Source organism: Hirundo rustica, chromosome 30 (genome assembly GCF_015227805.2).
Source record: "Hirundo rustica isolate bHirRus1 chromosome 30, bHirRus1.pri.v3, whole genome shotgun sequence".
Lineage (NCBI taxonomy): Eukaryota > Metazoa > Chordata > Aves > Passeriformes > Hirundinidae > Hirundo > Hirundo rustica.
Window position 1 is genome coordinate 237,516 of NC_053479.1, and position 134,627 is coordinate 372,142.

At 54.2% G+C, this 134,627-nt stretch overlaps 8 protein-coding genes across 20 annotated transcripts; 3 read left to right on the plus strand and 5 right to left on the minus strand.

Moving 5' to 3' along the window:
• Positions 1-528: 528 nt before the first annotated feature.
• LIMA1 (LIM domain and actin binding 1) lies at positions 529-25,896 on the plus strand. Of its 5 annotated transcripts, none has more exons than XM_040088395.2 (11): positions 529-660; positions 3,861-3,996; positions 5,901-5,946; positions 10,013-10,411; positions 14,310-14,418; positions 15,411-15,571; positions 17,806-17,910; positions 19,893-19,950; positions 20,218-20,330; positions 23,226-23,359; positions 23,729-25,896. In XM_040088395.2, the coding sequence occupies exons 2-11, from the start codon at positions 3,878-3,880 to the stop codon at positions 24,723-24,725; spliced, it is 2,241 nt and encodes a 746-aa protein (XP_039944329.1). In that variant the 5' UTR covers positions 529-660; positions 3,861-3,877; the 3' UTR covers positions 24,726-25,896. The 5 variants fall into 5 exon arrangements, with proteins under 5 accessions (XP_039944329.1, XP_039944327.1, XP_039944331.1 ...); XM_040088393.2 differs by having other exon boundaries at positions 537-594; positions 14,307-14,418; XM_040088392.1 differs by having other exon boundaries at positions 544-660; positions 14,307-14,418.
• Positions 25,897-28,487: 2,591 nt separating this feature from the next.
• CERS5 (ceramide synthase 5) lies at positions 28,488-48,160 on the plus strand. Of its 6 annotated transcripts, XM_040088374.2 has the most exons (11): positions 28,488-28,702; positions 33,761-33,866; positions 35,854-35,984; positions 37,600-37,657; positions 38,188-38,238; positions 38,782-38,874; positions 40,160-40,288; positions 40,883-40,989; positions 43,239-43,395; positions 43,881-43,910; positions 47,840-48,160. In XM_040088374.2, the coding sequence occupies exons 1-11, from the start codon at positions 28,503-28,505 to the stop codon at positions 47,936-47,938; spliced, it is 1,161 nt and encodes a 386-aa protein (XP_039944308.1). In that variant the 5' UTR covers positions 28,488-28,502; the 3' UTR covers positions 47,939-48,160. The 6 variants fall into 6 exon arrangements, with proteins under 6 accessions (XP_039944308.1, XP_039944309.1, XP_039944307.1 ...); XM_040088375.2 differs by lacking the exon at positions 43,881-43,910 and having other exon boundaries at positions 47,840-48,157; XM_040088373.2 differs by lacking the exons at positions 43,881-43,910; positions 47,840-48,160 and adding an exon at positions 45,509-46,719.
• On the minus strand, positions 46,970-48,242 carry LOC120764415 (cytochrome c oxidase assembly protein COX14 homolog). Its single transcript, XM_040088379.1, has 2 exons — positions 48,172-48,242; positions 46,970-47,257 (listed from the first exon to the last, which is right to left on the minus strand). The coding sequence occupies exon 2, from the start codon at positions 47,247-47,249 to the stop codon at positions 47,091-47,093; it is 159 nt and encodes a 52-aa protein (XP_039944313.1). The 5' UTR covers positions 47,250-47,257; positions 48,172-48,242; the 3' UTR covers positions 46,970-47,090.
• A 1,705-nt stretch (positions 48,243-49,947) lies between these two features.
• On the minus strand, positions 49,948-55,018 carry GPD1 (glycerol-3-phosphate dehydrogenase 1). Its single transcript, XM_040088377.2, has 8 exons — positions 54,903-55,018; positions 54,555-54,732; positions 54,050-54,190; positions 53,503-53,641; positions 52,518-52,630; positions 52,110-52,343; positions 51,591-51,697; positions 49,948-51,360 (listed from the first exon to the last, which is right to left on the minus strand). The coding sequence occupies exons 1-8, from the start codon at positions 54,941-54,943 to the stop codon at positions 51,264-51,266; spliced, it is 1,050 nt and encodes a 349-aa protein (XP_039944311.1). The 5' UTR covers positions 54,944-55,018; the 3' UTR covers positions 49,948-51,263.
• Positions 55,019-56,159: 1,141 nt separating this feature from the next.
• Positions 56,160-62,557, minus strand: SMARCD1 (SWI/SNF related, matrix associated, actin dependent regulator of chromatin, subfamily d, member 1). Its single transcript, XM_040088378.1, has 12 exons — positions 62,373-62,557; positions 61,579-61,621; positions 61,362-61,484; positions 60,995-61,117; positions 60,394-60,510; positions 59,985-60,086; positions 59,536-59,697; positions 59,334-59,431; positions 58,761-58,896; positions 58,317-58,439; positions 57,975-58,076; positions 56,160-57,802 (listed from the first exon to the last, which is right to left on the minus strand). Exons 1-12 carry the CDS (start codon positions 62,549-62,551, stop codon positions 57,749-57,751), a joined length of 1,362 nt encoding a protein of 453 aa, XP_039944312.1. The 5' UTR covers positions 62,552-62,557; the 3' UTR covers positions 56,160-57,748.
• A 2,778-nt stretch (positions 62,558-65,335) lies between these two features.
• On the minus strand, positions 65,336-84,303 carry ASIC1 (acid sensing ion channel subunit 1). 2 transcript variants are annotated; one of them, XM_040088370.2, is made up of 12 exons: positions 83,796-84,303; positions 82,989-83,383; positions 81,914-82,109; positions 69,485-69,635; positions 68,924-69,051; positions 68,586-68,736; positions 68,449-68,505; positions 68,216-68,369; positions 68,039-68,130; positions 67,711-67,790; positions 67,514-67,618; positions 65,336-67,281 (listed from the first exon to the last, which is right to left on the minus strand). In XM_040088370.2, exons 2-12 carry the CDS (start codon positions 83,351-83,353, stop codon positions 67,177-67,179), a joined length of 1,584 nt encoding a protein of 527 aa, XP_039944304.1. In that variant the 5' UTR covers positions 83,354-83,383; positions 83,796-84,303; the 3' UTR covers positions 65,336-67,176. The 2 variants fall into 2 exon arrangements, with proteins under 2 accessions (XP_039944304.1, XP_039944303.1); XM_040088369.2 differs by lacking the exons at positions 81,914-82,109; positions 82,989-83,383; positions 83,796-84,303 and adding an exon at positions 70,373-71,245.
• Positions 84,304-97,390: 13,087 nt separating this feature from the next.
• On the plus strand, positions 97,391-105,741 carry RACGAP1 (Rac GTPase activating protein 1). Of its 3 annotated transcripts, none has more exons than XM_040088366.2 (17): positions 97,391-97,453; positions 98,623-98,711; positions 99,268-99,470; positions 99,807-99,943; positions 100,141-100,210; positions 100,427-100,480; positions 101,195-101,272; positions 101,389-101,506; positions 101,664-101,794; positions 102,228-102,392; positions 102,746-102,841; positions 103,033-103,231; positions 103,488-103,593; positions 103,850-103,982; positions 104,068-104,203; positions 104,430-104,541; positions 104,789-105,688. In XM_040088366.2, the coding sequence occupies exons 2-17, from the start codon at positions 98,627-98,629 to the stop codon at positions 104,862-104,864; spliced, it is 1,899 nt and encodes a 632-aa protein (XP_039944300.1). In that variant the 5' UTR covers positions 97,391-97,453; positions 98,623-98,626; the 3' UTR covers positions 104,865-105,688. The 3 variants fall into 3 exon arrangements, with proteins under 3 accessions (XP_039944300.1, XP_039944301.1, XP_039944302.1); XM_040088367.1 differs by having other exon boundaries at positions 97,415-97,487; positions 104,789-105,741; XM_040088368.2 differs by lacking the exon at positions 97,391-97,453 and adding an exon at positions 97,842-97,887.
• An 816-nt stretch (positions 105,742-106,557) lies between these two features.
• LOC120764410 (interferon-induced protein with tetratricopeptide repeats 1-like) lies at positions 106,558-109,601 on the minus strand. Its single transcript, XM_040088371.1, has 2 exons — positions 109,352-109,601; positions 106,558-108,518 (listed from the first exon to the last, which is right to left on the minus strand). Exons 1-2 carry the CDS (start codon positions 109,369-109,371, stop codon positions 107,171-107,173), a joined length of 1,368 nt encoding a protein of 455 aa, XP_039944305.1. The 5' UTR covers positions 109,372-109,601; the 3' UTR covers positions 106,558-107,170.
• Positions 109,602-134,627: the final 25,026 nt, after the last annotated feature.

Here is a 134,627-nt window from a genome sequence, read left to right on the forward strand (position 1 = left end):
GGTACTTGACACATTAGGAAGAATAACGGGGGAAAGAAATAGAAACACCTAAAGAAACACAATTAATTGTTCAGATGAATCCCTGGAGGAGCTGCAGGGCTGGACAGGAGCAGCACTGGTGTCCTGCTAAGGAACACAGGGATGTTCCAAATCTCAGGAATGCCGAGTGTCTCATTGGCTGCTGAAGCCAATTTTTCTTGTTTCCAAACAAATCAAGGCAGCAGGAGACCCAAACACCTGGCACGGGCACAGCTTCCCCCAGCACAGCCCCTCCTGAGCCCCGGGCGGGGTCGAGCCCCAGCTCCGAGATCTCTCATTCCACTCGCGCTTTGCCAGGTTTGGGGAGCACCTGCGGCCAAAGGTGAGCGAGGGGACAGAGCCAGGCCAGGAGGGGACAGAGCCAGGCCGGGAGGGGACAGAGCCAGACCGGGAGGGGACAGAGCCAGGCCGGGAGGGGACAGAACCAAGCCCGGGGGACGGAGCCAGGCCAGGGGCGTGTCCCGAGGGCCCGGGGCGTGGCCGGGGGCGTGGCCGCAGCAGCTGCCCGTTGCCGCGGCGGGCGCGGAGGTGCAGTCGCCGGTTCGGCCGGGACAGGTGCGTTGGGCCCGTTGTTTCAGCTGCGCCAGGTGCGGTGGGGTCTCCCCGGTTCCGCCGGGACAGGTACGTGGGGCGGGGCGCGAAGACGACACACAGGTGCGGTAGGAGCTGCCGGCTGGGCCGGGACAGGTGCGGTGGGACCTCTCCCATCCGGTTCGGCCGGAGTACGAGTGCGGGGCGGGGGTCAGGACCGCTGGGATTTCACTTCCTGACAGCGGAGCTATTCGGAGCCGGACCGGCTGTGGGTGGGTCCGAGCTGTGCCGGCCGAACCCGGGCCCCGCTCCGGTCATCCGTGCCCGGCCCGCAGGGCACCGGGGGTCAGCGGCAGAGCCCCGTCCTGCCGCCTCGGGGCTGGTGACTGTCCGGGAAACCCGGGCCGGGGGCTGCTGAGGGGCGAGGGGCCGCGGCCTCCGGCTCTTGGTGGCTTCGTGCCCGGGCTGGAGCGTGGTGCCCGCGGGTGGCTTGCTCCTGTGGCCACTCCTAATGAATCGGCCACTTGTACCTTGGGCAAGCGTTAGTCAGTTTTTCTTTTCTTCGGGAGCTTTTCAGATAGAGGGATTTATATTCTGCAGTTAAACTCTTGGGTGAAGTTATTGGGGGTAGGTTTGATGTGTTGTGCTAGGTTGTGGCTCAATCACAGTCCTTCCCTTCCCTGACATCTGGGGCACCTCTGGCATTGCCGTCTCCCTTTCCATCTCCTCTGTGCCACCTTCCACAGAACCTGCCTCCCTTGCAGCAGGCAGAACATTCATAGTCCTGTTTAGATCTTAATATGTGTTTTCTGAACTTACTCTGAGTAAACTATTCAGAAGGAGCAGTAAAGAAAGCCCAGAGATACTTAACACACTAAAACTGTTAATGGATGAGAAAGTGCTGAGAATGTGGAATGGCATAAAAATGTGGGAGCACCAGTTTCAAGGCACATCAGAGTTCTGTTTCGTGTCATTTCTAGTGACTGAGATTCCAGATAGGCTGAATGTCCCAGCAGCAGGTACTGACTCTTTATAAAGAGATTTCTGCCTAAACAGGCCAGATTAATTCAGTGTGCCTGTGGCTTTGATGGAGAGTGGCAGGGAAACAGAAAAACCCAACAGGGAGAAGATGCAGCCCTGAACAGGGCTGGTTGGAGCTGCAGTGGGATGCTCAGGCATCCAAACCAGGGTTATTCTCTGAACAATTCGGTTTTGTTTCTCGGTGTTTTAGTGAACTGTTCCTTCCGTGTGTCAATGAGCACCTGTTCCCTGTGCCAGGGGAGTGCTGATGAATGCCCTGCTCCTGTTTCCTGGCCACAGCTGACTCTGCTCTTGAAAGGCCATTTAAACTGCAGCGGGGCCTCAGGTGAGCTCCCTTTGGCTCCAGATTAGTCATAAAACAAAGTTCAAACTGTGGCATGACACGGCTCATTCAGCGTTGGTCTTTAACACGAACAGAATTCTGTTTGTGGGGTTTTCCAGCAGTAAATTCTATCTGTAATCTCTCTGTGTGTATTCTGAGGCTCCTGGGGATTGAGACTGGGGGCTGGATCCTGCAGCCAGAGAAATACTGGGTTTATTTGTGTATGCAATATGATTTTTCAAGAGGGAGAAGATGGAAATAATATCCTTTGTCTTTGTGAGTGGTGATTTATGCTGTTGTCAAAAGCAAAGCAGTCTTCTCTCAGTGCAGCCTGGATGGAGGTTTACAGGGGACTTGGTGATGCAGAAAGTGTTGAAAAAGGCAGGAATTTCAGAAAGGAACTCCAGTTTGGGATCCTCTTGCTGGTTGGAAGAGGCTCTGTGTGCCTTTCAGAGGCTGAGGCTGCAGGTAGCTGCACCTCAAAAGACAACATTGATAAGTGGTTTGTGTGTTTCAACACCCCCGCAAAACCAGCGTCACTCGTTGGCAGCGATAGTTCAACCTGAGTGTCTGAAAACTCCTCCGAAATCACTGTTCTGATAAAACACGTCCTGTCCTGGCACGCTGTTCTCCCCAGGATATCAGAAGAATTATGGAATGTGGGAGAAAGGCCCGTTCTTGCTGACTGCATCTCCCAGGACAGATGTGTTCACCTGCCAGCTGTTCTGTCTCCAGGCAGGGGACAGCTCTGGAGAGGCTCCTCTGCTCCCAGGGCTCCCATTCCAGCACTGCGAGCTGCCAGACTCTACCTGTGCCCCTGAGTTCTCCTGGGCTGAGGTGTTGCAGAATCACGCATCTCTCATTTCTGAGCAGGTGCATTGCATACCTGTGATGATTTTGGAAAAGTCGTTTTTCCCCTCTTTGATGGACTGTTTGTGCCACCTTGTCTGCAGGTGTTTCTGTTTATGTGTGACCAATTTTCTGGCAGACCTGGGCTCACGCTGGATCCAGAGTTCCGTGACTGTGCAAATCCGTTAAAGGAATTAATGGAAAATACAAGGAAGAGCTCAGCCTGCCTGGAGTTGGCATTGCAGGGTGGTGCAGTTCATGCCCTACCACAGGCATTGTGTGACATGGGACTAGGGATAAAAGAAAAGAGGAGAAAAGGAAAGGCGTTGCCCTAGAGGCTTTATTTTTGTCTTATCAGAGAACTCTTAAAATTAATCTCCCCTCCTTTCCTCCTCCACAAAAGAAAACTATGTAAAAAAATAAATCTGATGTAGTCTTATTGGCTTCTGTGATGAAAAGCTGGAGAAAATCTCTTCCCATTTCCAGCAGGATGGGGTGGTCGGAGCTGTTCTTTAGGTAAATACTACTATTTAACTGATATTATGCTAACTACTGCAACAGGAGGGGCACAGCTGCCTCCATGAACACGAGGCTTGTTTGAGCTCACAGAGGAAACGCTGCTGTGCTGAGAGTGAACACAAGAGTGAATGAAAAATGTTTGTATAGTAATTACATCCTCTTAGTTTCGTAACTCAAACCCTCTTACATAAATGCCAGCACACTTGGTTTGAAACTGGAACAAGCGAGGGCACTTTGGGGCTTCCTGGAGCTCCTGTGTGCGTGTTTGTGACACAGAAGTGTCACTCTGGCATCCTCTGCTCACAGCTCTGTGTCCACAGCTCCCCATTGTGCCTGTGGCTTTATCAGGGCACCATCTCAATGGCATCTGCAGAGGAAATTATAACTGTCATCTGCTGCCTTTTTAAAGTCAGATGATGGATGAGATCCTCAGGGGTTAGGATTGGTGGTACTGGGGTACTGGGAGCACCTGAATAGGGATGCAGGAGCAAATCACTTTGTGGAATTTCTTTTCTGCTCACAGTTCCTATTGCTGACACTGTTCCTTTCCCCTGAGCAGGGATTTGGGGAGCTAAGATGGAGCCTTCCCCATTCAATAGAAGGCAATGGACCTCGCAGTCTTTGAAAATCACTGCAAAAGAGCTTTCCCTGGTCAACAAGAACAAGTCCTCAGCCCTCGCAGAGAGGTTCTCCAAGTAAGTGCTGTGGGGCTGGGGAGCACCAGCTGTGTGTGTAGGTGACAGCTGGCACCTTGGGCAGGGACTGCTGGCACAGACACCCCAAGAGCCCCACCCTGTGCCTCAGAGTGTTGTCCAAATGCTCCTGGAGCTCTGGCAGCCTTGGGATTGTGACCATTCCCTGAGGAGCCTTTTCAGTGCCTGACCACCCTCTGGGAGAAGAACCTTCTCCTGATATCCAGCCTAAACCTCTCCTGACTTAGGCAGAAGAGGAATATTAGGCTTCCCTTTACTCTGAGAGATGGATAAAGTGTTACACTCAAGCCATAAATATTGTCTGTCCTGCAGAAACTGAGTGGTAGTAACCAACACATTCCCTGGAAATGCTTTTATTTCCTTAAGGAATTATATAGGCTACGGCTGGGGTTTTCAATGGGATTTGGGAACTGAGTCTTTGAGGCTCTTGTATTAATAGTATAACAAAGTTTGGGAGTATTTCGATCTTGAGTGCGGGGCAAATTTTATGGAATCTGTAGGAGAGGGACAGTTACACACCCAGAGCTCCTCTGTGGATGTCTGTCCCAGGGAGAAGCTGTTTGCTGTCACCACCTCATTAAGGTAATTTATTCACTTGCTGAAGCTTGATTACAGAACCTGGTCGTCTTGCTAAATGTTGATAATCCCTTGAAAAAGGCTTACTGGAAGTAATCCAAACTGCTATTCCTTAATCAAGTAGTGTCCCTCTACACAGGCAGGGTCAGTGCCTTGGAAAAACAGTCCTGCTCTCTGGCTTTGCCACCCTGATGCCTGCGGGGAAGAGTGTGACTTTTTAAAGTGCTGTTAATTAAATATTTGTATGCAAAAACACTTTTCTGCATGCCATATAATCAATTTTGTCAGGTCAGAGACACAAAAGGCAACAGCAGAGATTCAAAAAGTGCCCCATGCTGAGCTGACTCACAGAGCGAGGCCTGGGACTCCTCAGTTGTTGTCTGTTTTCCAGGTGCTACTTGACTTTCATCTGTGTTCCTCTTTGTTTCTTGTTCCGGTATTGATCCCTCTTCCTCCAGCATCACTTTCTCAGCATGTTGTGTTCAAATCTGAACCCTTTATAGTGCAGAGATGTGGGTTAGTGTGTTTGCATGGATTAAAGAGGAGCCTGTAACACACTCACTGTTGTGTCAAAAGCAGAATTCCACAGATAAGGAGAACAGAAACACCCTTTGCCCAAGCAGACACTGGGTTCCTTCTGTCTGAAAGGCGGAACTCTTCTTTAAAATGGCAACATTTGTCACTAATTTTCGTATTTCAAAGGCCAAGTGCAATCACCTTGTGCAGCGCAGTAACCAGTGAGGACTGTGGAGGGACACCCAGCAGAGTGCAGGTCGCTGGAAGTTTCCTACAGCTCCTTAAAGGACTTTGATTCATGATCCAGGGTGGCTTATCTCCAGAGGGCTGTGATGGCTCAGCTGCTCAGGAGACAAGTGCTGAATGGGGGCAGTTCCCAGCCCAAGAGTAAAATCCACTGGCACTTACGGAGATTTTCGGCATGTGCCAAGCTGGAATTTGTTCTGGTTCAGCAGCTGCTGTATAAAGAGCTGAGTTATTCCTGCAAGGGGGCACAGCAGACAGCTGGGTGGTGGAAACAATGCAGCTATTCCAAGGTAAACTCTCTATTTGGGAGTCAGAGTGCTTAGGGAATGAAAAGTATTAATGGATGTTATTATTGTAAACTGGATGACTGAAAATGTGTCTGTCACTTGGCTTTGTGTTATTTGCTGCTGTTTGTCCAGCCTCGAGTGTTAGTTGATCCAGGGGATGCACAGAATCTTTGGTGGGGGAAGGAAAACCTCAGCTGTCTTCAGGAGTATTCAATATTCTGGTTAAAACTTGGATTTTGTTTGTTTTTCACCCTCTCAAAGGTATCAGAAAGCTGCTGAAGAAGCTGCTGCTGAGAAGAAGAGAAGTGTAAGTGTTTTGTATAAGTGTTTGTTTCCTTGGGAATAAGTACAGCCTGCAGTCAGGATGGAACACCTGCATGAATATTGTTGTGACAGTTGATTTTTGGAATATCAAAATTGCTGCTGTGTGTCCTAGAGAAAACCTGGCTTAGACACAGGGTTTGCTTTAGCATCATGCTCCACGCTTTTTCCCAGTGTGGAGGAAAGGAAATGAAGTTTCTTGCCCAAAGCTGTGTTGAATCACCAATTGTCTCCTAAGCAAAAACCAAAGTGAGTTAACCACAAGCCAGGAATACCCAGCTCCTGTTCTTAGCTGCAGGCACTTGTGTGGTGCCTTTTCCTTTAAGCAAATTTAAAAGTGCTTAAAAGGAGCCTCCAAGCATCCCTGAAATTCAACATGTGTCTTTGAGAGCTGTAGGATCTTTTCTGGAGTGACATCCAGGACTGCAAATGCCCCTGGATGAGGCTGCACTAACCTTCTGGGCTGTTACAGCCCCATATTCCCTCCTGTAACCTTCATTGCCTTCAGGTGTGTGTGCTGATGGCTTCATTGCCTTCAGGTGTGTGTGCTGATGACTTCATTGCCTTCAGGTGTGTGTGTGCTGATGGCTTCATTGCCTTCAGGTGTGTGTGCTGATGACTTCATTGCCTTCAGGTGTGTGTGTGTGCTGATGGCTTCATTGCCTTCAGGTGTGTGTGTGTGCTGATGGCGTCATTGCCCTCAGGTGTGTGTGTGCTGATGGCGTCATTGCCCTCAGGTGTGTGTGTGCTGATGGCATCATTGCCCTCAGGTGTGTGTGCTGATGGCGTCATTGCCTTCAGGTGTGTGTGTGTGTGTGCTGATGGCTTCATTGCCTTCAGGTGTGTGTGTGCTGATGGCGTCATTGCCCTCAGGTGTGTGTGTGCTGATGGCTTCATTGCCTTCAGGTGTGTGTGTGCTGATGGCTTCATTGCCTTCAGGTGTGTGTGTGTGTGTGTGTGTGTGTGTGTGTGCTGATGACTTCATTGCCTTCAGGTGTGTGTGCTGATGGCTTCATTGCCTTCAGGTGTGTGTGTGCTGATGGCTTCATTGCCTTCAGGTGTGTGTGTGCTGATGGCTTCATTGCCTTCAGGTGTGTGTGCTGATGGCTTCATTGCCTTCAGGTGTGTGTGTGCTGATGGCGTCATTGCCCTCAGGTGTGTGTGTGCTGATGGCGTCATTGCCCTCAGGTGTGTGTGCTGATGGCGTCATTGCCTTCAGGTGTGTGTGTGTGTGTGTGTGCTGATGGCTTCATTGCCTTCAGGTGTGTGTGCTGATGACTTCATTGCCTTCAGGTGTGTGTGTGCTGATGGCTTCATTGCCTTCAGGTGTGTGTGCTGATGACTTCATTGCCTTCAGGTGTGTGTGTGCTGATGGCTTCATTGCCTTCAGGTGTGTGTGCTGATGACTTCATTGCCTTCAGGTGTGTGTGTGTGCTGATGGCTTCATTGCCCTCAGGTGTGTGTGCTGATGGCGTCATTGCCTTCAGGTGTGTGTGTGTGTGTGTGTGTGCTGATGGCTTCATTGCCTTCAGGTGTGTGTGTGCTGATGGCGTCATTGCCCTCAGGTGTGTGTGTGCTGATGGCTTCATTGCCTTCAGGTGTGTGTGTGCTGATGGCTTCATTGCCTTCAGGTGTGTGTGTGCTGATGGTGTCATTGCCCTCAGGTGTGGGTGCTGATGGCGTCATTGCCTTCAGGTGTGTGTGTGCTGATGGCGTCATTGCCTTCAGGTGTGTGTGTGCTCATGGCTTCATTGCCTTCAGGTGTGTGTGTGTGCTGATGGCTTCATTGCCTTCAGGTGTGTGTGTGTGCTGATGGTGTCATTGCCTTCAGGTGTGTGTGTGTGCTGATGGCTTCATTGCCTTCAGGTGTGTGTGTGTGCTGATGGCTTCATTGCCTTCAGGTGTGTGTGTGCTGATGGCTTCATTGCCTTCAGGTGTGTGTGCTGATGGTGTCATTGCCTTCAGGTGTGTGTGTGCTGATGACGTCATTGCCTTCAGGTGTGTGTGCTGATGGCTTCATTGCCTTCAGGTGTGTGTGTGCTGATGGCGTCATTGCCTTCAGGTGTGTGTGTGCTGATGGTGTCATTGCCTTCAGGTGTGTGTGCTGATGGCTTCATTGCCTTCAGGTGTGTGTGCGCTGATGGCGTCATTGCCTTCAGGTGTGTGTGTGTGCTGATGACTTCATTGCCTTCAGGTGTGTGTGCGCTGATGGCGTCATTGCCTTCAGGTGTGTGTGTGCTGATGGCTTCATTGCCTTCAGGTGTGTGTGCTGATGGTGTCATTGCCTTCAGGTGTGTGTGTGTGCTGATGACGTCATTGCCTTCAGGTGTGTGTGCTGATGGCTTCATTGCCTTCAGGTGTGTGTGTGTGCTGATGGCTTCATTGCTTTCAGGTGTGTGTGTGCTGATGGCTTCATTGCTTTCAGGTGTGTGTGTGTGTGCTGATGGCTTCATTGCCTTCAGGTGTGTGTGTGCTGATGGCTTCATTGCTTTCAGGTGTGTGTGTGCTGATGGCTTCATTGCTTTCAGGTGTGTGTGTGTGTGCTGATGGCTTCATTGCCTTCAGGTGTGTGTGTGCTGATGGCTTCATTGCTTTCAGGTGTGTGTGTGTGCTGATGGTGTCATTGCCTTCAGGTGTGTGTGTGCTGATGGTGTCATTGCCTTCAGGTGTGTGCTGAATCAACCTTGGCTGATGAAGGCTGCAGGGCTCTGTCCTGGTCCTCAGGGTAATTAAAGCCAATATTTTCAGGATCTGTAGCAAAGTTGCTGCCTTCATTTCCCTAGTGCTTGGGGAGCCACTCTTTCCCATTTGGGATATAGGTGGGATAAAAATAAGCATTCTAAAAATTACTTTTCAATCCTAAGTTTTCTTTATTACTTGTGCCTGTCAGTCTTCCTGTGATCAGGGAACAAGCAAGTCTCAAGCAGGAGGGATTTATGTTAGGAAGTGTGCTGGGATTCCCGAGGTGTTCCCAGAGAAACCTGCCACACAATTTTCAATATTTCTGTTCCATTACAGCACTCCCCTTATAATTTTAATACTTTCTTTTCAATATAGACAGCAAACACACTGTTTTTTGTTTTTTTTTGACGTGTAAGTGGATTCAAGTCAATTTGCAAAGCAGCATTCAGAATGTGACCAGAAGAGTAATAGGGTGAGAGACTTAAATCCGAATATAGCCGCTAATGCCAGTTAATTCCTGTAAGCCTGGCAGCCCTGCTCCACTTACAGTGAGTTTGGAGTGGTGTCGTAAGGAAGAGACAGGAACCATGCAATGGTGGCAGGTATTGGGTTTGAATGGCTCAAACGTGGGCTGGGCTGTTGCTCTGGGGAGAGGGAATTGCTGGAAAGTGTGAGGTGATGCTGCTCTGCGTGTTCCCTTGGGGTGAGGCAGCACCAGTGACTCGTGTGTGTGTCCCTAGCAGTGCTCTCAATGGGTTGAGTGAAACAACAAAAATCTCAGCAACTTACTGGTTATTTTTAAACTGAAGCAGAAGGATGTTTGTTGTGGGTGCTTGAGCTTTGCTTATGTGGTGTAAAATCCTGGGCAGGTCTCTGGGAACTGAAGTGTTGCTGTTATCTGAGAGCAGAAACAGGTAATTCCAAGGATTTAGTGGTTTCTGAGAGCGAATTTGTAGCTTTTGGAAGGCCTGAGAGCTGTTCCCTTTTGAAGACACTGCAGCATTTGGCACACCAGCCATCTCCTATGGTCGCTTGTCCTCCTGTTTCCTTGTTCTGGGACTGGAGACCCTCCTTGTGTGGATTTGAGTCCCATTTCCTTCGTATGTGGATTCAGGTCTTTTGTGTGGCATTTAGCTCCTGGGGTTTGACTCCCTTTTGCCTTATAAGGCCATTCCTGTTTGCTCACTTCCTGCCTTACTCCTGACTTTTCTCTTCTCCCCCCTCCTTCCTTCCCTATCCTGGATGCTTTCTCCATGTGGCACAGCTGTAACTATTCACAGCTGGCCGGGAGCGGGGATCGGTGCTGAGCTTCCTCCTGCATGGAAAGGAAGTGCTTTGGAGAGCTGGAATTAACTCCTTGTTCTTTGCAGAACACAGAAACCCTGCCCGCTCACTTTACCAGGGGGAATCTGAGCGTGCTGAAGAAGAAGTGGGAGAATCCGGTGCTGGGAGCGGAGTCTGGGAAGGAAACGGTCCGGAGCAGCTGCGCTGAGGTGAGGCACAAGGTCGGGACCGGCCGCGCCCCTTCGCCATCCCCGGGGGCTGGAGCTGCCTCTGGCCAGCAGCAGTGTCCCGCTGGTGACAGCACCGAGCCCCGCAGCCGCTGCCGGGAGAGTGGCAGCATGGAAAACTGTGTGCGAGAGCCCCGTGGAATGGAAAAGCCCGAAGCCAGCGAGAGGTCGGAGTCTCCGGGGAGGATCGAGAAGTACAACGTGCCCCTGACCAAGCTCAAGATGATGTTCGAGAAGGGCGAAGCTCCTCAACCCAAGGTAAGGATCTGTCCTTCCCAGTCGTGGAGAAACTAAAGCCGCTGCCTCCGCGGCATCAGGAAAATCCCGGGAGGGAGTGGCTCCAGCTATTGACTCTGCAAATATTGTGTTCATTGTCTTAGTGAAAACAGAACATCGTGGTGTTAGTAACTTACTCGAGTCACACAAGTATGTGCGGGGTGCTCGGAGTTGTGGCAGCTCGTGATTGCACATTGGAGTAAAGTGGATTTGCTTTTGATAGGGTTCAGTGGAAGAGGGGAAAATGTACAGAATTTATTAAGGTTTGTAAAGTAAGTTGGGATTGTTTGTGTCTCGTGTGACGATTACAATGAGTTATGGAAATGTGAATTGTATAAAATGCATATGTAGGTGTTTCTGTATTTTTTAATATATGAAAGAGTAAGGAACTGTTTGAAGTGAGTTCAGCAGTCAGAACTGCTGGCTGCAGTCGAGATATGAAGCGCACTGAGGAGTGAGAGTTTTTGATATCTGTATCAGTATGAGTTGCCCAAACTCACACACACATATAGTGAGATCCTCCCATCCTTTCCTTGCTCTTCCCCCTCATCTTTGTGTCTCATAAAATGTTTCTTGTCGGGAAAAAAAAAATTTTAAAAATCCTCGCTGAGGGAAAACTAAGCCGAGATGGCCAGAGCAGCTCCTGCCCTCACTAGTTTTGACTTGCAAATGTTCAGGGCTCGCATTTTTCTTCCAACTGCTCATGAAATCTGATCCCACATGTGGACTGCAGCCGGCGTGTCCCGGGGGGAATTGCTTAACTCCAAAATGAGTTGCATATGCCGGGGACTTGCAACACAGTCCCGAGGCCTCGATGCTCGTGGATTTTCCAGTTTTCTCATAATTTCCTCTCCTCCTGGCTTTGTTTTACTGCGGGTGGTTTTCTTGAAGTATTGACTAAAACAAACACATTTTGGACAAAAGTTGTTTCAATATCTAACAGTTCAGGGCTCAGAGGAGCAGCTCTGTGTTAAAGGGAATTTTATGTCTCTGTGAAGTCATTTCACAACTTGAATTTTTGGAGTCTTTGTCATGCTATGAGAGCTGCCCATGACAGACCTTCCCTGAACTCTTGCTGTAGGATTAATCACTCAGGATTCCCCAGGAATTCTGCAGCTGGGCTTTGAGTAACTTTATCTCAGCCTGGGGAATAAATTGTTTTGGAGCTGAGTGAATCTGAAACTGATAGTTTGTCAAGTTTAGCAATTCAAACCCTGTTGAAAATCAATTAAAACAGTAAATACCATCCAGGAGGCACAAAACTGGTCGGGTTTGGTTTAAAACTCCTATTCCAAGTTTAATCTGTTACGGGAAGGAAAAGGAGTGTTCTGAAGTTTAGATGTGTGGGGGAGAGGGGGAGTGTTTGGAATTGGATTCCTTGTTCTGGGAATTGATCTGTGGATGGGAGGGTTGGGTGGGTCAGCGCAGAGAAGGGAGCTGGGTGCTATGGGGACCCAGGTGTGGCTCAGTGAGGTGGGAGCCACGACAGCACTGCAGCACTGCAGTTGCCTCTCCCACTTATTTCCTGTGCTTTTTCCTGAGCGAGGCTTCATGGAACCGTTTTGGTGGAAAATTCCTTTCTGTCATTGAGTCCAACTGTAAATTCAGCTGAGGGATGGCAGTTTTCCTTGGCCTTTACTGAAGATTTGATGTGCTGGTGCTGTCAGAGCTTTGCTGACAAAACCTGTGTGTGAACTAAGCAGCACCAGGGCTGGAGGTTCGTGGCAGTGCTGATAAATCAACTTCCATGGCTGCTGGACAGGTCTGGAGCAGGGATCCAGGTTAGAGCCTGGATTTCCTGATTCCATCTCCCACTCTGAACAAACCTACTCTCAGTTTCAGGATTATAAATAAAATCTCATCATTTATTCCCTCAGATCTTGCTCTGTCTTCTGCAATAGATAGGAGGCAGATCTTATTTTATTGCATTTTCATGGAAACAAACTGCTCTAATCTTATTAAGGGCAGGCATGGCAGCCTGGATTGGTTCAGCACTAAGCAAAGACTGGAACTGATAAAAGGCCTGATTCAAAGGATTCTTCCTGTAAGTGATAGTGAAAGCACGCTCAGGGGGGAGGAGGATCAGGTCTGCAACATTTCTGGAGAAGTTGTCTCCAAGCTGGTTTGTTTTTCCTTTAAGGCAAAACCTGGCTGTGGTGTGTAGGCGACCTCGGGGCAGGGTCATGTCTGACACAGGTGGTTTGTAATGAAATAGGTGCAACTCTGATTTGGATTTTTGCCCAACTCTGTGCCCCAGGCAAAGCCTTACCTGTGCTCACGGTGCTTCTGCATTTGCCCTGAGAACTCGGGGCTTTCCACACACGAGGAATATTTCATCTCCTTTCCAAAGCAGCAGAAGCTATGCCCTGGGAACTGTGTCCCAGCCACAGAGGGACAAATCCCTAAGGAGGCTTCCTGCATGTGAGAGGACTTAACCTTCCATGAGCCATGATCCTGCTGATTCCCTGCAGCTGGTCAGTCCATCAGTTGTGATGGGGAAAGTCCCCCATCTTCCCTCTGATCCTTTGGACCCCAAATTTCTGAGCTGCAAGAACCCCAGACTTGTGAGCTTACTGATGTTAAAGGGGACATTGACTGAATAAAAATAAACTAATAATAGTTTTCATGGAATGAAGGACCTGCAAGTCTTTACAAGTGTGCAGGCACTCCCAGACCTGAGCCTATTGGTCAGTGCAAGACTTGTCAGAGCTAAAGCTCTTTTCCAGTAAGAAAAGTTACCAAAGTCTTAAACCACAGAAACTATTTCCCATACTAATGGAAAAAGAGGTTTTCTAGCTGCATTTTCCTTTCCTGGTGAAGTTGCTGTTTGCATGGAAAGCAGCCTGATTTTTCACAGTGATTGTCTTACACTGCAGTTCTGCAAAAATAAAACTTTGGAATTTCCTTCAGTTTGGTGACCAGCAAATAAAAAATGAGGGGGGACGTGTGGTTGGAGCATCCTGCCAAACCTCCCTTTTTCTCTACATTTGCCTCAATCTGCATTTCCAACTGTGATTTAACTCTTTCTAGAGAGGGAACAAATGTCCAGCACCTTCTGGGATTTTATAGGCTGAGTTTCAGCTGTGAATAAATCCTACCTTAATGGAGTCCAGTTTAACTCTGGACTTTTAACAAACTTCTATCAAAGCTGTGGAAATTTCTTTCTGTGCTTTCTTTTGTTGAGCTTTATATTCTGGGGAGTTAGTCTCAACAAATAAGAATAAAATCTGATTGAGGCAGCCAAAGCATCTGTGTGGTGCTACAGGCTGCCCTGTCCTGCTCTGCAGCAGAGAGTGATTATCCTGGAGATCTGAGAATATTTATCTCTAACACTCCTGCTGAAGCTTCTGCCTTATCAGAGCGAATTAGGGAATTAGTTCATGCATTTGGTACCAAATATCCAAATGAAAACAAATAACTCTAGATAACTTTCATTTACAATAGTATCAATTCCTTTTTCTGTGGCTGAAAATGAATGCAGATTTTGGTTAAGTGGCTCCTTGCATCCTTTTTCTGATTTTAAATACTCCTACAATGACTGTGACTATTGGCTTCAACAGAAATTGGGTGAAATGTGAAAATCTACTCTAAAGTTTTGTATGTGTGGCGGGAATGACCAAAAAATCTGACTTTTGTGGTTCTTTTCGACCACAAGAACTTCCAAGGGCACCGACTGACCTCTTCAAGAAAGTGTTTCCCAGGTGACAGAAGGTCAGGTACTCTGTGATCAAACTTTATATTGCTTAAATAAGATGTCACCTGCTAGACTTGTTTATTCCAGTAAAGCAGATTTGCTAGTGACACCTGTGCCTCTTAAGGGATTACCCAGAGCAATCCCTTGTGTGTGCAGGCAGCTGATGGGAGGGTCTGTCCCCAGCAGGGCCCCCGGGAGCCGCGGAGGGCGGCTGTGGGCAGGAGGATTTCAGACAACAGCCTCTCCCTGGAGGACTGCGATGCCGCCCAAGGAGAGAGGAGCCACGGCACAGCAGGTCAGGAAACCTCAGGGCTGGGGTTTGGGTGGGGTGCTTTGGTTTTTGTTTAGGAGATAAATCTACTTTACCCAGTACAATAGAAGTTTCCCTGGAGGTGTCCAAGGAACAGCGGGATGTGGCGGTCAGTGCTCTGGTCTGGGTGACAAGGTGGGGATCAGGCAGAGGTCTTGGAGGGCTTTTCCAGTCTCAAGGATTCTCTGAAATAACTTTTGCCTCTCCAAAATGGAAGGAAGTGCAGCCACTGTCTAGCTGCAAAGTCCATCAGCATCCTGTTTAATTAACAGCTCTGCTGAGAGTTTTAAACCATTTCACTCTTAAGCATGGGAAACCGATGCAGTGAGAATAACCAACAAGTTAAGGAATGCAAGCACTTCTTTCTTGCACCTCAATCCTAGAACTAGTTTTAATAGTCAGGGTAACTTAGGAAGCAGTGAACACAGTCCATGATCTTTCTGCCTCATTGCTTCAATCTGCATTCCTCCTATCCTGGCCAGACACAGGGAGCTGAGACTTAAACAAAATTGTGTATTTTTATGTGTTTGGAGACCTTTCTCTAGCAAACCAATTGCAATCATTTGGTGTTTCCACCAATGGCTGGTATTATAAACATTCCTAGAACATCCCAATTTGGGAAAGACCCACAGGGATCATCCAGCCCAACCCCTGGCCCTGCACAGACACCCCAACAATCCACCCTGTGCCTGAGAGCATTGTCCAAGTGCTCCTGGAGCTCTGGCAGCCTTGAGGCTGTGCCCATTCCTGGGGAGCCTGGGCAGTGCCTGACTCCCCTCAGGGGGAAGAGCTTTTTCTCTAACTCTCCCCTGACACAGCTCCAGCTGTTCCCTTGGGTCTCACTCCTTAGTGATGAATGTTGTGTCCTTGCTGGCATGATCCTGGAGAGAATGGCAACGTGCTTATTCTCCCCAAGAAAGACCTTAGTGAGTGTTCTGAGAGTTATCTGTTACTCATGTTTGGTTGTTTTTTACCAGGGTATCTTGTAGAGACCAGTCCAGGACTCAGCCCAGACAAGACAGAGACCAGGAAGAACCTGGACATGCCCCGTTTATCGGAGACATCAATAAAGGACAGGCTGGCCAAGTACCAGGCCGCTGTGTCCAAGCAGGGCAGTTCCTCAGGCATTAGTCCCATGGTAAGTCTTGGTTTGTGTGGGAGTGAATTTTTGTCCTAGCCTAAGAATGGAAAGATCTTATGGAAACCAGGCTGCTTGAGGGTTTTGGAGGATAACTGTGCCCATAGGAGTAACTTCTGATGAAGGGTTGCCTCTATATACTGCAGGAAGAAATAAGTATATTTGCATCTTCCTGGAATAATGTTGAAAGTTTTCCAAGGAATTAATTGCTGGCATCCTGACTGAGGTCCTTCTGAAGCGTAGTTGACATTCTTTTTCTTTCTGAGTGTCTGTAGCTCTCTACTTGTTTGTTGTTTTTGTTTAAAAAAGCAAACTCAACTCGATTCCATGTTGTCCATCAGCTCTAAGCTGTGGGAAACTGAGGCACAGTGAGATGAAGTGACTTTTTGTCACACAGTGCTCAGAACTTGGATCTCTTGGGCTGCAGCTTTGGGATCTCCAGTTGGTTTTCCTTGCTTTTACTTTTCTCCTCCCTTTGGGATTTCCCACCGCTGTCTGAATCCAATTAGACTCTTGCAGCGAATGAACCTCTGCCTGTTTTGCAAATGTTTAACCAGGAACTGGACAGTTAATGAAGTGTTGCAGCTGAGGAGATTTCAGGAATCTCAGCTTTTGTTAAAAACTGCTTAGGTGCATTTGGTGGAACTTTCTGGTACTTTTGCTGAATGATGGGAACTTACATTGCTCAAGTACTACTCTTATTAACCAGAGTAATAGATGGGAAGAGGAAAGGCCTTTTTAAGTTGGGGAACTTGGAAATGAGAGCCTGAAGTGCTGGTTCTTACTGAGAGGAGAGCCTGCTTCCCAGGAGTCTCTGTGGAGATCCAAGGGCCTCTTCCCAGCTCAAATGATCCTGAATTTCATCTGCACGTGGGTCAGATTCCCCAGCTATGGGAGGAGGGTCAGTAAAACCTTCCCTGGATGAATGGAAAGTCCTTGCAGCCACTGCAACAAATCTGATTAACCTAATTGCCTATTTCTGCCTCCTGTGCCTTGCCTGGGCTCATTTCCTGATGCCTTTACCTGTTTAGGGCTCAGAGTGGTGGCTGAGTCACTAAATTCTGTCCTGATAGCAAGAGATTTGCCATTTCTCCAGAGGCTCCCGTTTGCAGCCCCCCAGTGCTCTTGGTTTAGCGTCAGTCCAGCCTGATGCACTCAGGATGCCCCATTTGGGCACAATCTCTTCCCATTTTGACCTGGCATGTGGATGAGGGCAGTGTGAGATGGAGCAGACAGAGGTTCCTGAGGCCACTGTTCCAACAGTAGCTCTGGCCTTGGCACCTTCTCCTTCCCTGCTGCCAAAGCAACCAGGGCTGTTTTGCTGTGGAAGTGTGGTGTTTGTGATGCCCTTCCCACCTGGGCTACAAAGGAGAACCAGAATCTCTCTTGGGAACAACTATTTTAGGGCATTGTGGTGTAATAAGGCCTGGATTAGTTCAAGTAGGGGTGAGGGACAGTCAGTTCTGTGTGTTGGAAGGGGAGGGAAAGGTGCTGAACAGCACACACAGATCTGAGCACTAAAATTCCAACATTCAATATAAACCTCTTGGATGTGGTTGGTTTAGTGGAGATTTGTTTCCAAGTGCAGGAAGATGCCAGTGGCATGTTGGCTCTTCCTCTTTCATGTCACAGAGAAGATGCCTCGTGAAAAGCACAAGGCTTCCAGTGGTCTCATGTCCTGTGGCAATGAAAGAAACACGAGGTTTTGCTGGATTTTATTGGTTTTAAAGTCTGAAGGATCCTTCTGTGAAAGGCTTAAGTCAATCTATCATGAAGAAAAATCTCAGGAAAACAGAGTCAGGGTTTTGACTAGAATTGAAGCAAATGTGGGATTTGCTTTTATGTTAAATTGTATTTAGCAATTACACTGTGCTTTAGGCAGTGCTTGTCTGGAAATACTTGTCACTCCAAGTGAAAAGTTAGCCTTTCTGGAAAAGGAAGATGTGGATTGAGCAGGGAATATTTAGGAGTTGATTTTAAACAGGAATTCATAAGAAAAGGGCTGCTCAGGAAAACACTGGCATTACGTCCTTAGAGCACTGTAAAATTCTGCAGCCCAATCCTGTTCCCTTATTAGAATATGTCACTTAACAAATGTCTGTAATTCTTATGGCCCTTCCTTCAATTACAACTCCGCATACTAGAAAAACAGTTTTTAAAACATTTCAAGAAAAACAGCAAGCGTTTTCTTAGGGGAAAAGAACCTGTCAACTTTCCAGTGCTTTGTCCTATAGAGTGAGATTCAAGCCAGTGAGAGTGAACTCCAGAATTACAAATCTGGGCAGAAGGAGAATATGGCACCAGTTGAGGACTCCAGTTCCTGTCAGGATGGGGAGAAGGTAAGATGTCTGTGCTGGTGGAGATCAAGTGCTTGATTTTAAGTGGAAGCACAGCTGATACACTGGTTCCATGTTCCACGTGCCATCTGGGAATTGAACGTGAGCAGCTGATGCAGATTAGTTATATGCTGCAAATTTTTTTTTTTAAATTATTCTTTTTAGACTGTCTCTGAATTATAAGACAGCAAGTGTCTGTGGAGGAGAATGTCTAGAGATAAGCTTTCTGTGAGAGTTTTTTTGCCTTGGCAGGTTTGTTTTATGGTGGGTTTTCTATAAACAAAAACATCCCCACCAATTTAAGAAAAACCCATGAGCAGTTTTGTATGATCAAAGATGAGTCAAAGGAGTTTGTCACTGTTTCTTTTGCATTTAGTGGCTAAATTTTAGGGTAACTGAGGATGGCAGTTTGGGTTTGTTCCTGGTTTTGAGCTCCAGCTATAAATTAAGACTCTGTAAACTGGACTCGAGCATTTGTTCCCTGAACTGGGGACAGCAGACAGTATAAAAGTAGCTGAATAATAATTGGGGTACTGTGTATTCCATCCAGGCTGAACACGTGGCAGCTTAATGCCAGGAGGGCTTTTAGAGCTTTTCAGCCTTCCTTGGGCAAGGGGCCAAATCTTTGCTTTCAGCTGTTCCTCAGAGACAGCTGAGCAGCTTTGTGTCTGACTGGTTGAGGCTGCTTCCTGCTCCAAGGTGAGTTAATTAAAAGAGCACCTGTTAAATCAGAATATCTCCCTGTTGTGAATGGGAGATTTGAATAAAATTTCTTGTGTTCAGCTGTAACTGCAGAGTTACTTATTGAGGTGTCCAGGTGCAGTGAGAACCTGAATAGAGCATTGTTTGGGAGCCAGGATTGTCCTTTGGAAGGGACGTGGTGAACTTGGAAATGAGCCTAATTAAAACGGCTTGTCGTTAATGTCAGAAATGGGAATCCTCTGGCAGAAAGGAAACAAAAGACACTTCACTGTGTCATTTTTCACACTGCACCCGTGGCACATTTAGTAGCCAGGCGTGTGTGACTTTAGCAGCCTCAGAACGTGTTCATGTTCTGCCCAGGGATACTGGGGTACAGTTCTGGTGTCAGCAGAGCAGAGGATGTTAATATATTGTAACTTCCCTCCTCATTACCTCATTAATTTACAAATTTCAGTTGCTTGCAATGGATTTTTCAATCATTAAGGTGAATTAGTGATGATGTACAGTTAATCTTGTTACAGTACTTTACTTCTTCATTGTAGCTACTTAAAACTATTTGATTTAATAGCAATAGTGCCAAGTTTAATAAAGAGTTATACATCAAGAGCTTTATCTGTAGCATGTTTTGTTCATGGTTGCACTTGATGATCTTAAAGATCTTTTCCAAAGTAAACAATGCTGTGATTTTGTTTAGTATTTGAAACTGGTCCAACTCCTCTAATTTTTTTGTATTTTTTAAATTACTAATTTGTTTCTGAAGGAGGCTAAACAAGGAAGATCCAGCATGTTTGTCCCAACCTTGGAACAGGCTTATGGATCGACAGAAGGGTTTTGGTTTTTTTGTTTTTTTTTTTTTAAATTTAGGTGTTATCTTTTATTTGTGTTTTTTCCCCCCAAGAGCACAGTCTCTGCTGAGTGTCTAAATGTCAGACTGGTCAAAAGTTGGAGGGAGCCATGAGATTTCCAGTAAATGTGCTGCTTGGTGTCAAGGGATTTTTAAGTGAGAAAACCTGGGAGGGACCTCAGCAAATCAGCAGAGATTTCTGAGGGTTAATAAAGGTGTGCATGGAACAGAAATCTGGTGCCTATACGTGTGAGCCCTGCGAGGTTGCCTGCCTTGTAGCAAGGACTCTCTTGACACTCAGTTTTGTGCCTCAGAAACAACTCCTTCCCTGAGCCCCTCAGGTCTCTCCCTGTCTCGGTGCTCAGACTGCCTTCGTGGGGCCATGACTGTTCAGATCTCAGAAGGTCAGAGGTTCTCATGGTGGCATTTTCTCTTGCAGGTTTCTGTAGGTGAGAACAGCTTGTCTTTGCACTCTGGTCTGCTGGAGGATGGCCATGGTGAGCTCTACCAAATGATTTATTAATTAAAATTCTCTTGTATGAGAAGTCTGCCCTGTGCCTTACACGGACTTTATAAGAATTTCTTTAATGTTTAGAAGTTTATTTGCAGCTGTAATTTTAAGGTATTTATAACTCCTTTTGCCCTGATTGAACACTTTAAGTGTAGCTCCCTCACCATTTAACTGATAACTCTGGAGAGTCTGGTGAGCATAGGCTGCCCACAGTTTTGAGCCATTGTAATTTCTCCCTCCTCTGCTCCCTCAGCTGGCCAGTCGGAGAGCGAGGCAGAAGCTCAGAAACCTGTCGGCTCAAAGCAGCAGAACCTTGGTGCTAAAGCAGCGGGTCAGACAGAGGCCTCCCCACCAAAAGCCGTGAAGGTAACACAGCTCTTTAGTCTCAAACCCTGGTGAAAGTTAAAACCAACTGACAGCACTGTTTAATACTGAAAAGCCTAAATGTGCTTAAGCACAAAGGTCTGGCAGTAACTGGCTCAATACCTGCTCCATCCTTGTCAGAGTGTGATTGTGAGGGCACTAATTCAGGATGGAAAAGCACCTCAGAGCTGTCGGATTTTTTACAGAAATTGGGTTGGGAGTTGCTTGTCTCTGTTACAGCCCTGTGACGGAGAGGCTGCTTCCCTTCAGTGTGGCAGAGGGGCTCGGGCAGGGGATGGTTTCAGGGCTTGTCTGCACCCCTGGAGATGAGCCCTGAGGTCCTGGTACTGATCTCCAGAGCCTTTAACAGGCTGGGACTCGGCTTTGCTCCTCTTCCAGCTGTTCCCAAGGTAACTGCAGCTGGTAGTAACTCTATAGTTAGGGCACTGTGATGCCTGACTATAAAAATCAGGTTTGGCTTTTTGGGTAATGAGTCTTTGATGTTACAGTTTCTTTAGGGAGTGATAAAGCAGATGGAGAACTTTGGGACAGAGATGTATTTGCTAATCTGATTAGATAACAAATGGCAGCACTGGACGTCTTGTCAGGCTGCACTTGCTCATCACATGTGTTGTCTGGGGTTGGGATGCTGATTCCCTAGGCTGCCACACACTTCCTGGCTCACTCCTGAGGAAACAACTGGGCTTTTGTTGTTTTCCCCATCTTTGGGAGGAACAGCCCTGAGCTCAGAGACTGGGGAGCTCTGGCTTCCCAGTGTGCAAGGGAGAAATGCCAGTATGGGAAATTGGAGCTGGCAGTGAGAGTTGTGTGATCCTAGTCTGTGACACCAAACCTGCAAGTCCTGATGCTCTCTCGATATTATCAAACCCATTTTAGCCTTTTGCCCAGTTTACTGCTTTAGATGCTGCCCTGTGTGAAATAGAAGCTTCTGTTTATTCATGTAAGGTTCCTATTTGTCTCTTCCAGCTTCTGTCTCCTGTTCTTGGTTCCTAACCTCTCCTCCTGCCTTCTGCCTCCCTCCTAATGTGAGCTCAACTCTCAGCTTTCTCTCAAGTCCTTTTTATACTTATTGGGCCTCATCTTCCTGCTGTAGCTCCTATTTGTAGTATCCCAGAAAGGAATTTCTGTCTCCTCACAGCCCAAAACGTCTCTCCACAGACATAGGGCTCATTGTATGCAAGTAAGTCCCTCTCCTTGGATGGCGATGTGATTGCAGAAGCAAGTGCCAGCACTGTTGTGTCTCTGTGCAAATCTGAGCTTTCAGGGAGAAAACGTTTTGATGGGCCAGCAAATTATTGCTGCCTTGCTCCATGTGGCAAGCATGGGTGATCAGATTTTTGTTTGCGCCAGTAAATCCCGTATTTTTGAGATTTAATTTAGTGACTCAATATTTAGAGTTCTGGCAGCACCTAGAAACTGTGGATTCTTTTTCAAAAGGAATCCTGAATTTTGTTAGTGAAGCTGTCATCATTGGAACTGTAATCTACTGTAACTTCAAGCAATGCCTGGAAACCTTGAAATACATATTAAAATTGAAGTAAATTGGCAGCAAACTTTATGGCTGTGACAAAGTGACTTGAGCTGGCTCCGTCTTCAGCAATCTGCCCTTACACCCTGGAACTTTAATTCCTAACCATTGTTTCTAGACGGTTATAAATAAATTTCTGTGATTGTCTTCCTGTGACCTTCCTGTTTTCTCGGTAGCCATCAGATTTTTCCGTAAAGCTTTTTGTAAGTTTGTAGCAGGTAATTCTTTGCCAAGGAAAAAATTCTCTGCCCACACTATAATATATATATAATATATATATGTCTGTACAGACCCTGGAGTGGAGGTTGGGCTGCTAAATCACTTGTAATCAACATGCAGCCTCAAAATGCCAATGTTGTGTTATTTAATTTATCCTGTAAAGTGTCCTCCCCATTGGTCAGTGTTAATAGATTTCAAGAAGTAAATGGCATTCAGTGACCTTTTCTCATGGACAGCGTTCTTGCTTCCTTGATGCTGTCTGAAAACAAACCCGTGATCGTTGCTGCACAGCAGTGACACTCAGCTCCTCAGTGCTCAAGTTTATGCTCGCATTAAACCCTAAGGCAATGCAGTCAGCACATAATAATTTTAGCTGTTTAACCTCAAAGCTGTGTTCACTTTGAATCCTGAACAAGTTTGGGGGGCTGCAGGTCCTGAAACCTGACTGTGGTTTCTTTGGGATAGAGCTGGAATTGTTTACAAGTGAAGTCAGGAGTGTTTCCTGCTGTTGTATTGGTGCTGAGACTATTTCCTCCTCTTTGAGAGAAAAGATTTAACAAAAATGGATCATTTCAAACCATCGCGCAGCCTGCTTCACTCCTCTTCTGCCCTGCACCTTTTGAAGTTCTTTCTTCTGGTGGACAGTGTCCCTGACCATGGCAGGGGATTGGAGCTCTAGATGACCTTCGAGGTGCTTTCCAACCCAAACCATTTCAAGATTCTCTTTTTCTGCACTATTTTTATTGTTTTAGTAAGTCTCGCACTGACTGTAATCAACTGCAATGTTTCATCATTCTCCTATCAATGAAAACGGAGGTTGCAGGAAAGGATGAGACAGCTTTGGGGAACAGGCTCAGTTTTAGTGCTCTCATTGTTCTTCCCAGCCATTCCTCAGCATGTGATGCTTCAGCTGTGGGATTCACTGGGGTGAAATCTTGGCTCCCTGTCAAACCTCAGCAATCCCGTGGGCCTGTTGTAGCTTCTTGCTGCCCCCCCAGACCCTGCTGCACCATAATTAGGGAAAGTGACTCTGCAGTTCTTGAGAGTTCAGGAAGCTGTGCATGAACCCATGCCAAGTCCCCAGCAGCTGATGTGTTTTCCAGTTAACAAACTTTCTCTTCCCCCTGTAGAAATTCCAGTTGCCAATGAAGGAAACCTGTGTTGGGTGTCAGAAGACCGTGTACCCCATGGAAAGGCTCTTTGCCAACCAGCAGGTGTTTCACATCAGCTGCTTCCGCTGTTCCTATTGCAACAGCAAACTCAGGTATGCATGCTGCTCTCTGGGAAGTGAATTTTCCTCTCACAGCTGAGGAAGGTGCTGCTCAGGCCTAAGCTGAGCTGGGAGTCACCACAATCCAGTGACTTGTGTGGGAGTGGTAACACAGGCCTACTTCTGCCAGTGCCTGGTGCACTTGATGCTGTTTTTAAACTCTTAGTGTAATTTTATGTGGGGAAAAATATAATGTCTGGCTTTGTAAAGAATTCCTAGAGAGCCCTACAATCCCTGAGGGCTGTTAGCTTGTCTTTCTGAACATGTGGAAGACTGAAACTGAATCTCTTCTGTAACACAACTAACACAGATGCCCGTGCTGAGGCCCTGAGCTCTAATGTTTGATCTGTGCTTCCTGAACAGCCTCGGGACGTATGCATCTCTGCGTGGGAACATCTACTGCAAGCCTCACTTCAATCAGCTCTTCAAGTCCAAAGGCAATTATGATGAGGGCTTTGGACACAAGCAGCATAAGGAATTGTGGGCAGGTAAAACTGAATGTGAAGAATCCCTGGAGAAAACTGTCCATGGTGTGAATGCACCAGAAACTCCACAGAGCCCTGGAGTAGAGGATGCCCCGATTGCAAAAGTGGGAGTTCTGGCAGCAAGTATGGAAGCAAAAGCTTCAGCTGTGCCTGAAAGAGAAGAAAGACCAGCAGAAACAAAAAAGCTCAGGATTGCCTGGCCACCACCGTCTGACCAAAGTATCCACGGAAGTGCCTTAGATGAGGGCATCAAAGTACTCAAACCTAAGTGGCCTCCAGAAGAAGAGATTTCCAAGCCAGATGTGCAGGAGGATGTGGATCTGGATCTCAAAAAGTTAAGAAGATCTTCCTCGCTGAAGGAGCGAAGTCGCCCCTTCACAGTCGCAGCCTCGTTTAGAACAGTATCTGTTAAAGGCCATAAAAGAGACAGCTCACCGCCTCCTTCTAAGGAAGAGAGAGACACATTGAAAAGGAGTGAGGAACTGGAGAGAGAGGTTGTTGTAGAGAAAAAGCAAAAAGAAAAGAAGGTTGAGCGTAGGAACATCCAGAATGCCGGGGAGAAAAATATGGAGGAAGAACGGGAATTGTCTGGTACCAAAACAGTAGAGCATAATGTTGTAGAGAATGGCCAGATGAATGCAGACACAGATGAGGAAGAACACACCATGGAGGAGCCAGAAATTCCAAAGGAAGAACTTGAACCAAATTCTCCTAAACATTCCAGCTTAGCCAATGTTGTGACCACTAAGGATTCATCTCCAAACCAGAATTACAAATCCCAAGATGTTGGGTTTTGGGAGGGTGAAGACATGGAAGATCTGTCTGTGGAAGAACAGATCAAAAGGAACCGCTACTATGATGATGATGATGAATAAATTGGCCTTTTACTAGAAAACTTGCTGCAAGGTGCTGGGCCTTTTGAAATGGTATTTTTAGCTTTAACAAACAGCTCTCCTGGACGAAGTGATGCTGCACTGCACATCGGCATTAAGGGAATCTACATACAAATTATCTCAGCTAGAAAACTCTGGAAGCCTGCAAATTCTTTAGGTGCAAGAAACAAGTGTTTGGCTGTGGGATGGCTTCAGCAGGTAGTGGCTGTCCCCAGCAGAACAGAGCTGTTCTCCACTGTCTTATCCCTTTGAACTTCACAAGGTATTTCACTGACAACTTATGGAATTCCACTGTACTTGCCCTGCTGGTGTGGGACAGGGCCTCTGGAACACACCACCCGTACCACTACAAATGCTACTGCAGTGCTTAGGGACCAACTTCAAAGGGACTTTCTGGCCTGCTTTAAAATGGTCACTTAATGCACTTTAATACATGGAAAGGGCACAGCTGGTGTTTTTTTTAATAATAAAAGCATTTCTGTGTGTAGTGTCCAACAACTAAAGCATCCTAACCTGCATGCAATGTGAATTTCTGTCTCAAACCTGCCTGTGCTCAGTTGAGGAGTCGCTGCACAACTGGAAGGGTGCCTGTTGCTGGACCACGTGTATTTCAGTGCTATCCCAGGAGCTGCGCCGGCTGCCAGGTCTCTGCAAAAGACAAGTGAACACTTAGGAGCAGCCTGCAGGGCATTACTTCTGCATTTCACACGCATTTGAAGTGGAGTTTTTTGTTTGATTTGTGGTTGTTTTTGGTTTTTTTTACTTGGAGTTCTTTGTCATCATTTTAAACTGCAGATAAGATTTTTAAGGCCTTTTGACAACTCTGAAATCCTACTTTTATCAAGCTGCCATAAATCTTTTCCTTACAGCTGTGAAATTGTGCTGCATTGCAAAAATCTCTGGAATCAGTGACACTTTTCAATTGCCAGTGTTGAAGATCAGAAAACTTTTTAACTTGACTTCATTTATTTTACAAATTAATGAAATCTTGAAAGGGGGCGAGGAGGAGGCCCTTTTTTTATTAGCTTTTATTTGTACTGTATTCTCAAGAGAATTAGATCTTAACAATTCTTGAGGTGTAAAATATTCTGCTTTCTTAACAGTTCTGCTAATGACACAACCTTCAATAAAGTTTGGGTCGTTTCTATTATAACTGAAGTCTGGGTTAATTTGTTTTACAAGGAGTCAGTGTTTAAAGGGTCATAGAATTGTCATGGAACGGTTTGGGTTGGAGGGGACTTTAACCTCATCACATTCCACCTCCCTGCCAGGGCAGGGACACCTTCCACTACCTCAGGTTGGGCTGCAGGTGGGGTCTCACCTGAGTTGGGGTAGAGGGGCAGAGCCCCACCTCCCCTGCTGCCCAGGTTTGGGGATGTTCCTGGGGCATGTCCAGCTCTCCCCCATCAGCACCTAAACCCCTTCTCCCCAGAGCTGCTCTCTAGCTATAAAAACGGAGGGAGAAGACGGGTGAATTCCTGGTGCTCCCACTGGCAGGCAGCCCGGGCTGGCCCCGGTGCCCCACTAGGTGACACTGTGTGTCTGCGGCTTGCTGCTGGACTCAATGAGCAGTTTCTGCTCTCGGCTTGAACAGCATGTGGAAGGGGGATTAGACCAGGACTGACAAAAGTAATAAGGACCTGCAGGGATTTTTCACTTCAATTTCTGGCTTCAGGTGGCTCTCGAGGGCAGCTGAGGACAACTGAGGGTTTTTTTTTCCCCTCTTCCTACCAGCTACTTTTTATTTGATTGTCACTTGAGACTAAGATGGGTTTGGGTGGGAGAGAGTGGGATAAGAGCCAGAAGCAATGCAGTGAACGTTCTGCAGCATGAGGAAATGCTCATGGGTATGACATGGATATTGGGAAAAAGAGAAAAGCCTGCTGCCTAGTTGAAAGGTGTTAGCAGTTCTACAACCTACTGCTCATTTTCCTTTATTTAAAATGGAGATTACTTGCTTTGTATAGAGGAAAAACTAAACAACTTGATGTGCAAACCCAAGCTGCTTTCTGTCTCCTTTCTCTGTTCCTAACAAAATCCATTTAGTATCACATTTCCTCAAATTGCTAAGCAACCAGAGATATCTCTGACTGGAAATTGTGCTATTTGAAAAGGGAGGGAAGACTATTTGTCGTGGACTTGGATTTATGGAATATGCCAACTGCTTGTTTCTAAGGAAACGCAATTGAATTTTACAGTGTCTTCCCGGTTACGTGATACTGAAGCAATACTGAAGCAATACTGAAGCAATACTGGCTGCACTTACCAGAGACTTTAATCAGAAAATCATTAATTCTAGTTAAATCTGAGGCATCTGTGAGTCTCTGACATACAGGGGTCCACATCTGGTCACTCAGACCAACTGAACATCTTCAAGGAGAAATTAGTGCAAGGGGTAATTCTAAATAAAGTAATTGATTAAAAAAAAAAAAAAAAAAAAAAGTGTGACCAGATCATAAATTACTCTATCCTTGAATCTATTAGTTATCATACCATTTGAGTGCTTAATGGGCCATTTAATCTATTCTCCACTGGACAGGTGCCAAACGAGCCATTACACTAACCGGTGGATCGTTTGCTTCCCCATCTTGCTGCCTTGAGGACTTTTTACCAGTTAGAAGTCGTCTCTGCTTGTGGAAACCTCGAGCGCTCAGCAGTCTGTGAAGCATCAACATCACGGCCGTGACATGATGGAATTTTTGGGGTGTCCTGAGCAGGGCCAGGAGACGGACTTTGATGATCCTCGTGGATCCCTTCCAACTCAGTATATTCAGTGATCCTGTGGTTCTGCCACTTTTTGGCTCTGGTTCTGTGACTCAGTATTCTGTCATTCTCTTTTCCGTCACTCCGGTTCGGTCCCCTCAGGGAGCGCTGAGGCGGTGGCGGGGCCGTTCGCGGGCTTCTCCCTCACGGGTGTGCGCGGGCTTCCCCCTCACGAGCCCTCTCGCGCGCTTTTCCCTCACGGGTGTGCGCGGGCTTCTCCCTCACGAGCCCTCTCGCGCACTTTTCTCTCACGAGTGTGCGCGAGCTTCCCCCTCACGGGTGTGCGCGAGCTTCCCCCTCACGAGCCCTCTCGCGCGCTTTTCCCTCACGGGTGTGCGCGGGCTTCTCCCTCACGAGCCCTCTCGCGCACTTTTCTCTCACGGGTGTGCGCGGGCTTCTCCCTCACGAGCCCGCGCGCGCGCATTTCCCTCACGGGTGTGCGCGGGCTTCTCCCTCACGCGCCCTCGCGCTCCGCATGCTCCTCCAAACTAACGGGCCGCGCGAGGGCCGGGCGGAACCCCCGTGTGCAACGGCGCCGCCCCGTGAGCGACGGCAGCAGTGAGGGACGGGCTGAGGCGTGGCGGTGAGTCCCGGGACAAAATGCTGGCCTCGTTTGATGGCTCTGGAGACCGCCAGAACTGCGGCCGCCGGGAGCGGCAGCTCCGCACCGCCTATGCTGTGGCGGGCCATGTAATAAGGAGAGCGGTGATACTAAAGAGGGGAGCGGTCTATTCTAAGCCCGCCCTTTACGGGCCGTGGCCGTGCGGTGAGAGGCGCGGCCTCCTCCAGCCCCGCCCGCCCGTGTCGGTGGCGCCGGCCCGTGCGGCGGCGGCGGGCGGAGGCGATGAGGGGCGCGGTCTCCTCTAGCACCGCCCCCTCGGGGCCGTGGCGGTCTCCCGGTTCGCTGCCGCCGCCGTGAGGGGCGGGGCGGGGCTGACGCTCGGCCGCGCCCCCCGTCTGTGGCGGCCGCCCGAGCGCGGCGGCGGCAGGCGGAAGATGGCGGCGGCCGCGGCGGCGGCGCTGCGGGCCTGGTTCTGGAACGAGCGGTTCTGGCTCCCGCACAACGTGACGTGGGCGGACCTGGCCGGCGAACCGGGCCCGCCGGGTAGCGGGCTGCAGTACCCGCGGGCCGCTCACGTCCTCTCCGCCTTCCCGCTGGCGCTCGGCATCTTCGCCGTGCGGCTGCTCTTCGAGAGGTGAGCGCGGAGCCGCCCCCGGGGCGGCGGGGCCGGGACGCGCCGGGGTCTGTGAGCGCCGGATCAGGCCAGGGGGGCGGCCCGGCGGGGGCTCCCCCGCGCCCTTCGGGGCCTCCAGTGGGCTCTTCGTGCGTGGAAAGGGGACATTGTGTAATCCCGGGAATCTGTCGCGACATGCACAACCTCGTGGGGCTCCGCTGCCCTGGGTCTGGATAACGAGAGGCCCCTCCAGTCTGGCGGTGCTGAGGCAGTGCCAAGAAAATCCCATATTTTATATAGGAATGCACTTTTATTCCTTCTCCTGCCCAGGAGAACCTCGCTGGGGTGACGGACAGAGCAGGCGGCTGCTGCTGCTGCTCCACACTTGGCTTCCGTGTGTGCTTTATTGTGCTTTCCCTGAGTTCCTGGATGAGGAAATAGGGCTCGTTCACATGGCCCGATGTACTATTAAATACTTGGTGGCTCTCGCTGGTCTCAGGCACGATGGACGTGAGTGCAGATTGTCATCTCTGCCCATAAACAGGTGTAATACGGGACTCCTGATTTACCTGGGCATCCATAAACATGTGAACTCAGCCCTGGGGCAGAGGTAGATCCGTGTGTGATGTGGATCTGCCACAGCCACACGCAGTGTGTGGGTGGCAGAGATATTAATTAGTAAAGCGGCTTACTTAGGAAACCCTTAGGTGAAATGGACCAAGACACCCTGTATTGCTGTTCAAGGCAGTTCATTAAACATTGATTTAATCTTAAATTTCTGCCTTGAAAGGGCAGAAGTTGGCCAGGTTGGATGGACTTGGAGCAACCTGGATTAGTGGAAAGTGTCTCTGCCCGTGGCCGAGGGTGGGACTGGGTGAGTTTTAAGGTCCTTTCCAACCCAAACCATTCCATAATTCCGTAAGTATTTTTGAGCATGAAAAGGGCTCCAGGACTGAAGTGAGTGGGATTTGTGTGGTGGTTTTTTCTCTGGGTTTTCTTTAAGAAGTGTGAATTTTCCTGAGCTTTCAGCAATTAAGAGGAGGTGGTTGGGATGAGGTAAAAAAATGGCAGATATGGAAGAAAATGAAGCAGGTCAGCAGAGAGGTGAGAAACTTGAGAGGCTCTATTTTCTCCATGCTGTCTTTCTGCCCTTAGGGGGAACAAAAAAAAAACCAACACACACAGCAAAAAAACCAAAAAAAAACCAGTGCAGAGAACACAGGAGAACACCTGGCACTGCCAAAATCCCATCTCAGCTTGGGGTGCTGCTGGTCCTGGCCAAACCTTGCCAGGACATAAGGAAAGGAGGTTGTGAGACACAATGATACCCGTGAAAAGGATAGTGTAAGGAGGTCCCCAGTCCAGGTGTCAGTCAGGGGAAGAGGTGCAGAATATTCTCTTTTCCTGGAGTTGTTGGGGAAGATGCAGTGCATCCTACTACACCTGGTGGCACAGTGCTCCAGGCAGCATTTACTTTGTCCTGATAATATCTCCCTGGTTTATGAAATTTCTTTTGTGATGTTAATTTAGGGTGGAGTCAAATAATGCTTAACTCCTGAGCCTGCAGAGCAAACCTCCGAGGCCGAGGTCTGGTTCTTGAGGGGGTTGTTCCTGATCTCAGCTGTGTCTCCATGGTGTCCCAAAGTGAAAGCAGATTGTGACAGCACGTCTCGGGCAGTTTCTAGTGTGTTTATTTTAAAAGTTCATATCTTTGAATAAACTCCTTTCTGTTTCCTCCAGCCACTTTGGACATGTCATAAAAGTTCAGCTTCATCTCAATAAACTCCTGTGGTGCATTTATGCCAATTCAGGCTTTGACTGTGTCAAATGTATTTCTTGACACACATTTCACAGTTGGACTTGGTGACTCAGAATGTGAATTACAGACTCATGCAGCTCTTTTAGTTGAGCTGCTTCTTTTCTCTTTCCTTTTGTAGCTCCTCTGTGTGAGGAAGTGCTTTGTGGTACAACACTTGTAACACTGACACATTTTTGTTAGTTAGAATTCCCCTAAAAAATACCTTTTACATCATGACATGGACAAAATAATCATTAGTCTGTCTGTGGCAGTTTATGACTGTCAGGGTGAGGCAGGACTTGTAGAGGAAGGTAAAGCCAGTGGAGAATGGGAGAGTGAGGATTTTTGTCCAGTCAGCAAGAAGAAAGACTTCTGCCCATAATTTTTATCCTTGCTTATCCTTTTTAGTATTTCTCCTTGCACATCTTGTCCCACTGCAGGCACAAAAATAAAATCCCAGGTATCTGCAAAAACCTGGGTGTGATGTGTTTCTAGCTGCACTGGAGTGCTCTTTGGTACCAGATGTGGTTGTTCCTGGACGGATCCGAGGAAGGATCTGCAGCTTGTGCTCCAGCTGGGGAGGGGGAGAAGTTGATTTGAGATTTTACTTAATCAGGTCTATTATGGAGTGAGGTGGTTAAATCTTAACACAGCAAAATTGAGAGAGTATGGAAATACAAACTCAAAAGAGTGCATATTCAATAAATCTCACTTTGGAGATTGCTCTTCCTTTAAGAGCTGTAATAGAGTCACCAGCCAAAATGGAATGTTCATAAAGAGAGATGCTGTCTTTTTGTGAAGCACAACATGCCTGAGAACTGTTTGTTACAACATCAGGGTCGTGGACTTGAAAACTGGTGCTGGTTTTAAAATCAGTGTACGTTAGCTACTAGTGTGAAAGAGGTAGCTGGGTAGGCTCAGGTGTGAGCTGATCCCTTTTGATAAAGGTTTTACAGAAGTGTTTCTGTGATGAGAATTTCTTGCTGGAAGGTGTGGCAGTAAGTTGACCTTGGGTATAGTTTGTTGCCGTTGAGACTTCTATAAAATCATAAAATCATTTAGATTAAAAGGGACCTTTCGAGGCCACTCATCCAGTCCTCTCCTCAAAGCAAGGCCAGTGTTCAGGCAGCTCAGAAGATCTCATGTTCTTCTGCTGTTCAGTTTGAATATCCCCAAGAATGGAAATTCTACTGTCTGGGCAGGTTTTTTTCCTCTTTTGGGAGTGGTGCAGAACTTTGTCACTGTGTGATTCAGTGCAAAACACATCTGAAAACCTGCTCTGGGACCAAAAATTTGAGGTGCCACAGCAGTTTGAAGTATGAGTTTAATGCTGAGTTTACCTAAATAGCAGATCAGCTCGAGATTTTCCTGACTGCGCATGGGATTGGCCACTCACTTCATATTCCACTGGCAAGTTTGCATGTGAACTTCTGTGCTGCACTTGTGGTATATCCTGTAGGAAAGCAGAGTATAAAGACGTTTAATACTTTATATTTTCTACATTTTTGTGGGGGTCTTGCCAAATGTTTCATAACATCAGGACACGATTTCTGGCTGGTGGTCTGGATTGTGGCGGAAGCCGTGAGCCTTTTGGAGCCAAGCTCAAAGGAAATCACTCCTTCCTTTATTAATTTTTTTTTTTTTTTTTAAGCTGTGGGTGTTGAAATGTAGTTTAGCGTGTCCAGAGATGGGAGCAGAGCTGGGAAGGCTCTGGAGCACCAGGAGAGGCTGAGGGAGTGGAGGGGCTCAGCCTGGAGAAAAGGAGGCTCAGGGAGGACCTTTTACCCTGACAGGAGGGGCAGGTTGGACATCAGCAGGAATTTCTTCACGGACAGGGTGGTCAGGCCTTGGAAGCGGCTGCCCAGGGAGGTTTGGAGTTCCCATCCCTGGAGGTGTCCAGGGAAGGACTGGACGTGGCACTTGGTGCTCTGGGCTGGGGACAAGGCGGGGATCAGGCACAGCTTGGGCTCGGTGATCCTGGAGGGATTTTTCAACCCCGGGGATCCTGGGTAGAGACATAGGAAGAACTGGGGCAGACAGGGAAGCCTGGGCCCGCGGTGTCTATCATTTGTTTAGTGTTTTCTGAGAGCTGGGTGTTCCTTTGGGATCAGTCACAAGCTGATCTGTAATTCCTCAAGGGAATGCCCCAGAACCTGAGACTGTTCTTAAACACAGGCACAGATATTTGTTTCTGAAGCACTAAGCGAGTACTCCCAAGAATAATTACTGTTGGAGCACTTAGAGTTGTGATTGTCCTGAATTTTAATCTTTCCTTGTAAACACAAGGAGAAATTGTAACAATTGTGGTTGGAAAAGGCAGCATTTTCTGCTTCTTGGCACTGGGAGGCTCCAAAATATGTGTAATTTTGGTTTAGCTCTCTCTGAAACAATCTGAGAAAGGAAAATGGTTTTAATGGTACAAATGTTGTGTCCTTTCCAAAATCGATTTGAGAAACAGGTTCTTCCTCAAAATAACTGATCAAAAAATACTAAATATTGCTCCTTTAACCCCCGTTTTACCCAGCGAGAGGAGAGGAGCAATTCACATGTCAGGTAATGCAGACATTTCCCTTGGAACCCTGAGCCCATTCTGACACAAAATGTGCAGCAAAACTGGTAATTTTGAACATGTTTGTATTCGTTTTAGCTGCAAACCCGGGCTTGTTTCCAGCGCCTATGCTATAAAATCCAGGAAGAGTTAAATGAGTTTGGAATACACAGAGCACATGGGATGGACAAGATCCTGAGATCAGGGATCTTTCAGACTGGAGGATTCGCATCTTCCTCTCTGTCCTGAAGGAAACAAGCCACTTTAGTTTTCCCAAAGGCAAAAAAAAAACCAAACAAAGAGTAACTTTTGGGAGCTGTGTCACTCGGACTTCCCTTTTTTCTGAGCTATGTGGCACCAAGGCCTATTTTGGAAACAAGATACTTTGTTTTAGGGCTTCATCTCCAGCATTTCTGTTCACAGCAGACTGCTATCAGTCTATTGTTTTATTACTGAGGAGTGAGAATCCCCCTGGGGAGCACATTCAGATCCTTACAAGCCAAGGGCATTAAGATTTAATTTTTCATTCTGGTGTGCACAGTATGTGCTGTCTGCAGTTACCATATGGACTCATAAAATAAATTTCTTCACCTGGGAAATGGTGGAATGGGGATTTCAAAGGCTTTTTCACCAGGTTTTGCAGTTAGTGACAAATCCATGTCCTTGTGATTCAGGCAGAGGAGGGAAATAAATACCTTGTTTTAATCCAGTTCTTTCTGGGGACTTCTTGCAGGTTTATTGCCAAGCCATGTGCCATAAAGCTTGGCATTCAGGACAGTGGACCTCACAGAGCCCAGCCCAATGCAATTTTAGAGAAAGTGTTTACATCCATCACTAAGGTGAGTCACGCTTCAAATTCCTCCTCTGTTCCGAAGGGAATGGAGGCCTGGAAGTGTTGCAAGGGGGGTTTTTTGCTTCCACTTTTCTGGACTGAGATGCACATTTCACACCCTGCATCCACTTGTGGGCTTGTTCTGGATTTTCTTTGCCTCTGGCATGTTCTGGTAGCCAAGTAAATTCCCTGTATGGCTGAGCCATGGTTTTGTGCACAGAAGAATCTTCTTTGGAATACGAAATATTCCCCTGATAGACAGGCCTGAGCTGCTTCCTTTAGCTCCCTGCCTTTGGTCCAAGTTATACTGTGGGGATTCTTGGTTTAACAAGAGATTTCCCAGCATCTTCCACTTTTATGGGGAAAATGTTCCTCTTTTTCTTGAGCTCAGTTCCTTTTCTTATTGTATTGGTTTTATTGTGAATGTCTTCCTCTCATTTTTGCCATTTACTGTGAACCTGGACAGCAGTTGTCAGTGGAAGTGACAGTGAAAGTATTCAGGGAGGTGTTCAGTCAGTGAAGGATGTCCTCATGAAGGGCAGGGCATTTAATGGTGGCAGGAGGTTTTCTTTGGGTTATTTCCTTTTTTCCCTTAAGCTCACAGGCCTACACCACTACAGAATTACAGAATCCCACTGTATTTTATCCAATATTGAATAAGTGCAGTAGATTTTCATTAAAGATAACGAAATGGAAGGTTTCTTGTTGAGATTTGGTGATGCTGAACCTTATCTACTGGAACAGATAAAGGGAAATTCTATAAAAACCTCAAAAAACTTGCCTTGTGGGAACATTAAAGTTTTGAGGCATTTGGAATGATGTGTGAACTGAAAAATCCCCAGAATCTGATGCCCTTTGTTGGGAGGACTTCAATGCAGGGGATGTCCTTGAAATTAATGTTTAGAAAACCGAGGAGGTCACAGGCTGTGCAGAATTTGTCTGGCTTAGGGAACCCTTAACTGTCCCAGTGTGCTGTGGCTGCGTTTGGGTTTGGAGAGTCAAGCTGGGGGTGGCCCTGGTGCAGGAGAAGGATTTCACTGCTCCTCTGAGCTGGGAGCTCTGAATTCCTCCTGGAGCCAGGTGCTTTCCCAGTGCCCCAGCCATTAAATCCCAGGAAAGTGCTGAGAGATGTGGTGTGGTGGAGTGACAGGGCTGTCATTGTCTTAATGCTGAAAATCAAATTACTCTGATTCTGATTTTCAGATGGGCAGACTGATGATTTTGTATTAAATCAGCATTCTGCATAGCTTTTGTGATTGGTATGTAACTCAAATAGTAAAATGTGTTTATCATCTTTCAGTGGTAGAGCTCCCTGGCAAAGCTGGTCTGAATTATCTCACTCCTGGGCCATTGTAGCGGGAGTTACCAGCTTTGGTTCACTTTGATAAATCCATTTGTGTTCATTCAGACACGGTAGAGTTCCCAGGTGGAGAACAGGGATGTATTATATCAATATTTGTCATGGCAGTATTTCAGTCTTCAAATATATTTTCATTTATAAACTTTGATAATGGAAATAACACAATTTCTACAGTGCCCTTACGGAGTATACAAATATCTACTGTGTTAAACCAACTCTGTGAAGTTTCCTTGCCCTCGCTGTGAGTAGCAAACCTTAAACATTTTTAGCTTTGCTCCTCCTGAGTTCTGGGCTATTTGAATTGATGTGCAGCTTTAACAAGTAGGAGAGGACACTTTAACAGCTCCTCCCCCCAAATTAGCAGACAGAACGGTCACGTTCTTTGTCTTAATGTGCTGTCAACTGGTGAAATAGGTGAGGAAATGCTCAACCAAAACCATTCTGAGTAATTAAGTAATTAGTGGCTTATGAAGGTTAAACCTGAATGACCATTTGTGGCAATGAGTTCTTGCTTCCAGACTCTGTGGTACCTTCCTGGTGTGTTTTTGTTATCTGTGCATTATTTCTGTTATGGTGTGGGTTGGAAAGTAGCTTGAGGAGTGGGAGAAATGACATTTGTTTCATTTTCCTTCAGTCTCCAGATGGAAAAAGGTTAGAAGGCTTGTCCAAGCAGCTGGACTGGGATGTCCGAAAGATCCAGCGCTGGTTTCGGCATCGGAGGAACCAGGACAAACCCACCACCCTCACTAAATTTTGTGAGAGCATGTATGTTTGTGCAGAGGGGCTTCATCTTAGAACTCTAGCTGTGTTCTCCTCTAGCTGGGCCTGGGGGCAGCTGTTCACCAGACCAGGGCCAAAATTCCTGTACAAGCAAATGGGGGCAGTTGGAGGAGGTTTTAAAATTCTAAGGTATTTTGTGGGCGTGCCCGAAAGCCCAGGTCAGGGTACAGGAGTCGGTGCTGAGCAGCTTTAGGCACTGGGCTGGGTTCTTCATGGCACTTGTGAGTGTGTCTGTGTGTGCACGGCTGTGTCCATGTCTGTTTGTGTGTCTGTATCTATGTCTGTCTGTGTGTCCATGTCTGTGTGTCCATGTCTGTGTGTCCATGTCTGTGTGTCCATGTCTGTCCATGTGTCCGTATCTATGTCTGTCTGTGTGTCCATGTCCTTGTGTCCATGTCTGTGTGTCCATGTCTGTCCATGTGTCCGTATCTATGTCTGTCTGTGCGTCCATGTCTGTGTGTCCATGTCAGTGTGTCCGTGTCTGTCCATGTGTCTGTATCTATGTCTGTCCGTGTGTCTGTGTCTATGTCTGTCCATGTGTCCATGTCTGTGTCTGTCTGTGTGTCTGTGTCTGTGTCTGTCCATGTGTCCATGTCTATGTCTGTCTGTGTGTCTGTGTCTATGTCTGTCCGTGTCCATGTGTCCATGTCTATGTCTGTCTGTGTGTCTGTATCTATGTCTGTCTGTGTGTCTGTGTCTGTGTCTGTCCATGTGTCCATGTCTATGTCTGTCTGTGTGTCTGTGTCTGTGTCTGTCCATGTGTCCATGTCTGTGTCTGTCTGTGTGTCTGTGTCTGTGTCTGTCCATGTGTCCATGTCTATGTCTGTCTGTGTGTCTGTGTCTATGTCTGTCCGTGTCCATGTGTCCATGTCTGTGTCTGTCCATGTGTCCATGTCTGTCCGTGTGTCCATGTCTATGTCTGTCTGTGTGTCTGTGTCTATGTCTGTCCATGTGTCCATGTCTGTGTGCACCTGTGCCCACGCTGGCTGTAGATCCCCTGGGAGGCTCCTGCACAGCCGCGTTCCCACCCAGAGCTCGTTCCTGTTCCTTTGCCTTTCCCTTGTTCCTTCTGCCTTTCCCACTTAGAGACCCTCCTTGGCTTCCTTTTCTCCTCTCTTCGGTCCTTTCTTTGTTCCCCATTTCCCTGAGCTCCTGCAGTTTTCTCTGTAGTGCAGTAGAACCTCGGTATTTTTTCCTGACTTGTTTCTCCTCTGCTGGTTTCTTTCCTTTCCAGTAACTTTCAATTCTTCCCTCTGTGTGGTTTTGTCTACCTAAAGCCTCAAGGTAAGAGGTAAAAATACCTACATTAGGATACCTCTGGGTGACAACAGCTTTGCTAGTTGTTATCCTCTTGTCTCTTAAAGCAGATGAATGATGCATGTTAACCCTGAATTTCAAACTTGGCTGTTGATGCAAACTCATGTGTGGTGTGAAAACTCTTCAGTAGGTTTATGTTACCTGAAATGTTCAGAAGTGAAAGTGGGTGAAGGCTTTTCAGGTGTCAGATTTGGGAGTTTTCCAAATAACTTAAATTAATTTTACAAATGCTAACCAGAAGCCGATTCTATGTCCTGAATTTATTTTTTCTTCTTTTTTCCAGGTGGAGATTTACATTTTATTTAAGTATATTTTTTTATGGAATCAGGTTTCTCTGGACGGTGAGTTGCTGTTACTCACGTTGTTGTTCTGTGTGGTTGCAGTTGAATGACCCCTGATTTGGGATCCTGGGGGCCCTGTTAAAGATCTTCTTTACACTGTAGGGAAGGTTCTATACAGATCTGTCATTTTGGAAATAATAGAAAATTATTTGATGTGTTACCCCAGAATGGTGGAAAAAACAAGGTGGGGTTTGGGGAGTTTTGCTATGGAGAGCTGCTCCTTTTTTCTCCTCTCCCTCTTAAAGGGATACAGGTTCATCTCCTTGGATCTTTATTATTATTAGAACTGTATGATTATTCTAGAAATTTCCATTGCACCAGAAGTTGCATTGACAGCACAAATTAGACTTTAAATCACTAGGGTTTTTTACAGTAAATGTAGTTTGAATGGCAGAGTGAAGGTTAAAATTTCAGTGAAGCAGTGCTATAGTGTCAGGTGACTTTAGGTGCTGGGGAGGAAAACACCCAGTACAAACTGGGATTTAGTGTAACTGATTTATAAATAATAAAAACCTACCTATTCCCTTTAGGCGCCCTGGTTTTGGGATACACGACAGTGCTGGTACAACTACCCTTTCCAGGTAGGAGAGAAACCCCTCCTAAATTCCAACAATTTCAGTTTTTATTTTTGTTATTGTTACTGGATTAAAACTCTGACATTGACTCTTTGTGCCTTTACACCTTGGTTAGGTTTGGCAGCAGCAGGGTTTCCTCAGATGCATCTGACTCAGTCACTTTATGTTTACTTGCTGCCGAGATTATTAAAAGTAGGAGAAAAAGGCATAAAATCATACTGATAATTTATTCTTTTACTGTGTAGAGGCCAACAGTCTGTTCCAGAGCCTGGTTTTCCTACTCCCAAGAGGCTTCAGCAGGAGTTGTAAATATTGACAAGGAAATTTACTCCTTTAGAAGAAAGCTCAAACACAATTATATTTGTGTGACTAAGCCTGGAGTAAGAAGCCTGTTACTTGAGCTTGTTTTTATTAAAACTGAATGATTTAACTTATGCCTCAGCAATTCTGGAGGAACAAAATGGGATGGAAAAGGAGGAAGGAAAAAAGTGATTTTAATGTAAATTTTGAATTTTTTTGTCTTGTAACTGTGCTGTCTCTGTTTTCCAGCCTCTAACATCCAGGCTTTATTATTACTATATCTTGGAGCTGGCCTTCTACTGGTCCCTCATGTTTTCTCAGTTTACAGACATTAAACGGAAGGTGAGATGAACCAGAATTGCATTAACCACTCAATAGCTATAATAAAAATAATAATAAATATGTAGGAGTAACAAAAAAATGGGAGTTTGCCTGGCCAGGAAAGCCGAAATGTTGTGATAATTATGTTTTCTTCCTTGTTTACAAGTTTGTGAGCTTCCCTTCTCCTGTAAGCACTGTGCAGTCCCGAGAAAAAGGGAGGAGCAAGGCTGACCTGCAGCCTGGTGTATCCTTGAGTTCCTTTCATCCTCCAGGGGACAGAACAGCATCACTCAATACCTCCCAATCAGAAGTTAACAAATCATGACCTAAAAATAGATTTAACTGGAAGGCTTGCAAGAAAATGGGCTGCTCAAAGCAGAGCCTTGCTGAAGCTGCTGAGGAAATAGCAAACACTAAGGCAATAATAAATGGGGCTTTGAAAGGAATTTTTCCTCTGTGTGAGGAGCAGATGATGAGTGGTTGCAGTTGCTCAAATATAATTCTGTCGTGCTGCGTTCCAGGATTTGGTTATTGTTGCTGTTGGAGAACAGTCCCCAGTAAATCCTGGCTTACTGCTTCCTTTAGATGAGCTGCAAAGCAGCAAATTGCCCCAGTTTTTGCACTGGCTGTTAAAAAAGCCAAGTTTACCCAGGCTTTTTTCTGTGCTGAAATATTAGCAGGTGGGGCACTATGGAATACAGTGGAGCTGCAAATAGGGAGTGATGAACAACTCTGGAGCTCTGTAATGGTAATAAGTGGAGAACATTCACATTCCCCACCCCAGCAGGGTGAGGTGCAGGAAGCCAGGGGCTGAAGTGCAAATGTTGTGAAGCCCTGAATACTGTGCATTGTAAACAATTTTCATTCTTCCTGCTGGGTTACCTGGTGTTCTGTGCCTGCTCTGCCCTGGCACGGTTTGGTCACTGACAGCAGTAACAACACTTAAATGTGTGCCAGAAGCTGAGGGGATGGGCAGTGTGTCTGAAAAACCAGAAGGAGCCAAAAATAAGGGTCATCTTGTCCTGTGGATCCTATCTGCGGGGTCTGCAGGTACAGCTGTGTGTGTGCCAGAGACTGTGCTGATCCCTGAGCAGGCAGAGCTCTGACTTGAGCAGCACCAGGGCTGAGAGACCTTTCTGGAAGCTTTTGAGGAGATGGTGGGAGTGTGATGAGCTGCGATTGGTGTGGGGTCAGAGCCTGAGCAGGAGTCCTGTGACGCCGGTGACTCGGGTGGGTGGCTCTGTTCCAAACCTTTGCCTTTGTGTGACAGCCAAAGAGTCTTCATTCGTGGTTTTCCTGTTTCCAGGACTTCCTGATCATGTTCGTCCATCACTTGGCCACGATCGGACTCATCACATTCTCGTACATGAATAACATGGTGCGGGTTGGAACTCTGGTGCTGTGCCTCCACGATGCTTCAGATTTCCTCTTGGAGGTGAATTTCCTTTCAAATCTTTGTGTCCCTAATGCTGGTGAGAACTCAGGGGAACAAGCTGACACTCCTGTTCTTGATAAACTGCTTTCAATGTGCCATGAAATTCGTGCTGCTGATCCTGCCTTGTCAGCTTTTCCTCCGAAGTGTTTGGGTGCTGAGAGTCACAAAACCATGGAATGGTTGGGGTTGGAAGGAAGCTTAAAGATCATCCAGTTCCACTATCTCAAGTTGCTCCAAGTCCCATCCAACCTGGCCTTGGACACTTCCAGAGATCCAGGGGCAGCCGCAGCTGCTGTGGGTAACCAGTGCCAGGGCGTGACCCCCTCTCAGAGAAGGTGGTGGTGTCCTCTGTATCCTCTGGCAGTTTGAAGCCATTCCCCGTTGTCCTGTCACTCCAGGCCCTTGACAATGTTCTCTCCCATTGTTCTTGTAGGACCGTATAAATAACAGTATAAAAATAGTAACGCAGTATAATAATCCCTCTTTGTTCCAAACTGTACAAATGTGATTGAGAGTTTTTTTGCAGCTCTCCAGCCGGGTAATTACAGGAGTGCACAAAGGGAATAATATTCATATTTTTATTGTCTCTTGTAGGCTGCAAAACTGGCCAATTATGCCAAGTACCAACGTCTGTGCGATGCTTTCTTCATGCTCTTTGGGGTCGTGTTCATCGTGACCCGGCTGGGCATCTACCCTTTCTGGTAAGCACCTGGAGCTGGGAGGTCTTGGTTGTTCTCCCAATGCTTTCAGCAGAGCCTTTGTTTTAGACTTTTCCCAAGCATTCCAGCTGTCCCTGGGGGCAGCCTGGAGTGGCACATGGCCCAAGTGCTGTTTGGGGCAGGAGGTTTGAGTAGGCACATGAAGAAATCTCTCCCCAGTCAGCTGAGGGACTGGGAGAAGAGTCCAGAATCCCATTCACAGCTGCCCCTCCCCTGCTGCAGTGATGACAGAGTCAGCCAGAATCTGCTCTGAGAGGCTTGAAGGATTCTCTGCTTCTCTGAAGAAGTTCTAGAAATAATTACAAGTGAGGCACAGTCTCTTGAGGTAATTTTTGTTTGTATCTGGCTTAGTCATCACTGCAGTTTCTAATTCTTATGACACTTCTGTCCTGTCCTTGTGTTGTGATTATTCAGAGCCTGAAATAGGTCTGAGGTTTCTTGGGAGGTAAAACCCTGGATAAATGGCTTAGAGAGAATCATCCCATAATGAGATTCCCTCTCACGTCAGTAGGTCAGACCCAGAGCGGTGCTTTGGTTAATGAGCTGTTGTCCGATTACTGTGTGTGGTGACAATGTGGTTAACACCACTTCACTGCGTGTATTTATTTCCTAGGCCGAGGACACCTGGCATTCCCATTCTTTTTGGGTGCCTGGGAGGCAGCAAAACTCCTTTCACTTTAGGATCAGGGTTGCAGTTAAAGCTCTTGCTTATTTTCCAGTAAATGCACCAAAGGACTCGGGATGAAGAAGAGCTTTAGTTCCTATTTCCTTGTAGGCTCCTTCCAGGGACAGACGAGAGTTTTTGCAGCTGCTGTCTGTCGTGAAGGGGTGCTCTCACCTCACACCAGTGCTCAGCATCCTGTAAATCTTTAATGTGTTTTCCACTGTGACTGTAATGTCACTCCTCAGCTCCGTAGAGGAATCTGGGAAGCTGCAGCAGCACTGCAGACCCTGTGCTGTTTCACTGCACGTGTGTTCCCTTCCCTAATTAGTAACGTAAAACGTCAGCAGATCTCTGGAATTGCATTTAATTCTTTCATAAACCTGCTATGAGTTAAATACTTCTGAAGCTGCCTTTTGGGGGATTTTGGTTCTTGTTTGGAAGGCTTGTTTTGCTTTCCTTGTGAAATGTTAAAAGCTGTGTGAAATTAATGTGGTTGTTAAAGGTCTCTCCATACCCCTCTGCATCATAAAATCTAAAGTGTTTATTAAATTGCCGAAGGACTGGCAATAACTCCCAGCAACAAGAACAGCAAAACAGTAAGGAAAGAAACACAAAGCTTGGGCCATAAAGCAGTTTCGAGTCTTCCAGCCTGGCCAGAGGAATCTATAAAACTCCAAGGGAAGAGAAGAGCCCCCAGGGAGGGAGGGAGGGAGGGAGAGAGGCCTCCTGGGGACAAAATTCCTTCCTGATCCCAGAACCTTTGAGATTGGAAAAGCCCTCCAAGACTGCTGAGTCCAGCCTGGGACCGATCCCCACCAGAGCAGTGAGTGCCATGTCCAGTTGTTCCTTGGGCACCTCCAGAGACTGGGATTCCACCACCTTCCTGGTCAGGCCTTCCAGTGCCTGACCACCCTTTCCATAAAAAAATGTCCAACTTGAACCTTTCCTGGCACATCCTGGGGCCGTTCTCTCTTGTCGTGTTGTTGTTCCCTGAGAGCAGAGCCTGACACCCGCCCCCACTGTCACCTCCTGTCAGGGAGCTGTGCAGAGCCAGGTCCCCCCTGAGCCTCTTTTTCCACAGCTGTTCCCAGCTCTGGACACGCTCCAGCCCCTCAGTATCTCCCTTGCTGGGAGGGCACAGAACTGGACACGGTGCCCAGCACAGAGGGACGATCCCTGCCCTGCTCCTGTGCCCACGCTACTTTTGATAGGATTTTTGATTGTTAAACCTGGGGGAAAGCTGCCCAAGCAGGAAAGTGTTAACGGTTGTTTTGGTGACCAGAGCAGCCTGACATCACTTCCTGTGAAGTTGTTATAAATAAATGCTTGTGCTTTGGAGAAGAAAATTGGCAGCAGATCCATGTGTGTAATCAAATTGCAGCACATTCACATGTTCTGTTTTGTTGCTCAGTTCAAATGCTCCTAATGAGCTTTACTCAGTCTCCTGACTCTGGCAGGAGCAGAGCAGCAGATGCTCAGTGAGACACAAACTGTTGTGCATCTGGCCTGGCACCTCCATCAGAGCCGGGCACAGCTGATCTGAAATGTGTTTCTGGATCTCTTTAAGGATTTTGAACACAACCCTGTTTGAAAGCTGGGAGCTGATCGGTCCCTACCCTTCCTGGTGGCTGTTCAACGGGCTCCTGGTGACCTTGCAGGTGCTGCATGTCATCTGGTCTTACCTCATCATCCGCACGGCCTCCAAGGCCCTGGTGCGGGGCAAGGTAAGGCTGAGGGACGCTCCTCTTTCCTACAGGCCCCGTTAAGGAACCACGAGAAATTGGGCTTTTCACCGAGGGCTGGTGTTGGTTCTTAAGGGACTTGAGTCAAGAGTTCACAAAAATGGTGGTTTTTTACCTTAGTAGCACAAATGCTATTTTTCCTATCAGATATTCTGATCTGGGTTTCTCTGATGACTCTGCATTATTTTGTGTTTGACTTTAGCTGCCCCTACACATGGAACGTGGCCTTGAAAAATAGAAATATTCTGGTTGACTCTGGGGGCAGTCAGGTTTCAGGGTACGAGCTCTTCATCTGTTCCCTACAGCTGCTACTACAAATGCCTGGTTTTCATTCTCTGCAGCTGTTTCTGTATCCTGAGTTCTACACCTTTTTCCTTTCCTTGGTTCTCTCCTGTCCAGGTGACCTAGCCAGAGAAAGGACTCTAAGCTCTGTCTTCTTCATTCTTTTCTCCTTTTCTCTGTGCCAGATTGGAGCTGGACAGTTTCACCCTGTGCATGTAAGTGTGACCTGTGGTTCTGTTTGTTCACTGAAACACGTCTGTGTCGAGGCCAAGACAAAAGCAGAGCCCTGGTCTGGGGGCTTTAGTGCCTTCTCCTTCACTCCCTGGTCCTGACACAGTGCGAAAATACTGGCTTTTTCCAAAGGCCAAAGCAGTGTCCTAGGGTCTGTTCTTACCTGCTGTCACCTGCCTGCACAACCTTCACTTTCTGCTTTTACACACCCACACACTCCAATTTCTGACTTTGCTCCTCATCAGCACCGCACTGAGGGGGAGAGGGCAGGAGGAATTTACTCCTTTTTGTGAAAAGCAGCGAAACAGTCACTTCTCCCTCAAGAATGGAAAAAATGTCAAGGGATTTCTGCTTCCTTCCAGTGACCCTTTGACCTTCCAATATAGCAGGAGATGGGGGAAAGATAGCAAAAGTTCTGGCAACAGGCAGAAGCCAGGACATCCAAAAAGTTCCTGGAGATCATTAACTTCACCTGGCTTCCAGCCAGATCTTCCGTGGAGTTCAACCACTTCCTGCTGCTGGAGAGCCCTAACCTTGACTCCAAGAGAGCAGAGTGAAATCCTGGAATCCTTGGAAAGCTGCAAGCCAGAGCACATGGAGTTACTGAGGGCTGTTGGCTGCAGAGGGAGGGCAATGAGGAGAGCGAGGAGCTGCCTTGGGCAGAGCAGGAGCCGCTCTCCAGGCCCAGCTCATGCTGGGGAGGTTTGGCTCCGGCACCTGCCACCACCCAAGGTGTGTGTTTGCAGTTGGGGCCAGGTTCACGGGCTCTTCCCTTCCCCTTCTGGCTCTGCAGGGCTGCCCTGCTGTGGCACTTGGAGCAGCTGGCACCACACTCCTGGGAAAGTTCAAAATCCCACTTGCAAGTCCAATGGAGCTGGACTTGCAGCCAGTCTCTGAACTAAGGCACACTCTGTAAGCAGATCTGGATCCCTGGGCTGAGGCTCCTCCTGTTCTGAGCAGGTGTTTGCTGGATCAGACACTGCCTTTGTTCTCCATCCCCTGTCCAAACAGGGATCTCCCAGATGAAGCACAGGCTGTGGAAATGCAGGTGCTTTGTTCGAGCAGTGATGTGATAAATAAAATAAAGCTGGTTAATTTTTAAAATAGCAAAGCTGCTCCCTGTAGGACGAAATGTTCTCTCTCAAACTGATGCATTCCTGGTTTTTGGTTGTCAGACCCACTTGTGATTGTGGCATAAGAAATTTTTGATTCAAAACAAATTGTTTAGAAAAATGGCATTTAGATGATTTAGAGAGGAGCTCTTGGAAGACAAGAACAACGCCAGTTCTGTAATATCATCTGATCTGGTGAGAACAAGGGTGAAGTGCTTTCACAGATATGCAGAATATTTGGAAAATGGAGCTCATCTTTCCAAGTTGTCTTTTTCAGTGTCTGTGTCTTGTTCCTAATGTGATGACAGGCTCCTTTTTGGGAGCTTGAAGTGAGCCAGACTCAAATGTAGGAGGTAGATAGGAGTGAAGGTAGTTCATCACACGGATGAACACAACCTTCTAACTGCTGATTTCTGTCAATTTTTCAACTCCCCTTCTCTCCCACTACCCAATCCATTGGCAATGTTTAGGTATCCAAGGATGACCGCAGTGACGTGGAGAGCAGCTCCGAAGAGGAGGATGTGACTTCCAACAACACAAAAGGAATTTTCAGCACTTCCAGTAACGGTTCCAACCGCCTGAACGGCCACGTGGCCGGCGGCCAGTGGACAGGAGAGGAGTAAGGCCTTGGGCTGGCCTCGAGCAAACACGAACTTCTCTTTTCAGTATCTAGTTGTGTTGAGCTCCACATTCCCAAGTGATCTTTAATCAAAAACCCCTTCCCCAGAAACCTCCAGCAGACCCGAAACGGGCACAACTCTGACCAGTCAGAGGCTTTGCACGGCACAAGGGATGAAGCCAACGACCGGGGCAAAAACAAAGCTGCAGATTTCACTTCAAGCCATTCTGTACTTCAAAAGTACAAGAAAACACCCCTGAGTCCTGTTGATATTTGCAGAGATGTGTGTGTTTGTGTCAAACTGGCTTTTACTGGGATCAGCTCAAGGCAGAGCAGGCTTGGACCGCGGGGTTCGGTGCCACTCAGCGACGGTTCGCTCCCGGCAGGTGCAGCAGCTCTTGATGCACTCCAGAAGCCACTTGAGAGCATGGAGAACACAGGTTCTATGTCCCAGCTGCCCTGGGTGAGGCAGAGACTCTGCTCCCAGCCGAGCTTTGAACTGTGCTAACCCAGAACCACTGCTCTGCCTCACCCCAGGGTGCTGGGGAGGTCCCAGCTGCCCATCTCTGCTGTCACCAGGGACCAGGCCAGCGTCTGCTGCCTCTTTTGGTGCTGCAAACCCCTCTGAAGTCTTGACCAAAGCCTTCTGCAAGGGGGTGGGGGGGGTGGTTTATTGCCCCTGAGACAACCAGCATAATCCAGGCCTTTTAAATTGTTTTCTTCCTGTTGCAAATTGTGGTTTTGAAGACTTGTCTAGACTGGATTCAGATGGCTGAGATTGGAGGGAGGATCAGAACTGGTGGGCTGGGTTTAACTCTCCAGAAAATGAGATGTTTTGGTCCTGTACTCTGGGACAAAGTGATAGTTGCTGCTCTGATGTTAGAGCTGTGGAGGAACCCGGGGCTGGAAGAGCAACTGTGGGCCTTGCTTCTCTTTTTTTACTCAATGGTACTTGGGGGCAATGGAACGGTCAAGCAGGAGCAGAATTTTGGAAACTTCTCGAGTTGTTACCATTTTATACTGTTGTTTACTCTTATCTCCAATTAAAAGTTGCTTCAGAAATTTAGGGTGATGTGTTTCATCTTGAGGAAATAGAACAGAGGACAGCGTGTGTCCCTTGGCTGTCTGAGCACCTGGGCTGCTGCCAGGAGCACAGGAGAAACAGCTTTTTGGAAGAGCAGGATAGAAGTGATGGACTTGTGGAAGGCATCCCTTCCCATGGAAGTGGAGTGGAGTCATTCAAGTGACCTTTAATGTCTCTCCCAGCCCAGCCCAGTCTGTGATTTGAGGGACACCACACACCACCACACCGGCCACTTGCACATAGGTTTTATTGTGCTCCATCTGCCTCCCCCAGCCAGGGGGGCCCGGGAAGGTGGGGCTGGTCCAGCGTGGGCTCAGTCCCAGGGGCAGTCCCAGCTCCCAGCACAGGCTCAGCTCTCGGGGCCGGGCGCGTTCTCCCGCTCGCGGCGGTGCTGGAGCATCCTCTGGACGCGGACACTGCACAGGTACCCGGCGTACACCGTCAGCAGCATCATGGAGCCCGAGAAGGCCTTGTAGCCAAAGTCTGCCAGCTGCTTTCTGGACACCATGGCTGCACCTGCAAGAGAGACACAGAATCCCAGGATAGTCAGGGTTGCAAGGGACCTCTGGAGATCATCCAGTCCAACCTCCTGTGTCCAGGCAGGGTCACCCAGAGCAGGTGAGACTGGAACATGCCCAGGTGGGCTTGTGGTGTCTCCAGAAAGGGAGACTCCCGTGACTCAGTGTTCCAGTGCTCTGCCTCCCTCCATGGGAAGTTTTTCCTCATGCTGAGGTGAAACTTCTTGTGATTTAATTTATGACTGTTTCTCCTTGTCCTGTTTCTGGGCATCACCGAAAAGAGTCTGCCATCATTCTCTTACCCTTGGGGATATTTATATGTATTAATAAGATCCGCTCTCTGTCTATCCTGTTGTGAGGAGCCCAGAACTGCACAGATCACTCTGGATGTGCCCTCTCTAAGGCCAAGGGGCCGGATCCCCTCTCTGACCTGCTGGCCATGCTCTTCCCAATGCATCCCAGGATCCCACTGGTACTTGGGGCTATTCCTCCTCAGGTGCAGGATCCTACACTTGCTCTTGTTGAGCCTCATTAGGTTATTCTAATAATTCATGAGGTTTCTCTTTGCCCAATTCTCCAGCCCATGGAGGTCCTGCTGAACGGCAGCACAGCCTTCGGGTGGATCAGCCACTGCCCTGCGTTTCCTATCACCACCAGATCCTTTCATCCACGTCGGTGATGAACACGATGAATGAGACTGGACTCACCTGGTGAACTCACTGACTACCGGCCCGCAAGAAGGCGGCGGTGAGCGGGGCCGGGAGCGCGGATTCGCCCGTCCTGTCCATTATCCCATCCCGTCAATGAACCTATCCGTTCCTGACCCTCCGCACTCGCCACTACCGTCCCGCCCCTCACCGTTCCCGTCCCGTCCCTCACCGTTCCCGTCCCGTCCCGTCCCGCCGCACTCACCGCTCCCGTCCCGCTCTGCCGCGCTCCCGCTCCGCGTCACGTGGCGCGCTCACGTGTCTCGCGCGGTCACGTGTGCCAGGTCACGTGTGCCCGCCGGCGGGCGCGGGAAGCCCGCGCTGTGTCCGCAGCGCCCCCTGGCGGCCGCGCCGCACTCACCCCTCACGGGCCGCTCCCGTCGCCATCGCCTCAGGGCCCCCGGCGCAGCCTACACGGGCCTCCCTGCACGGCGCAACGCGCGGGTCTCCCTGTCTGAGGTGCGGCGTCGGGAGCCCGGAAGGAATAGTCCTTGGCCGCGCATGGATGGAGCCGAGGCTCTCCGGGCCCTGCTGCAGCCCTGAGGCTCGGAGGCGCAGTGCCATCCCGATGGTCACGGTGGTTTCTCAAGGGCTCTGGTGCCCTCCTGAGGGTCCCAGTGCCATTCCAAGAGCACTGGCGCCCTCCCAAGGGCCCTGGTGTCTGGCCAGGGTCCCAGTGTGCCCACAGCCCAGAACTTCTGTCCCCACTGGCCATGTTCGCCCAAGTTGCCCTCCTGTCCCCCCGTGTGGCAGCTGCTCTCCTCACGGAGCTCCTTTCCAGCGCTTGAACTCTGCTGTCCCAGCCCTGCTCCATCCGGGGCTCCCCCGAGCTCCGAAGCTGCCAGGATCTCTCCCTTCCTCATCCTTTCCGCCAGCAGCAGCTCCCAGGGCTGCGGCACTGGGATGTGCTGAGCCTGCAGAATATAATTCCAAATGGCAAAGGGAAGACTTTTTATAGCTCGGGACATCCAGCTCCAGTGTGGCGTGTTCAAAAGCGAGAGATCGGTGTGCTGGTCTTCCCACATGAGACCTGGGGCCCTCAGCAAGGGTCTGTAGGCACTCGGGTGCTTCCAGGGTCAAGGAAGCATGGAAAAGGGAGATGCAAAAAAGCATTTCCATCGCAGAGGAGCTCCCAGCTAAACACAAATCCCTGCTGGATTCTGCTGCAGCTCCAGGCACATGCTGACAGGAGCTTGTGCAAGGGAGCAGAGCTCAGGGATCCTCTCTCCTGCATGAGCCTCATATCCAAACACTTGGATTCCTGAAGCCCTTGAAGACAAAGAGAACTACAAGTCATGCCAGCCCTGCAGGAACACGCTGGACTTCCTTTATCCTCCCTCCAAGCTCAATAAAACTCCTCAGCAGCGGAAGCCTTGTCGGCTCCCCCCACACGACAGTTCTGCTGAATTTAAAGGTCGCAAAGTGCCTGCTGAGAAAACGTGGCTAATAAAAGGCACAGAAACAAGTGCAGTGCCAGCAGATTAAATTCCCCTTGTAAGACACCGAGCAGAGGGTTCAGAGCCCTGGAAAGGTCACTCAGTACGGGGCTCCTTTAAAAACACACAGGGACAAGGCGAGTCTGGGAAAAGCAGCTGGGAAAAGATGAATAAAATCCCACAGCGTGTCCTGGGAAGCCCAAACATCAGAGGACGGAAGGCCTGGGGGGTGTGGGGCACAGTGGGGTCCTGGCCTGGCTCCTACGGCCCCAGGTGAGGACTCTGGACCTGGTTCAATGTTGCAATCCCAACCCACCACAGTCCTACGGCCAAATTTTAATCCTGGAACCGTTGCTGAGACAAAGCAAGTGGGACACTGTGTGGTGTTGTGGCTAAACAGGGACCTACAAGGACATTCTTGCTGTTTCTGGGGCAGCACGGGAGGGTGCAGAGCCAGGACGGAACGGGCAGTGCCCTGTTCTGAGCACTCAGCAAGTCCAGCAGGCACCAACCCAGCCACAGCGACGCACTGAAGCCGCAGAACAAGGAGAGCATCTCCCATCTCCTCTCCATGTTTATTGTTATTTTAAAGGTACACTGCTAGTCAGAGACCCTTTGGCTCTGGGACTTGAATGGGGGAGAACAGAGAGCCCTGCAGCATTGCAGCCTTCCAGCCCCGGTAGGATCAGTGACCGCTGGACACGGTGGCCTGAGCAAACACCACCAGCTTCAGAGGAGCAGAGGGACAAGGGGCAGATTTCAAAGGCTGAGTGTGAGGCCCAAGACCTCTGTCCTGTCCTGGGATGTTGGACATCTCCATGTACCTGTTGTGGATCATATGCCTATTCCTGCCCCTGTGGGCAGTTTGCAGCATCCCCACATGAGCAAAAGTGTGAGATCTCCTTCCTTAGTTCCTGGACAGCCACACACAGAAGCACAGAGCGGTCTAAAGCACAGGCTGAGGTGAGCCAGAGGAAGGCAAAGTGTGGCTGTGGAGCATTTACTTCACAGCAGCATGACTCAGGTGCTTTGTGGTGACCCACCTGCTGGCTGTGCAGGTACAGGGGTCACAGCAGCTGCTCACACAGACTCGGGGCAGTTGGTCCCTGCAGTGCCAAGCCCCAGAGGACAAACTGAGACAGAGACAGAAGTCAGCGGGCATGGAATTAGCACAGGCAAATGTGTGACAACAGGGGAGCTCCCCAGGACTGGGGCCAGATCTGACAGAGCAAAAGCTCTATATAAACAAGCTCCAGAATGTCCCTGGGTCAGCAGGAGCATCTGGGGGAAAGCAGCACATGGCTGGGTGGGAAGGAATGCCATTGTCTGTGGCTGGTGCTGCTTAGAAAGATCCTCAGCACCTGTGGAAGTCCTGAGAGCTCCATTCACCAGGTGGAGCTTGGCAGGGGACCGTGCCCTCTCCCCCAGACAGGGAATGCAAAAGCGGCAGCACGTAGGGAAGAGCTGGTGTCACCCAGAGTGGCTCCATGGGGCTAAGAGGGAGGACTTGGGACACTGTTTTCCCTCCCAGGCAGTGCCCAGCCCTTATCCATCATGATGGCCTGGCAGAGTCCTTCCCACAGCTGAATCCACTGTGAGGAAGTGGAAGGAGGAAGATGCTGAGCCCTGCTCAGGGCAGACCTTAGACAGCAGCAGTTAAATGAGCCCTTCAAAGGGAGAAAGAGGTCAGCAGGTACCTCTGTGCCAGGCTCAGTGTCAGGGAACCTCTGCTCTTCCAGCAGTCTGCAAAGGCCCCCAGGAGACCCGGACTCCTTGCAAGGCTGTGGCAGCAGATCGGGTTGGTGAGGGCAGGAGCTCTCAGCACATCTCGGCAGGGCCTGTGGTCTGCAGGCAGAGCCCTTTACATGTGCGCGGGGTGGTTCTGGAGACACATGATGAAGTCAGTGACAGGTTTTCCCTCATAGCAGATCTGATACACAGCAGTGAAGAGGGGGAACCTGTGGGCAGGCAAAGAAAGTCACCACAGATGTTAGAGTCAGAGCACCTCGACTTCTGTCATGGACACAGGAGCAGGTGGGCCAGTGGCACTGTGCCCCATCCAACAGGCCACTCCTGCCCAGCTGGTGTGACGTGGGCAGTGCAGAGACACCAAGGGGGCTTCCCCCTCCTGCTGCTCGTGAAAAGGTCCCAGCCCCACCCAACAAAGCACAGAGATCCCAGCACTCACTTCTCCACTACATTCTTGCTCTTGAGGATCTGATGCAGCTCAGCAGATGTCTGGGGACCCTGCAGCTTCTGCCCATTCAGCATCTCCTTCTCCAGCTGCTCGATGGACTGAAACAACCCAGCAGTGAGGAGCTGGACCTGCAATCCCACTGCTGCACCACGTTCCTGCCCTGGAGCTGGGCTGCAGCACCAGCCAAGCACAGAGAGATCCCACAGTGCTAACTGGGATCATTTCCCTGCCTGCTCATCAGGGATCGTAGAATCATGGAATATCCTGAGTTGGAAGGGACACACAAGGATCATCCAGTCAAACTCCTGGCCCCACACAGACACCCCAACAATCCCACCCTGTGCCTGAGAGTGTTCAAATGCCCCTTGAGCTCTGGCAGCCTTGGGGAGCCTGTTCAGTGCCCAGCCACCCTCTGGGTGAAGAACCTTTTACTGATACCCAACCTAAAGCTCCCCTGACACAGTTTCATCCCCACATGTGTCAGTGTCAGCCTCTTCCAGCTCCGCTCACCTTCCCAGTCTTGGCAAAAGCCTCGGCGACCTTGCGGTTGCGGCCCCCGTAGCAGGTGGTGATGAGGTCGGCAATGCCGCAGCTCTCCATGAAGGTGGAGGAGGTGACAGGGCCCTTACAGAAGAGTTTGGCAAAGCCAATCATCTCCATCAGGCCCAGGCGGATCACGGCAGCCTTTGTGTTGTCACCGTAGCCGAGCCCATCACAGAAACCAGCTCCTACAGCCACCACGTTCTGGAAAACAATGGCAACGTGGAGGGATCTCTTCCCAAGAGAGCTCGGGGCTTGGCTGCACCCAGGAGCAGCCTGTGTGACCCCAAGCTGTGTCTGTGCCAGTGCCCATCATCCCTCCTGCCCCGAGCTCCCTGCTGAGCCCCAGGCTCTGCTCACCAAGCCCTGCACACCCACCTTGAGAGCCCCACAGATCTCGACAGTGTCAGCCTCCTGCACCACCGACACACGGAAGTTGGGTGTCTGCATCAGGTCCTTCAGCATCTGCCCGTGCTTCGTGTTCTTGCAGCCTGAGGAGACAAAGGGATGAGGAAGAAGACGGTGGAGAAGACCCTGAGGTAAGTCCATGCTCCCCTGAAGGTCACCCAGTGTGAGAAACCTATTGCCCAACCAATGGATGTTGCAAAACCTTTGCAGGTCCCCACAGAGCCAGGCACACATTGCCTGACAGATAAGCAATGTTCAACTTTGGCATTCCCAGAAGACAGGGACAATCCCTGCTGCTGTGTCAAGCAAGACAGAAATGACTTTCTGAATGCTCAGTAGGTTAAAGGCATCTTCAAAGCTTTCTGTCCTGCCTGTCCCTGCAGGGTCCTGTGTGCTCGCAAGGGTTGTGGGCTCTGCTCCACCTCCCCAGCCTCCTGCCTGGTATGTTTGCTGTTGTTTAATAAAACAGACACTTTGAATGCTACAACTTCTGACCCAGCAAACAGTTCTGTTTGGTTTGGCTCTCTGCACAGTCCCCAACAGTGTGGAGGATGTTGAAACAGTCACCAGATGAACTTCCAAGCAGCCCTGGCTGGCAATAACACGAGTTCCAGTTAGGCATCCTGTGAAGCCCAAGGAAATCAAGGATGGAACTCATTCCTGAAGGGCCTCTTGGTGCCCACCCCTTTAATTTGTGCCAGGCAGCTGCCTGATGCCGAGTTCATGCTGGCAGGAACTTTTAGCTACACAACTCCGTTGGTAATGAAGCGAGTGATCCCATCACAAACCCTGGGAATGGGCTCAGCCAGCTCCTATGGAGTCTCCTGTCTTCCCAGGGAACAGGGCCAGTTCACCCGAGGCAGCAGGAGTTTGAGCTGCACCACACTCCACCCTTTGCCTCTTCCTGCTCATCACAAATGAAAGCTGCTCATGAGGAGGGATGCTGGCTCCTTACCGATGGTGGTTTCACAGAACTTCTCTTCTGCCACTTCCTTGGCAATATTGGCCCCCATGAGCACATTCATTTCTATTCCCAGTTTCTCATGGATGATGTCTGAGATCAGCCTCAGCCCATCTGGTCCTTCATCCACGCCCTGGGACAGAGATCACAGAATCAATTAGACTGGAAAAGATCTCTTAAGGACATTGAGTCCAGCCTTTGACTGAACACCACCTTGCCAACCAGACCATGAGCACCTGCCCCTCCTGGACACCTGTCCTGCACCCCAGTCCTGCTATTCCCTGTGCTGCAGTGCTCTGACTGATCCTGACGTGCAGAGCTGTGCCCTGCTCCTCTCAGCACCTGAGATCCCCCATATGCCCTCACCCTTCTCCACCAACACCTCCAAATCCCCGCAAAGACTTCCCACTTCCCTTCTTCTCCCCACTGCCCATTTCTGTTCCAAAATCCCTGGATTCCCTTGGCAGCCACTCCAAGCCAGGCTGCTCCCAGCTCCCCTGCCTTGGCCCAGCACCCTGGCGAGTGCTGCTCCTGCTCACACCTTGATGAGCGACATCCCAACAGCCTCTTTCTTCACGTGGCCCTTGAGCTGGTCACAGATTTTGCCAATGAATTGGTGAGGCACCACAAACAGGAGGACATCGGCCCCTGCACAGGCTTTGAGCAGGTCTGGCTCTGCCACCTGAATAAAGCGTGACTGTTATTAGGGACTGGGAAGCTGGAAGGGAAGGAATGACCCAAAGTCACCATGCCGAGGTCCCTGCCAGAGCTGGCAGGGCAGAGGGGCTGGAGCAGAGTGGGATGATGCCAGTTCAGAGGCAGCCACATGGCCTCCAGCCCAGCCTGTGGGATGCCAGAGCAGGGGCAAAGGTGGGCAGTGAGAGCAGCCAGGGCTGCAGCTCATCCAAGCACCGATGAAGGTCAGTGGGAGGGCGTAACCGAGCCCCGCACAGCCCGGTGTCTTTCACACGCCGGAGTTCCAGCAGCCCCCTGGAGCCCAGCGTCAGCTCTGCCCCTCGGAGAGGCTGCTGGCAGCCCACACTCACCACGTTGGGGGGCAGCTTGTGCCCCGGCAGGTACTTGACATTCTCGTGCTCCGTGTTGATGATGTCCGTGAGCCGCCGGCCGCCCACCTCCTCCTCCAGCACCCACATGTTCACCTGGCTCTCGAAGCTGCTCAGCCGAGCTGCATTGCTGCCGACGATCTTAGCGATGGCCGAGCCCCTGCGAGGGCAGAGAGAGGCCGTGGCCGTGGGCACTGGGGAGCCCAGGGCACCGCAGGGCACGCCGTGACCTGCAGGAATGGGGATGGCCGGCGCCGGCTACCGGGGGTGCCGAGGGGGGCCGGGGAGGACAGGGACCTCGCCGAGGGGACCCGGGTGCCCGGCGCTCACCAGTTGCCAGAGCCCACGATGCAAACCTTCTTGCCACCCATGGTGCCGGGAGCGGGGCACTGCGGCCGTGGCACCCGTCTGTGCTATTTCAGTGCTGGCCGGAGCAGGGCCGGCCCCGGCCCCGGCCCCGGCCCGCCCCCGGCCCCGCCTCGCCCCGGGCACCGGGCACTGCTCGCCGCACAGCCGGGGCTCGGAGCGCGGCAGGTGCAAAGCGCTGCCGGGAGCGGCTCAGACCCCGCAGAACCAGGAGTCATAGAATCAGAGTCGTGGAATATCCTGAGCTGGACGGGACCCACAAGGATTAGCAAGTCCGAGGCCTGGCCCTGCACAGGACACCCCAGCAATCCCACCCTGTGCCTCACAGCGTTGTCCAAAAGCTTTTGAGCTCTGGCAGCGTCAGGGTTGTGACCGTTCCCTGGGGAGCGTGGTCAGTGCCTGAGCACCCTCTGCGGGAAATTACCAATTATCCTTTTCGTAATATGCATCCCAACCCCCTGACACAGCTCCAGCCATTCCCCCGGGTCCTGTCACTGTCCCAGAGAGCAGGGATCAGAGCTGCCCCTCTGCTGAACCCCGTGAGGAAGCTGCAGACCCTGTGAGGCCTGTAACTCGTGACTGCTGAGCCTTTCTGCATAAAAGCATTTCATTGTCCCCCTCTTGCTAAAAAGTGCCATTTCCCCCCCACGAAGGAGCAGGAACCGCCTGGTGCAGCCCCAGGACTCGGCTCCTGCCCCCACCATGGCTCGAGGCAGCAGCACTTTCCTCTTCACCCAGAAGACCCTTCCCTTGCCCCACGAGCTCCCAGCTCTACAGCTAAGCATTTAAATTATATAAACAAGCAGGGTGAAGAGAATAAATCTCCTTTTGCATGATTTTAAACCTTTGCATGTAAACTGTACTAGTTTCCTCCAAATTCTGCCCTACTCCCCTGGGATGTCCAACAGGCTAAGTGGACACGGGGCAGTTCAGCATTTATTACCACTGGCCACTGGATTTCCAGTTTTGCTCAAGTTACTTTGTTTACCACAAAAGTACCTCTGCAAAGGCTTAGCAGAGTCTACAAGCTGAGAGATCCCTCCAAGAAGGGCTCACTATAAATGGCCAAAATATGAAGAACATTTTCTCTCGAGATGCTTAACCCTGCTGGCTTTGAAAAGAAAGCAGAGATAATCCTGTCCCTTTCCTGGGAATCACCAGGCTCATCCCCCATGGCAGCTGGGAGAGTGCGAGCTGTCAGCACGGAAGGAGGAGGACAGCTTCCTTCACAGGAGTCTTTTATTAAAACTGGGTGACGTCTACAAGGATACAGTACAAAAAAAAAAATTTGGTCCATGGAAAAAACCGTAATATTCAGTTAAGAAAAGCAGTTACTCTGCAACAGCTACGTTTGCCTATGTAGGACTCAGCATCCCTCCTGTGGGAGTACCCTGAGGAGTCAGGGGCTGCTTCTCCAGCACCGAGACCTTCACCCCAGTACCACAGAGGAGCATTTCAGAAGGGCAAAGGAGAGGGGAAGTCGAGAGTCTATTACTCACAGACATGTAGTAACACAGACACAAGGAGTAGTAGGGCCACCCAGGTGCTCCAACTCGCAGCAGCCTCCCCAGCCACACTGAACTGGGTGAGGGCTCATCAGTAACATGATCCTGCAGCTGTTCCAAAAGTCAGACCAACTTCTGAGTCCATTTGCATTATAGTCCCGAGCAGAAACACTGGCATCGGGGTGAAGAGGAGCTATTTCAATCTCCTAAGCCTGACCACCAGTAACTCATTCCAGGAGGAGGCATCGGGGCTGCTACTCCTCACAGTGGAGAAAATCTATGTACATTCCTGAACCATGCTGGGCCCTATGGCAGCCCCACAGCCTAAAACCTGACTACAAACCACAGGAGCTGCAGCATGGAAACACCTGCTAACTCACATACGCTTGGAAAAATGTCCATTTCCAAGGGCTGTCCTGTTACACCCTTGGATCCACACGAAGGAGCCTCTGGTCCCCACAGCAAGTGACATGGGACAACTGTCCCAAAGGAATGAGCCTACAACACTGTCCCTGCAGAATTCCAGGCAGCTGCTGCATCCCCTCTCCTTGCTCCAGGGAAAACAAGCAGCCACGTGGTTTGCTGGAACCCACTTGTAGGTGTTTGAAGTGCAGAGCGCTGCATCATTCCAATGCTTCCACATCCCTGCAGGAAGCCAACGCCTTGTTTCCATGTGATCCCAGCCTAGGACAGTCCGTCATGGAACACAAAGGGGACGGGGCAAGGAAGAAGGGAGAAGGGAAGAAGCAATTCTCTACACAGTTCAGGAACTTCCTCAAGGAGGAGAGTGATCTATGAGGCAGCCCAGTGCAGCAGCACCCTCCGAGGAGCAGGTGAGGGCAGGGAGGTATGTCAGCTCACGGCATCCTGCCCACCACAGTGCCTGGCACGGGCTGTAAAACGTGGCAGGGAAGAGCCCAGCCACACCTTAAAGCAGAGCCAGGCTTCAGAGCCAGCTCTGAGTGCCCAACCAGATGCTGGCTGGGGAGGAATGGGCTGAACAAAGACTCTGAGTCACTCTGGCTACCGGGGACACTACGGGCAGTGCGGAGTCACGGGGATGCTCGTGGGAGCCTTGGGACTGACAAGGCAACAGTCAGGAAGAAAACCAGGTAGAAATGTGTGCTCATTGGAGCCTGTCTGCTTGCCCCAGGTGTCCTGGACTTGCCCCAGCAGGGACAATGCCAGGATGAGTAACGTGGGCCTTGCTGCCAGAGTGGGATTCGGTGAGCTGGAACAGTGAGCTCTGCAGCTCTGTCTCCACAAACAGCTGTGATGCTTCTGCCTGGGGAGGAGCAGAGCAGCCTATGTGTTCCGGATCCCCAGGGCCTGCTCCAATTCCTGCCGTCTCTGCTGCACCTGCAAGAGGAGCCGAGTTGCAGCATTAACGCCCTGAGAGGTTAACGCGGGAGCCAGCTGGGAAAGGGTGAGCCCAAACTAGGACCAAGGTGCAAACTGCCACCTTCCCCCAGCAGCGTGTGCCCCAAGGAGTGACAGGCACAGAGAGGGACCCCTGCTCGGGGACACTCACCTTGGAGTAGAAGTATCGGCACACGGCTTCCTGTGCCCACGGCTGGAAGTAGAACTCGGCTCTGCGCTCCTCCTCGGGATTCCCAACGACATCAGTCATCGTCTGGGGAGCACAAAGGCACAACTGCTCAGCGAGTGCAAAAGCTCTGGCTGTGCTGAGCAAACCCACCCCCTTCCCTTTCCTCACAGACATCTCAGGGCACTCAGGTCAGCTTCTTATGCTTGACTCAAATCCCAGCCTCGCTTTCCGAGGAGGAAATTGCCTCCTTCTCTCTGTGGGAGCTCATTCTAATGAGGGAAGCGTGTGAACTGGAACACCTTCCACACAAGACAAAGCTTTTACCTTCAAATCCCGGCACTGGGACTGGAGCCAGTCGTTGATGAAGCCCTGAGGATCTCGGGCAAAGCTCAGCATGAACTCACGCTGTGTCTTCAGCTGGTTGATGGTCTCAATTGTTTCATGGATCTGAAGGAGACAAACACAGAATGGAACTGCTGAACAGGAGAGCAGTCAGAAACATCAAGACAACCAGCATGAAGGCAAATTCTTACACTCCCTGGTTGACTTACACTTACCAGGATTTTCAGCTCCCAGTTTCCTGCTCTAAATATTATCGATTTTCCCACAGACTGTTTGCTTTAAAAATTACATTTCCAGGTACAGCCACATGTTTGTAAACACGGCTCATCCCCCTGCAGCTTCCAAACAACAGAGCATTCCCATCCTGTCCAGAGACACATTCCTGCCCAGCAAGAAGGACTGCAGACCTGGAAGAGCTTTTCCTACCTTGTTATCCAGAGCAGCAATTTCCTGTTGACTGGCTGTGGAGAGCAGAAAGGAATTCATCTGAGTTTTCAGGGTATCATCCACCTCCACATCAATGTCATAGCAGGCTGTTTTCTTCTGGTCATTTGGGTCAACACTGGGGACATCCACAAGAAGCCAAAGTCAGGGAGCAGCTCGAGAAAGAAGGCAAAATCTGGGACCAGTCCAAGGAAGCAGCAAATGCAGCTCCTCTGGGATGCTGCAGCAGTCGGACTGCAGGCAGGGACAGGGACAAGCCATGCCACTATCAACCCCAAAAGTAGCAAAAGCCCACTGATGGCTTTGCAGCAGAAGAAATGAGTGATTGCTCCAAAACGGCTTCTATCCACAGCAAAGGACAGCAGGGATGTGGGAGTGCCTTGGGAAGAGGGATGTGGTAATGGGAGAGGCGGCTGTTCTTGTACAAAGGAACAGTGACAGGCAACACGGGAACTGCTGCCGAAAATCAGGACATATCACACTGCCTTCCCTTCCAGCCTCATCCATCCCTCCCACTCCTTCCTGGAAACAGCAACTCAGGTGGAGCAGCCTCACCTGATCACATGATTGATGATGATCGGTTCAGGGGGCATCAGCAAGGCATGAAGCCTTTGTGGGATTTCAGAGAACTTCATCCTCTGCGACTCAAAGATCTGTGACAGAGACAGGGCTGAGGGAGCAGCAGGGGCTCGGTGCACCCTGGCTGCCCACACGGGGAGCTGATCCCGGTGCTGCTGTCAGCCCCGCTGCTGCTCACCTGCTGCAGGTACTTGTCACAGATGACAAACTCCCGCTCGTGGGGGTCCTGCAGCTTGTGGGTCTTGATGTACTGCCACAGGGCCTGGATGATCACGGGCCGGGTCTGGGTGTGGATGCCCAGGAGCCGAGCCAGGCGCGGATCCAGTTTGAACTGGGGAGGCTGAACAAAGAGCACGGAGAGGTGAGGCGGGCCCAGACACAGGTAATGGTGCATGCCTAGCACGGCTGCTGCCAGCATGGAATCCTGGAATGCTCTGGGTTGGGAAGGACCTTAAAGAAACCTCATTCCACCCCCTGTCATAGGCAGGGGCATCTTTCACTACTCCAGGCTGCTCCAAGCCCTGTCCAACCTGGCCTTGGGCACTTGCAGGGATGGGGCAGCCACAGCTTCTCTGGGCACCCTGTGCCAGGGCCTCACCCTCCCAACAGGGAGGAATTTTTCCCTACCTGGTAATCCAGCATCAGCAGGACAGTGCAGCGCACGTTCACATCCCCCGGCCTCTTCACCTGGAAGCCGTCTGTCTCCTGAGTTGTAGCAGTCCTGTGCCACTGGAACACGAGAGGGAATTTAGAAACCCCTTGCCACATGATTCCGCCTGCTCCTGGGCACCCAAAAGCTTTGCCAGTAAATCCCACCCAACTGAGAAAGCTCCAATTCTTCCTGCTTAGAGTTTGAAACAAGAGTCAGTACATTTGTTCTGACGTTCAGCAAGGAAAAGCCAGAGTGAGAATTCAAGAGCTCCTGGCTCCCAGGAGTCTTAAGTATTCCCACCTCCCAAGTTATAAATGACACACAAACCCCACCTGCTAAAACACCAACCCACTCTTAGAGGAAACACAGCAAAAAGCAGCTCACCTCTACTAGGTGATTGTCAGGGCCATACAGGTCTTTATCAAGTTCAATGACCAGAGATTTAAAGAAGGACGAAAATTTCCTTTTCTGCTTGGTGGCATCATATTTGGACAGAGCAGACTGCAAGCAACACAGGGAGGAAGAGGGTTAGGACAGCAAGTCTCAGCACTCAAGCACAGCCACCGTGCACGACAGCTCCTCTAAGTTCTGACCACCTGAATTCACCAACGAGTGCTCAAAAATCAAGTTTCCAAGTCAGAAAGGGAAAGACTGGGGTTAAAGATGAGCTCGCAGGAGTTAAACCCCTCAGCAGTTACGTACAATGCCAGTGCCCTGGTTCTCAGAGCTGGGGACACAAGTGCCACTGAGCTGCTCTCACCAGTGATTCTCACAACTCTAAGAACTTTGGACAACTCATGTCCTGCCAGGGGGATACCCATCGGTCTCCAAGCTGGGCTCTCGGTCTCGTCACCATCAGACTCCTTGGAAAACAGAGATGAAGGAGGATATCAAGCCCCAGCTGTGCTCTCAGACACTAGGAAACTGGTTTCATTGCCAATTCCAGACCCACAGTCTCCTCTGAGGTTGGGTACTTCCCACTTACATCCTCCAACAGCCGTCCTTCCACCCGAAGCTCCCAGGAGGCGACGGTTCCTTCGCCGTCCTCAGCGTCTGACTTGGCTGGGTTGAAGGTGTTGGAGATAAAAATACGCAGCTTTCGCTTTTGCTATGAGAAAAAGCATCAGTTCAGCGTTAATTCTGCTCTCCAGGGCCAACTGTCCTGCACAGGTTTTGCTAAAGCTGAGCTCTGTGTTTTCAGCTGCCTCACGTTCCCCTCTCCTGGAGCAGACAGGACAGAGGTGTGGCTGGGACCCCCGTGCCACACACACAGGACACGACCCTGCAGTGCCCTCCTGCTGCCTGAACTCAGGAGCCTCCAAACCCTGGATACAAACCACAGACCCCCCTACCTTGATGGGGCGTTTCAGAGCCTCCTGGATGTCCAAGCGCTTCCTCATGATGGTCTGGTCCAGCTTCCTCTCGAAGGCCAACAAGTCCATGTAGGCCTGGGATTCGGGCACGAGCTCCCGGATCTGTGGGCAAGCAGTGATGGAAACGCTCATCAGCTCCCCAGAGTGCCCCAGGCTGCCTCACCTCCCCCTGAGCCCCTCCCCGTGTCCCACTCACCCGCTGCGGCAGGATTTTATCTGCCATCTTCTTCTTCTTGGCGCTGACAGGGGCAAGAGGCAAAACAGGAGTGAGAATGGGAACGGCTCCAGGCATGGGAACTCACAAACCTGCAGCACCCACCGGCCAGTGACTCCCCAGTCAGCTGGGCCCTGCTCCAGTATGGCTAACTGGTTATCTCAATGCTTCCCACCCCTCTGTGCACTCGGAGAGGGAATTACATCTATTGGAAAGGGGGTTCATCCCAAGGGACCCTCCAGCGTCAATCCACTTTGGATTGGCTTTTCCAGGAACAGTGTTTTAAATTCACGGTGAATTTCATTCCCACTGGGGCATCACATCAGGATGCAGGAACGTGACAAAAACTCAGCCCTGCCCTGCCCGGTGTTGTCCTCCAATGCCAGAGGAATGCACAAGGACCCGATGGGACCTGTCAGCCCCCTGAGCACTGCAGGATGGCCGGGAACTCCAGAATCCTTGAGGCTGGAAAAAACCTTCCAGACCTTTGACTGCAACCTGTGCCCAATCCCCACCTTGTCACCAGCCCAGAGCACTGCAATTCTTTGTAATGAATCCAGTCATTCTTTGGAAACCTCCAAGGGTGGGAACTCCACCTGGGCAACCCCTTCCAACGCAATTGAAGAAATTCCTCCCAAACCCCAAGACCTCCTCTCTGCTCAAGGATGCTGCAGCTGCCCCGAGATGCTCCCGTTGTCTGGGGATGCCCCGGGATGTTCCGAACAGCCGGGGATGTCCCCGTTAACCCCGGGACGCGCCCTCTCCCCGTGCCTTACTTGTGGTTGCGGTTGGGCACCGCCTGCGGCTGCACCTGCTGGAGCTGCTGCGGCGCCGGCCGCTTGCGAGCCTGGTCCAGCCCGGCCTGCGCCAGCGCGGGCCGCACCGCGGGGCTCCCGCCGTACCCGGGAGGACCCATGGCCGGGCCCTGCGGCGCCATGCGGCCGCCCGGCAGCATCCCGGGGCGCTGCGGAGAGAAGAGACCCGGTCAGCGCCCGCCGCGCCCGGCCCCGCGCCCCGCCCCGTGCCGCCCCGCCTCACCGGGTAGGCGGCTCCGGGCAGCGGCGAGCGGTACAGGCCCTGCCCCGGCGCCGGGCCCATGCGCACCGCCCCGCCCGGCGCCCCCGGGCCCAGCGCGGCCCCGGGCGCGGCCCCGGCGCCGCCACCGCTCGCAGGCCCCGACTGGAAGCCGGCCCGCGCCGCCATCTTGTCTCGCACAAAGGGAGCGGAGCCGGAAGCGGCCCCGCGCGGCGCGCGGAGCCCCGGGGAGGAGCCGCCCATGCCCGCCCCCGGCAGCGCCCCCTGCCCGGGGGGAGGACCGAGCGGCGGGGACCGGGGCATTCGGGGACCGTGAGGGGTGGGAATGGGGCTGCGGGATCATCCCAGACACTGGGAGGGGTTGTGGGGTGTCAGCCCCCGCTCCCGGACTGTGGTTATACCCCCTGCTCCCTGATCCTGGAGCCTCCCTTTCTCCGGGATGTGCTGGGAGGGAGGTGGATGTGCCTTTCCCAAGGACGGAGGGCTCCCATGTGCAGGTGTGGCAGTGACACCCCTCACCAGAGCTGCCCTCCGTAACATTCAGGAGGAATTTCTCCATGGAAAGGGTGGCCAGGCATTGGAGCGGCCCTGGGAGCTGGTGGAGTCACCATCCCTGGAGGTGTCCTGGGAACAACGAGGTGGCACTCAGTGTTCTGGTGGGGATCAGTCACAGTTTGGACGTGGTGATCTTTTCCAACCTCAGAGATTCTGGGATCTTAGGGATGAAGTTTATGGGGCAAACAAATGGCCACGAATGGGTGCAGTTTGTGAAGGTTCAGGCGGAGCACCACGAAAAGGATTCCTGTCTCCTCCGGGGTTCCACAGAGAGCAGGAGGTTGGAGTTAAAGGCCACTTTCTGCAAGTATTAACATTAAGTTCCTTTTTCCAGGAGCAGTTTCTCTGAGCAGTGCTCAGAGGGAAGAGGGGCACAAATCCAGTCAGCATTAATCCATGGAAAAAGCCAAGTGTGCAGTCACACCACGAGTATTAATTAAACAATTAATGATGATCATCTGATGAGCGCTGCCTCCAGCCTGGGGGTCCCAGCACAGGGAGGACGTGGAGCTGCTGGAGCAAGTCCGAGGAGGCATCAGGATGATCTGAGGGATGGAGCAGCTCTGCTGTAAGGAAAGACTGGAAGAATTGGGTTTGTTCAGCCTGGAGAAGAGGCTCCGGGGTGACCTGATTGTGTCCTTTCTCCTGCCCCGAGGGTTTGGTGGAACAGCTTTGGAAATGCCTCCCCTGCACCTGCTGGCGGCTCCATGGAAACTTTCCTGCCCAGCCAGCCTGGCTCTGGCATCAGGACAGCAGCACCCAGGGCTGTGGGATTGTCTCTCTGTGCCTGTTGCCACCGGCAGCCAGCAAGCGGGGACCGGGAATTCCGGCCCGCGAGGGGAGGTGGTGGAATCTCGGCATGTCCACAGACCCCGGGTGGTGTCTCTGGATCCCAAACGGGCTGAGGCTCCATGGATCCTGAACGGGCTGAGGCTTCCAGACCTCAAATAAGCTGGGGCTCCCTGTATCCTGATCAGGGTGGGGCTGCCTGGGTCCCAAACAGCTTCAGATCCCGAGCAGACTGAAGGTCCCCGGATCCCAAACAGTCTGAAGCCTTGGATCCCGACCGGGCTGATGTTCCCAGCCCACTCCTGCTCTCCCACGACGGACACGTCGGAGCCTTGTGCCTGGAAAGAGCAGCTTTTGCACATCCCGTGCACGGGCCTCTGCCGGCCGTACCCGCTGCGTTCCAGGGCAGTCGCAGGGCTGTGCTGCCCCTGGGGCTCTGACACCTCCCCGAGCGCCCAGGGATCGCTCGGGGAGCCGCGCCGGGCCGGGCTGTGCCAGATGGACGCGGTGACCTGCTCCCGGCACGGCCGGCGGGGCTGCGGGGGATTACAGCTCCCGGCGCCGGGGAGGGAGCGGGCGCGGCTCTGGCCGTCATTAACCGCGTTCATTAACGCCCTCCCGGCCCCGCCGTTCTCCTTCAGGTGCCACCCCCTGGCCTTTCTGGCCGGGAAGCTCCGGAGCGGGGTGAGACCGTGCTCGTTGAGATGCAAAACACTCCTCTGCCATTTCCAGGAGTCAGGGGACGCGCTCGGAGCCAAGGGACCGGGGGAGCGTGAGTGCGGGGGGGTGTGTTGGCATTTCAGCGTTCCCTGCCCACTCCCACTCCCTATTATTCAGTCTCCATGGAGTTCTGAGGGCTTTTTTTGGATGCCCACTGTTGGATCTGCTCTGTTGTTACTTTTGCTCTTTGTTGCTGGAAAATTTTAAGACAAAAGGTGTATTTATATTTGAGGCCGGCTTGCAGGGCTCCTGCCAGGGACAAAATTCTGCCTGGTGACTCCTGTTGGGTGCCAGGTGGGTCCCAAACCGCGGAGGCATTGGAGTTGTCAGGGATTAACAGCTCTGTGAGTGGTAATTTTCCTTTCCCTGCTCGGGAGCAGAAACCAGCTCCCTCTTCCAGCCCTGTCTCCCTTTGGAGCATTCCTTGGGAAGGCAGCGAGGCTGGAGCTCCCAGGACAGGGAGGCTGAGCTCAACCTCAGCTCTGACCCAGGGCAGCTCTGAAGTCTGGCCCAAAGCTCTTTCCTGCCCCTCCCTTTCCTCCAGCTCCAGGAGCATCCCGGGATGAGGCTGTCCCCACCTGCCTCCTCGGGGGAGCATTTCCAGCAGCTCAGCAAGAGAGAAAGGCTCGGCATGGGGGAGTTATATCATTTATATCATTCTTTATATCATCGTTGTTAAGAGTAGCAGGTATTGATGTACAATGCATCTGTCATCTTATTGTGCTTCCTATGAAAATGTGTGTACATAGTACAGATACCGGAGAGAATTCCACACTTTATACACTTGAAGGCATTCAGAGATCAGTAACAGAAAAAAAAAAAAAAAAATGGCACAAGAACAAGGCCTAAATGCTACTGGATGGGTATCTACACTGGCATGATGCATAGATATATATATATATGTACACATATATATATAGTCATATATATTATATATAAGAAATATAAAATGCCAATGACATAATAACAAAAAAAGAGATTTCTTCAACAGGTGAGCCTCAAGGTCAAATCCCAGCCCCATCTTTAAAAGCTTGAATGGGAAAGAGAAGGAAAGAAAATAAATAAATGAAACGCAATGAAACATTAGGAGAAATCCATAAGAAAATTTATGGATGTGGCCGACCCGTCGTCTTTGGGTGATCGCTGAATACAAAGGACTGACCCCCAGTTCCTAATTTTGGTCAGGAAGCAAATAATAAGAATAAAAATGACAAGAATTAAAAAACCAAAACTGCAGTTTAGAAAAAAAGAAAAAAAAAATACTAAAAAGACTTATTGCAAAAGCTCTTAAAGATAAGTAGCACTTGGGCCCGGGGGCTGGGAGACAGACTGGGGGCCAAACGGGGACCCCGGAGGGGAGCAGTGAGTGCCAGTGGGCCCGGGGGCAGCGACCCGGTGGCCACAGACCCCAGCCAGGCCAGGAGAACGGCCCTGGGGACCCACAGACACCCCAAACCCCCCGGGGCAGCGCTGTCGGGGCTCAGTGGGGCTGGAGCTGTGGCCCAGAGCCCCCCGTGAACCCCAGGGAGTTTGGGGCTCCTGCACAGCCAGGAGGGGGTCCCCTGCCGGACTGGGGGCTGTGGCCGAGTGGAGCCAGGTGTTCCTTCTGCCTTTCTCCCCGAGGATGGCTGGGCTTGGGGCCACAGGGTTCCCTGGGGACAGGAGGGACTGCAGGGCAGCGCTGGAACTGGCCAGGCTGCCCAGAGCCCAGGAGGGGTGGGCAGGGAGGGACAGCGCTGGTGTCCTCAGAGCTGAGGTGGCACCTCCGAGCTGAGCCCCCTCTGGTGCTCCCAGGGCTGATCCCGGGGCTGATCCCGGGGCTGATCCCGGGGCTGATCCCGGAGCTGATCCCGGGGCAGGGGCCAAGGAAGATGTTCTGGACAGGTGGAGGTGCTGCATCTTCGCGCCAGGCGGAGCTGCGTTCCCGGGGGACAGAGGCGCTCTCCGGGGACTCCCGGCCTGCTGCCCTGCGCCGGGCGCGCCGGGGGCTCCCCGATGATCCCCCCAGCAGGCACAGGGGGCCCGGCACGCGCGGCCAAGGCGTTGGAGTAGGATGAGCATGGAGACGACGGAGGACAGACGGACAGGGCTGTGGATGGAGACTGCGGCCGAACGGCTGCTTCTTCTTGGCTTCTGGGTTTTAGTTAAAAAGGCCGAGGGGAGCCAAGGGGGAGCCGGGGCAGGCTCGTGCCCTGGCCCACTGTGCGTGTCGCTCCCGCTCCGCGGGATGGCCGGGCTGGAGCATCCTGGAGTCTCTGAAGGAGCAGGGCAGGCGCAGAGCAGCTGCCCCAGGGGCCGCGCCGGGGTCTGGCATTGCTCGACCCCACTGCCCGCCCCGAAATCCGAGGCCGTCGCTTTTGTCCGTGTCCCACCGTGCCGAGGAGCAAAGGCCCCCTAGATGTGTCTCTCTGCTGGCGCTAGCAGGGAGAAGGGCAGCTCTCGCAGGGCTTTGGTAGCTCAGGTTGTACATCCAGGTGTCGGTTAGCAGGTGAAGTCCTCAAAGGTGCCCCGGGCCGGGTGGTGAGGTAGGATGTTGGCTGCGTACGTCATGCCTGCTGGGTGCCCCCGTATGCTTTCACAGGGATTCTGCGGGGTAAATGGAATGTTGGAGCCGCTGCTTTCATCCAGGTCCTTGCAGAGACCCGGCGCCATCCCCCCACAGCATCTCTGCCTGGGCCCTCTGCTCCTTTCCCAGGCACTCCCCAGAACAGCAACTTCCCACCCCCCGGGCCTCTCCCAAGCTGCAGGAGGGGACAGGCAGGAGAGGAGAGGCAGGAGAGGAGAGGCAGGACGGGCCCATGCTGTGCCCCGCACTCACGTGGCGCTTCACGTCGTCCATGCTCAGCGCAACGCCCTTGTCTGTGTTGTTCCTCTTGTGGTTCTTGCGGCACTTGCCCCGCCGGCACAGCCGGTGCTTTATCACCTGCCAGAGCCACGTTTCAGCACCGTGGGGCTCATGGGTGGCTCCCCCCATGTCCCACACGAGCACAGGCATGGGGTGGAGGAGACACTCACCTCATAGGCGTAGTCGAACAGCTCCAGCACTGTCAGGATGCTGGCCCCAATGAACAGCCCCATCTGCCCTCCGATGTCACCTGCAGAGGAGAGGGAAGCCATCAGGGCAGCCTGAGTGCAGAGCTGGGTGGCAGAGGGAGCAGAGAAAGGGGCAGAACTTGTCACTGCCGTGACCGGTGCCTGGTCATGGCAGTGGGGTGCCCTGCTCCACATCTGTGCTCTGGACACATCCCGGTCCCTTGGGGACGGGCTGCGGTGACAGGGCCAGCATGAGACAACCTCAGGCTTGGGGACTGTTACAGGGCTCCCCACTGCCACCAACACTCACCCAGCAACCCGGCCACCTCGTACGCCTTCTTCTGCTCAATTGTCTCGTAGTTCAGGGCTTCAAAGAAGATATCCAGCACCAGGATGTTCTCCCTGTGCAGGACAGAAGTGGCATCAGGCTGCGGTTTGGGATGGAAGGACCAGACCCTGCCCCGCCGCCGTGGCTGCAGCGCCTTACCCGATGTACTGCTCCGACTTGTTGTACTTCTTGGCCAGGTATTTGGCTGAGGCCTTGCTGGGGATCTTCACCATGGAGAGCTCTTTGCCGTAGCGGGTCATGTTGCAGGGCATCTCGCAGATGCAGTACTCGTTGTCCTTCTCCACCAGGAAATCTGTGCGGGGAGAGAGGGGGATGGCGAGATGGAGAAACCCAACCCCGCAGCTCCGTCCCACAGGGCAGGGCAGCCTCACCTAGGGCCGGATCCGCGCACTCCTTGTACTGCTCCGGGGTGCAGTAAGGGGCATCGCCTGCGGAGACACACAGCAGGTTTTCCAGGTGGGACCACGCTGGAGGGCTGGGCCGGGGCCAGGCCGGGCACGGGGCTCACCTGGCATGTGCACCATGCGGCAGTTGCAGTTCTCCACCAGGTAGCGGGTCTCGCAGTCGATCCGACAGGCCGTGATGCTGTAGGTGTCGTAGAACTCCGAGTCGCCCGCCACGGCCTTGCAGTCACCCCAGGGAGGTGGCAGGTAGATGAGCTGGAAGGGGAGAGAAGCCAGCAGTGAGGAGAGAACCCCTCCCAGTGTGGCAGGGGACAGACACCTCGTGGCATTGGTCCCCAGGACCGGGTTCTCCTCTCCATGTGTGGGGACAGGGGCACAGCGAGGAGGCTCTGCTCCCTCAGCGCAGGGTGGGAGGGACATCCCAGACCTGCCCAGTTCCTACCCTCTGCTCCTGGCAGGACACAAAGGTCTGGAAGCCGGGAGCCACCCCGAAGCCCAGCTGGTCGATCAGCGGGGGCTCGTCCTGGCTGTGGATCTGCACCTTGATCCCGGCTTCGAACGAGGTCTCATCTGCGGCAGAGAGAAGTGGGGTGAGCACAGCACTGTCCCTGCTCCTGAGGGTGACCACAGCTTCTGCCTCCCACGCTTCCCCTGGGCCATGCATCCACGTGTCCATCCATCTGTCTGTCTGTTTGCTGCACTGTGTCCTTGCCCCCCCACCCCGACCCCCCCTGCTCCACACCCAGGAGTGTGGCAGGGAAAGTATTTGCCTCTATTTATAAACAAGTGATGGCTGCGTGTCTAAACGATGGGGAGTTGCCATGGCAAAGAGCAAAGACAAGGAGGAAAAGGGAAAGAAAAGACCAGAAGTGATGAGAAATGGAAGGAGGGAAGAGAAGGGAGCCTCAGGGATGTGGATCCGTGGTGTGGGGAGGTGGGGAGGGGCTGGGCAGCACCCCAGGAGCTGCGGGTGACTGGGTGGACGCCCTGGGGCAGTGGTTACCTGTTTCCCCCCACACTGGCAGGTACTCGTCCTGCTGGATGTCCAGCATGATCTCCAGGCCATTGCCAGTTCCCCCCTTCATGGTGATCAGCCGCGGCTTCCCGTCCTGGCCCGCATTGAAGGTGTAGCACTTCCCATAGCGGGTGAAGACCTGCAGGAGAGGACACAGCGCTGAGGCTGAGGCCCCTCTGTGTGGAGCCACAGCACAGAGCCAGGAGAGCGTCCCCAGCCCCAAAACCCATCCAGCCCAGCCTGGGCACTGTCTGACCCGGGCTCCTGACCCACGGGATCTCTCAGTGTTGGAACTGCTCGTCTTGGCCCTGCTGGAGGAGGAGATCTTCCCACAGGGATGGACACAGAGGAGACACTGCAGATTTACAACACCTCAGCCCAGAGAGCCCACAGCAGCTGTGGCTCCCCAGGGTGGTGGCACTCAGCCCGATGCCTGCACTGGCGCCTCCTCCAAGCCCTCCTCCATCCCTGCAGAGGATGGGGCTGGACGGGATCCTGGACCCCCCCATCGCTCCTCGAGCTGGAACCAGCTCTCGCCTCCGGCAGCCGGCACGGCCCCAGCACCGCGGAGCTGCTGCCAGCCTGGGCAGGGGCACGTGAGGCCAGTGGGCTCACGGCACACGGTGCCCCACAAACCCTGATGCCACCAGGATGGAGGTGCCAGGCACCTGCTCGGCAAGCACAGCCCCGGGGATACGCTCCACGTCTCACCAGAGCATCTCCACCGCCGGTGCCATCCCCAGCTCTGGCAGATGGGGCTGAAATATCAGCCTGTCCCCGAGCCGGCTCCGAGGGCAGCATCACCTGCCGTGCCTGATCCGACACCGATCAGCTCCGGAGCCGCTCCCCGTGCCAGGCCGCCCTGGGGCTACTCACCGGCGCAAAGTCCCCGGGGCCGCAGCGCTGGCCGCGGTAGCTGCAGCTCAGCAGCATGTCCTCCAGCTGGTGGCAAGTGCGGTTGAAAAACCCGTACAAATTTAGGGGCTCGTCCTCCTCCCAGGGGCCGGGCCGGGCCGGGGCGAAGCCCAGCTCCATCCCGGGCTCGTAGTCGACCAGGGGGGCCAGGTAGAGCAAGTCCTCGTGGCTGAGCTGCGAGAGCCGCACACGGTTGATGTTGCAGAAGGTGACGGCGGGGAAGGTCATCTCGGGGCTGTCCTCCTCGCTGAGCAGCGTGACGTGGTGGTACTCCAGGTAGTAGGCGATGCGGTCAGCCACCTGGTAGAGGAAGACGGAGAGGGAGAGGAGGAAGGCCAGCGCCCACAGCGCCTGCCGGGCGCCCAGGCTGCCCTCCACGAAGATGTGGCTCAGCCCGTGCAGGGTGCAGCTGCTGGCAAAGGCCACGAAGTCCGTGGTAGCCGCTGTGTCCTCCTGGTCCTCTTCATCCTCCTCCTGCCCGTACAGGAACTCGTCTGCTTCATCATCTCCCTTCCCAGTGGCTGCAGCATCTTCTGGTCCTTCCTCACTGGAGAAGGAGATGGTGCAGAATATCTGGAGAGGCATTGCCCAGCCTGGGGATCCCAGCTGCAGTGTGGAAGTCCTGGCTCTGGTCTGGGGGTCCTGGCCCCTGCCCCAGCCTGGGGGTCTTCAGTCAGTTCCTTGGTGGAGTGGGGCTGGGGGCAGCAGGGGAAGGGGAAGGGGCAAGTTCAGAGAGGAGAAAGGGAGAAGGGAAAAGGAGTGAGGCGAGCGGGAATGAGGGAGAGAAGCAGAGGGATGCTCGCAGGGGCCGGAGCGAGGAGGGTATATCAGGAGCAGGAGGGGAGGAGGAGCGAGGGGCGGTTCCACGGGCTCCCCGGGCCCCCCGGGACCGGCCGGCTCCGGCTGCCAGAACGGAGCAGAGACATCACCGGCTCCAGGAGCGCCGTGGGAGCTCCCAGCGCTGCCTGGGGGCCCGAGGGGCTGCCAGGCTGGGGGCACACAGTGTGTGCAGGTGTGCAGGCACCCGGCGCCGCGTCCCCACGCCGTGCCCTCCATCCTTGTGTGGTCTGGCCCTGGCAGCCCAAGCGGCTGCTCCAGCCAGGCCCAGGCCCTCCCTGCTGGGTCCCCGGCTGTCTCCAGAGCCGCCGTATGCCAGGCTCTCTGCACTCGTCCCCAGGGCAGCTGGAGCCAGAGGTTTTCCCAAATGCCCGTGACACTGTCCTGGTTCAGCGGCGCTCCGGGCGGGGGGAAGGATGCCGTGGTGTCCTGGCAGTGCCCACCCCTGCAGGTTCATCCCCCTGTGCTGCAGGGCACCGGCGTGTGTCCGTGAGGATCCCGCAAGTCCGACATTCCAGATGGTGTGAGGTCTGTCCTCCTCTGAGCAGGGTTGGTCTTGGCAGGATTTGGGTGCTGTCCAGGCACCGAGTCCTTCTGCAGAGCCCAGCCAGTGCTGGGCACGTCACCTCGTGCTTCGGATGCCAGTGGGGCACGGGGAGCCACCTCTTCCCTCAGGGAATGGCATCCAGGCCTGCTGCAGGAAGCTGGGATGGAGCCGGTGGCTGCTCGGAGCACAGGCATCTCCTCTCTGCAGCAGCACAGCCCCTGCTCGTGGTTTGCTGTTTTCCTGTACTCAGCACTTCATAAAAGCATCCAGAGACCGCAGAGCAATCTCCAGCCCCATCCCGGCACCGCCGAACAGCCGGGGGGAGAATCGAAATCCGGCAGCACTGGGATGTGCAGGGGCTGGATGGGAGGTTCGGGCTGGTGCCTGCGTGGGAGAAGCTCACCCCAACCCCTCAGTTCAGCCGCTGTCTCCTTCCCCGTGCACCCTGCGGGGTTCCCGATGCCTGAGCGCATCCCGGTGCTCACAGACACCACAAATTGGGAGAACAAATCAGTCAGGAACTCAGTGAAAATCTCATCTGAGTCCAGCACAGTTATTTGAGATTCCTGGGCAGGTGATGCCGGTGGAATGGGCGCTGGGGATCCCTGCCAGGGCAGTGATCCATGAAGTGACAGTGGGTTGTCCCATCCTGGGGCTCTCCAAGCTCAATATTCCCTTCACTAGGGCCCTTGTATAAGAGGGACACTGGCAGATGCCACCTGGGGCCTGAGAGAAAGTGTGGGTGACCTTGGGGACAAGCACCAGAGCCACGGGATGAAATTTCATCGGGCCAAGATCAAGGTTACACCTTCTGGGAGCACCCCAGAGAATCTGAGATGAAAACTTCTCCTGGAAAAGAGAGGCAGGAGCACCCCAGAGAATCTGAGATGAAAACTCCTCCTGGAAAAGAGAGGCGGGAAGTGGATCGGGTGTCTGGGGGCCAGCAGGGCGTGGGGGCCAGGGCACAGGTGTGCTGTGTTTGATGGGGACGAGCTGCAGCTGCAGGGCAGGGCTGCAACAGCATCGGGGCTGCTGGGAGTGGGTTTGGAAGAGTTGGGCTGGGAACACACTGGGCTGATCCCACACAGACTGGCACTGCAGGATTTCTTGTCCGGGAGGAGCAGGTAGGAGCTCTCTGGGGCTGGGATTTCTGGTGCTCCCAGTTCCTGCGCCACGGCTGTTGGGAGGGAGAGGAGAAGGGAAATGGAGCTGAGGAATTGCAGGTTGAGGGGGTTGTTTAGCCCCGGCAGGGCTCGGACAGAGGAGCGGGGCTGCTCCAGTCCCGGAGGGTGCGAGCGAGGGGCGGGCCCGCTCCCAGCGCGGGGAGGTTTAATGTGTCTTCTTGGGAGCAATTGCAGCAGGGAGAGAGAGAGAAAGATGCCGTAATGAAAACATTCCATCATCGACTGGGGCCATTAACCTGCTTCGCTCGGCTTAAACAGCTCGCGGGGAGCGCCAGGGCCGGCTCCCAGCAGCCGGGCGGGGCGGGAGGACGAGCAGGGCCCGGCTCCGGTTACGGCCACCTGTCCCGGCAGCGACACCCGAGCCGGGGTCAAGGTGACCGGGGACGGCCGCAGCCTGGGGCACGGTGGCACCAGCGCCAAGGGGAGCGTGTCCTGACCCCCGGAGCGGGGACAAAGCGTGCTTGCAGGCAGGGAGGTGCCGTCCCGGTTTGTGAGAGTTTTGGAGATGCTGGAGGAGTCCTTGGGCTCGTTCCAGCTCCTCCCTCGCCGGGAGTTATTTTTACCCTCTCTCAGGTAAAGCTCCGGCGGGGGCGAGGGCCGGGGGATGCTATAATTAGCCGTGACATCAGCCCGGCGCTGGGGTGGTGCCGCCACACCCGACCCGGCGCTGGGCCCGGGGATGCTCGGTGCCCTCCCCGCCCCACGGAGAGGCGTGGGACGGGAGAAGGAGATGGGTTTTTCCTGCCTCCGGAACCGTGCTTGGCCGCTGTCCCGGGGCGGTTCGGCCCCGCTCGCTGCTCTGCAGCTCCTCACGGGCCTGGGAAAGGAGGTTTCCCGGAGCGGGGGAGCACGGAGGCGGCGGGGGGGAAGCGGGAGCGGGATTTGACGGCAGCAACAGCACATTTCACAGCCTGTCACGCTTTAATGGCAGAGGAGATCAAAGCCGGGATGGAGTTATTCATAGAGATAAACCAATCCCCGAGGAGGCGAGGAGAAAACAACATTGCAAGCTCTGTTATCCCAGGTCTCCGAGCCCCGGGGAGGCTGTCGCCGAAAGCGCCCCGGGAGCTGGACCCGCTCGGTTTTGTCACGGGCACTGCCCGTGTCTGCCAAGGACTGCCCGGCCCGGGGCTGAGCCGCGCTCCTCATCCCTGGGGATGCCCGGAGGTCGGAGCTGGCTGCTGGGGTGAGCAGCACTTGGGGGTGAGCATCTGGGGCAGATGGAGGCTCCCCAGCTGGGCTCACACCACGCACCCGCGTGTGCGAGTCGAAAGGGAGAAAAATGAGTTTTTCCACGTGGCTTGGCCCAGGGATGCGCTTTGCAGCTCCCAGAGCTGCCAAGATGGTGGTGGAGGCACCGGCAGCGCTGCCACCGCTGCTCGGGGCGGGATGAGCCGCTCTGGGACTGCTCCAGGGCTGCAGATCCCTCCCTGACCCTGGCGAGAGACAGAGCAGAGGCAGCCAAGCAAGGTGGGATTGCCCGGGCAGGCGGGATCCGTGCCGGGACTAATCCTGCACCCCTTATCAGATGCTGCCACCTTGCCTCGGCTCGCTCCACCAGCCAAGCCGGGCACAGCTTGTGTTATCCGGCCCTTTATCCCCCAGATTAGACGCTTCACAGTGGATTAGCATGTCACATTCTAATGCAGAAAAATTGATGATTAAAAAGGAGTTTTTCCTCTGTATTATTCCCCACCTCCGCCTCCTCTCCACCCCGTCCCTGCAGGCCCACCAGCCCCAGCCACGGGCACCGGTGGTGCCGGAGTCGCATCCCTGGATCAAACAGGGAGCGGGAAACAGGAAACCAGAGGAAACTGCATCCCGGCTGCTTCTGGTGGCGGGGTCCGGTGCTCCAGGTCCCTGTGCCATTCCAGTCCCGTGTTCCCGGCTGCAGACTCAGCACCTGCAGCACAGGACTTTAATAAAAAGCACATTATGGTGAGTAATGTGCTAAGTGGACTTCATTATAGAGCCAGGGCCTCCCTGGATCCCGTCGTTCCATATGATTTCATATCAGATGAGCCTTATCTCCTCTCCAAACGCTTCCATTTAAACTCTATTAATCTTTCAAAGCTTTCCTGGGCAGGCTCTTCCCAGCCAGCCCTGCGGGGTGCCGGTGCTGCTGCCCCGGGCACCGAGGCCACCTGCAGCCACGCTGGCCCGGGGTGTCGGGGGGCTCAGCCGGGACCCCCCCGCAGCTCCTTGGGCAGTCGAGCGTGTCCCGGAGCCTTGGCCGTGATCTGCTGTGACGGCTCCGCCGCCTCCTCCTCCCCAGGATCTGTTTACGCTCCTGTAATTGAAGCAGTTTGTGCTGCTGGGAGCTCCCCGGTGCTTTACCCGCTGGCAGTGTCCCTCTGTGCCGCGCAGAGGTCACCAGGACTGCGCCGAGGTGCCGCTAATTCCCATGCATCCGGGGGTATTCCTGTGGATCCTTATCCCAGCGCCTCCCCGTGCTTCCTGCCGATCGGGAGTTACCCGTAAGCAGGTTGCGATTTTTTCCGACATCCTTCACAATGGCTCAGACAGTTCACGCAGGCAGATTCGAGCTGGCGGTTTTATTGGAGGTGGGGAAAAACCCGCGGTGTTCCGGTCTGGTCTCCTTGCTGCGCTCGCTCCGGCTCCGCACGGATCACGCTTTTCAAATCTCATCTAATCCGAGCAGAGCAGTCACACAGCCCTGGCACGCGGTGCCTCTGGAAGGGTCTCCCCGTCCCTGCCAGGAGAGCAGGGGTTTAAAATCCCTGATAAATCAAAGTGGGTGGGAACACCCTGCCCCAGCTCCGTCCTTGGGCTGAGAGCCTGGATAAAAACACATCAAACCCTCCACGCAGAAAAAAACCCCTCCAAAAATAATTAATTGGTTATAATATCCAAGTGTGGGGGCTGTTTAAATAAATAAGAGCTGGTGAGGAGCTCCTTGAGCCCTGGCTGGAGCAGGAATTGCAGCGCTGCCTCGGGAGCCCCGGCCAAGCTCCACAGGCAATAAAACACAGGTGGCTCAAAACAGCCAGAGAAATTAAACTGAGGCAAAAAGGCCACGAGACCGTTAATTTCCTGCTCTCCCTGTGGAGATCTGTGGCTCCAGAGGCTCAGGGGATCTGCCCCCCTCCAGCCTGGCTTCTCCCCACTTGATATCAGGGAGAGAGGGGAAAATGGCACCGGGAGGTTCCTGGGCAGGTTCATTGGATCCCTCAGAGAGCACCTTGCTCTTGCCCATCCTGGGGCTGGGAAAACTCCAAAGGGAAGCGGAGGGGAATGACCTGGAACCCCTCACACGCTGGTGCTGTCCAGGGCTGTGCTCCCAGCCCGTGCATCCCCTGGGACACACGTGCCCTGTCCTCAGCCGTGAAATCCTCACCTCCGTTGCGGTCGCATACCACTCGAAAGCCTCCTCATCTCTTCCAGCAGCCACAGATGCCATTACGGCTTATTAATAATCATTAATAATTCATTTGTTAATGAGTCGTTCTGTGCAAAGGCATTGCAAGAGGAACAGGATTGGCCAGAGGTGAAGCTGAGACGCTCTGAGCTCTTGGCGTGACACCTCTGGGTGTGTGGTGCCTCCGGGTGTGCGGGACCCCTCTGGGTGTGCAAAAGCGCTTTGGGGTGTGAGTGTGACACCTCTGGGTGTGCAAAGCGCTCTGGGGTGCGAGTGTGACACCTCTGGGTGTGCAAAGCGCTTTGGGGTGCGAGTGTGACACCTCTGGGTGTGCAAAGCGCTCTGGGGTGTGACATCTCCACACGTGCAAGGTGCTCTGTGTGTGTGTGACCCCTCTGGATGTGTGCAGAGCTTTGAGGGTGTGTGACCCCTCTGGGTGTGCGGGGGGAGCTGCTGGGGCTGGGCCTGGCCCCCCGGGCAGAGCCAGGGCCTCAATGAGACCGGCTGAGCCTGACCCTGACCCCACAAGTCCTTCTCCTCCACTCCCACTGTTCTCCAGAGCTGGGAGGTTCAGCGCTGGACGCGCCATTCACAGCTCTGATGAAGGGGCTGCAGGCACGTGGAGGCCTCTCGCTGTGCCACGCCAGCGCTGTGTTCTCATCCCTCTCGTTCCTGATCCTCTTCTGCCCCGTCCTGGCCGAGGTCAGTTGTGGTGGGCTCAGCGGTGCCGGTCCCACACAGCCACGGCTCCGGGGCCGTGCCGCGGCGTCGCTGTCCTGCCGCAGAGGGAGAGCGGCTTCCCACAAGAGTTCCCGTCCACGCTGGTGTCGGTGTGGGGTCAGCAAAGCCACAAGCAGCCGAGGGCTCCCCAGTCCTCCTGCCTGACCAGGTCTGGGAATGCTTGGGCGAAGCTGGGACGAGGAGGCAGCTGAGGAGCAGCGCCTGAGCGTCTCTGCTCCGTGCCCGAGGGTGAAAGAGCTCACGGCTGCTTTCCGGATGATTTGCTTTGAGCAAAATACAGCGATAGGGGGAAAACCTCCGAGGTGCCGAGCAGACACCAGAGCTGGGGCGCTCCCAACCCGCTGCTCTTCCCAGGAGAGCCGAGTCAGCCCCAGCAAACGGCTGCGGTCCCGTGCGCGGCGGCTCCTCTGCTCCATCGCCTCCGATTATCTCGCGCCGTGTCCCGCCGGGTTTGCTTCGCTCATCTGGAAAACGGGGCAACCTCGGGGGTCAAACTGCCCAGAGAGGCCGATGCGGGGGCTGAGCCCGGGCGGGGTTTGCCGATGATCCAGGTGAGGATGCTCAGCCGGGCCCCCTGGGAGCACCAGCGGGATGCCCGAGGTGAATCAGTGCTCAGAAACAACGGACACACGCCAGCAGTTTCCAGCGCTTATAAGTTATTTAGGAGCCTGTGTGCCGCTTTAAAAAGTGATTTGCATAAATCGTTCGAATCTCTTACAGAATTTGTAAATGCACCGGCTCCGCTGGGGACCGTGGCGGGATCTGCCGGAGCTCGGAATGCTGCTGGGAACCAGCCCCACACCGGGGCGGGACTATCTGGGGCCAGCAGCCGCGCCCGGTGCCCACACGCTGTCCCCAAGTTGTTTTTCCAGAGCCAGATGGACCCATGCGGTTTGTTTATTAACTGTCAAAAGCTCCAGGAAATGTCTGGGTATCAGTAATTCCCGCGCCCGGTCTCTCCAGCTGTGTTGGAGATGCTTCTCACTCCGGCTCCGTGATTATCCACTAACGCTGCGCCGCGGGGGAGCTCCGCTCGCCACGGGGCTCCGGGCTTGTGACTGCCGTGGGGCCGTGTGGGGCCGGGGCTGCATTTGGGGTCCCCTGGAAGGGGCTGGGGCCTGGATCCCGCAGGGCTGAGAGCCAGGGAGAGCAGGGGCCAGCAGCACCCCCGGGATGAGCACCCCTGAGCGTGTCCCACCGTGCCCATCCCTCCGAGCTCCCACGGTGCTGCAGGATACCCCGGCACCCCCCAACAGCGCGGCTTTGAACCGCACAGGGGGCTTTTTTGGTGGGGAGAAGCTGCCGTGCTCCCGGGGTGGCAGGAGCAGAGCTCCAACGCGCCCCAGCTGGAGCGAGGTGGGCTGAGCAGGGAGCCCAGGGGTGCAGAGAGGTTTTGGGGGTGCAGAGGGGGACACTCTGGGGATCAGCAGAGTCTGAGGGGCGCAGCAGAACCTGGTGGCATCTAGCGGGGTTCTCCAAGGTGCAGTGGGGTCAGGAGGAGGGTGGGGAGGCTCAGCAGGGAGCAGCGGGGTGCTGTGGGGTGCCGTGGGGTGCTGTGGGGAACAGGATCTGTTCTCCAGCACAGGAGCTCCCGCAGTGCTCCGGAGATGGGAGGAAGGAGAGGAGGAGTGTGGCTGGGGTTTGCTGCTGACCCTTCCCGCTCCCTGCCTGCCTCCCCCTCTCTGTGCACCCGGTGTTTCCAGGGCAGAGGATGCAGAATCCAATGCAAAAGGCAGCAGCATGATCTCCACGTCAAACTCAATTCTCCCTAGTGCCAGCTCAACCCCGGAGCCTCATGGAAAGAGTCCAGAGGTCTCAATCCTCTCCAGCTCATCGAGGCTGCCCCATGCCCAGGGCTCCAGGCCCAGCCACCGTGGCCTGGAGCAGGATGGTGACGGGGAGCTGGGATGGGGCTCTCCCTGGGATGGGTTCACGGGCTGTGAGAAGGAAAAGCTGCAAATGCACATCGTGCCACCCCAGGCACAGCCTCTCCTGTCCCCCCTGGCTGCACCGACACCCAAAGGCGCTCCCCAAGCACAGGGCACCGTCCCGAGGTTTCGCACAGCCACGATTCCCACTCTGGGGTGTGCAGAGGAAGCTCATGCTCATCCTCTGCCTTTCTCCTTTCCCCTTTCTCCCTGGGACTCGGGGCCCAGAGCCGGGGCTCGCGGGCCTCTCCCCTGCTGGGTGCGGCGCGGATCCCTGTGGATGCGCGAGGCTCCGGGGGAACCTCACGCTGAGGGGAGGAAGTGCGAGCAGGGAGCCGGGGGGGCCGAGCGCTCCCGCAGCGGAGGGAGGACTCCAGCTCGTAAATAATGAAGTAGGAAGAGTGAAACATTGATCCGTGCTGCTAATGAGGGTGTCAGGGAGCGTGGCCCCGAAATGGGGTGACAGTGAGGGCCGGCCCCCTCCTGCAAAGGAAAACTCTGCCTGTGCCACCCCTGCGTGAGGCTCTGGGCACTGCCCTGGGGATGGGGACATCTCAGCCCGTGTCCCTCAGGGCCGTGTCCCGGGGCGGTCAAGGTTTGTCCCTCAGCTTTGCGTTTGCCTCTCCAGGCTTTAGGGTCGTGCCAGGGTTTTGGGGAGGAGATCATGGAGATCACCCTGTGCTCCCTTGTCCCTGTCCTGGGCTGCTGCAGGAGGGAGCTTTGGTGGACACCGAACACCCCCCTGGTGCTGGAGGGGCTGTGAAGAGCCAGGGCAGAGCTGGGGTTGGCCAAGGGCCCCCCGGTCTTTTTAAAGGGTTCATTCTCCAGCATGGGATGAGTCTGAGCCCGGTCAGCTCCACCACAGCGTCCCTGCACCCTGGGGAACTCTGGCCAGGGGGGCTTGGGCGGGGTGAGCAAGGCCAGGACCCCTGATGTGGCTGGTGATGGCATAGGATGAAAGAGGGGGTGGGAAGAGCCCGAATCACCCCAGGATGGGCTTTTCCAGGGCATCCAGCACGAGCCCCTCCTGCCGGGGGACCCCGTCCTGGCTGCAGGTGGTGCTGAGAGCTGACCTGGGGCTGAGACCAGCCCACAGCCCCCCCCGTGCTGCTCTGGGGGCGCACGGGGGGTCCCTGCTCCGGCGCCGTGCGTGGGGGGACCCGGGCAGGAGGCGGCTCCTCCTCTTTTCGGGTCACCCCGGGTATTTTGGCTCCGGCAGCCCCTCATTTGCATTCGCTGTGGCTGCCCCGAGCCCTCCCTGCTGCCAGGGACAGATAAGGCGGCACCGCGGCGTGCCAGCCCTGGCGCTGCCACCGCTCCTGTGCCGGGCATCAGCATGCGGCCAGCATCGCCCCCCCCGAGACCCCCGGGACCCCCGCCTGGCCCCACTGATCTCCTGGCTGGCCCCATTCACCTCCAGGCTGTCCCCATCACCCCCCTGGTTGTCCCACTCTGCCCCAGGCCGTGGGGTCCGGCCAGTCCCCAGACTCCCCCCAGCAGGATCTCAAGATCTCTCTCCATCTGCCCTGGACTGGTGGGAGAACAGGAGCAGCCCTGGGTGCAAAAGCGCCCCTGGACACTGGAGGAGCGTCCCAGAGCGCAGAGGGGACCCAGCCGCTGTGTGGGAAGGTGGGGTCCCAGCAGGGCAGCGTGGGGTTCATGGCCGGGTGCCGGTCCCCAGCACCCCCAGCCTGGGCAGGGCCACCAGGCCCAGAGCAGCCCCGAGCCTGGCTCAGCCCGTGCAGGGAGCAGCAAGGCAGCAGGGATTTACTGGACACAATTCCCTACAAGCATCTGAGTGCCAGGACCCCATCCCAGCCCCACCACACGCAGAGCTCCCTGCGCCGCGCTGCAAGAGCAACAGAGATACAGCAGAGCAGCTTCCTCTAATCAAATCCATGAAATCATCCCAACCTGCTTGCAAGGAATAATCCAGGCAGGAATAACAAACCAGCTGCGAATCTGTTTGGCTTTTGCCGGTTGAAGGGGATGCAGAACACAGGGATTTGGAGCCCAGCAGATGAAGGGAGGGAAGCTGGGATGAAGGTCCCTGAGGATGGTTCGGCGCAGAAAACGCGACCGTGCCCTGGAAGAGCCGGCGTCGGAACCGGGCACGGGCTGGAGCTGGCCCTGCTGGAGGGGATCCAGCCCCCTCCGGGCTGCAGCGTGCCTCCATTTAACAAATAAAACGCCTCATGGCTGACAACAGACACCTGCTCGTGGAAAGAGCCCGTCACGGGAATTTAATGCCGATGGTTAAAACCACCCGAACTGCGCCGGGAGCTGGGCGGCAGCTCCGCGCGGGACACGAGGGGAACAGCCCTGGGCTGGTGACGAGGGTGGGGACCCTGAAGAGCGCAGGGACACGGGCTCCACGCCGGAGCTGCTCGGGAGCGGCCGCCGAATTGATTAGGCAGCACCCGAATAGCCGGCACTGTTCCGTTCCCAGCTGGATGGGGCCGGGCAGCCACAGGGATAAAGGCTTTATTGTGTGCTGGATCCACCAGCACAAGAACAACCTCCATGGCAGGGCGCAGCACGGAGCCGCTGGGACCCGCGTTCCCAAGGGATTCGGCCATGCGTGCTCTCCCTGCTTTCCCACTGGAGCCTCCTCACCATGGCAGCTTCCAGCCCGGCACAACCCTGCTTTGCAGAGCCCGAATGAGCTCGGGGAGCCGTGCCCACGTGGGAGCAGCCCACGGAGCTGAGCGGAGCCGCACGTGCTCCTGGGGACAACCTGGACCTCCCAAACCCCGGGACACCCCCTTAGTGACGGCGCTGCCAGTCCCTCCCGAGCTGGGGGGGGGCAGGAGCAGCTACAGGTGGGTGAACACCCTCCTTGTGTGGGGGAGAGGTGGCACTGGGCAGGGCCCACGGGTCACTCACCACTTTGAAGTCTTCGGGGGTGCACTGCTCCCCACGGAAGAAGCAGGACAGCAGCATCTCCCGGATGTCGTGGCCAGCCCGGTCGTAAAACTCCAGCATGTTGAAAGGTTTGGGCTTGAAGTTTCGGAAGTTGGCCTTGTCCTGCAGGATTTCCAGCTGCTTCTCGTCGGCTGTCTGGATGTCTGGGATCTCGTATCTTGGGGGAAAGAGCGGGGAGGGGCTCAGGCCGGGCTGTGGAGGGTGCTCCCACTGGCAAAGGGCACTTGGGGTTCCCAGGAGCTCCCCCTGCATGGACCCCACCTCGCACGTGGCATTTCCAGAGCATCCAACGGCACAAAGTGGCCCAGGGGCACAGGGAGATGGCAGAAGGAGGAGAAGCTGGGCAGTGGCCACGTTCCAAACCCGTCCCACTTGCCCCACTGCTGGTCCAGCAGCAGCAGCAGCCCTGGTTGAGGCCACCCAGCCACCTGCCCTGTGCCTTTGGGGGTGTCCTGGTGAGGGCTGAATGTGCTGGGTCTCAGCTCTGCTGTCATGCCTGAAAACCCCTCCCTGGGGCAGGAGAGGGGACAGCAGTGGAGCCCCTTGGCATTGCCGTGGGCAGGGAGCGCACCAGGCTCTCGACAGCAGCTTGGCAGCACCAAGGAGCCGCCACAGCCACAGGTGAGGGGCTTCCACAGCCCAAGGAATGGCACCATCCTGGGCTGCGGGTGACGCTCAGTGGCTTCACCTGCTGGCACCCCCGGCCTCGCTGCATGGGATGGCACCCAGGATGTGGCACTGGAGCCAGGTGTGCTGGCACCCAGGACGTGGCACTGGAGCCAGGTGTGCTGGCACCCAGGACGTGGCACTGGAGCCAGGTGTGCAGGATCCAGACCCACAAGACCCCAGGGGGCTAGCCCTGGCCTTGTTGCATGTGCTGCACCCTGGGGATGGGAGCTGCGTGCGCTGGAGCCATCTGGGGCAGCCCAGAGCGGGAGCCACATGCCCAGGAGCATTGGCAGGACCTGGTGGCTCTTGGCCTCATCCAGACTAACTGAGACCTCACCTGGGGCCACCTCAAGGCACCAGCACCCACCTGTTATTGAGCAAGGCCAGGAGCTCGCCGGCGTGGTACAGGTCGTTCTTGGTCACTCGGCTGAAGCGGAACTCGTTGAGGTTGCAGAAGGTGACGGCGGGGAAGGTGAGCCTGGTGGCCGCCACCTCGTCCAGCTTGGTGACGTGGGGGTACAGGAAGTAGTACTGGATGCGGTTGGTGCAGACGAGGGCGAGCAGCGCCAGCGAGCCCAGGAAGCAAAGCGCCCAGACCACGCGCTTCAGCGACAGCCGCTCGTACGAGAAGATGTGCGAGAGCCCGTGCAGGGTGGAGCTGCTGGCGAAGGCCTGGATGCTCACCGGTTGCCCGCTGTCCACCTCCTCCTCGTCCACTTTCAGGTCCATCATGGTCGGTGCCGGCAGCCCGGGGTGGCCGCTCTGCCAAGGAGGGAGCCCGTGGGTGCCCCGTGGGTGCTGCGGGTGCCCAGCCCACGGCAGCCCCGGGCAGGGACGCGCCCGGCAGCGCCCGCGAGGGGCAGATGCTTCGCTGAGCCCCGCTCTTGCCCCCAAGCCTACATATATATATATATATATATATACACACACACACAGAGACATGCATATAGATATAGACATGTACATAAATACATGCATTTGGATGCAGCCTCTTGCATTTCCTCCCCTCCCACCTCCTCCCTGCCCTCCCCATCCCACGGCAGGATGGGGTGCTGTGCCCCCCCCAACCCCACCTTATCTCCCCCTCCCGTTCCACCTGCCCCAGCGCCCCCTCCACCTCCCACAAATGGCACCGTCGCATCCACAGCCAGACGAAGGAATCAGGGATGCAAACCTGGGATCAGGGCCGGCGGCCGTGGCTGGAGCTGGGCTCGCGTTGCTGCGCCGCGGGAGCCGGGGCTGGGATGAGCCTCTCGCCGCCGGCGGGGAGCAGGGGAGCGGAGATGTGCAGGCACCGAGGGTGCTGAGGCACCGAGCCCGGCAGCGGCGGGTGAACCGGAAAAGAAGCGGGGGGAATAAAAATAGCCTCGTTGGTACCTTGGTGCAAGCGTGGGAGCGGGGATGCGCCGGGGCCTCAGCGCCGCGCGGGGGGACCGCGGGCGACCATCGCTGGAGAGGAGGCAGCTGCCGTGTGCGAGCAGATAAGAGGAGGAGAAGGAAGGCGAGCAGGAGGCTGCTTCCCTGCCAAACACATGGATACCTCCCCCTGTGGCTATCTGGGAGCTGGTGATTTCTTCAGATGCATAATCCGCATGAAGTCATTGTCTGAGCGCTGGTGGGGCCGGAGGCCGCGGAGCGGTGAGGGGTGCCGCAGGCCGGTGGGCAGCGAGGAGGAGGAGGAGAAGGAGGAGGAGGAGGAGGAGGAGGAGGAGGAGGGAGAGGCGCAGGAGCGGCGCTCCAGCGATTGCAGGCGCTGGCAGGGGCTGTTGGTGCTGCTGCCGTGTGCATGTGGGTAATGTGTGTGTGCGTGTGCGTGTGCCGCTCCCATCCCCCAGCGCCTTCCAGGGATGCTCCGGCTCCTCGCTCCGCCGGAGCCCCCGGACCCCCCCACAGCCCTCACCCGGCTCTCCCTGGCCTCGGCCGCCCCCGCCCTTCGGGCTTCACCCGTGGCGGCCCCGGGGCGGGCGCTGGGGCACGCTGGGGTTGTTCCTTTTGGGGGGCACCGCTGGCGTTCCGGCCCTTTTCGGGCCGTGGGACACACGTGTCCCCAAGTGCGCACCCCGGGCTCTGCTCTCCGTGCCTGGTCCTTGTCACGCTGGTCACGGTGACAGGGACCGACCCCGCTGCCGGCGCTGGGCCCTCGCCTTGCTCGGGACACGCTGCCCCTTTCCCTTCTGCCGCTGTCCCCGGGCGGCTCCCGGGGCGCCGGGGGCTCTGCTCCTCCCGGGGGGGTTTGCACAGCGCTGCCCGGCTGCCCCCCGTGCCAGCACATCTCCAGCTGTGCCCCGGGGAGCGGGGTGCCCTCCTCACCCAAGCTGAGCCCCCGCGGCAGCGGCTCCGGGGGCGGGGGCTGCAGTCAGATGGAAAAGGATGTTTCAATGTCCTCTGCAAGTGCGATGCTGGAAAGGGACGGCCGGACCCCGGGCTTGTCACAGGCTGTGTCCCGGCCCAGAGCTGCCTTCCCAGCACGGTGTCCCCTCCTGAACCGCGGCAAACGGGAGCGTGGGCACTTAGGGATACAGCAGGGTGAGGCACACCTACCCTGTCCCCAAAATCCCACTCGGTTTGGTCCTTTTCTGGAGCATCCTGTGCTCTGCCCGAGCAGGAACCCTGGGTTTCACAGCGGGACCTGCTGGGGAGCACCTGGGAGCAATAGAGGTGGGGGACAGGGACACCCCCTGAGCCGCTGCCCCCCTTGCTAGGCCCAGGGACATCCCTGCCAGCGCTTGGGGACGTGGCTGGGAGAGCAGCATCGGCATTCCCAGTTGGCACCAGCTCTTTCCCTTCCCGCCCCGTTCTGCAGTCGGCATCGCTCCTCGCCGGGCCGACAGCTGCCTGCTTGAGAGCTGTCCCTCCATCAGCGCTCCTGGTGGGACCAGGATGTGCTGCTGGCATAAGGGGAAGGACGTTTAGAGAGTGGTTGTTTCCCCCGGCCCCCCGCCTTCTTTCCTTCCAGATGAGGAGCCGCTCTCTGCAGTGGTTTTATTGACAGCAAATCCCCGGCAGCGCGGGCTGGGCAGGGAGGGAGCAGGTCTCAGGCTGGAGCAGGTGAGCACGTGGACGTTCCTGGGAGTCCTCGATTGCTAGTGCACAGAAAACCCCAGGGAAGAGGCTCTGCTGCATCCCCTGGATGGAGAATGTTTCCTGGGGATCTCGTGGAGCTGTTGGGGCCCCGGACACCCCAAGACCCTTTTCTACAGGAGCCAGGGAGGAGGAGGGCGGCCAGAGGAAACTTCCTCACTGCTGGCCCTCGTCCAGGGAGAATGCAGCTGCGTCCTTGGAATCGAGTGGAGCGTGGGGACTGGGAGCGTTTCCGTGTTATTTTTTGGGGAAGCCACGTGAGGGTTGTGTTAATTCCTGCTGGGAGAGACAGCGGAAGCAGCCGAGGGCTGTGGGATGGGTGGGGAGGTAACAGCAGGTGATAACTGCAGGACACCAAGGCTTAACGGGGTGGGTTAGCGAGGAGTGGTGGGGCAGGAGTGGCTGTGGTGGAGCCCTCCTGTTAAAAATGGGTGCTCAGAGCACGGATTCAGTAACCAGGGCTCCCCTCAGCGCGCCCTCAGATCTAATTAGAAAGGAAAAAGTAATTAAGGGAAGGTGCTGCGGAGCTGAGGCTCCCAGCGCAGGCTCCGGCAGACAGGCAGGCACCCGGCGTGTCTTGGGAACGCCTCAGAGCTTGGGCCAAGGGATAACTCAAGGCCTGGGGCTCTTTTCTCACCTTCCCAGCAGAGCCTGTCCCTGCTCCACCAAACACACCCCAGTTACGGAAACCAGCTCCCATCCTGCTTCTTGGAAGAGCATCCCCAGGGCAAGGATGGATAAGTGATGCTTTTCCATGCTTTTTTGGGGTTGTGCCGTACTATCGCTCCCTCCATGGAGGCAGCCCCTGCTTGCAAATTGCTTCTTTACCTGCATCTGCCGCTGTCCAGGAGGCAAATTAATTAATAATGGTCGATTAGTCCTGCGGGTGCTGGAGGTGCTGGGCACCAGTGTCCCTCCCTGGAGCGTGAGGCTCTGGGGGTGCCTGGCCCTGCAGTCTGGGATTGTATTTGTGTATTTAACAGATTCAATTCAGAAGTCACCGCTGGCCTGTGGCAAAGCTGCTGGGGCTGCAGAGGCAGTGCTCAGGTGTTCACCCCACCCAGGACAAAAATTCCAAAGGAGAGGGGGGAAAAATTCCATCCCCCCTCAAACCTGGACTGAGTGATGTGTAAAACATCTTCACAGCCGATCCCTGCTAATGGGTTGCAAATTGCTTCCATCAGCTCCAGCATTACAGATTGCCGTCTGAAATTGCTTCCAGGAGCCCATTTTGGGGCCAAATACTTCCTAGCTTGGGGAAATAACCATCAGCATCATTAACGACAGTAAATTCTATTCAAATGAGGCACTGTGGGACCTTATTAGGAATTCTTAGGTGTGCCTTTCTCGCTGGTGGGGCAGCTCCAGCATTAGGGACTCTTGCATCCACACAGAATCCTTTAAATGGAAAAGACTTCCAAGATCATCCCTGACTGCTGCCCCAGCACTGCCAAGGCCACCACTAAGCCGTGTCCCCAAGCACCACATCCACATGTCTTGAATCCCCCAGGAACGGTGCCTCCACTGCTGCCCAGGACAGCCCGTGCCAGGGCTTGATGACATTTTCCATGGAGAAATTCTTCCTGTTTTCCAGCTCCAGGTGTTGGGTACCTGGAGAAGGATGGGCAGAGAAGGCCTCTGCCAGTCCCTGTTGGCCATTCCCATTGCTTTGCGCTGCTCCCCGAGGCATCGCTTTGCCCCAGCTCCGAACCAAGAGCAGCTCCCTTGCCTCCACAGAAATCCTGGTAGAGGTCCAGAGTTTCCTAATTCATGAGCACATCGTTAATTATTGCTGGAAGCCAAAGCCTCAGCATCTTGGTGAGACTAACGAGGCTATTAACAGAGCTGCTTCTTGCCATGCTGGCTTGGGCTGGCCCCGAGCGTGGTGCCGTGCCGGGCGGGTGAGCAAAGGCTCAAGCTTTATATCAAGCTTTGTATCGCATCCTCTGGCACCTGTTTGCCTTCTAAACCACATCTGACCATTGCTGAGACCTTTCCAAAGGAAACCACCGCATCTAAGTCCCGGGAACAGAGAAACCCAGCACAGTCAGCTGGGCGAATCCGTGGTGATTTCTAAATCCAGCACGCGGTGGGAGCTGGGGAAGGGTCACAGCCAGCCTGGGTGGAGGGTCGAGCTGCAACGCCCGGAGCTGCTGATCCCAGGAGTTTCCCCCGGGGTTATCCTGTGAGAAAACAGCAGTGTTTAAACCCAGCAGTGGCTGCTCCAAGCCGCTGGGTCACCGAGCCCCGTGAGCGGTGTCTCCGGGTGATTTATGCCGTGTCGTGCCGTGCTCTCGCTTGCACCCGCTTGGCTCTCCAGGCGTGAGGAGCAGCCAGTCCATTAAACACTGAGTCATCCTCAGCAGCATTTAATTTTGTGAGGGGCAGCAGTTTGGATAATTAAAGGCCTCCATCGCCAGTGCCAGCGGCTGTGGAGAGCAGGGCTGATGGGGAAGGTGAGGACACCGGGCAGCACCGGTTATCCCGCCAAGGAGGAGCTTCAGCTCTCCCTCCCTCCGCTCTCCCCCTGCATTTTGGGGTGGGCTTTAACATTTTCCTGCCTCAGACAAGGGCTTCCTTAGTCAGGTGAGTGTGATGATGCTTTGTGCTATTTCTGCCTGGATTAACCACGTCCTGATGGGATCTCCCATGGGCAGATCTGCTATCTGGAGGCCTTGGCTTATTAAAAGGACAAGCTGTTCGGGGAGCTGGTAATAAAGCCATGAAAGCTTTTACGAACCAGAGTTGAAGGCACTAATATCGCTGTGCTCTGCGTGGGTGAGAAATTAGACAAGAGTTCCTCCGTGCTGATGGAGTTTTTTTCTCCCCCTATTCATCTTTCTCAACAATTATCTTTTATTTTGATATCTTTCTATTTAAACCTTCAGAACTGCGCTCGGGATGAAAAGGAGGTTGAACTGCCTAACAACCGTGCACCTCGCGGTGCAGGCTGGAGGCACGGAGCCACGGGGAAGGTGGCTTGGGCTCTGCTGGGGTTTTGGCAGCAGGAACCTTCCCCAAGAGCCAGGGAGCAAACTCCCTGGGGATGGTATCCTGTGGGAGGGCAGGAACACCTCCTCACCAGCAGCCTCGGGAAGAGCCATAACGCCGCGTCTGTGTTGCACCAACACTGTTCGCCTGGGGCTGGATAGCTGGGAATTCCTCCTCCTGCTTCTCACCACCCTCGCATCTGGGTGCCCCTCACCTGCTTTGGGGCTGAGTGTGTTCTCTGCAGCCCCTTCAGGGTTGTTTCTGCTCTTTTTCCATCCCGGAATGGCGGAATCAATCCGCCGCATCTTTCCGGAATTGTGGACAGCACCTTGAAAACCGAAGGCGGATGGAAACCCTGTGGAAAATCACCAAATGGGTGTGTGGCCTCATTAGCTCGAGCAATTAGCATGAGGCAATGCAAAACTGCTGCCTCCTGCTCAACCGCTGTCCTAAAACACTTCCCCTGTGCACAGATTCCATCCTGGGCGGCTCCTGCCGTCCCCCCTTGTTCCACCCAATGTTTCCTGGGACACGCAGAGCCCTGTGGCTGAAGGGGCTGAAGAAGCTCGGGCTGGGTGGGACCTGTACGTGGAAGTGTGGGGCAGAGACCGAACAAACTCATTCCACAGGACGCTGGATCATCTGGAGGTTGCCAGAGGTCCTGCAGTGGTGCCCAAGGCCAGCCCTCCTGGCTCCTTGCTCTCTTCCCGCTCTGATATCTGTGTCTGAAGCTGGTTTGGAGCTACTTGAGCACAAACGTCCCTGTTGGGCCACGCTGGTGTTCCCAGAGCTGTGTCCAAAGGGACCTTGCTGAAGGCCCAGGCCAGGAGCGGGTCATGGCACAGGGGTGTGGTGTGCACAGGCGCGTGTGTGTGCAGGTGTGCGTGTGTGCACAGGTGTGTGTGTGCAGGTGTGTGTGTGTGCACAGGCGTGTGTGTGCACAGGTGTGCGTGTGTGCGCAGGTGAGATCCTGCGAGGTGCTGTGTGTGCCACAGGAAGCCCCAGCCCCTCCCTGGGTGTGGATCCAGCCCATCCAGCCCCCCATTTCTCCACCCACGCTGCCCCGGCTTTGCTGGCAGCTCTTTGTCCTTGTCACCGCCATGGACCCCGTCTGGATCACTTTGTCTTTTATTCCCTGTGACACTGGTTGTGGTCACAACAAAACTCATCTCATTACAGAAATGCTGAGGGTAGCTGGAAGGTGAAATGGATCCCTCCATCTGGGAGGTGCCAGCTCGGCTGCAGAGCCGGGTTGGAGGCGGCACCCCGCGTGTCTCGGGCGTGCAAAAGCCTCTCCGGCAGCTCGGGGGTGTGGGAACCGAAGGGTTAACGCTGCCGGCATCCTCAAACGGCACCGATGGGAGCAGGAGCCTCTCCATCTCCGAAAGCTGGCAAACAAATTAAAGCAATGTTGCAACTAATGCGTTTCTTTGCAGCAGAGAGGAGGGGAAGAGCAGCTCAAAGGCTGCGGAGACAAAGGCGCTGCAGATGGGTGCTGGGGACCCGCGGGCGCCACGTGCTCCCAGCTAAGCTCAGATTTGCTGCCACGGCTCCGTGACAGCGGCTGGAATAACCTGGGCAGGATTTATGAGAACCACAGCAGGGCCAAAGGGGGAGCCTGCCTGCAAAGGGCCGTAGCTGGGAATTACTCTCGCGTCCCATTTCCGCGGCAGGGATTGTGTGCCGCAGGGGGGGAACGTGGCCCTGGATGCTCCAGGCGCGGAGATCAGCGCACACGGCAGTCCGGCATCTCCCACTTGGCTTCCCGGGCTCTCATTTGCACCGAACAGAAATTAAACAGAGAGATGCAAATCCCCTTAAACAATTTAACGAGGCTGATGGCCCCGGTGGAGCCGGGTCTGGGGCTGGTGGGTGCCCGGGGGAGGAGGCTGCCTGGCAGAGTCTGGCGGGTGGTGAAAGGGCTGGGGGAGCCGGGCAGCTGGACCCACAGCCATTGTCCAGGGGCTGCTGCTGCTCCCCAGCCCTTGTCCTTGTCCCCTGTTGGCAGAAACGACACATTTCTCTGGAAGGAGGGGCTTTGTCCCCTCCCGCGGCAGCCAGGCCCATGAGAGGAGCAGATGGAGCCCATCTTGAACGTGCAGTCTCAGCAAAAGAAAAGCCAATAATCGAGTTAATTACAGACGTTATGCGATCACTGGGGATTCCCTGGGGATGCTGGCAGTGGATGGAGCAGCCCTTTGCTCGCCACCCACAGCCGGGGGGCCGGGACCCGGCCGGGGGCTGAGCTGTGCGCCCTGGGGATGGCACAAACGCCCTCGAAGGGCTGACTTGGAGCTCGGGGGCTGTGGGGGCTCCATCCATCCCTTCCCCTGTGTTTTTCTTGGCTGTGTCTCCTGGGGCAGATTCATGGGGTGGATGGAAATGCCGAGCAGTGTCTGCTCTCCCCAGGAGCTGTGCCTCTGACTGTGCAAAACGTGACCATCCCGAGGGCAAAGCACCGTCTGCCTTTGTCTCACTGCTGAGAGAAATTAGGAGAGAAAGTGCAGCAGCTCCTAAACTCCTCGGTTTAAAAGTGAATTTTAACTCGGCTTGAAAGACCACAGAGCCCTTACCTGGAGCCTCCAGGGCAGCTCTGCCCTGTCCCCCAGCCACAAAATGTCCGACCAGTGACACAAGGGACTTTCCAGTGGAATTGCCTGCCCGGAGGCAGTGCTGGGCTCTGGCAGCCGGAGGATGTGGATGTGCTGGTTTGCCCTCTTGGTGCTTCTGCTCTGCTCCTCATCAGCTGAGCTAATAAAGTTTGGACTCTTTAAATCCACAAATGGTTTCAAAGTCGATTGCCCTGGGCTGGCTCGAAGCTCCCGCCCACCCCTCCCGTCTCCTCTCTGCCGGGAGATAAGGATGGCGGTGGCTTTAATTCCTCACTTATGCATCGACTGCCAATTCTCCTGTCCGCTCACCCTTGATAAATATTGCACAAAGATTTGGCGGCCAGCGTGCCAGAGATAAAGGTCCAGTCCCACCAGATCTCCTTCCTCTGTGCCTTTTGTCTCGTTATGCGTCCAATTTGTTAAACAACCCACCTGCTGCAAGAGGCTCTTCCCAACCCCGCTCCTGCCTCGGATTATTGCTGAACCTCTGCGTGAGCCTCCGGCCTGGGCTGGGAGCTGAGGGCTGGGGAGAGGCGCTGTCATTTCCAGGCCTTGAGCTGTCATTGATCGGGGATCAATAGCGGAGCTGCCTTGGCTCGCGGCTCTCCAGGCCTGGCAGGATCCTCGGCGCTGGCGTTGTGTGGGGGCCGACGTGCTGCCGTGTCATCTGTGAGCCCATCTCTGGGACCACAGCCCAAACCACGACTTGGGGATGTTCCTGTGCAGCAAACCTACCAAAGAGAGCGTGCCAGGGGTTCTGCCTGGGTTCAGCCTTGCTACAAAACCCCCTTTGCAGCGGTGCTGGGTGAGCACGGGGCCAGGAGCGGGGCTGCTCTCGGGGCCGTGTCACTGGGAGCCCTGCTGGGTCCTGCCCACCCACCCCATCTGGGTTTGCTGGGACTGACTCCCCCAGCTCAGAGACCCTGGAGGGGCTGAAAGCTGCTGTTGGGGGTGCACAGATATCTTACAGAGATGTGGGGCCGATGGAGCTGCTCAGGGGATTGGGCCGTGGCACGGGGAAGGTGCCCAGCGCTGCGGGTCTCTGCAGGACCACGCACATGACAGCCCTGATGCTGCAGCTGCTGCCCAAGCCTCAGATTTCAGGGCTGCTGGAGGCGGGGGGACAGGCAGAGGCTGTTGATTGGGGTGGAGAGGGAGAAACAAGAGGGAAGGTCTCAAGAAACCTAATCACTGAATTTGAGATGGATCTGGTTGGTGGCATGTTAGAGCTGATATCCCCCCTTTGTGTCCTCATCCTGAGTGTTGTCTCTCTTATGAGAAGATCAAATTAAAGAAGAGACGAGTGTTGCTGAGGTCTGGATGTCTTTGAGCTCGATGTGGCACATAAGCCTGTTATTCCTGCTGGAAGAGCAGCTGTCCCAGGCAGCTTCAGGTGCTATTTAGCTTCCAGGTCTCTGGACTCCGCAGTTTGGCAGTGGCTCTGACAACGTGGTTTGATCGTTATCGTTTCTAAATCCATGAGAAATGTCATCTGAAGTGCAACAAATAACGGCCTGATTATCTGCTGGATCCTAATGCTACTCCCTGGAGATAACAAGCTGCAATTTTCCCCCTGGGCCATACAATAATCGCCCCAATTACTCCCAAGCAGTGGTTATTAAACTCATGGCACCGCTTTCATTTACAAAGCAAAAATCATTAAGCAGGTGTGTGTGTGTGTGTGCGTGTGTGTGTGTGCGCGTGTGTGTGTGTGCTGTTTGGCTGGGAGTGACCGAGGTTGTTCTTGCTTTGTTCTGGGAGAAGAACTCTTGGTGGCTGTGGAAAATCTCCATGGCTTTCCCGCTCTGTGTGGCACAGTTCTGTCAGGAACGGCGCAGAGGAGCCTCTGGATGATCGCCCAAATAAAATGCAGTCGGTGTCTGTTAATGCTGGGCTCGGTATCCCGGAGGATGTAACCTCTATCCGAGTATAACGTGGAGGGATTTAGGGAGATAGCGTGGTTAGGGGAGCTGGGATGTGATGGGCATTTCAAACACAGCCAAGGCCTGGCAGGAGCGGATGTGCTGCCGTGGTTTGGCTGGATTGCAGGTGGGAATTGCAGGTGGGAATTGCAGGGCGTGTGCAGGACACCGGTGTCCCACGCCAGCACAGGCTGCGGGGTGTCACCCCTCTGCTCCATCGGCCTCCAGGGACAGGGACAAGGTCCCCTTGCCTTTGTCCCGACAAGACCCACGCTGTCACTGAGGTTTGATGTGTCTGTGCACGCTCATGCTCACACTCACACACGCGTGGCTCCCACACGAGCGCACCCTGCACCCACCACGCGCCGGCTCACCCGGACACGGAGCTTCCAGCTGCTCAGGGGGGAGAAGAGAGCAAGCAGAGGGAGGGATGACCAGCACCAGGGAGGCAGCGCTGGTGAATTATGCATGACTCCAGGAGGGGAGCGTTATCTGCAGGGACAAAGGCCTGTGCCAGCAGCCCGGCTCCGCTGTACCTGTGCCTTCCTTCGCCCGCGCTTTATCTCCACTCCCAGCTTGTAATTCAGCCCAAATATCAGAGGAAGCTGGGAGATTAATTTTCTCTGTTTGCATGGCAAAGGAGAGGGGACACTCTCTCACTCCCGACTCCCAGCTGTTTAATCCTCCAGCAAGGCTTGCCAAAGGAAAAGGCAAAAATTTATCAGTGTTGGCGAGTCGCTGGTGTGGGGAGGGGTGTTGGAGCCCAGGGCCCCCCGTGAACGGGTCGTGGGCACTCACAGCGGGCTTCGTGTGTGGGCAAGGTTTGGAGGGCACTAGGAAAATGCAAACCCTTCCCTCCTCTCCCCAGCATTGGTGTCCAGAGGAGGGTGTGGGTTTGGGAGAGCCAGAGTCGTTTTTGTGCGTCCCTCTGGCGTGGGAGCGTTCACGGCTGTGAGTCGCTCAAATATTTAAGAGATGACAACTGTATTAACAGAAAAACTAGATAAAGATCCCTGGAGTTTAAAGACAGAACCATCAGCTCAGCTCTTATTTTCCAGCCTTCTCCCTTAGCTTACTCCCCGGCTTAAATGAAATCATAAATATCGGCCCACAAAGGTCCTTTGTCATCGCACGCAGCTCCCGGCGACAAGAGGTCATTCATTAAAAGCCAGATGAAGGCAATAGAGACTCCCTTTGTTTTTTAAGGAGTTCAGGATAAGGCCGTGGCTTCTCTGCTGACATTAATGCACTTTCACTGCGAGGAGCAGAGAGGGTGGACAGCAGGTTTGGCTCATCCAGTTCAAGCAATCTTCACCCCGAAGCTGATGAAAGAAACATCCTGCGTCCTCTCAGGTGGGACATCACAGAGGAACCTGGTTTGTTGTTGGGCTGATGGCAAAAACAGGGCTCCTTTGGGCCCCTCCTCACAGACCCCATGGGCTCCTTTATCCCCCTCCTCGCAGCCCCCGAGGATGATGCTCTGGCCACATTTCGCCCTGCTGAGGGACAGCCGAGGCCCTGCAGCTCCCACCCAGCACATGATCCTGATGCCATCTGCTGGCCTCTGGCCCTGGCCAGTCGGGAGACATCAGAAATTCATTTCCTAAAACGTCCCTCTGGCTAAACCCCGGTTGCCCTCCCTGCTCAACCTGATGGATTTTCTCCTCACACTACTGAACAATTCCTTTTAAACACCCCTGCTGTATGAATGCATCGAGAGAAATGCACCTAAGATAGTTTTTTTGTCCTTTTTTTTTACTCTGGAGAAAGGTTGCTGTCTTAAAGTTTCTAATTCCACTTGCTTCCCCCGCCTTTTTTTTTTTTTTTTTTTTTTTTTGGAATGACTGTTTATGAAGACCATCGTGCTCTAACTGGTTTTGGATTAAAAGGAACTTAATAAAGGTTTCCCCTGAGCACAAAGCTGTGCAAATGGGTTTGCAATTGCAGAGTTAATTACGGGAGCTGGGCAGAGCAATCGGTGTTTGCAAAGCTCCACCAGAGGATGAGGATGGCAGGGAGAGGTTTGGCTTTGCTCTCTGCTCACACAGCGAGGCACTGGGGCCGGTTTCCTTCCATCCTGCCCCGAAAGATCAAGGACTGGGGTGAGCAGGGATCCCGTGGGCATCGGCACCAATTCCTGGGGTCACACCCCGGGGTCACAGCCCGGGCTCGGCCAGTGCTGCCCAGCAAAGGGTCTGCAGCGGCTGGAGGAGGAGAATGGGCTGAAGACCAACCCAGTGAGGCTGCGGGAGGAGCTGGAGGAGAATTTCTGCTGCCTGAGAATGTGAAGTGCTTCCGCCAGTAATCGCCGGAATCATCAAATTAGCATAAATTCTATTAACGGTTTCCCAGATGAGACATTTCAAGGCTTCGCCCCCCCACCCTTCCTGACACAAACAAAAAGAGAATATAATTACTTTGCCATAAAGCAGCTCCTGAAAAGGCCCTCAGTCCTTCTGCCTTTCTTCTCCCGTGGAATAAAGCTCCAAATGAAGGGTGCTGCTGACCTCTCTGCTCTCATCATCCATCAACCGAGCAGGAGGAAAGAGACTCCACAGAGGTTTTGGGGCCTGGGACTGAGCAGGGGCTCATTTGCCAGGTCCACGTCACAGGTGGGGGGTTCTGAGGAGCTTTTTGGGGTGCTCAGATCCCGGTGCAGAGGAGGATTTGGAAGGACGATGGTTGAACACATATGGAAGAAATGTGGTTTGTGTAACACAAGCCCAGCACCTACTGCAGTAACTCACTACAAGCACCGCGGGGGCAATCATCTGAAATAATGCACTTTTTATTGGCACGAGATTGCGGATGACAATTTGAAAGAGAACAGAATTTGCTTATGAGCAAAAGCCTCCTTAACTCTTCAGAACGACAGTAAAACAACTCGCCTGCCTATAAATACGATCTGCCAATAGAGACATCTTAGCTGGGAGGATTTAATTACAGGCAGGAGCTGCAGGAGGCCGAGGGCTGACACGGGAACAGCGGAGCCTCATCACGAACGCGGGATGTACCTGCACAGGAGGCTCTCGGCAGAGCCAGGTGTAACTTTCAACCTCCAGCTTCCTCCCAGACAGGGGCAAATCGGGCTTTTGGGTGATTTTCTGTACTGTAAGGTCATATATCAACATTAGAACCTTTCTCTCGCTTGGCCTTTGGCTCAGAGGACGAGTTGTGTCTCTTAGACCTCACATAAAAAAGTTCTCCTATAAAATGTAGATATAATTCTGGCTCTCTTCTTCAAGGAAGCCTCAGTAGTGTTTACTTTTCCAAAGATCTTCGGGCTTTTTACAATCTATTACGAATTAATTATTATTAAGTTAAAACAAACTATATACCCTAAACAAAGCAGTTCCAACAAAGCAGCTGGATGATGAGAGCAATCTGCTTTATGAACTCCCTTTTCCACTGCGCAATTTTAAGCATTTAGTTCCGCTTTCTAATTGCTAATATCCATTCTTCAATTACCCACTGTTTTGTTTCAGATTTAAAAGATTAAAGCACGTTGTTATTTTATGATTATGTGAATTCCCTTTGTGTAATTGTTTGGTTTGGGTTTTATCCGTTTGCATATTAAACGCCTGCACAGGGAAGACTCGTATGTGGCTTGAAATGAGTTTTGCCTTTGGCACAAGTCGCCGGCTGTTACTCAAATCAGCGTTTAAAGACAAAAAGGCAGGCAAGGCATCGTATTTCTCAAGCGACAACACTTCATAAACAGCCTCGCGGTGAATTTCACCGCTCACCAGCTGCACCCAGCCCCTCGCGGAGCCCTTTGCAGAACCGGTGCGGGGGGCTCAGGCCCACGCGAACCCCGTGCCAATGGCTTTGCTCGAAATAACAGCCAAGGCTGGGCCTGAGAGGGAATTTTCGTGCCCGGCAGAGCCCGTCCGGAGCGGGGGACGAGGAGCGGGCCCGGCCCGGGGGGCCCGGGCCCTCACGGCGTTCCCGTTGCTAAGCAACGCGCGCCGGCGCCGGCACCAGCAGCAAAGATGGCGCCCGGGCGGCTTCGGCGCGCGCGACCGCGCCCCACGGCCGGCCCCGCCGAGCGGGCAGGCCCCGCCCTCAGCAGACATGGCGGCGGGCCGGCTTCAGGCGACCTCTGAGCGCAGCCAATGAGAGGCCGGCGGAGGGAGCCGGGGCCAGCGCCATTGGCCGGCGGATTCAAAACGGAGCGCGGGGCGGTTGGGGCTGCGCGCGCCGCTGGGGCCGGAGCCGCGGCCCAGGTGAGGGAGCCTGAGGGGATCCGGGGGGGCTCAGGTGAGGGCAGGGACGGGCTGGGGGGGAGCTGGGAGGGACCGGGGGTTCAGGGGAGTGCGGGGAACCCGGGGGGCTGAGGGCAGCCCGGGGGGCTGAGGGGAATCCCGGATGCGCGCATCCCGGAGCCGCCCAGGCCCTTTCCCCGGTGGTCTCGGAGCCCCGGCCGCCCGGCTCGGTGGGCGCTGGACGGGCCGGGCTGGGCCGGTCCCTGCGGCCTCCGGGGGTGGCGGTGGGCACGGGGATGGTGATGCATGTGCTGGTAATTCAGACACGGAGCTGGGCGTGCCCCGTGCTGTGGGTTCGCACGGCAAGGGCAGAGCTCTTCCACGCCTCGTACTCCACCTAATAGAGAAAGTGTCGAGGTACCGGCGTGCCTGTGAAGTCTGTGCCTGTGAAACAGGTACCTCAAAGCCTTCTGCGTTCGGGTGTTGTGTTCCCTGCTGGCACCTCTCCCAAGCCTTCCAGCACCAGCTCATTGCCCTGCCTGCCCCAGCACCCTCTCGCATTAGTGAAGTCATTTCTGTCTTGCTGAGCTGGAGACTTTCCCCTCCGCTGCCTCTGTTTATGCCGTTGTTGCTGCTGTTTGAGAGAAATCTGCTGACTGGTTGCATTTTAACAGCTATTTGCAGGAGGAGCTGTAACTTAAAATGCAGCTAAATTTAAAACTGTATTAAAATTCCCCGGAATGCTGCTCCTATTTTTATCTTACAAAGTGCTGAAAACTTGCAGGTTTTTAGTGGCCTATATAGTACCAAGTTATTTGTAGACGGGGCATGGGCTGTGAGCTGTATCCTTTCTGAAGGAAAGGACTTGGGATCCCTCATCTTGCCTTGGGTTCTGATCCTCTGTGCTGTGCTGGAGGATGGTGGGAGCACTAAGGTGGGCAGATCTGCCTCTCTAAGGCTCTGTTACCCATAGACTGTGGAGGGCTGTGGATTTTCATTCCCAATGAAAAAAAAACCTAGATGCATATATCTCCATAAAACATGAGTTTTGTTCATGCAGCTTCTCAAACCCGCCTGAAAGCGTTACAGCCAGTAACCCTGCGGCTGGTTCTCTTTTCTTTGGGCTGGTTTCTGCCCGGAGGTGGGAGGGAAGGGCTGGGCTGGCTTTAGCTGTGGGGTTTTTTTGGCAGGAGGATGGAGATTGCCATGGTGAACCTGCGGGGTCTGTACGAGCAGCTCACACGCCAGGCTGAGCTTCTGGGTGAAGGAAACGAATGCCGTGAGTTTTATTCCTGGAGAATCTGCCGAAGAGGCTAAAACCAGTCCGATCTGGGTTTTTTCTTTATGGAGAAACATCAAATCCCAGCTGAATTTCTTTGCAGGGCCACGTTCTGCTCGTTGCAAACTGGCTTTGTGCAATGTCTCGTGTTCCAGCTCTTCTGGCTGGTGCTGACAGGGAGGGCTTGGTCTGAAAGATGGAGGAGCTCATGGACATCTCTTGTGTAGCTGGGTTGGCCCAGGGGTTGGGTTCTTCACACCTCGGCTGGGAACAGGCTGGGCATCAGGAGGAGGAATTTCCTCATGGAAGGGGCAGTCAGGGGTTGGAGGGGGCTGCCCAGGGAGGTTTGGAGTTCCCATCCCTGGAGGTGTCCAAGGAATGACTGGATATGGCACTCAGTGCTCTGGGCTGGGTGACAAGGTGGGGATCAGGCACAGCTTGGACTCGGTGCTCATAGAAGTCTTTTCCAAACTCAGAATTCCTGGGATTCTGTGTGAACCTGCTGTCAGCTGCTCCTCTGCTTGCCCAGCTAAAGCTCCATGTGTTCTCTCCCCAGAGTTTATTCAGTTAGCGAAGAACTTTGAGGAGTACCGGAGGAAATGGCAGAAAACAGAGCACGAGCTCAGCAGGTACAAAGATCTCCTCATGAAGACAGAAGCTGAGCGCAGTGCCCTGGACGTGAAGCTGAAACACGCCCGCAATCAGGTGGATGTGGAGATCAAACGGAGGCAAAAAGCTGAAATGGACTGTGAGAAGCTGGTGAGTAATTCCTGTGTCACCCACCAGCTCTTGAGGGTGTGGAGACAAGGCGATTAAACTGCATTGATCAGTGGCAAATAAGGACTGGCACTCATGGGAAGGAAAGGGAAAAAAAAAAAAGGCGGGGAATTGGCTCGGCTCCTCGGAGCAGCCTTGTGCTTTGATCTGGGAAAGGAGACTGGCTGCTGCTGGAGCTGAGCTGCCATTGCCTGCCTGCAGCCATTAGCAGTCCATTGACACAAGTCCTGGGAGCATCTCTGGTATCTCAAACACTTGGTCGGGTGTTACAGTAATTAAACGCGGGTATCCAGCTGCTGATGTTATCTGTGCTCACAGGAGCGGCAAATCCAGCTGATTCGGGAGCTGCTCATGTGTGATGCCTCTGGCAGCATCCAGCTCAGCGAGGAGCAGAGGTCTGTCCTCGCCTTCCTCAACAGGCCACAGGCTTCTGTGGGAACTTCAGGCAACAAAAGGTAGGGAACAGCATTTTATCTGAGGTGTCAGGCATCAATCCAGCTGTCAGCCTCCGTGACATTCCGCACCCATGTCAACAGTCTCCCTTTTTGTTCCACTTTAAAATACGGCTCTTCTGAGTCAGTGGGATTGTTCTGGAACCGTGACTGACTGAAAGCCAAACTGATACAAGCTTCTTCTAATTTTTGTTTTTCAGGCTGTCTACAATAGATGAATCTGGCTCAATTCTGTCAGACATCAGCTTTGACAAAACCGATGACTCACTGGTAATGGAACTCCACGTTCTGAGGTTCTCCTCCCCTGTAAAGCCCGAGGGGAGGGGGTTGATCTCCAGGGACCCTTTGTGTTTAGATTACTGGGGTATTAACCTGGCTGAGCTGATTTGCATTTCCCGGGTGTGCTGTTGGCTAAGATTTGATGAAAGCCCTGGTCTAGGGGCTGTGTGGTATTTGCCATTAACCATTGCTGTGTATTTCCCCCAGGACTGGGATTCCTCGGTGGTGAAAGCTGTCAGGCTGAAGAGGAGAGAGAAGCGGGTATTGTTCAATTGTTCCCTGTCTCACAGTCTCCATTGTTCCCCCTGGCTGCCACAATGCCACCATCTGTCACCTCACAGCCACCTGTAGTGACCTCTGAGCCCCTGAGCACAGTCAGACCTCGAATGGATGTGCTGCTGCTGTGGGGGTTTAGGTTGAAATTTAGGTCTGATGTCATTGTTTGTCTGCTGAAAATGAGTGGAGTTTCTCCATATCCTGTGGAGTTGCAGCCTGGGGTTTGCAAGAAAACACTTGGAGATTATTAACAGCTCCCAGATTAGGGGAAAATGGTGTAGGAAGTCAACATTTTTCTATTCTGTAAAGGAGCCTGTGCTTGTTCTGCTTTAATCTGCAAAAAATACAGGTGGGAAAGAAGCTATCACCTAGTGGAGCTGGGAAGAGTCTGGGACTTGCTTAGTTGCTGGTTTTTGTGTGTGTAGTTTGTGGATTTGTTTGGGCTTTTTTGTCCTCCTTTCTTAGGCAGTTGTTTTTGGGTTTTTGTCTGAACTGAATTATAAAGCTGGCTAGGAAAATTATTTGAAAGAGGGTCCCTAATTCTTCCTGGCACCTCCAAAGTTGGCACGAAGCAGAGGTTCCTCTGAAGGACTTGCCTGCACACACCACAGACGCGTGAGGCGTTCAGTCCTTCTGGTCAGTGTAATGCCAGGTGAACAGCGTTCCTGCTTCTGAGACAAGAATGTGCTCTCTTTTCAGCGCTCCTCCAGGCAGTTTGCTGAAGGCCCCCCAGCTCCTCAGAAGAAATCCAGGTCCATTAGCAACACAGCAGACCAGGTATGCTGGTCCCAGCTGGGTTTGTGTACCCCTGGCCACAGCTCTGCCTGTTCCCAGGCCCACTGGAGCTCCTGTGTTCTGTCAGCACTCCTGTCACGGTGTGTTTGTCATTCCAGGCTAATGAATCCATAGTAGCAAAGACCACTGTGATGGTCCCCAACGATGGTGGCCCAATTGAAGCCATTTCTACCATCCAGACTGTGCCTTGCCCTCGGAGGAGCCGGAGGAAGAGCGGTGGGTGTAACATCCCCAGCCTGTCCCAACACAGCTGCGTGGGTTATCCTGAAACATTCGTTATTCCTTCCAGGACCTGCGAGCTGCTTCTGCTTTATGATGCATGGGGGAAGGGGGTGATTCCAGCCAGTCAGCCTCTTCCCCTTGTGTCTTCCAGGTCCTTTGCAGCCCTGGAACAGCGAGTCCAGCATAGGCAGTAAGCAGCTGGAGCCCAAGCCGGACACCGATGGCTGCGGCACCCCGCAGCACAACGGGGGAGTGAGGCTGCACGACTTTGTTTCCAAGACGGTGGGTCTACAGGCAGGGGGAGCTTGGAAAGGCATCTCCTTCCATCTTGAAATGAGTGTGACAAGAGGCTGCCAGCTGTGTCAAAGGAGGTTGAGGTTGGATATTGGGGAAAGGGGGGTGTTATGCATTGCCCAGGCTCCCCAGGGAGTGGGCGTAGCCCCAAGGCTGCCAGAGCTCCAGGAGCGTTTGGACAACGCTCCCAGGGATGCAGAGGGTGGGATTTTTAGGGTGGTTGTGCAGGGCCAGGAGCTGGACTGATGATCCTTGTGGGTCTCTTCCTGTTCAGGCAGTTCCGTGATTCTCTGGTTACATCTCAGGTCAATATGAGCTGTACCAGTTACCTGCGTGGATCAGGGCACCGTTACCCGGTTTAATTCCTGCTGAGTTACTACACTGCACCAATCTCTCCCATCCGTGTGCTCTGCATCGCCAGGTTATCAAGCCAGAATCGTGCGTTCCGTGTGGAAAGAGAGTCAAGTTTGGGAAGATCTCTCTCAAGTGCCGGGACTGCCGTGTGGTGGCTCACCCGGAGTGCCGGGAGCGCTGCCCGCTGCCCTGCATCCCCACGCTCACGGGCACTCCTGTCCGCATCGGGGAGGTGCGTGCGTGCCCCGGCCACCTCCCGGGCTGCAGGGCTGCCTTCCCCAGCAGAGCTCCCGCTGCTCGGAGCTGCACAATAGCATGCAAATGAGCTCGCTAATGCATGGCTCCACGAGCAGGGAGGGGGTGTAGGGGTGTGATGGTAGGAGGGCGTTGAGTGGGGAAGGTGGCAGCTCCGGGCAGGCGATGCAGCGTTGTGATGATGGATGTGATGTTTCTTCATCAGTCCTGAGAAGAGCAACAATTCTTGTTTTCAGACCATAGATCTTGCTGTGAATTCCTGAGAGAGTATTTTCCATGTCTTGGTGACTGAATCAGTCTTTTTTTTTTACTTTCCCTTCTGCCTTTTAGGGCACCTTGATGGATTTTGTCCCTTCTACTCCTCCAATGATCCCTTCCATCATCGTGCACTGTGTTAATGAGATTGAGCAACGAGGGCTGCATGAGGTAAGAAGAAAATGAGGTGTGAAGCAGTGCTAGCAAAATGGGTTGTGGTGTTAGGGAAGCAAACTGTTAACCCAAATATCCCTTATTTATGGTGTGGATTGTGCTGCTCAGTGGGTTACTCTGGTGTGGAGAGGTGGGGATGGCAAAAAATCGGTTGACCTCCTCCTCTGAGCCAAGCTTTGTGCCTACAGACAGGCATTTACCGCATCTCTGGCTGTGACAAGACCGTGAGGGAGCTGAAAGAGAAGTTTCTCAGAGCAAAGAACATTCCATTGCTCAGTAAAGTGGACGATATCCACGCCATCTGCGGCCTCCTCAAGGATTTCCTGCGCAGCCTCAAAGAGCCCCTTCTCACTTTCCGGTTAAACAAGGCTTTCATGGAAGCTGCAGGTGAGGAATTGCTGTGTGACATCTCCAGCTCTTTGCTGAGGCTCAATGGTTGTGGTTTTGCTGTCAAATGAACCAGCAGACCTTGGTGCTCTGTGGAGCCCTCGTGCCTGAGTTTTAGTTGGGCAGGATACAAGATTATTAGCACAGCAGGAGAAGTTTCTGGCTTCTTTATTTCTCAGGGTAGCTGTGGCTGTGAGGGGAATACTGCACGTTCTAGGACACTCTCTTAAGTCTAAATATTATTTTTTCCTGCTAGAAATCTCGGATGAGGACAACAGCATCGCTGCTATGTACCAAGCAATTGGAGAACTTCCTCAGGCCAATAGGGACACCTTGGCTTTCCTCATGGTCCACCTGCAGAGGTGCGTTCTGATGGCAGGAGGGATGGAACCAGGTGATCTCCAAGGTCCCTCCCGACCCAAACCATTCTGTGATCTGGAAGGGGAAGGTTACCCCACTGGTGCTTTTCCTAATTGGGTCTGGTTACTGCTTGTGACCATCAAGTCTTCATTCTGGAACAAAGCTGCTCACTCGGAGGCCAAGTGTGTGCGGGACAGGGGATTTGTATCACAAGTGAAGGGGTGCAGCTACATTCTCTCCTAATTTCTGTTAATGCAGGGTGGCTCAGAGCCCTGATACCAAAATGGATATCTCCAATTTGGCCAAAGTCTTTGGCCCCACAATAGTAGCCCACGCGGTACCAGATCCTGACCCCATGACCCTCCTGCAAGACACGAAGCGTCAGCCCAAGGTAGGACAAACCTTGGTGGTTTTCTCTCTCCCAGCCCAAACCGTTCCATCATTCCGTGATCTGTGATTCCCTGGTGTCTCTGTAGGTCGTGGAGCGACTTCTGCTGCTGCCCATGGACTACTGGAGCCAGCTGATGATGGTGGAGCAGGAGAACATTGACCCAGCACACGTGATTGAGAACACCAACGCCTATTCCACCCCACGGACACCGGAGGTTCAAGGTAATCCCGGCTTCTGCTCTGTTACTAAAACAACCACCCTCAATCCAAGCAGCCTGGGAGGCTCTTGGAGCCAGGCAGCTTCATAGAGGGAGAGGGAATAGCAAAGTGTGCCAGGAAATGCCAGATTTGTCTAGTGCTTTTGACAGATGCCAGGGAATGCCTGATGTTCCCTGTGCGGCAAAGGAAACTTCAGCTGTCCCCACCCTGTGCTGCTCTCTTTTGGCAGTGAGCATTCTGGGACCTCTCACCACCCCAGAGCAGCAGCAGCTCTCCAAGACGCCCTCGTCCAGCTCCCTGTCCCAGAGGGTCCGCTCCACCTTCAGCAGGACCACCCCCAAGTAAGTGCCAGTGGTGCTGTCAGGCCGTGTTTGGGGCGGCTGCAGGTGATGTGGGGAGAGCTGAGACGTCTGGGGCAGCCTGCCTCCCTCAGTCTGAGCTGTGGGAGCAGCAGCTGCCTCACGGGTAACAAACGGTGGGAGAGGAGCATTGTTTGGGAGGTGGGTGAACGTTCCCTGGAAAAGGGAGAGTGTTGGACCTCTGTGTCCAGAATTCCAAACCCATATTCTTGTGTTTCTCTTGAATTAGATTTGGGAGCAAAAGCAAGTCAACGACCCAGCTTGGGCATCAGGGGCTCTTTTTTCCCTCTCCTATGCTGAAGTGAAGACCTGGAGTTGGTCTTGTCCTGGCATTTGCACACCAGTGCTCACAAGTAGAAGAAACACAAGTTGTCTCCGTGGCCCCTAGCAGCTTATATTAAATGATGTTTTGCCTTTTATCTTTCAGCTTAACTGAGACTTCTCATGGGATTTTATAGTGCAATTTATTTTTATTATCTAATGCTGTGCTGAATGTAGTATTGGTGAAGACAGTAACAAGCGGGATCTGTTAAGTGTTAATCATTAAAAAAACTCTAGAGAACTGGCGTTTTCACTAACATCTGTTTTTCTCCCTGTGTGAAGTAGAGCAGTCACAAAATGAGGGTCAGTTGGTCGAGGTTTTTAGGACTCTGTTTTTAGGACTCTGTAGGATGTTCTTGACGCAGCAATGTCTGAACTTGGTCAGAATCCCGGCTTTATATCAGCACGGTGTGTCCCACCTGGCTGGTGGTGCAGCTGCAGTCCTGAGGATGGCAGTGTAGGACTGGGCTGGTGGGCAAAAGCCTCTCTTTAACCAACTGCCCGAGGGACTGTGGCTCCTCTAAAGGAGCAGTTCCTGGCCCTGTGTTTGCAGGGGGGGAAATTCTGTTGGGGAAGGTGTAGATACAAAGCCAAAGGATTCCTGGCTGTCCCAAAGGAATTATTGCTGCCCATGCTGGTGAGGGGAAGCAGGGTGGTTCAGTGGGGGTGGGAGTCCTGCTGGGACCTTTCCCAGTGCTGTGTGAAGGCACCTCTGGAGCACACACCAATTTATCAAATGCCTGTTTTTATTGAGCTTTGGAAAGCTGTTCTGACTGTGCAGTTAAGTAAATCCTGATGTTTTACACAACCCACAGTTTTGTGTTCTCTGGCTCGTGGTTTTTAACTTGTGCTGTGTGTTTTCATCCAGGCATGTGTGGCCTCACAGGGGGCTGAGGGGCTGCCTCTCTCAGGAGCTCCTGCCCCAAGGGCTGATCCCAGCCAGCTTTGCTGCTGGGGGCAGGATCCTGCCCTGGGCTGTGGCTCCTGGCTCCAGGGAAGGAAGGAGGCTGACAGGTTTGATCCCCACCCATGTGTTGGGAGGTGAAATACCCAGGGTGTGTGTGGTGGCCTGAGGTGTTTCTTTTTCCTCTTGGTAGTGAGGTCTGGGGGTGAAGTGTTTGCACCCTGGTGCTCACCCACTGCAGGGGGTGTTTCTGGCCCCTGGGTTCTCAGTCACACCAGGTGTGTGTGAGAGGGGCACTAAGGTGTGTTCTCCTTACCCAAATTCTGGTTTTGGGCCCACTCGGTCCTTTCCTGGAGCATCTTCTCCCCAGGTTAGGTCCTTGCCTGTTCCTCACTGGAGCAGGAACACGGTCACTGTTGGTGGGACCTGCTGAGGGACATCTGCCCTGGTCCCTGTGGCACTGCTCTGTGGGACAGGTAGGTTTGGGGACATCTGAGGAAGCCACCCTCACTCAGGTGCTGCTGGGCACAGAGGTGACCCTTGGCAGTGCTTGGGGCCGTGACAGGGATGGGGAGGTGCCCACCTGTGCCTGCAAGTAAGGGCACAAATTCCCAGTGGGAAGGGCCTGGAGGGATGGAGAGTGAGAACAGGGAGGAGAGGGTGGATCCTGGGCATTCCATGCTCTGGATGCTTCAGGCTGCAAGAAGACACCAACAAGGAGAAATTGTGCAAAGAGAAATATTTATTGATTAAAGAATGTTAAAAGCCTCAGTTTGGCTCCAGAAACAGGGATGGAAGTGTCATTCCTGGTGGGAACCAGTAGAAGAAAGCCCCTGGTTTGCATCCAGGCAGAGGCAGGCATGTGTGTGGTTATTAGTGCAGGTAAAATCACCCTTGTGGGCTCCTTCATCAGCAGTGTTTAATGCATTTGGACAGGCCAGGGATCATCTGTGTCCCGTACAGAAGGACTTCACCTTCAGCACGGCTCCTCACTGATCTTGTGGAGGAACCCACCTCCTGGTTCATTGCAAATGGCAGAATTATTATAATTAACGAGTTGATTTCTCACATTGCTCTAATCAGCGTTCGGTTCTGATCAATGGCAGTTCCAAGGGAGCCACACGGGTCCACGCCTGCAGAAGGCTGTGCTCAGACCCTGTAAGCCAAATTCTTTGCTCTTGTTTTCATTCCCTCTGGGGGAAGGAAGCAGGACACAGCAGCATGGGTGAGGTTTGGGCACTCGGTCACCCACGGGTGGGCCTGGACTTGCTGAGCAATGGGACGACGCGAGGAGCTGGCGGAGCCACAGTGTCCACGTGAGGGGCAGGGTCGCTGCGCAGAGCCAGACGATCCTTTTGGCCTCCTGGCCCTGGGAAGAGCGCTGCCCTACTCTGCGGGATGGGCCTGATCCCCATCCTCTAAACTGAACGCAGCAGAATGCCAGGGCATGCGCCGGTCGGTCTCTTGGAGGAAGCGGTGGATGGCGTCGGCGGCGTCGGCGTTGCCGTTGCGCTGGTAGATCTGAGCCATCCTCCTCAGCCTGCGCCCGCAGTCCCTCCTGTGGTCTGTCTGCTCGGGAATGCTGTAAGCATCCATGAACTTGGCTTTTGCCTTATCCTGGAATCCCCGCCGGTAAAGGAAGAACTTTCCCCAGGAGCAGCTCAGGGCTTGGCGGTATCTGAGGCTCAGGGTGTCAATTTTCTCGTGCAGCTCCTTGTAGATCTCTTCTTCCTGTGCCGGGTCTCTTGCACCCAATAACTCAGCCAGCTGCAGCTTGAGAAGTATAATGTCGAGGTCTGGATGTTTCTGAACTATTTGCTGGAGGTGACTGATGGCTTCATCCAGTACCTTATTCTTCTCTTCCTCCTTTGCTTGGAGCCAGTGCTGCTTGTAGCTCCTGGCCAGGGCCTGGTAGAGAAGGTGATAGCCTGGGTCCTGCTGCAGGGCTCGCTGGGCGATGGCAACCGCTCGCTCTGCCGACCACGGTATCCAGAACAGAACGGATAGTTTGAGGACCTCGGGGTCAGAGCTCTTCTCTGCACATTCTTCAATCAAGCCCATTGATCTTTCCCTATCTACACGTCTAAGTAGCCCGGCCAAATATATTTTGGCTCTGTAGTTATTTGGCTGCTCGTCGACAATTCTTTCCAAGTGGATTATGGCTTCGTTTGCACTATCAGGTTGCCAGGAGAATTTCCAGGAGAAATAAAGAGCCATTCCAAGCCCAGTACGGAAAGATCTGTTCTCTGGTTCAAGCATCAAGGCCAGGTCGAAGCACTCTCTCGCCCGTTCCCCGTTCCGGGCTCTGACAGCCAGCAGGGCCCAGCCTCTCTGGGCCAGGATGTGCGGGATCAGCCGCGCGTCCCAAGGAGCTGGGCAGAGCTGCTGAACTTGTACCAGGCGGGTTTCAGCCTCCTGATAGGAGCCCTGAAGGTAGTGAATCCAGGCATAATTCCCAAAGATTATCAAAGATCCAGCAGTGGATGCTGACTGTTCCTCCTCCTTGTTGTGCTCCTCAGCAGCTCTGAGGCTTTGCAGAGCTTCTGTGCTCTGGTTGTTCTGCTGGTGCAGGTACGCCTGGAGCCCCAGGAGAGCCACCCGGTTCTGGTGGGCCATGTGCTTGATATCAACATCCAGCTTCTGCAGGAAATGATGAAGATTGTCCGAGTCAATGCGCAGCTTCCAGGTGAAGTGGCACTGAAGGGCATCCAGCCTCCTCTTCAGCTGCTCCTTGCTGCAAAGAGGAAATGGTGAGATATGGAAGGGTGGGACCCTGAGGTGCCCACACAGAGCACGAAAAGAGGAAGGATGGTGGAAGAGGAGACTCTCTCCAGTTGCTCAACACATCCCTTGTGCTCGGGCTACTAAAGAACCTGCAAATCATTGCTCCAACCAGCCCATTTTTCAGCGAGCTGTGAGCATTCCCACAGGAGAACAGCAAGCCAGGAATGGAATCCCCAGTGCCTGGAGTCAGGGCTGCTCTCTTACCTGAGGCCAAGGCTCTGGGATGGGCTGCAAAAAGGGAGAGGAGAGCCAGCCCCACCTGCCCACACTGCCAAAGCTTCCCCACCTGTGGGGAGGGAGCAGGGGTTGTGCCTTCAGCTGAAGGGTGAAGAAATGGCTCCAGAAAGAGCCCAACAAGGTAAGGAAAATTTTGGGCTGGAGTGTCTCTTCCGTGAGGAAAGGCTGAGAGAGCTGAGACTCTTCAGCCTAGAGAAGAGAAGGCTCAGAAGGATCTTAGAGCTGTAGAAATATCTGAAGGGAAGGTGCAAAGAAGCGCCAGGCTTTTTTAGTGGTGCCTCGTGCCAGGACAAGAAGGGCACAAAAAGGCCAGGAAGCTCCACGTGGACATTGGGAAACTCAGCTGTGAGAAGAGTTTTCCTGGACAGGTTGTGCAGTCTCCACCCTCAGAGACTCCAAAGCTGTCAGGATGCAGTCACAAGGTGACTTTGAGGCCCTTTCCAGACTTGACCATGGTGAGATCCTGAGCCAGGACGCTGTGCTGAGCCTTGTCCCCCAGAGCCCTCACTGTGGCAGCTGTGACAAGAGCAGCTGCTGTGCACTCACCTCATGTTTGCTGTGGGCATCGCGTCGCTGTCGAGGGGCGATGGCTCGGCTGCAGCTCCTCCACACAGCAGCAGACCCTGGGCAGGACAAGGCTTGGACTGAGCCTTAAATAGGACAGCTCCCTTGTGGGTGGAGTCAAATGAGACCGCTTATCTAGGATGAAATGGAACTGGAAGAGCTTAAACGGAATGTATCCTTTTCTCCTGGGTCAGTCAGATGAAACCAGTCATCTAGGATGAAACGAAACTGAAAGCTCTAAACCAAAAAATTAAAGCAACATCTCCCTATCTTGAAGTTACCAGCTTCCCTTCCTAAAATGACACCAGGGTCTGGGTAGACAGGAAAGGGAGCCCTGTGGTGAGAGCAGCAGGGTCTGAACTCCGCTCTGGAGACCTCCGTGCTGAAAAGGACTTTGGTGTCAGCGCTTTTACACCGAGTGTAAAGTGAGGGAGGATCCACCAGGATGAAAACATGACTTCACCGTTATCAGTGATGAACCAGAGGTTGCGTGTGACTCTGCAGGACTTTGTCCCCAGGGCTTGTCTGCCCTGGCAGCTTTGCTGGAGTTTCTCTCCCCTGCCTGTCACAGCAACCCCTCGGCAAAAGGGGGACGGCACAGCATTTGCACGGTTTGGTGTGAGGTGCACCCGGGGTAAGGTGCAGAAGTGCTGAGAGCACGGGGTGCTGAGCTCAGGGTGGCCCCAGGGGTGCCAGCAACTCCCAGGAATCCGCTGCTGATCACTGAGGGTTTGGCAGGTGACAGAAACCTGCGGAGGTGACGCAGAAAATAGAGGTAAAATGCAGGACACGTGGTAACAGGGGATTGCAGCCCTGGGAGGAGAGATTCCAGCAGAGAGAACAGGAGAAAATATATTTTTAAAAGTAGCCTGAGGTAGACTCTAAACAGAAGGAAGAAACCACCAGCCTCAGAATCATATTCCTCCCGGCAAAGAAGAAAAAAAACCTGTCACTATTTCCCCCTCAGGATGCTGATGAGTCACTGCAGCAGCAAAGGAAGGAGGAGAATTCACTGCTGGAGGGGCAGGGTAGATGCTTTTATCCTCTGTGTTTATTTTTTTCCTATTGCTGACAACCTTTAATAGAAAATGAGTAATTTGGCTGTTAGTGTTAGCACTGCTGGATGAACAATGAGAGGTTGCTCTATCTTGATTAGGCTGAAGCACTAATTAGACAACCAATAACATCTAATTCTTGAATCAGCATCTTCTTTCAGCATCTTTCTGTGCTTTTTGGGCTGCTTCTCTCTCGCCTGAGGTGCCCAGGATGGGGCTGTGTGAGTTGGGTGCTGGGCAGACCTGGCAGGATGGAGGAGAAAATTCACTGCTCAAATCCTCCAGGCCTTGACAACAGCTCTTGGCTACATCTGCTAATATTAGGGCTGGTTTGAGGATGATTACAGTTCTGTGCAACAGCTATTAATATCATACAAAGCTTGGATGGAAGTCAAAAATAACAGCAAATGAGAAAACTACCAACCAGCAGCCAAACAGGAAGTACAGGCAAGGCTTGGTGTTGTGAAAGATAAATGGTGGGAAGGAAAAGCAAAAGAGCTGCAATAAGATGTAGAGGGGGGGAAAAAAAAAACAAAACCCAAATATTTTTGTTGCTGGTTTGAAAACAGTGCTTGGCTTCAAAACATTCTGTTACATCAAATAACGCTGATCAAATTCTGAGCTGATTGAGAGGAAATCCTGGTTTATTTGCACAGAAAAACACCTGCTTGTTATAAAGTTCCTTCAGCCGATTCTGGGCCACAAGGAAGGGGCTCTGAGCCACCAGAGTGGGCAGGAGAGACAGAACCTGGAAATGCTGTTCTGCAAACTGTGCCTGCAGCACTGGGAAGCTTCAAGAAGCTCCGTCTGAGTAGCCAAGGCCAGAACTAAAAATACCTTGAGGTGTGGCTGCAGAATTTCCCTGACAAAGTCTGAGTCCTGGCTGAACATCGGAATTCTTCCTCTGTTAATTGTCTATAACTTCTTTACTGGCATTCAGGTACAGGTGAGGCTCCTGTGAGTGAGAAGACTGGTAACTTCCTGCAAAAGACTGGTAATAAAAGGTGTTTTCAGTTTGTCGCATTTTCTGTTGAACCTTTTCAGCTCCCGCTGGCTGTGCTGCTCCCAGCCCTGCCCTCGGGTGCACACCCTGCTCCGGGGCAGCTCTGCAGGTGCGTGTGCAAACCCCTCCAGGGAGAGAAGGTGGCAAAAGCAGACTTTAAACCTTATATTGGTACCTGCACACAGGTCTTTAATTCGTGGCTTTGTATGAATCCCTGGCCAGAAGCCTGGAGTCTCCACCTGTGTGGAAACCCGAGGAGAGAACCCTTTACCCTCCAGGTGCTGAGGCCCTGGCGAGGTCACCCAGAGCAGCTGTGGCTGTCCCTGGAGCCCTGGAAGTGTCCAAGGATGGGGCTTGGAGGGACCTCGTCTGGTGGAACCACGGCAGGGGGAAGAAACCGGATGATTTATTTCAGGTCCCTTCCACTGTGAACCTTTCTATGACCTCAGTATTTCTGCTGAGACCAGAACAGGTGACGTTTCTCCAAAGCAGGGGGTTCATGAATCCGGAGATGCCATTTCCCCTCTGTCTGCTCCCTCTCTCCCGAGCACGGGCGCCGCTGCAGGACTCGGCGCCGGCAGATGGCAGAGGCTTCCCACGGATGCTGCTGCTGCGTTATCGCAGCGCCGCTCTCTCCCCAGCCTGGGGAAAAGAGCCATGCTGTTGCACCACTTTGAGATTTCTGTCTCGCAGCTGGATTGATTTTAACAATATTCCAACCCCCTCTCCTGAATCTGGGTGAGAATATGTCCATTTGGGGACGCGGTGGTTTCCCGTGGGTGAGCACGGGGAGGGAAAGCAGAGCAGGACCCTCGAGAGCGTGTGCTGCCCGGGGACGGTGCTCGTCCTTCCCACAGCTGAGCTGGGCAGCGTTTAAAACAAAAAAGGAAATATTCTTTTGTGTAGCGCAGACAGAACTGTGTTGCCTTCCTTGTTTCCGAACGCTTTGGATGTGCAGGCTCCGTTCACACCCTGGTTCTCCCTCACCCTGACAGTGGGACTTGGATCCACCGATTCCTGCAGATGAGGGTGGCCTGGAACTTTCTGCCTCGCTCACTGCCGAGCCTCGGGTGCCAGGTGACCACCAGAGCCCGGATTTGCTGCCGTGGGGTGACACAGGGAGCTGTGGCTGGCGCTCCAGACGCTCCTGGATCCCCCAGACCCGACGGGATGCTGGCGCTGCTTTTCTCTCCTGAAAGCTGCAGCGAGAGCTGGGCGCTGCTGGAGCAGAAAACGGAGCGGTGGTGCATTTCCACCCTCCGGCTGAAACACCTTCCCGAGGCGCCTTTGTCTCCTGATGTAATCCCTCTCCGAACACGCCAGGCTCTGCCTGTTTACAGCTCGGTGAGGCACGGAGCTCACCGCAGGGGCCCGATCACCACGGGAGAAACGAGCGCAGGGAGCAGAGCGCAGACGATAGGAGGGCTTCAGTTAACTGTCCTCGGCTCCTGACCGTCCCCACGGAGCCAGGGTGGGTCTGCAGGGGATGGAAGACACCGAGATACCAACGGCCTCCCCTGGCTGCTCAGGGAGGGCGGCTTATCTCCAAGAGCAAAGCCTTCCCTGCTATCAGCACCCCCAGAGACACTCAACTGTCTCCCAACTGCTCTGATGGGTGATAAACCCGGAGCATTTGCTGCTCAGCCAGGCTGGGAAGCTCCAGAGCACCGGGAGGGCAGCAGCAGCCTGGTCCTGAGCACGGGGAGAGGTTGGGATGTCTGAGAGTTCTTAGCTCTCCCTTTTGATGCAGCTCCTGCCCTGGGAGGGGCTGGAGCCTTTACCCATCTGGGAGCGAGCAGTGCAGGCAGTAAAAGTTCAGGAAATTCAGAAAGTTCAAAAAAAAAAAAGACAGTGAGGGTTCAGGAAGAAATTCTTAATGGAAAGGGTGATCAGGGATGGGAAGGAGCTGGCCTGAAGGTCCAGGGAATGACTGGATGTGGCACCCAGTGCTCTGCTGTGGGTGACAAGGTGAGGATCCTGCCCAGCCTGGTCTCATTGGGTTTTTCCAGCCTGAATAATTCAGGGATTCTCCATGAAAAGGTGGAAGTGGCTCCTACAGCTCCGCTTGTGCCTGTCCCTGAATTCAGACACCCCTGGAGGACCGGGGCTTTGCAGTGGTGGGAACGTCCAGGACCTGCTCAGTCATTGCAGGGGGCTGGGAATGGTTCAGCTCAGAGCACAGTGAGGACACAGAGAGAGTGGCTGCTGTTAGCCCAGAAATGAGGAGGTGACCAGGCCCAGCAGGAGAGGGGACAAGAGATTCCATGGGATTTTCAGGGTTGTGAACTGATGACAGCCAGAGCACGAGGGAAAAATCAGCTCCCCTGATCCCAGCAGCTGGTCCAAAGGCACGTGGGCCTACTGTCAGGGCATAAAAGTAAATAGAAATTGTGTCTTCACTGTGTTCATATTTTGATAAGATTGCAGCAGCAGCAGTTCTCACTGGCAATTAACAGAGGAGATTCCATATGTGGAAGGAATCTGTGGATCTCAGTGGTTCTCCAGACAAGGAGCTGATGGAGAGCAACGCCAGCAAGGCTGAAAGTGTCAGCTTCAAAGGGCGATGGATGAGGTGAGGATTGTAACACACAGAGGAGAGAAATCTCGGTGCAATAAGGAAAAACCAGGGAAGAGATGCACCACAATCCATAGTACACTTTCAGGTGATTTGGGTAAGATTAAATTCACTCAGCAGGTGCCAGAAAGCCAAGAAAGGAACTTGAACCCAGAGAGGGTGAAAAATGGTCAAGGAAAAATGCCAAAGGTTTCTCTTAAAACAGAGGCTGAAGCCCAGAGAGAATTATGTGGTGTTGGGATCTGGGAAAAGCAGCGGAACAGGAGCTTAAACGTTGTTTGTCAGCACCAAAGAGAATGAGGAACTGCAACGGTAATTGGGCGAGGTCCAACCATCCCAAGCAAAGATAATTGAGCTAATTTACATCTACAGCGATGTTCTGAGCGCTGTGCTCCCAGAAGAGGCTGTAAGTACATCGAGTTTTATGGCTTTTGATACTGTTCCATGTGGCCCATGAGAAGGAGAAAGAAACACTCTGGATAAAATCACGCCAGAGCGTATCCAAGACGGTGACAGACTGTGCCCAGTCCTGCTCTGAGGGTGATTCCCTGTGGTTTCCTTGCAGAACAGAGGGGTAGAAGCAGGGTGTGTTTCTGAGAAATTCAAGAATTGGATCAGGAACGGTGAAACAGGTCCTGGATTGGGCAGGAGGAGGTTTCCTTCTCACGCCTGTTGATGGAGGCTTCTGTAGATAGCTTAGAAAGGAAAATGATTCTAAATTCTAAAATAATTGCCCTCCCAACTAGGGAGGGAGCCCGGGTATTTCTGCAGACAGATCCTGAAAAATCCCCGCTACCTCCAACGCCGTGCTTCTCTTGGGCCGCTGCTCTCCGCGATGGCAGCGCTCCCTCCTGAGCAGGATTTCATTCCTTGCCAGTCCCAAACAAGAGATTGCATGATGTGATTTCCTGTGCGAGCAGCACTGGCTTTAACGACCCACTGAACCTCTCAGCCTTGAAGGCTGAGGTTTGTTTTCTTGAGCTTCAGCAGGCACCAAGCCAGCAGAGCCTTTGTGTCCTAACTTTTATCTAAACACATGCACAAAGAAGGGGCAGAATAAGAACATGCAGCGTCTTCTAGAAAGAGAAAACAAACTCTCCCTAACTCTGAGTCTTCCTCCATCAGCTTTCAGGAAACAGAGGGACAGAGGTGAGCTGTTTTCTCTAAGCTGTCATTTCCCCCCAGTGAGACGACAGCTCCCTGCTCGCTCCTGTGTCGAGCAGAGCTGGAGGTGGCCATTTCTCACCCAGGCACCTCTATCAGCCTCATCCTCGTGGCTTTTTCTCCTCTTTTTCAGCTCAGAGCACCTGAAGCTCTGAGAAAGCTGTCAGAGCCTTCCTGAGTGGTTTATTTTTAGCAGCACCAGCACGCTCCAGTCCCTGGGGAACCCGTGAGTGGTGTAGAAACACTTGAAAATAGCAGACTCCCCCTGTTCCACACGAGCGAGCTCTTAAACCTGCCCAGACTTTCTAATGGCTTAATCCAGCGATCGTATTTCATCCAACGGGGTTTTATTTCATGTTTCAGTCCCACGACGCTTCTCCCCACGTAAATGTTTATGGGGTCCCTCGCCTCCCTCTCTCTGAAGCACCGAAATCCTGGAAGCTCCTGGCCGAGTCCTGTGGCACCGGGCTGGCGTTGGCCCCGTGAGAGGAGAGCCAAGCCCCTGGTTGTTTTCCCAGCTGCTGTTCCTGGGGAGCAGCTCCTCAGCCCCTCGTGCTGCGGCTCTGCGTTCGGGCATTTCATCTTTTCACCGTTTCATCCGGAGCTGGAACGCAGCAGCCGAGCAGAATTTCCTTCGGGCTGCAGATAAGCAGATGCTGGAGATTGGGGAGGCCCTGCTCCAGCAGCTCCTGGGCTTCCAGCTTTGAGAAAACCTCCAGGGCCGAAGGGGAAGGAAGTGTTTAATGCTGTGGACATGGGACATGGAGAGAAAAACAACACCCAGAGATGCACCAGCTTTAAACACGTTCCCCGGGGCGGGCATCCCGAAGCAGCCAGGGAGCTGCAGCCGGGGAAATGTTTTCTGAGCTCGTGTCTGGTGAGAACTCCTCGGGAACTGGCAGCAAAGAGTCAGCTCATTGTGCAGGAAGCCCCGATCAGCCGTGGAGAAAGCGGATCAGCTATTGAAAAATCAAGTTGTCTTTGTGAACGACATGAATGATCAGATTACAGAAAGCAAATCCCTGCAGAAAAAAACAAAACAACAGTTCCAGGCTCTTCACTGGAGGCTGCAGAGCTCGGTGCTGAGACATGAAATGTGTCAGGGCATGCACAGCATCACTTCTTAGAAATCACAGCTCTTCTCAGCATCAGCAGAATTTAAAAATATAATCATTTCCACTTCCAGAGAGCAGAGGGAAATGGCACCCGGGTGTTATCGGGAAGATGGAGCAGGATAACAAAACTGTGGTCAAACCCAGCAGAAGATACTTTTAGTCAGAGCGGTCCTTGAAAGAAAATCTTAGAAAAATCGATAACAAATCAAGCCCAGCAATAACAAACCAAGGACTCCCTAATTTCAGGCAGATCCATCTGTGCTCCAGCAACAAGAGCTAATGGAGAACAGAGAAACGTGGGCAAAAAGCAGCACCATGCTTGTAAATGCAGATTGGAGGAGAAAAACGTGATCCAAGGGGTTCCTTCTCAGTTCCCAGGGACACAGGGGAGAGACCAGGTGTGAAAACCCCTCACTGTGGGGCCCAGAGCAGCTGAGGGCTGGGCAGAACATCCAGGAGCTGAGAGACAGAGCAGGGCGATGATCTGCGGCTCAGGGCCCTCGAATCCCGAATCCTGCTGTGTCCTGGTGGGTTCCTGGTGGGATGGGAGCTCCTCAGCCCAGCAGGGGTGACGCAGGGACCCCCACGTCCCCATCCCTGGAAAGGTGTCCCAGCAGGAGCTGCCTCCAGCAGCAGGAGCTGCCTCCAGATGGTGCTCCAGCCGGTTTTCTGGGATTTGAGAGGATTTGATGGTCACCGGTGGTTTTTCCGGGCAGGTCTCTGCGCAGTGGTCAGGAAGGAGGGTGGACAGTGCTCAGCCCTTGCGGGAGCCTTCGGCTGCCTCTGCCAAGCTCTTCCTCGCTGCCAGCGGCTCCTGGCTCCCAGCTCACGCCCCGGGAGCCCCCGAGCTTGGCTGGGAATTGAGTCCCAAACAAGGGAAGGAGGAAAGGAGAAGTGCGGATTCGTAACCTTGACGGCTCTGGGTAGGAAAGGTTTCTTTGTCCAGATCTCTTTATAAACAACCCAGAAAGCAGCAGGTTTGTTTTTCATGGTCTCAGACCATGCGGAGGAGCCTCATCCAAGCCTTGCTCCAGGCCAGGGAGAGCAGATCCCGTGTTTGTTTAGTGACTCAGAACACAAAACTCCCGGCGAGATAGGGCGAGAGTGGGGTCAGCGACACTGTGGGGACAGCACGGAGGGACAGCCCTGCTCCTCCTGCTCCTCCTGGCCCTGGGGTCTGCCCCTTATCCCCATCCCTCCCGGGACCCACGGGAGCTCCTCATGCTGTGTTGTACCTTGAGAGAGGAAAAAAAGGGTTAAAATTAAACCGGAGCGCTTTGGTGGAGAAGGGAAAGATTTGAGGTCAAAGAGCAGAACATTCCTGGAGGGATCCACGAAGGGAACCCGTGGAGCCACCAAAGAGATGACTCCAGGGAGAAACTGAAGCCCTGAGAGGGAAATTAACCCTGTACAGCCGAGGTTAATCCTGGCATTTTAACTCTGTCGGCCGGGACGGGGTTGTGGCAATCCCATTCCACAGGGATCAGGGATGAGGGATCAGAGATGAGGGATCAGGGAGGTTGTACCAAGAGAAGTCATTGCCTGCCAGGCTGGGGGGAGAGCGCAGAGTCAGGCAGCGGTGCCACTTCTGTATCGTGTGGGATTGTTTCAATCTCTCCATCACACGGTGGTTTTCTCTCTTTCACAGGAACAGCTCCAGCTGCTTATTCTTTTTTTTTCTTTTTTTTTTTCTTTTTTTTTTTTCTTTTTCTCTTTTATTACAGCACCTGCCTGCTGGGAAAGGGGCAAAAACTCTGTTACCCTAAGGATGATGCTGAGACATGGCGGGGTCTGGCAGGGATGGGCTGGGCAGCCCTGGCCCAGCACCTGAGCTGATTGAAAGGAAATTAACTGACAGGAGACTCCCGGCTAATGAGCCTCGAAACGCTGCCAGCCTCAGGCACGGAGAGCTTTGCTAAGTGAGTGGAAAACAGGCGGGGGGTGAACAGAAAGGCGTGCTCCCCTCTTTCTCCCGTTGCAAAGAGCCTTTCCCCAGCCTGATTTGCAGGGCACTCGGGATTCCAGCAAATCTGCAGAACTGGATACTTCCCTGGCCCAGCCCACTCTTCCTTCAGCCCTTATCTGCCCTTACCTGTCTCCACTAGGTCGCTTTAAAAGTCCCAGACATTTCCTTCCTTTGTTTGTCTTGGCCTGAAAGGGAAATGTCTTGTGTGTCAAAGGTTTAGTGCGAATTCCTGTCCAAGCTCTTTACTACCCCTGGTAAATCCAGCTCCTTCTCCCAAGTGGGGATTTGCACGGCGGATCAGATTCTCTCCCCACGTTCTCCCTCTCCTGCCTGCACGTGGGATCGAGACGGAGCAGCGAAAGGAGGGATTAAATCCCTACAGGCTGCTGCAAATTTGGGATGAAGAAGAACTTCTGGGTTCCGAAGATGTTTGCACAGAGCCAGAGTTTCTCAAGGGCTGTGCTGCTGTCCCAGCTCTCCTCTCTCTTTAGGAAAATCACCTGGGCTCAGGGAGCCGAAGCAGGACACAGGGGTCCTGGCCAGAGGTGGGCAGGGGGCACAGCCCTGCTGGACTCTGGGGAAGAATTTTTCCATGGAAAGGGTGGTGAGGCGTCGGGAGGGGCTGCCAGGGAGGTTTGGAGCCCCCGTCCATCCAAGGAAGGACTGGACGCGGCACTCGGTGCTCTGGGCTGGGGACGAGGCGGGGATTGGGCACAGGCTGGACTCGATGATCCCGCAGAGCTTTTCCATCCTCAGGAATTCTGGGATTCTGTGACTCCAGCTCTCTTTCCCCAGGGCCCACGGAAGCACACCGACGCTTCCTGCCACCCCGGCGGAGTGAGAATCGCGGCGAGCCCGAGACGCCTGCGGCAGGAATCCGCTCTCCCCTTCCCCTGGCGGCCCTTTGCCCGTGCTGGGCTGAGGATCAAAGGAGGATCTGTCCCTGGCAGGGGCAGGGGGAGGCAGCAGGTGCAGAACCCCAGCGTGGGGCCGAGCTCGGTGCCGGCAGCGAGGGCTGGGTCACCGCAAGCCGAGCGCGCCGGCGGCGCTTCGGTTGGGAGCCCCTTCCTCCGCAGATGAGCACCTTGATGTCAGCTCCCGGCGCCGTGCGGTCGCCGCGCACCTGACTGCTGCCGAAACCACAGCCCGGGGGAAGCCAGCTCCCCGTGCCGGGCTGGGAGCGGCCTGCGCTGCACGAAAACAAAAATACCCGGGCCCTTCTCGCCCCCACCTCGCCGGGCAAACAGGAAGCTGCGAGCGAGGGTGCGGGGTGACGCCAGGAGCGGACCCCAGGCCGCACCGGGGAATGAGTTCCAGGTCAGCGCTCGGGTTGAGCCGATGCCCGGGCGTCGCTGTCCCAAGCAGGGCGTGAGCTGGGTGCTGGCATTGCCTCCCCCGAGCTCTGCCTCCAAACAAAACGTTAAACTGCTGCAGCACCTGCCCCAGGTGCCGGCGCTGCCGTTAGAGCCACCGGGAAAACTGGTGACGAGCCAGAGCCGGGGGCAGCCCTGGGGCTGCTCCGTGCCGGTGCCACTCTGCCTGGTACCAGGGCTTCGGAGTAAGTCACACTCCCTCTCCTCCCCCTCCGTGCCCCTTCCAGCGCTGAGCTCCTCCAGGAACGTGGGATAAATCACGGAATCCCAGAGTGGCTGGGGTTGGAGAGCTGACCTTGTTCCATGTCCCTGCCATGGACAGGACCGGGGTGCCCCAAGCCCCATCCCCGGTTTTACCCCTCTTCGACAGCTCCCAAATGAAGCACGCTGAGGAAGAACTCTGCTGCTCTGGGGCAGGAGGAGGACACGGAGCTCAGCAGGGCACCTCCATGGTTCCCCACCTCTGTTTTTCCATCCTGGCCCTGTCCTGCCCTCCCTTAGCACGTGAGGATGCTCAGAGGCTTCCCCCACCGCTGTTCAAAGCTCTCCCTTGCTGAAATTCCCAGAGTGGCCCTGGAGCTCCCTTGGTTCAGCACCTGCCTCTTGGTGACGTTTGATGCATCCGAGGTGATTTGGGTCTGACACAAAGGCACAGCAGGACACTGCTGGGGGCACTGCAAGAGCCAACAGCCAGTTTTGGGGGGTGCTCCTGCTGAGTCCAGCCCGAGATGCTCCTGGCCCTGGCACTCGCAGGCTGTGGCAGGAGCCAGGAGCCACCACGGGACACGGCGGGGAATGACGGATTGCAAAAGTGGCCGGGAAATTTCTCATACATTTCCTGCAAGGTTTGAAGTCAGTCCTCCCTGTGTGACACCTCATCCCTCCTCTTCACAGCTGCTTCTCATTTCCAAACCATAGTCTTCCTGTTTTGTAAGCTTTTAATTTTATTTTTTTTTTCTAAATGATTTTTTGGGAAGGTGGGGGGCTGTGTTTAACAGCTGCACACAATTCCCCCCGGCCATGCCTGCACCCATCACTATATATAGCCGCAGACAGGCCAAACAAATGAGCAGGCCTGGGGTTAATAATCATAAAATGGAGTTCAGCTGTCTCTGAACTGTGATTTACTGGGACCCAGGCCAGGCAAGATCCTCCTCACGCCCTCGCTGCAGAGGCGTCCACTGGGACCAGCCCCTTCAAAAGAGGAGAAATGATTTGAAATGCCTTTTCTCCAGCTGAAACTTGAGAGGGGAAATGGTTCGAGCAGATTTGCCGGTGGGTGAGGTCTCCAGGGCGGTGCTGGTGTGATTTGGAATGACGCTGGATGCTGGTGATGCCTCCCCCATCCTCAGGAGCTCAGAGCTGGGAGAAGGGGTGAGTTTAATGTGATCGTGCTCCGCTCTGGGGCTGAACAGCTGCCGGTGGGAACATCCCAGCAGGAAAATGTGCTGGGGCTGCTCCCAGTCAGTGAGTGCATCCCACTGGGGAGGGCTCTGGGGTCAGAGCTGTGAGGGGTGCGGAGGTTCCATACCCAAAACGTTCTTGGTGTTTGTCACGTGGACAGAGACAGGGGACAGCTGAGCCCTTGCTGGAGCTCAGGGCCCCTCAGAGTCCCCTGGGGTCGATGTCTCCATCCCTGCACGCTCCTGATCCTGGTGTGACAACCTGAGCCCCCAGCAGAGCGGAGCGGAGCCCGAATTGTGCCAGTCCCCAACAAAGAGCTGAGCCAGGCTGCAGCGTTCAGAACCTAAAACCCGGGCACAGGGCAGAGCCAGGGACAGCCCGGTTCTGCTCTGAGCATCCTCCCCTCTGCGAGGGACGCGCCACGCGCGTGGCACTGCCACCTTCGCCCCAGCCGCGGGCACCGCCACCTGCGCCCCTCCGAGTGACCCCCACCCGCCCGGGCCCTCGGGGTATTTTTAGCAGCCATAACTCTTCTCCTCCTGCAGACACAAACCTGCTCCTTCCCTGCCTTCTATGGAGAGCTGTGGCTGCAGGCAGCTCCCCTTCCCTGCCTGGGCCGCGCGCTGCCCACGCCGCCGCTGCTGCTGCAGCCTCTCAGCCCCTGCTCTGCTTTGTGTCTGAGCGCACTTCTGGCAGGTCCCTTCTCCCGGGATCTCAGTGGGAGCAGGATTGTGGCCGCTGGGAGCCGAGGCCGGGCTCCTGTCAGCGCCTCGGGGCAGGTGGGACGGGTCTGAGTGGGCTCAGGACCCTGGGACCCAGCAGCACGGCTTGGTCCTCGTGCTTGGGCTGGAAGGGAGGAGGTCCTGAAGGAGATACGGGCACCGGGGTTTTCAGCAAAGCTCAAACTCTTACCCAAAGGTTTTCCAAAATCCATCTGCCCCTTTACGCTGCTAAACACCGGCTGGGACCTGCTCTGGGCTGAAACAGCAGCCTGGATTTTCCAGCGTGTGAACAGGACCCTGCTGATCACAGCACGGTTTGGGTTGGAAGGGACCTGAAGGTCCACGGGCAGGGACACCTCCCACCTTCCCCCAGGTGAGCTTTCCTGCTCTCTTCACCTTTGAAACACAAAGATTTTAATCTTTCACCTTCTTTCTTCCTCCTGGGAGGCTTTGGTCCTTCATTCTAATCAGCCAGGATTGCCTCACTTCCCCAGGTCTGGAAATCTCTTTGTTAAACGGGGCAGTGTCCCTTATCTGCTCCTGGCCTTTGGCAGCTCCTGCCTGTCCTTACACCTAACTGCAAGTGATGCACAGGTCCAACCAGGCAAAAGTTTGTAGCTCACTCCAGGAGCTGGCTCAGCCCTGGAGCAGGAGTGACCCTGTGCTGGCACTCAGTCCTGCCGAGCTCCCTCCTCAGCACATCTTACCCACAGCCATTGCCTTTCCCCCCGGGTCTTCCCCTGTGTTTTTATTTTTAATTATTATTATTATTTTTCTTTTTCTGTTTCAGAATACCAGGTTATTTTACCTGAGAACAGTGTCATAAAAATGCCATAAATGCGTTTTTTCACCCGTGGGACTCCTGCAGGGCTGGCATCCCTTGGCTTTCAGAGTGGGAGAAGGATGACCACGGAGGGGTAATGAGGGCTTGGGCTGGAGCTGCCGGGACAGGCTGATGGTGATTCTCCAGCCCAGCTCCTCTCTCGGGACAGTTTCTGCGCTCCCTGCACAAAGCAGGGCAGCCTCAGGGATGAGGTGCAGTCCGTCCCTCTGGAAGGCTCCCGGAGGAGCCTCCTCCCTGCTGGAGATTTCCCTTCCCTCGGACACAGGCAGAACCTGACGCCGGTCCCAGCTGCTGCTGTTGGGGCTGGGGTGAGGCAGGAAGGGCATCGCTGTCTCCTCTGGACCTGCAGCTCCTTCAGCAAGGTGAGGGCTACACCCCTGGAGCGGTTTGGGGTGGGAATTCCAGGTGGAAGGAGACACCTCCTGGAAAAGCTCAGGCTTGCAAGCGCTGCAGGACCGTCCCGGGGTTTCCTCCCCGCTCTCCTGTTCTCCTTCGTGCGCTCCTCATCCCCGGGAGCTCCTCCAGGCTGTGCTCCCAGCGTGAGGCGAAGCTCGGAGCTGTGGCCCCAGCTCCGGAGGGATCCAGCAGATGATGCTGTGTCCCTGTCCCTCAGCGCTGCTGCACGTCCCAGCTGCTGGAAGCTCTCGGGCCCAGGATGTCGCTGTCCTGGGGGAAGTTCCCATCTCGGGCCCGACCTCAGGACTGTCACATGAGGGAACAGCGCTTTTCTGACCCCAAAATCCCAAAGCTCGTGTCTGGGGAGCTGTGCTGCAGCAGCTGAGGTCTGTCCCTGGCTGTGCCCGGGATGGGGCTGGGAGCATCCTGATTTCAGGGAGATGAACCTGCCCAGGGCAGGGGTGGAACAGGATCAGCTTTGGGGCCGCTTTCAACCCAAACCATTCCGGGATTTTGTGTCTGTACATTTTATTTCACTCTGGCTCTCATTTCCCACCTGCTCTCTCAGAGTGCCCCGTTTCCCTTCGCTTCCCGCTGAGCAGCACGATTTCCCTTCCCGCTGGGAGCGGGAGCGCTGGGTGTCAGCGCTGCACAAGCGCTTAACCCTCTCCGGGATGGGAAAAACAAAAGGAAGAGGAGGAAGGAGCGAATTCTGTGCCGGTGACACTTTCCCCCGGCCAACAAACAAAAGTTTTATGAGCTGAACCCTCTGGATGCTGCATTCCAGCTTGGTAACATTTCGGTAACACATTGCAAACGTTTGACTCATAGAAACTTGGACGGCTGGAGCCGGGGGAGGGGGAAGAGCGTCACATTCCCATTCCCGGGCAGGGTTTGGTTGTCGGATTTTTTTTTTTTTTTTTTTTTTTTTTTTTTTTTTTTTTTTTTTTTTAAGAACTGAAACTTCTCTCTGTTTAATGAAAAAAAAAAAGAAAAAAGTGTTTGAGCCTGACGGCTTCCACCGGCGTTCGCATTGTGTTTGGGACTGAGGGGCTGGGGGGGAGGGCTCTGCTGCCAAGGGAGGGACCCGGGGCAGCTGAACTCGCTTTTCTTCTGCAAGTTTTTTCTTTCTTTTTTTTTTTTTTTTGTTTTTTTTGTTTTGTTTTTTTTTTTTGTTTTTTTTTCTCCCTCTGCGTTCCCAGGGCAGGGTTGGCTTTCTAGGTTTGATAAAGCATTTCCTTCCATTGTCATTCTATACGGCCTCTGGGCCCTGCGCTCAGTCCCTCCCCTTTGCCTTCCCCTCTCTTTCTCTCTCTCTCCCTTCCTGAACTTTAGTGAATCTTGAGATATAAAGAAAGCAGCTGCCTCCCTCAAAGCACAGCCTGAACAATGAGACCGCCTCTCCAAGGGCTTTAATTCCTCTGGATGCAAGGACAAAGCCGGGGTGAGTAGGCTGCCGCCGGTCCCGGTGTCCGCTCCCGGCTCCGGAGGCTTCGGGCAGCGCAGGAGCGGAGGCTGCGAGGGAAAAACGCCCCCGAGCCGGCCACCGCGGCCCGGGGAAGCGCTGCCGCTGTCCCCACGCCCGCTGTCCCCCGGGTGCCGCTCCCGGCCAGCTCGGGCTGGAGGAGCCTTCGCCACCCGGCCGCGTCCTCGGATTTTGGGTCAGCGCCGCGTGAGACCGGGCAAAACCTGGCTCCGGGCAAGGTGGGAGGAATCCTGACCTCAAAGGCAAAGAAAAACAAACATGATGCAATCAGGCGTGACTGAGCCGAGCGGAGGGAGGGAGGGAGGGAGGGAGATCTTCCCCGCGGCTCCGGGGGATGCTGGAGTGGGGTTTGGGAAGGCGCTGACACGGAGACGCCTCGGGCTGGTGGTGCTGGGGTGCGGAAGGAGGGCAGGGGCGCAGCGTGTGCCCTGGGCTCTGGCTTCGCCCCGGGATCCGCTTGGATCGTCTCCCGGGCGAAAAGCAGGAGGCGAAACCCGGGACAGCTCGGCGGGAGCCCGGCGCGCGTTAATTAAGGGGATTTGGGACAAATGATGGAGCTGCTGCTGGACGTGCATCTCCCGGGACGGGATCCCGCCCTTCACCCTCCCAGGAAGCTGCAGCTGGTTCACATGGGGCTCTGTGTCGTGCTGGAGGATCGCACAGCCCGAGTGGGAATTTCACGCAGCCAAACCCAGCCCAGATGTTGTTATCTGCTGGTCCCCCCCGCCCTGGAGTTTCTCCTCCTCATCCCGTGTGCCTCCAGCGTCTGCTGGCTGGGATAAAACATGATTCACAGGATCCTGGGCCTCGTAAACAGGCAGTGATCAAACAAGGCATAAAAGAACATTTTTATTGCTCGTTAGGGCTTCACTAAACCGTCTGGGGCTCTGTGTCGGTTCAGGTAGCTGCTGGAGCAGCGTGTTCTTGTGGTACAAATGTAAAAACTCTCCCGTGTTCCGCAGCACAAAACTGCTCAGAACACGACTGGAAGTCCTTTAGGGGACCTGCAGAGCTCGTGGTTTGTGCAAAGTCCTTCGGGAGCCTGTGCAGTCTGTCGTGGGGCAGCTCAGAGGAGCTTTGATAGAGTTTTGAGTTATTCCCTTCATAAAATCCCATTTCTGGTCTAACTGGGACCAGTTCCTCGTGTCCCAGTGCAGCTGGGTTCGTTTGTATCACTTGTTCTCGATCTCTGCTGAATGCAGCGATTTTGGGCCGCTCTCTGGTTTCTCTGGCAACAGACAAGGTGCTGTGGGATTTAAGGTGAGTGTGACAGGTTGACCTTAAATCCCATGGACTAAGCTGAAGGACGTGGATAAAACTGGGTTTTAAAGCAGCAGAATGAGGTGGGTGAAGTGAGGGTGTCCAGGTTTGACACTGGAGGAACCCTCCAAAACTGTCCTGCTCCTGCTGGGATAGGCATTTCTCCAGCAGGAGCAGACTCATGTTAATATAAATGTAGATGAAACCTTTGGATTTAAGGGAGTTTTCCGAGGCAGAATTCTGTTCCCTCGCTTTTCAGGAGACAACCAGAGCCTCACCCCCACTGAAAGTCCCCCCGGCTCTGTGCCCCGCTCCCCTCCTGGCAGCCTGCAGGAGCTCATCCCTGCTCCTGGCACTCGCACAATGAGGAAATGGGCCAGCATTTCCATATTTGCAATCAACTTTCCAGGGATGTTGCATGGATTTTCCAGCGAGGGGTGGAACAGCATCAGCCGCGCTCGGATCCTCCAGGCCGGGGCTGAGGTGCTGCAGGAGAGGGAGCAGACGTGCTTTGGGAAGCCTCGGATGAGCGTTCAGGGGGCAAACGCGCACGGAGGCCGTTCCTGCAGCTCTGGGTTCAAACGTGTCCCGGTGCTGGGACCTCGGCTGCTGCCCCTGCCGCGCTCCCCATCCCTGGGAGCACCCTGGGTCCCACCTCGGGGCGCTTCTCGGCATCGGGAAGGACTCCAGGGGTTTTCTGTCGCTCCTTGTCCTGGCTTTTCGGCCGCGTTCCCGTGGTGAAGCTGAGCTTGGGGTGCTCACACGCGGGCGGGAAACGGGGACAAAGCGCTCGGAAATGAGAACCTGGGGCCGGTGGCACCTTGGGGTTGAGGGGATCGGAGGTGCCTGAGCACCCTCAGGGTGCACAGGGATAGGAGGCAACAGCTGCCCAGCTGTGACATCAACAGCTGGACTCGATGGTCTCGGGGGCTCCTCCCAACCTAAACCCTTCCATGACCTTGTTTCCATCCGCCCTTCGGCCTCTCTCTCCTGGACAGGCACGGCCACGCTTCGCGTTTGCATCGTCAGGAAGATGCTCTCTAAATAGATATTAATTAGGCTGGGATAATTCATTGGGAAGTTTACTTTCAAAGCAAATTAAACCGGCGAGCACCCGTAGAGCCAGGGAACAGGTAAGGTTATTTACCGCCCCGACAAACCAGGCGGGTGAGGAAACAAAAATCACGTCTGAGCTCAGCCTTTGGTGGTGGCTGCACCTGACGGTTCTCAGGTCACCAGGAAACTGCTAAATAATGAGGTTTTGTGTGGTGGCCACACAGAGAGACCCCTGTGGCCACACATCCTTGGAATTGGCCGTCCGAGACACCGCGGGGCTGTCGGTGGCTCTGGAATTGTTATTCCCTCAGTCTGGAGCCGGAGCTGCTGTGCTGTTGTTTTGGCATCTTTCAAATGCAGGACTCACGGGAGGAGAATTCCTCGTGCCTGTAAAACCCATCCTGGTACAAACCTACAGCAGAGGCAGGTGAGGTTTGAGGAGCTGCCCTTGCACCTGGGGCTGAGGCTGCAGCAGGACGAGATGGAGCCTGGGGCGTCACCAGGTGCTGCTTGGGGCTGGAGAGGTGCAAACACACTCCCAGGACAACCTCGGCTTTTCCATTTCTTTCTTTCTGTGCTCACTTCCATGCTGGAAGAGCTTTGGGAAAAGCCCAGAGCACCGGAGACGTGGGGAATGAGGAACGCTGGAGCTTTGGGGCTCGGCCTGGGGGACCCCGAGCTGGATGGACGGAGGGATGGGTGGAGGGATGGATGGAGGGATGGATGGATGGACGGACGGATGGATGGATGGACGGATGGACGGACATGCTCCCTCCCCATCCCTGAAGGTGGGACCCTCTTCCACATCCCCGCAGTGGCATCAGCGCCGGGAGGTGCCGGGTCCCTCCTCCCGCAGCGAGGGGAAGGGGATGAAGGGCTTTCTCAAGGTTACAAGCCTCTTATTTCTGGACGCGTTTCCTTGCGGCTGGAGCCGACCCAGGCTGGAGCTGTTGAAGTTTTCGGTCCTTTGTTTGTTTAATTGAAGTGCTGTTTGTTTTTGATCACGGGCATGAGATAGGCGCTTCCTCTGCAGGCAGGAAGCAGTGATTTCCTGTTCTGTCCCCGGCCAACTCTCACTGCGCAGGAAACTTCGCTCTGCTGAGTGGCCACTTTTTGTGCAGCATTTTTGGAAGGTTTTACGCGGTGTTGTTTTGGCTTTTTTTCCTCTCTTTTTGTTTTTCTCCCCTCCCCTGCGAGCGGCGCTGGTGCTGTTGGGTCCCTGTGGGCAGGACGTGTGCAGCCAGCGCTCAGCAGGCTGGGGATGCTGTTTGATGGAAACGGGTCTGTTCAGCCTCGGGTCTCTTGGTTCTCTTGAGAGGTTCGTTGGTTCACCTTGAAGAGAACCCTTTTTTGTTGGGGTTTTTGGGGGAGACGCTGCCCAGGTTTGTCCCAGGTCATTCAAGCCACTTGCCTGATGTCACCTGGAGACTCGGGGCAGGACAAGGAGTTAAACCACACCTGGGCCGCCCCTGCCAGCTTTACCTGTCCTTGCTGTGCTGGAGGACCTTTAGGCAGAATTGGGGTTTTTAATTCTGGAGCAGAGAAAGCTTTGGGGTGACTTCACTGTGGTCTTCCAGTCCCTGAAGGAGCTGCAGGAATGATGGAGAGAGACCTGGAATGCCAGAACAAGAGAAAACAGCTTTAAACTGCCAGAGGGCAGGGCTGGAGGGGATATTGGGAAGGAATTCCTCCCTGGGAGGGTGGTAGGGCCCTGGCACAGGGTGCCCTGGCCCAGGATGTGGCTGCCCCTGGATCCCTGGCAGTGCCCAAGGCCAGGCTGGACAGGGTGTGGAGCACCCTGGGATAACGGGAGGTGTCCCTGCCCATGGCAGGGGGTGGAACAGGACGGGTTTTAAAGGTCCCTTCCAGCCACGTGCTCAGGTCAGTCCCACAAACCATCAGAGAGGAGTCAGGGATGGGGCTGCAAGCCGAGGTCTCGCAGCTGCGCGGGTTTTTCTGGGGCGGAACGGAGACACTAAGGTTTTCCCGTGGAATCCCAGGCAGGCGGAGCTGCGGCTCCTTGGCAGCCCCCAGCACGCGGGGATGTCGTTACTCAGCGTGTTTATCCTGCAGCAGCACAGCCAGACAGGCTCTCGCTCAGCACCGTGCCCCGAGGTGGAGTGCTGCAGTATCAGATGGCTCCAGCCACAGGAAGCCTGGACAGACAGACAGACACTGAGGCACAGGAGCCGTGGGAGCCCTGGGGCAGCAGATGTGACCACCAGCAGAAAGAACTCCCCGGCCCGAGGTTTTAATCAGGTTTCAATCATCTGGCCATTGTAAAGGGGCTCCCCGTGGGGAGGGCGTTTGTGATGGGGAGAAGCAGCGGCTGCAGGAACAAAGCAGGGAGGGGAAAGGCCGGGGAAGAGGGAGCAGAGCTGCCCACAGCCCCCAAATCCTGGAAATTTGGGGAGAGGGGATGGTCAGGATGGCCAGGAGAGAGAGGATGGTCAGGACAGGGGATGGTCAGAGCGTTTAGCCAGAGTTGTGCAAGAGCAGCTGGCTGGGGCCTTTTGGCTGCAGGGGGATGAAAACGCTGGGGATGCAGGAGGGAGGGCTGGGGATGCACGGAGGGAGAGGTCAGGGCGCTCCCGGCCGCAGCTGCTGCAGCCCCGGAGCACTTGGGCCACGATTGGTGCTCGGATCCATCCAAGGAAAACTTTGCTTGGGCTGTTCTCGTGCAGCCCCAGCCCCGTGCAAGCGTGTCCCCCACCAGCTCAGCCCCGTGTCCTGCCCCATTCCTGGAGAGCTCCCCGCTCCCCAGGCCCCTCCGGATCATTGCACGTCGCTGACATCACCGCCGGTTGCCATGGAAAAGCCAGGTTGTCCAAAACACGACCCCTTGGCCTCATCCCATGTGTGTCAGGAAATGAAGGGTTTATTGCACATCTCTGCAGCGGAGCAGAAACAGCCGGAGCAGGAGCCGCAGCCCCGGCTCCGGCAGAACCCCCGGTCACGGCGGAGACTCCCTGCTGGGGAACCGGGACCTCCTCCTCCTCCTCCTCCTCCGGGTTACCAGCTTGGTTTGTGTCTCCTGAGTTATTTCTGGTCTCTGAGCTTTCTGCTCTGGGCTGGGGCACCCCGAGGAGAGGAAACCTCCTCCTCTGAATTCCCCCTGGGAGGGTGTGAGGCCCTGGCACAGGGTGCCCGGAGCAGCTGGAGCTGTTCCTGGATCCCTGGCAGTGCCCGAGGCCAGGCTGGACAGGGTTTGGAGTGCCACAGCCGGATCTCCCCGGTGAGCGGCACCAGGAGCCAGCTCGGGCTCCGCAGCGGGGCTGGCAGTGCCACCCTCCCGTCCCCGCGGTGCCAACCGACCCCTGCAGCCTCCCCCCTTGCAGTGGGTGTTGTGGGGTTAAAAATAGACTCCAGATTTCGGTTGGTAAAGGCGGAGGCAGGGAGCAGGAGCTGTTTATCAGTGCCAGGGTTTCCCCTGAGACGCTGAAATGAGTCAGATAAGAGATGGGCACAACGTGCACGTCCCCCCTGTGCCGCTGCCGGGGCTGCTGCTCCTTCCCAGCAGCTTTTTGTGCTGAGGTGTCCTGGGGGTCCCTGTGGAAGCTCCATGGAACTCATGCTCCTACCAGAGCTGGATGCTTTGCAGCATCCGACCCTCAGCCCCTTTAGGAAACGCTCTCTGTGTGAATCTGTCCCGTCCCAGCCAGAGAACCGTGGGATGGGCTGGGTTGGGAGGGACCTCAAAGCACCCAGTGCCACCCCTGCCATGGCAGGGTCACCTTCCCCTGCCCCAGGCTGCTCCCAGCCCTGTCCAGCCTGGCCCTGGGCACTTCAGGAACGGGGCAGCCTCAGCTCCTCTCGTGTGGAGGAATTCCTTTCAAATATCCATCCTAAACTTCCCCTGTTTCAGTCTGGTCCCTGGTGCAGGGCTCAGGAGGGGGCTGAGCTCGCCCTGAGCTGGACACCTTCCACCAGCCCAGGTTGCCCCAAGCCCTGTCCACCCTGGGCTGGAGCTTTCTGATGCTCCGGAGCCCTTTTCCCACAGCGTCAGCACTTTCCAACGCAGCAGCTGGAGCCTCAGGATCAGCCAAACCTCATCTTTCAGCGGGGATGGCGCAGGACTGCAGGAACCCGGCCGAGGAGGAGCTGCAGGACCCAGCCCTGGCCTGGGCAGCGTCCCCTGGGCAGCGTCCTGGGCACCCCGGGGCCGTTTCCTCGGGCAGGGCAGCGGGGCTGGGTGCTGCCTGCTCATCTCACATCGAGCCACGCTCTCTCGCTCAGCAGCAGCAGCAGTTTCCTGTTTGACTCACACCTGACACAAGCCGGGGCCTCTCGCGCTCCAGAGCGACTGAATGGGGCTGTTTACAATTAGAGAACGTGGGATTCCCAGAAAGAGGCTCAGACCGGACGTCCTGAAGCGAAATACCCCGGGCGTCACCGGCTAAAAATAACCGTGGCAGAACAGTCACCAAACAAACACGGCGGCAGCTCCGGCCGCTCGGACCCCGTGGCACAGCACCCCAACTCCAGCTCTCCATCCCCCCCTCCCCGGGGCCTTTCCTGGCACAATTTGGTGCTCCCACTGCTGGTGGCTGCCCCTGGCAGTGATTTCTCTTGGTTTCTGTCTTATTTATGGGAGGTGGTGGGAGTGAGGCAAGGGTTAAAATGTGAATAATCGGAGTTTCAGCCTGGAGCGGCTGATGGGAATCAGTTGAGCTCATTGGAGAGCTCGGGTGGGTGGGGAGGGAGGCAGGAACAGCTGCTCAGGGATGGGGACTTTGCTGGGCAGTCTGGACCCAGAGCTGGATGTGGATGCGTGTGGTCATGGCCAGCACCAGGGAGGCTGAACGGGTCAGAGGCTGAGGCAGAGCAGGGAAGGGAAAGGTGCTAAAGTCAGAGAATTACAGAGCCACAGCATGGTTTGGGTTGGGAGGGACCTCGAAGCTCACCCAGTGCCACCCCTGCCACGGCAGGGTCACCTTCCCCTGCCCCAGGCTGCTCCCAGCCCTGTCCAGCCTGGCCCTGGGCACTTCAGGAACGGGGCAGCCTCAGCTCCTCTCGTGTGGAGGAATTCCTTTCAAATATCCATCCTAAACTTCCCCTGTTTCAGTCTGGTCCCTGGTGCAGGGCTCAGGAGGGGGCTGAGCTGGGGCTGAGCTGAGCTTTGCCATGGCCCCAGCCTGGAGCTGGGCTCTGCTGCCTTTGTGCCTCTCCCCAGTGCTCCTGGGCTGGAGTAAGAGACAAAAGGTGGCTGGGAGCAGAAGGGCAGAGAAAGGCTCCTGCAGAGCAGCGCTGCGGCGCGGTGAGCCCTTCCTAACAGAGATTTGGGAAGGCAGCAGCTCCCGTTAAGGCACTTATGCAAGAGGTTGTTACCAGAGGAAGTTTCTCTTTAACCCCAGGCAGTTGGTGGTTGATTTATGTCCTGCAGCTTTAGATTTTCTAGGTTGCAGTGGTGTTGCATAAGAAGATAATTTGACCCTACATTTCTTAAAGCCTTTTTTTCTGTTGGGAGCCGTCTCTCTCATCTGCCTCTCGTGTGTCTGGAGGTGTAAAATGAAGGACAATTACGTGGCTCGGGTCGTCTTGCCACGAGCGTGAATCCCCGAGTTCTTCCAGGGGTGGGTCTGGATTTGGAACCTCCTTCACGCAAGGACGGGACACTTTTCCTTGTGGGTTTTATCCCCAGGATAAGAGCAGCTCCACCTCTGTCTGTGCCTTTAGTTTCCCCTGCTCCCTCCACGTGCCCGGTCACAGCCGGCGGCTTTTGCTCTGAAGCAATGAACACCGCAGTGGGGAATGCTCCAGGAATGGGATACAGGGATGGACTGCTGGGGACGATTCGGCACCGTCTCAGCTCGTGTAGAGACCAGCCCTGGGCTTAATGGCCCTGGGACCACTTCCAGTGCAGGTCCTTCCTGGGGAAGAGCAGTCCCTGGGTGGGAGTCAGCTCGTTCCGTGGCAGGGGAGGCAGACGAGCCTCGTGCCTGGTGCCAGCTCCGCTTGGGCTCTCTCCTCATTTGCCATTTGCCTTTAGCCTAAACAAAAAGTTATTTAGAGTAAGGGCTCAGATTAGTGTTTGTGAACAGAAGGGCAATTACAGGGAGAAAACCGATTTCCACCAGCGCGGCGGGGGCCGGACGCAGCCCCGTTTCCTGAACCACGGGGTCCTGCCCGCAGAAGGAGCAGCCCAGGTTCTCCTCCTCCAGCAAGGAGAGCTGGGACAATTCCTGCTCTTTTCCTGTCCCCCCTGGTGCCCTTGAGAAAACCCTTCACACTCATCCTCGCAGACCGGGGGGACTGTGACCCCTTTCTCCTTCCACCTCTCAGGAATCGGACCCGTTCCTGGCGGGGGCGGTGCCTGTGGGGAATCTGAGCTGAACTTCTCGAATTGCGGGATTTTTCCCTTCCTGGGTGAGTGTGGGTGGCTCCAAGGCCGCTCCAATTTTAGCCTCCCCGCACCACCCAGCTGTTAAACTGGGCATCTTCCGTCTGCTCCCGGGATATTCATTGTCCGGGAATCCCCGGGTGGCCAATTGTGCCAGCGGGTGCTTTCATGGAAACAGCCCGTTTTGTTGGGTTTTTTTTCTGTGGCATCTCCAAGTGTTTGCAAAAGCCTGGTAGAGCCCCAGGAGCTTCTGGCAGCTTCACTTTATTTTGAAACCATTCGGTCCCCAGCCGGGCGTGAGAGTAAAACGAAAGGATGCGAGATAAAGCCGCCGGCGCAGCGAGCGAGGGCAGCGCGCGCCAGGGCCCGTCATTCTGAAACCAGGCATGGAAACTGCGCCCAGGAGAAAAGCCGGAGAGCGGGGCTCGGGCTCCTCGCCACACACGGCACAGGCCACGCCACAGAGCGGCTCTGCCCGGGCACCGGCACCTGCCGCGGGACAGCCGCGGGAGCCCCGAGGGCCGCCGTGCCTCTGACCGGGCCCATGAGCGGCGACGACAAAGGTACCGGCAGCGACCCGTCCCGTCCGGCTCCCCTCGTCCATCCCATCCCACCTCTCCTGGGCAGGGGTCCCTGGGGAGTCCTCTGCAGGCTCCCCTCGTCCATCCCATCCCACCTCTCGTGGGCAGGGGTCCCTGGGGAGTCCTCTGCAGGCTCCCCTCCTCCATCTCATCCCACCTCTCGTGGGCAGGGGTCCCTGGGGAGTCCCGTCCATCTCCCCTCGTCCATCCCATCCCACCTCTCGTGGGCAGGGGTCCCTGGGGAGTCCTCTCCAGGCTCCCCTCCTCCATCTCATCCCACCTCTCGTGGGCAGGGGTCCCTGGGGAGTCCCGTCCATCTCCCCTCGTCCATCCCATCCCACCTCTCGTGGGCAGGGGTCCCTGGGGAGTCTCGTTATCCTCTGCTCTCCGCTGAGCATCTCTGTCCTCCTGCTCTCCATCGCTGCCAGGGGCTTTGGGCATCTCCGGGCCTGAGCTGCTCTGGAGGTTGAGGAGACGTGGAGGTGCAGTGGAGGGAACGGTTTGGAGAAGAGGAGGCTCTGGTGGGTTGTTGGGCTGGTGTTGGACCTTCGGGGACCTTCGTGGTAGGAGGGTTTGGGTTGGAAGATCAAAGATCACCCAGTCCCACCCCGCCACGGAGCCGCTGTTGTGGGGTCTGTACCGTGCTGCTCCTGAGGGCTCCTTGCTGCACAGCCCAGACGTCCCCGTCCCCTCGGCCCGTCCCCTCGGCCGCTCCAGCCTCTGGTTTTGGCAGCTGTGGGATGCTCGGATGGGCAGTGAAGGGCTGGGTGTGGAGAGCTGGGGGACACCAGCCAGGACAGGGATGGGTGACAGGACAGGGATGGGTGACACCGGCCAGGACGGGGATGGGTGACACTGGCCAGGACGGGGATGGGTGACAGGACAGGGATGGGTGACACCGGCCAGGACAGGGATGGG

What these genes read in the sequence shown, in the direction of transcription:
- SMARCD1 (XM_040088378.1), bottom strand. Translation starts at nt 62,551, where the DNA reads ATGCTGCCGGGCGGCCGCATGGCGCCGCAGGGCCCGGCCATGGGTCCT. An exon ending in TGCTGATGCTGGATTACCAG is followed by an intron (nt 59,698 to 59,984) that starts GTAGGGAAAAAT and finishes CTCTTTGTTCAG; the next exon opens with CCTCCCCAGTTCAAACTGGA. An exon ending in ATCATCAATCATGTGATCAG is followed by an intron (nt 58,897 to 59,333) that starts GTGAGGCTGCTC and finishes GGATGTCCCCAG; the next exon opens with TGTTGACCCAAATGACCAGA.
- LIMA1 (XM_040088393.2), top strand. Translation starts at nt 3,878, where the DNA reads ATGGAGCCTTCCCCATTCAATAGAAGGCAATGGACCTCGCAGTCTTTG. An exon ending in CTCGCAGAGAGGTTCTCCAA is followed by an intron (nt 3,997 to 5,900) that starts GTAAGTGCTGTG and finishes ACCCTCTCAAAG; the next exon opens with GTATCAGAAAGCTGCTGAAG. An exon ending in CCCCACCAAAAGCCGTGAAG is followed by an intron (nt 20,331 to 23,225) that starts GTAACACAGCTC and finishes TTCCCCCTGTAG; the next exon opens with AAATTCCAGTTGCCAATGAA.
- ASIC1 (XM_040088369.2), bottom strand. Translation starts at nt 70,996, where the DNA reads ATGCCTCTCCAGATATTCTGCACCATCTCCTTCTCCAGTGAGGAAGGA. An exon ending in GCCCCGGGGACTTTGCGCCG is followed by an intron (nt 69,636 to 70,372) that starts GTGAGTAGCCCC and finishes CCTCTCCTGCAG; the next exon opens with GTCTTCACCCGCTATGGGAA. An exon ending in CGAGGTGGCCGGGTTGCTGG is followed by an intron (nt 67,791 to 68,038) that starts GTGAGTGTTGGT and finishes TCTCCTCTGCAG; the next exon opens with GTGACATCGGAGGGCAGATG.
- GPD1 (XM_040088377.2), bottom strand. Translation starts at nt 54,943, where the DNA reads ATGGGTGGCAAGAAGGTTTGCATCGTGGGCTCTGGCAACTG. An exon ending in TTGGGATGTCGCTCATCAAG is followed by an intron (nt 53,642 to 54,049) that starts GTGTGAGCAGGA and finishes TCTCTGTCCCAG; the next exon opens with GGCGTGGATGAAGGACCAGA. An exon ending in CTTTTGCCAAGACTGGGAAG is followed by an intron (nt 51,698 to 52,109) that starts GTGAGCGGAGCT and finishes GGGTTGTTTCAG; the next exon opens with TCCATCGAGCAGCTGGAGAA.
- LOC120764415 (XM_040088379.1), bottom strand. Translation starts at nt 47,249, where the DNA reads ATGGTGTCCAGAAAGCAGCTGGCAGACTTTGGCTACAAGGCCTTCTCG.
- RACGAP1 (XM_040088366.2), top strand. Translation starts at nt 98,627, where the DNA reads ATGGAGATTGCCATGGTGAACCTGCGGGGTCTGTACGAGCAGCTCACA. An exon ending in CTCATGGTCCACCTGCAGAG is followed by an intron (nt 103,594 to 103,849) that starts GTGCGTTCTGAT and finishes CTGTTAATGCAG; the next exon opens with GGTGGCTCAGAGCCCTGATA. An exon ending in ACACGAAGCGTCAGCCCAAG is followed by an intron (nt 103,983 to 104,067) that starts GTAGGACAAACC and finishes GTGTCTCTGTAG; the next exon opens with GTCGTGGAGCGACTTCTGCT.
- CERS5 (XM_040088373.2), top strand. Translation starts at nt 28,503, where the DNA reads ATGGCGGCGGCCGCGGCGGCGGCGCTGCGGGCCTGGTTCTGGAACGAG. An exon ending in TGTTTACATCCATCACTAAG is followed by an intron (nt 33,867 to 35,853) that starts GTGAGTCACGCT and finishes ATTTTCCTTCAG; the next exon opens with TCTCCAGATGGAAAAAGGTT. An exon ending in GGTACAACTACCCTTTCCAG is followed by an intron (nt 38,239 to 38,781) that starts GTAGGAGAGAAA and finishes TCTGTTTTCCAG; the next exon opens with CCTCTAACATCCAGGCTTTA.
- LOC120764410 (XM_040088371.1), bottom strand. Translation starts at nt 109,371, where the DNA reads ATGCCCACAGCAAACATGAG. An exon ending in ATGCCCACAGCAAACATGAG is followed by an intron (nt 108,519 to 109,351) that starts GTGAGTGCACAG and finishes TCCTCTTTGCAG; the next exon opens with CAAGGAGCAGCTGAAGAGGA.